The 142,734-nt window shown below is 44.5% G+C and overlaps 2 protein-coding genes, 2 long non-coding RNA genes and 1 pseudogene across 9 annotated transcripts; 3 read left to right on the top strand and 2 right to left on the bottom strand.

Moving 5' to 3' along the window:
• Window positions 1-61,905: 61,905 nt before the first annotated feature.
• On the bottom strand, window positions 61,906-85,822 carry LOC309621338 (myosin-13-like). 4 transcript variants are annotated; one of them, XM_082408874.1, is made up of 6 exons: window positions 85,745-85,822; window positions 76,248-76,325; window positions 64,999-65,142; window positions 64,757-64,913; window positions 62,905-62,932; window positions 61,906-62,099 (listed from the first exon to the last, which is right to left on the bottom strand). In XM_082408874.1, exons 3-6 carry the CDS (start codon window positions 65,107-65,109, stop codon window positions 61,949-61,951), a joined length of 447 nt encoding a protein of 148 aa, XP_082265000.1. In that variant the 5' UTR covers window positions 65,110-65,142; window positions 76,248-76,325; window positions 85,745-85,822; the 3' UTR covers window positions 61,906-61,948. The 4 variants fall into 4 exon arrangements, with proteins under 4 accessions (XP_082265000.1, XP_082264999.1, XP_082264997.1 ...); XM_082408873.1 differs by lacking the exon at window positions 85,745-85,822 and having other exon boundaries at window positions 76,248-76,363; XM_082408871.1 differs by lacking the exons at window positions 76,248-76,325; window positions 85,745-85,822 and having other exon boundaries at window positions 64,999-65,605.
• On the top strand, window positions 66,317-68,409 carry LOC309621336 (UBX domain-containing protein 4 pseudogene; annotated as a pseudogene). The gene has a single exon. The product of its transcript is annotated as a UBX domain-containing protein 4 pseudogene (transcript).
• Window positions 85,823-94,837: 9,015 nt separating the features above from the next.
• LOC309621337 (myosin-8-like) lies at window positions 94,838-119,002 on the bottom strand (the record flags this gene model as incomplete). Its single annotated transcript, XM_082408870.1, is given in 40 exon segments — window positions 94,838-95,159; window positions 95,344-95,514; window positions 95,598-95,723; window positions 96,704-96,907; window positions 97,870-98,178; window positions 99,112-99,236; window positions 99,332-99,410; window positions 99,414-99,437; window positions 99,439-99,501; window positions 99,586-99,769; window positions 100,906-101,102; window positions 101,230-101,348; window positions 101,683-101,809; window positions 102,243-102,632; window positions 102,718-102,808; window positions 102,894-103,039; window positions 103,115-103,291; window positions 103,384-103,512; window positions 103,517-103,630; window positions 105,646-105,901; window positions 107,380-107,516; window positions 107,608-107,731; window positions 108,092-108,209; window positions 108,295-108,382; window positions 110,024-110,091; window positions 110,200-110,509; window positions 111,412-111,582; window positions 112,705-112,888; window positions 112,890-112,915; window positions 112,917-113,024; window positions 113,028-113,050; window positions 114,145-114,283; window positions 114,434-114,537; window positions 114,629-114,727; window positions 115,708-115,771; window positions 115,906-115,998; window positions 116,082-116,190; window positions 116,291-116,318; window positions 118,682-118,838; window positions 118,970-119,002. Coding segments are annotated over 40 exon segments (5,340 nt in total). The 3' UTR covers window positions 94,838-95,033.
• A 7,284-nt stretch (window positions 119,003-126,286) lies between these two features.
• On the top strand, window positions 126,287-129,062 carry LOC309621334. Its single transcript, XR_014239942.1, has 2 exons — window positions 126,287-127,618; window positions 128,506-129,062. It is a non-coding gene; the product is annotated as an uncharacterized lncRNA (long non-coding RNA).
• A 2,775-nt stretch (window positions 129,063-131,837) lies between these two features.
• Window positions 131,838-138,973, top strand: LOC309621335. 2 transcript variants are annotated; one of them, XR_014239943.1, is made up of 3 exons: window positions 131,838-132,264; window positions 138,034-138,120; window positions 138,730-138,973. It is a non-coding gene; the product is annotated as an uncharacterized lncRNA (long non-coding RNA). The 2 variants fall into 2 exon arrangements; XR_014239944.1 differs by lacking the exon at window positions 138,730-138,973 and adding an exon at window positions 138,384-138,435.
• The last annotated feature ends 3,761 nt before the right edge of the window (window positions 138,974-142,734 follow it).

Below are 142,734 nucleotides of genomic sequence, written 5' to 3'. Positions count from 1 at the left end.
GTGTCCCCTGCATTAGCAGGCAGATTCTCAACCACTGCGCCACCAGGGAAGCCCCTTGAATAGTTTTGTATTTAAAGTTTGTCTGTGGGGACTTCCCTGGTGACGCAGTGGTTAAGAGTCCGCCTGCCAATGCAGGGGACACGGGCTCGAGCCCTGGTCCGGGAAGCTCCCACATGCCGCAGAGCAACCAAGCCTGCGCGGCACAACTACTGAAGCCTGTGCGCCTAGAGCCCGTGCTCGCCCACAAGAGAAGCCACCGCAATGAGAAGCCCGTGCACCACAAGGAAGAGTAGCCCCGCTCGACGCAACCAGAGCAAGCCCACATGCAGCAACGAAGACCCAATGCAGCCAAACATAAATTATAAACTAAAATAAAATTTGCCTCTGAATAACTTTGAGTGAATTTGGTATAAGTTGTAAAGTTTGCATCTACATTCACTTCATTCCAAATGGTTTCCAATGAATTGTTCCTTAACTACTTTTAGAAAACTTTTGGGATAGAGACTCCGTTTTCGTTTGAATTTCCAGTTTAATGGATTCAGCAGTCCTGTCAGTAGGGCACGCTGCCTCCAGTGACCTGTGAGGGAGGCACGGCCTGCACTTCCTGCACTGACCACAGGGTGGCGCCGAGTTCGCCTCTCTGACCCACAGCGCATGCTCATTCCATGGAACTCCATTGTGAGGGCAGCTGAGAGGAGTTGAGCCGCCTCAGGCGCGGGGGCGGGGGCGGGGGCCTTCGGGTAGGACGCCCGGCTCAGCTTCTCTGCTGAGAGGAGCTCGGTCTCCATCTCCTCAGGACTCGCTGGGGTTTCGGCTTCAGGACAAAGTGGGGCTGCCTCCACGCTGACTAGGGAACTAGGGTTCCTGAGGACCCAGGTGATGCCTGAGGAAAAGGTGAAGAGACGGTGAGGAAAAGTGGGGAGAAGCTTCCTGTGGGCGACTGACCGTTGAGGGGGTCCGTCTTCGTGTGAGCGAGGGAGGGCTTGGCGTGGAAAGCTGGGTTTTTGGTCAGGTTTGTGTGCAGGGTAGCCAGCGTGAGTTATGGGGCGTCCAGTTTTCCCAGCACCATTTATCGTGGGGCGTGTCGTGCTCCTTGGTGTGTCCTTGGTCCCTGTGTCATAAATTCACCGACCCCGTCCGTGTGGGTTGAATTCTGGTCTCTCTGTCCTGTTCCTCTGGTCCCTGTGCCCGTTTAGAGCCAGTTCCACACTGTTTTGGTGACTGTAGCTTCTCAGCAGAGTGTGACGTCAGGGAGGGAGATGCCTCCAGCCCGTTCTCTTTTTTCAGGGTTTCTTTGGCTATTTGGGGTCCTTTGTGGTTCCCCACAGATATTAGGAGGATTTGCTCTATTTTGGGGGAAAATACCATGGAATTTTGGCAGGGATTGCATTCACTGTGTCCACTGCTTTGGGTAGCATGGATATTTTAACAATATTAATTGTTCCATTCCATGAGAACAGGATATCTTTCCATTTCTTGGTGTGTTTTGCAATGTCTTCATCAATGTCTTCAAGTTTTCAGTGTGCAGGTCTTTCACCTCCTTGGTTGACTTTATTCCCAGGTATTTTGTTCTTTTTGAATGCAGTTGTAATTAGGGTTGCTTTCTTTCTCTTTCTGATGGTTCATTATTAGTGTTTAGAAAGGCAACTGATCTCTGTGTATTGATTTTGCAACTTTACTGAATTGATTTATTAGTTCTAATAGTTTTTTTGTGGAATGAAGTGGAAAATTGGAATTCAAAAATCCCACTGTTTCTACCATATCCAGGTCGTCCACAACACGGAGGACAGCGGCTCCTAATATAACCTTCCCACAGTGCCTCTAAATGACATGTGGACTTTGGGTGAACTGGATCTGGGTAAGGCTTGGCTTCTATATGGAAGTTTGATGTTTTCTCTGCTTTTCTGGCATGCTGTTGACATACATGATGTTTTGAAAAGTAATTGACTTTCCAGTAATTTCAAACATACAACTTTACATACATAAAAACAAGTCTCGTCCCTTGATTAAATATACTCCTAAATATTGATGTTGACATTCTTAAAAATGGAATTGTTCTCATAAATTCTTTTTCAGATTATTTTTTGCCAGCGTATGCATATAAGATAGATTTTCATGAATTGATGTTTTGTTCTGTAACTTTGCTTATTAATGAGTTGATTAGCTCAAATAATTTCTTTGCTGATTATAGGTAGTCTTATATATAAGATGATGTGACCTATGTTCTGTGAAGAGACACGGTTTTAATTTTTCCATTCACCCATGGATGCCTTTTCTTTCTTTCCTCAAGATTCTGGGTAGAACTTCCAGTACACTATTGAGTAACGGTGATGAAGGCCAGCTTCCTGGCCCTGTTCCTGATTTCAGGAGTAAATCTTTCAGTCTTTAACGTTGAGCATGATGTTTGCTGTGGCTTTTTGTACTACTCTTTTCCATATTGAGCAAATTTCCTTTTATTCCTGCTTTCTTGAGTGTTTTTCATGAAATAACCCTGGATTTTCATTGTAGATGTTTTGCATTAATTGATATGATTATGTGTTTTTACTTCACACCATTATTGTGGTTGAATACATTGCTTACTTTTCATATGTTGAGCAACCTGAAATTTCTGATGTAGAGATACTTGCTTATGGCATTATCCATTTAAAGTTCTGTTGGTTTCATGTTGCTATTATTGTGTGATAGATTTTTACGTTCCTATTTGTAAGTTGTACTGGGGTAGTTTTCTTGTTTTTTTCCTTTATTTTTAAAATCTTTTTTAAAATAGTGGTTTTATTTCATTTTACTTATTTATTTCTTTTGGCCACGTCCCATGGCTTGTGGGATCTTAGTTCCCCAGTCAGGGATCGAACCCGAGCCCTTGGCAGTGAAAGCACAGAGTCCTAACCACTGGGCCACCAGAGTATTCCCCAGTTTTCTTTTTCGAGATGTAGTTGTATAATCTGATTAGACTTGGCTTGGTGTAAGTGGTTTGGAGGGTTAGCATTAGGGCTGGGGCTGGTGTGAGGGTTGGGGCTGTGTATGGTTCATGGTTGCTGTTATGGTTTAAGTTTTATGGTTAATGAGTTATTTATGGGTATGGTTAATGAATATATTTTATGGTTTGGTTATGGTTATGGTTTTGCTTATTGGTTAAGGTTTATGGTTTTGGTCTCAGGGTGTTAGGGTTCTGTGTTAGAGTGGGTGTTAGGGTATGGGTGAGAATTGGGGTACAGGTAGGATGCGGGTAGAGCATGGGTTAGGGTAAGGTACAGGTTTAGGGTACGGGTTAGGCTAAGGTTAGGTCAGGGCTTAGGGTCAGGATCAGAGTTTAGGGTTAGGGTCCATGTCAGGATTAGCGTCAAGGTTGAGCGAGGCCATTGTTTGCTGCTCCTCCAGTGCTGGATTCTCATTGATAGACGAATGAAATGTCTGCTCTGGTCACCCACTGTTTCAAATTGAGCTCAGCCTTAGTCAAGGGTTCTTAGGGCCTCAGAGGTCATGCAGGGTTTCCCTCCACCCTCCCTCCTGGGAAGGGTGATGCAGGCCCCACTCTGTCTGGGCAGCCCCAGGTCCAGCATGGCCCTGACATGCAGGATACTAAGTAGACGTGATGGAAGACTTGGTGCCTCAGTCTGCCAGCCCCCAGGTGCTGCCTTTTTTTTTTCCCTTAATTAATTAATTAATTAATTTTGGGCTGTGTTGGGTCTGCATTGCTGCCCGGAGGCTTTCTCTAGTTGCGGCGAGTGGGGGCTTCTCATTGCGGTGGCTTCTCTTGTTGCAGAGCCCAGGCTCTAAGCGCGTGGGCTTCAGCAGTTGGGGCTCGCGGGTTCTAGAGCGCAGGCTCAGTAGTTGTGGTGCACGGGCTTAGTTGCTCCACAGCATGTGGGATCTTCCCGGACCAGGGCTCAAACCCGTGTCCCCTGCATGGGCAGGTGGATTCTTAACCACTGCGCCACCAGGGAAGTCTGGTGTTGCGTTCGTGAGGGCCGGTGGGGCCCTCGTGGGACTGGGCGGATCCTTTGTTCCATCTGCACGGGTGTCCAAGCAGGTCTCAGAACAGCCCTTGGCCTCTGAGCGTCCAGGCAGGCACCCACGTTCCTCCAGCTCAGGTTAGCCTTGGCCCCTCCAGCCCCCGTGGCCAATTACTGAGCTGATTGTGTCTTTACTCTTTCAAATGAAATCACTCTCTCCAGGTTGGCGAGAAGTTTACTTGTGAACTTGGTTAGGGTTAGGGGTTAGGGGTTAAGGGTTAGGGGTTAGGGTCAGGGTTAGGGTTAGGGCTAGGGCTAGGGGTTAGGGTTAGGCTTAGGGTTGGGTTAGGGTTAGGGGTTAGGGTTAGGGTTTAGGTTTAGGGTTAGGGTTAGTGTTGGGTTAGGGTTAGGGTTAAGGTAGGGTTAGGGTTGGGTTAGGGTTAGGGTTTAGGGTTAGGGTGTCCAGCCTTACGTCCCATTCAGCTGTGAGTGTAGATGTGGTCAGTCCAGTTGCCTCACAGCCCGTGATTGAATTTTGTAAGAATTCCTCTCTCTCTCACTGTCTTTCTCTTTTTATAATTAATTTTTATAATGGGCTGGAGCTGATTTGCAATGTTGTGTTTCTTGGTGCTGTACATCCACTTGAGTCACTTACAGAGAGACATCAATAAATTCTTTTCTAGTTTCTAGTAGTCAGATATATGTTTTTTCTGTGAATAGAGTGTGCTGAGTCCAGTTCCTTGAACAATGAGTATGTCTTGGCGATTACATTATTGGCGTATGGAACGGTATCTGTGCCAATTTCAACCTCCTGGTTTATGCATCACCGCACCACACTTTTCCCCTTAAGCAGCCATAAGTGTGTTTTGTAAACGTGTGATGGTGTTCTGTTTGTAATTCAGTTCACGGTTGGCGATTTTTAGATTCCCTTTATAAGTGATATCTTATGATAAGTTTCTCTTGCTGTCTAACTTATTTCACTCTCAATGACCATACATAAGTCCCCCTGAGTTGCTGCAACTGGCCTCATTTCATTGATTTCAGGGCTGAGTAATATTCCGTTGTGCTTAAGTACCAAATTTTCTTTCACCGTTTTTTCCTTCCAAGGACTATGAAGTTGTACCCAAGTCGAGGCTGTTGTAAACATAGCAGCAGTAAACGGGGTGCCTGCATCCTGTGGATTTTTGGTTTTGCCAACATATAGGCCCATGAGTGGAAGCGCCCTATGCTTTGTAGCTCTGTTTTTTAGATGCTTCAGGAAACACAGCACACTTCTCCAGAGTGGCCGTTGGCAATTTACATTCCCCCCTTCAGCGTAACAAGGCTCCCTTTTCTCCTCTCCTTGTCCTGCATATCTGGTTTTTACCCTTTGTGAGGATGGTCCTTTTTTCTGATTCACAGTGATACCTCTCTGTAGTGTTGATTTGCATTGCCCGCTTCTTTGGTTGGGCAAAAAGGGCGTATGCGTTTTTCCTGAATATATTCTGGAAGTTAAATTTGAGAGACAGCTTTCTTTTTTAATTGATGAATTAATTAATTTATTTTTGGCTGTGTTGGGTCTTCGTTTCTGTGCGAAGGCTTTCTCTAGTTGTGGCAAGCGGGGGCCACTCTTCATCGCGGTGCGCGGGCCTCTCACTATCGCGGCCTCTCTTGTTGCGGAGCCCAGGCTCCAGACGCGCAGGCTCAGGAGTTGTGGCTCACGGGGCTAGTTGCTCCGCGGCATGTGGGAGCTTCCCGGACCAGGGCTCGAACCCGTGTCCCCTGCATTAGCAGGCAGATTCTCAACCACTGCGCCACCAGGGAAGCCCCTTGAATAGTTTTGTATTTAAAGTTTGTCTGTGGGGACTTCCCTGGTGACGCAGTGGTTAAGAGTCCGCCTGCCAATGCAGGGGACACGGGCTCGAGCCCTGGTCCGGGAAGCTCCCACATGCCGCAGAGCAACCAAGCCTGCGCGGCACAACTACTGAAGCCTGTGCGCCTAGAGCCCGTGCTCGCCCACAAGAGAAGCCACCGCAATGAGAAGCCCGTGCACCACAAGGAAGAGTAGCCCCGCTCGACGCAACCAGAGCAAGCCCACATGCAGCAACGAAGACCCAATGCAGCCAAACATAAATTATAAACTAAAATAAAATTTGCCTCTGAATAACTTTGAGTGAATTTGGTATAAGTTGTAAAGTTTGCATCTACATTCACTTCATTCCAAATGGTTTCCAATGAATTGTTCCTTAACTACTTTTAGAAAACTTTTGGGATAGAGACTCCGTTTTCATTTGAATTTCCAGTTTAATGGATTCAGCAGTCCTGTCAGTAGGGCACGCTGCCTCCAGTGACCTGTGAGGGAGGCACGGCCTGCACTTCCTGCACTGACCACAGGGTGGCGCCGAGTTCGCCTCTCTGACCCACAGCGCATGCTCATTCCATGGAACTCCATTGTGAGGGCAGCTGAGAGGAGTTGAGCCGCCTCAGGCGCGGGGGCGGGGGCGGGGGCCTTCGGGTAGGACGCCCGGCTCAGCTTCTCTGCTGAGAGGAGCTCGGTCTCCATCTCCTCAGGACTCGCTGGGGTTTCGGCTTCAGGACAAAGTGGGGCTGCCTCCACGCTGACTAGGGAACTAGGGTTCCTGAGGACCCAGGTGATGCCTGAGGAAAAGGTGAAGAGACGGTGAGGAAAAGTGGGGAGAAGCTTCCTGTGGGCGACTGACCGTTGAGGGGGTCCGTCTTCGTGTGAGCGAGGGAGGGCTTGGCGTGGAAAGCTGGGTTTTTGGTCAGGTTTGTGTGCAGGGTAGCCAGCGTGAGTTATGGGGCGTCCAGTTTTCCCAGCACCATTTATCGTGGGGCGTGTCGTGCTCCTTGGTGTGTCCTTGGTCCCTGTGTCATAAATTCACCGACCCCGTCCGTGTGGGTTGAATTCTGGTCTCTCTGGCCTGTTCCTCTGGTCCCTGTGCCCGTTTAGAGCCAGTTCCACACTGTTTTGGTGACTGTAGCTTCTCAGCAGAGTGTGACGTCAGGGAGGGAGATGCCTCCAGCCCGTTCTCTTTTTTCAGGGTTTCTTTGGCTATTTGGGGTCCTTTGTGGTTCCCCACAGATATTAGGAGGATTTGCTCTATTTTGGGGGAAAATACCATGGAATTTTGGCAGGGATTGCATTCACTGTGTCCACTGCTTTGGGTAGCATGGATATTTTAACAATATTAATTGTTCCATTCCATGAGAACAGGATATCTTTCCATTTCTTGGTGTGTTTTGCAATGTCTTCATCAATGTCTTCAAGTTTTCAGTGTGCAGGTCTTTCACCTCCTTGGTTGACTTTATTCCCAGGTATTTTGTTCTTTTTGAATGCAGTTGTAAATAGGGTTGCTTTCTTTCTCTTTCTGATGGTTCATTATTAGTGTTTAGAAAGGCAACTGATCTCTGTGTATTGATTTTGCAACTTTACTGAATTGATTTATTAGTTCTAATAGTTTTTTTGTGGAATGAAGTGGAAAATTGGAATTCAAAAATCCCACTGTTTCTACCATATCCAGGTCGTCCACAACACGGAGGACAGCGGCTCCTAATATAACCTTCCCACAGTGCCTCTAAATGACATGTGGACTTTGGGTGAACTGGATCTGGGTAAGGCTTGGCTTCTATATGGAAGTTTGATGTTTTCTCTGCTTTTCTGGCATGCTGTTGACATACATGATGTTTTGAAAAGTAATTGACTTTCCAGTAATTTCAAACATACAACTTTACATACATAAAAACAAGTCTCGTCCCTTGATTAAATATACTCCTAAATATTGATGTTGACATTCTTAAAAATGGAATTGTTCTCATAAATTCTTTTTCAGATTATTTTTTGCCAGCGTATGCATATAAGATAGATTTTCATGAATTGATGTTTTGTTCTGTAACTTTGCTTATTAATGAGTTGATTAGCTCAAATAATTTCTTTGCTGATTATAGGTAGTCTTATATATAAGATGATGTGACCTATGTTCTGTGAAGAGACACGGTTTTAATTTTTCCATTCACCCATGGATGCCTTTTCTTTCTTTCCTCAAGATTCTGGGTAGAACTTCCAGTACACTATTGAGTAACGGTGATGAAGGCCAGCTTCCTGGCCCTGTTCCTGATTTCAGGAGTAAATCTTTCAGTCTTTAACGTTGAGCATGATGTTTGCTGTGGCTTTTTGTACTACTCTTTTCCATATTGAGCAAATTTCCTTTTATTCCTGCTTTCTTGAGTGTTTTTCATGAAATAACCCTGGATTTTCATTGTAGATGTTTTGCATTAATTGATATGATTATGTGTTTTTACTTCACACCATTATTGTGGTTGAATACATTGCTTACTTTTCATATGTTGAGCAACCTGAAATTTCTGATGTAGAGATACTTGCTTATGGCATTATCCATTTAAAGTTCTGTTGGTTTCATGTTGCTATTATTGTGTGATAGATTTTTACGTTCCTATTTGTAAGTTGTACTGGGGTAGTTTTCTTGTTTTTTTCCTTTATTTTTAAAATCTTTTTTAAAATAGTGGTTTTATTTCATTTTACTTATTTATTTCTTTTGGCCACGTCCCATGGCTTGTGGGATCTTAGTTCCCCAGTCAGGGATCGAACCCGAGCCCTTGGCAGTGAAAGCACAGAGTCCTAACCACTGGGCCACCAGAGTATTCCCCAGTTTTCTTTTTCGAGATGTAGTTGTATAATCTGATTAGACTTGGCTTGGTGTAAGTGGTTTGGAGGGTTAGCATTAGGGCTGGGGCTGGTGTGAGGGTTGGGGCTGTGTATGGTTCATGGTTGCTGTTATGGTTTAAGTTTTATGGTTAATGAGTTATTTATGGGTATGGTTAATGAATATATTTTATGGTTTGGTTATGGTTATGGTTTTGCTTATTGGTTAAGGTTTATGGTTTTGGTCTCAGGGTGTTAGGGTTCTGTGTTAGAGTGGGTGTTAGGGTATGGGTGAGAATTGGGGTACAGGTAGGATGCGGGTAGAGCATGGGTTAGGGTAAGGTACAGGTTTAGGGTACGGGTTAGGCTAAGGTTAGGTCAGGGCTTAGGGTCAGGATCAGAGTTTAGGGTTAGGGTCCATGTCAGGATTAGCGTCAAGGTTGAGCGAGGCCATTGTTTGCTGCTCCTCCAGTGCTGGATTCTCATTGATAGACGAATGAAATGTCTGCTCTGGTCACCCACTGTTTCAAATTGAGCTCAGCCTTAGTCAAGGGTTCTTAGGGCCTCAGAGGTCATGCAGGGTTTCCCTCCACCCTCCCTCCTGGGAAGGGTGATGCAGGCCCCACTCTGTCTGGGCAGCCCCAGGTCCAGCATGGCCCTGACATGCAGGATACTAAGTAGACGTGATGGAAGACTTGGTGCCTCAGTCTGCCAGCCCCCAGGTGCTGCCTTTTTTTTTTCCCTTAATTAATTAATTAATTAATTTTGGGCTGTGTTGGGTCTGCATTGCTGCCCGGAGGCTTTCTCTAGTTGCGGCGAGTGGGGGCTTCTCATTGCGGTGGCTTCTCTTGTTGCAGAGCCCAGGCTCTAAGCGCGTGGGCTTCAGCAGTTGGGGCTCGCGGGTTCTAGAGCGCAGGCTCAGTAGTTGTGGTGCACGGGCTTAGTTGCTCCACAGCATGTGGGATCTTCCCGGACCAGGGCTCAAACCCGTGTCCCCTGCATGGGCAGGTGGATTCTTAACCACTGCGCCACCAGGGAAGTCTGGTGTTGCGTTCGTGAGGGCCGGTGGGGCCCTCGTGGGACTGGGTGGATCCTTTGTTCCATCTGCACGGGTGTCCAAGCAGGTCTCAGAACAGCCCTTGGCCTCTGAGCGTCCAGGCAGGCACCCACGTTCCTCCAGCTCAGGTTAGCCTTGGCCCCTCCAGCCCCCGTGGCCAATTACTGAGCTGATTGTGTCTTTACTCTTTCAAATGAAATCACTCTCTCCAGGTTGGCGAGAAGTTTACTTGTGAACTTGGTTAGGGTTAGGGGTTAGGGGTTAAGGGTTAGGGGTTAGGGTCAGGGTTAGGGTTAGGGCTAGGGCTAGGGGTTAGGGTTAGGCTTAGGGTTGGGTTAGGGTTAGGGGTTAGGGTTAGGGTTTAGGTTTAGGGTTAGGGTTAGTGTTGGGTTAGGGTTAGGGTTAAGGTAGGGTTAGGGTTGGGTTAGGGTTAGGGTTTAGGGTTAGGGTGTCCAGCCTTACGTCCCATTCAGCTGTGAGTGTAGATGTGGTCAGTCCAGTTGCCTCACAGCCCGTGATTGAATTTTGTAAGAATTCCTCTCTCTCTCACTGTCTTTCTCTTTTTATAATTAATTTTTATAATGGGCTGGAGCTGATTTGCAATGTTGTGTTTCTTGGTGCTGTACATCCACTTGAGTCACTTACAGAGAGACATCAATAAATTCTTTTCTAGTTTCTAGTAGTCAGATATATGTTTTTTCTGTGAATAGAGTGTGCTGAGTCCAGTTCCTTGAACAATGAGTATGTCTTGGCGATTACATTATTGGCGTATGGAACGGTATCTGTGCCAATTTCAACCTCCTGGTTTATGCATCACCGCACCACACTTTTCCCCTTAAGCAGCCATAAGTGTGTTTTGTAAACGTGTGATGGTGTTCTGTTTGTAATTCAGTTCACGGTTGGCGATTTTTAGATTCCCTTTATAAGTGATATCTTATGATAAGTTTCTCTTGCTGTCTAACTTATTTCACTCTCAATGACCATACATAAGTCCCCCTGAGTTGCTGCAACTGGCCTCATTTCATTGATTTCAGGGCTGAGTAATATTCCGTTGTGCTTAAGTACCAAATTTTCTTTCACCGTTTTTTCCTTCCAAGGACTATGAAGTTGTACCCAAGTCGAGGCTGTTGTAAACATAGCAGCAGTAAACGGGGTGCCTGCATCCTGTGGATTTTTGGTTTTGCCAACATATAGGCCCATGAGTGGAAGCGCCCTATGCTTTGTAGCTCTGTTTTTTAGATGCTTCAGGAAACACAGCACACTTCTCCAGAGTGGCCGTTGGCAATTTACATTCCCCCCTTCAGCGTAACAAGGCTCCCTTTTCTCCTCTCCTTGTCCTGCATATCTGGTTTTTACCCTTTGTGAGGATGGTCCTTTTTTCTGATTCACAGTGATACCTCTCTGTAGTGTTGATTTGCATTGCCCGCTTCTTTGGTTGGGCAAAAAGGGCGTATGCGTTTTTCCTGAATATATTCTGGAAGTTAAATTTGAGAGACAGCTTTCTTTTTTAATTGATGAATTAATTAATTTATTTTTGGCTGTGTTGGGTCTTCGTTTCTGTGCGAAGGCTTTCTCTAGTTGTGGCAAGCGGGGGCCACTCTTCATCGCGGTGCGCGGGCCTCTCACTATCGCGGCCTCTCTTGTTGCGGAGCCCAGGCTCCAGACGCGCAGGCTCAGGAGTTGTGGCTCACGGGGCTAGTTGCTCCGCGGCATGTGGGAGCTTCCCGGACCAGGGCTCGAACCCGTGTCCCCTGCATTAGCAGGCAGATTCTCAACCACAGCGCCACCAGGGAAGCCCCTTGAATAGTTTTGTATTTAAAGTTTGTCTGTGGGGACTTCCCTGGTGACGCAGTGGTTAAGAGTCCGCCTGCCAATGCAGGGGACACGGGCTCGAGCCCTGGTCCGGGAAGCTCCCACATGCCGCAGAGCAACCAAGCCTGCGCGGCACAACTACTGAAGCCTGTGCGCCTAGAGCCCGTGCTCGCCCACAAGAGAAGCCACCGCAATGAGAAGCCCGTGCACCACAACGAAGAGTAGCCCCGCTCGACGCAACCAGAGCAAGCCCACATGCAGCAACGAAGACCCAATGCAGCCAAACATAAATTATAAACTAAAATAAAATTTGCCTCTGAATAACTTTGAGTGAATTTGGTATAAGTTGTAAAGTTTGCATCTACATTCACTTCATTCCAAATGGTTTCCAATGAATTGTTCCTTAACTACTTTTAGAAAACTTTTGGGATAGAGACTCCGTTTTCGTTTGAATTTCCAGTTTAATGGATTCAGCAGTCCTGTCAGTAGGGCACGCTGCCTCCAGTGACCTGTGAGGGAGGCACGGCCTGCACTTCCTGCACTGACCACAGGGTGGCGCCGAGTTCGCCTCTCTGACCCACAGCGCATGCTCATTCCATGGAACTCCATTGTGAGGGCAGCTGAGAGGAGTTGAGCCGCCTCAGGCGCGGGGGCGGGGGCGGGGGCCTTCGGGTAGGACGCCCGGCTCAGCTTCTCTGCTGAGAGGAGCTCGGTCTCCATCTCCTCAGGACTCGCTGGGGTTTCGGCTTCAGGACAAAGTGGGGCTGCCTCCACGCTGACTAGGGAACTAGGGTTCCTGAGGACCCAGGTGATGCCTGAGGAAAAGGTGAAGAGACGGTGAGGAAAAGTGGGGAGAAGCTTCCTGTGGGCGACTGACCGTTGAGGGGGTCCGTCTTCGTGTGAGCGAGGGAGGGCTTGGCGTGGAAAGCTGGGTTTTTGGTCAGGTTTGTGTGCAGGGTAGCCAGCGTGAGTTATGGGGCGTCCAGTTTTCCCAGCACCATTTATCGTGGGGCGTGTCGTGCTCCTTGGTGTGTCCTTGGTCCCTGTGTCATAAATTCACCGACCCCATCCGTGTGGGTTGAATTCTGGTCTCTCTGTCCTGTTCCTCTGGTCCCTGTGCCCGTTTAGAGCCAGTTCCACACTGTTTTGGTGACTGTAGCTTCTCAGCAGAGTGTGACGTCAGGGAGGGAGATGCCTCCAGCCCGTTCTCTTTTTTCAGGGTTTCTTTGGCTATTTGGGGTCCTTTGTGGTTCCCCACAGATATTAGGAGGATTTGCTCTATTTTGGGGGAAAATACCATGGAATTTTGGCAGGGATTGCATTCACTGTGTCCACTGCTTTGGGTAGCATGGATATTTTAACAATATTAATTGTTCCATTCCATGAGAACAGGATATCTTTCCATTTCTTGGTGTGTTTTGCAATGTCTTCATCAATGCCTTCAAGTTTTCAGTGTGCAGGTCTTTCACCTCCTTGGTTGACTTTATTCCCAGGTATTTTGTTCTTTTTGAATGCAGTTGTAAATAGGGTTGCTTTCTTTCTCTTTCTGATGGTTCATTATTAGTGTTTAGAAAGGCAACTGATCTCTGTGTATTGATTTTGCAACTTTACTGAATTGATTTATTAGTTCTAATAGTTTTTTTGTGGAATGAAGTGGAAAATTGGAATTCAAAAATCCCACTGTTTCTACCATATCCAGGTCGTCCACAACACGGAGGACAGCGGCTCCTAATATAACCTTCCCACAGTGCCTCTAAATGACATGTGGACTTTGGGTGAACTGGATCTGGGTAAGGCTTGGCTTCTATATGGAAGTTTGATGTTTTCTCTGCTTTTCTGGCATGCTGTTGACATACATGATGTTTTGAAAAGTAATTGACTTTCCAGTAATTTCAAACATACAACTTTACATACATAAAAACAAGTCTCGTCCCTTGATTAAATATACTCCTAAATATTGATGTTGACATTCTTAAAAATGGAATTGTTCTCATAAATTCTTTTTCAGATTATTTTTTGCCAGCGTATGCATATAAGATAGATTTTCATGAATTGATGTTTTGTTCTGTAACTTTGCTTATTAATGAGTTGATTAGCTCAAATAATTTCTTTGCTGATTATAGGTAGTCTTATATATAAGATGATGTGACCTATGTTCTGTGAAGAGACACGGTTTTAATTTTTCCATTCACCCATGGATGCCTTTTCTTTCTTTCCTCAAGATTCTGGGTAGAACTTCCAGTACACTATTGAGTAACGGTGATGAAGGCCAGCTTCCTGGCCCTGTTCCTGATTTCAGGAGTAAATCTTTCAGTCTTTAACGTTGAGCATGATGTTTGCTGTGGCTTTTTGTACTACTCTTTTCCATATTGAGCAAATTTCCTTTTATTCCTGCTTTCTTGAGTGTTTTTCATGAAATAACCCTGGATTTTCATTGTAGATGTTTTGCATTAATTGATATGATTATGTGTTTTTACTTCACACCATTATTGTGGTTGAATACATTGCTTACTTTTCATATGTTGAGCAACCTGAAATTTCTGATGTAGAGATACTTGCTTATGGCATTATCCATTTAAAGTTCTGTTGGTTTCATGTTGCTATTATTGTGTGATAGATTTTTACGTTCCTATTTGTAAGTTGTACTGGGGTAGTTTTCTTGTTTTTTTCCTTTATTTTTAAAATCTTTTTTAAAATAGTGGTTTTATTTCATTTTACTTATTTATTTCTTTTGGCCACGTCCCATGGCTTGTGGGATCTTAGTTCCCCAGTCAGGGATCGAACCCGAGCCCTTGGCAGTGAAAGCACAGAGTCCTAACCACTGGGCCACCAGAGTATTCCCCAGTTTTCTTTTTCGAGATGTAGTTGTATAATCTGATTAGACTTGGCTTGGTGTAAGTGGTTTGGAGGGTTAGCATTAGGGCTGGGGCTGGTGTGAGGGTTGGGGCTGTGTATGGTTCATGGTTGCTGTTATGGTTTAAGTTTTATGGTTAATGAGTTATTTATGGGTATGGTTAATGAATATATTTTATGGTTTGGTTATGGTTATGGTTTTGCTTATTGGTTAAGGTTTATGGTTTTGGTCTCAGGGTGTTAGGGTTCTGTGTTAGAGTGGGTGTTAGGGTATGGGTGAGAATTGGGGTACAGGTAGGATGCGGGTAGAGCATGGGTTAGGGTAAGGTACAGGTTTAGGGTACGGGTTAGGCTAAGGTTAGGTCAGGGCTTAGGGTCAGGATCAGAGTTTAGGGTTAGGGTCCATGTCAGGATTAGCGTCAAGGTTGAGCGAGGCCATTGTTTGCTGCTCCTCCAGTGCTGGATTCTCATTGATAGACGAATGAAATGTCTGCTCTGGTCACCCACTGTTTCAAATTGAGCTCAGCCTTAGTCAAGGGTTCTTAGGGCCTCAGAGGTCATGCAGGGTTTCCCTCCACCCTCCCTCCTGGGAAGGGTGATGCAGGCCCCACTCTGTCTGGGCAGCCCCAGGTCCAGCATGGCCCTGACATGCAGGATACTAAGTAGACGTGATGGAAGACTTGGTGCCTCAGTCTGCCAGCCCCCAGGTGCTGCCTTTTTTTTTTCCCTTAATTAATTAATTAATTAATTTTGGGCTGTGTTGGGTCTGCATTGCTGCCCGGAGGCTTTCTCTAGTTGCGGCGAGTGGGGGCTTCTCATTGCGGTGGCTTCTCTTGTTGCAGAGCCCAGGCTCTAAGCGCGTGGGCTTCAGCAGTTGGGGCTCGCGGGTTCTAGAGCGCAGGCTCAGTAGTTGTGGTGCACGGGCTTAGTTGCTCCACAGCATGTGGGATCTTCCCGGACCAGGGCTCAAACCCGTGTCCCCTGCATGGGCAGGTGGATTCTTAACCACTGCGCCACCAGGGAAGTCTGGTGTTGCGTTCGTGAGGGCCGGTGGGGCCCTCGTGGGACTGGGCGGATCCTTTGTTCCATCTGCACGGGTGTCCAAGCAGGTCTCAGAACAGCCCTTGGCCTCTGAGCGTCCAGGCAGGCACCCACGTTCCTCCAGCTCAGGTTAGCCTTGGCCCCTCCAGCCCCCGTGGCCAATTACTGAGCTGATTGTGTCTTTACTCTTTCAAATGAAATCACTCTCTCCAGGTTGGCGAGAAGTTTACTTGTGAACTTGGTTAGGGTTAGGGGTTAGGGGTTAAGGGTTAGGGGTTAGGGTCAGGGTTAGGGTTAGGGCTAGGGCTAGGGGTTAGGGTTAGGCTTAGGGTTGGGTTAGGGTTAGGGGTTAGGGTTAGGGTTTAGGTTTAGGGTTAGGGTTAGTGTTGGGTTAGGGTTAGGGTTAAGGTAGGGTTAGGGTTGGGTTAGGGTTAGGGTTTAGGGTTAGGGTGTCCAGCCTTACGTCCCATTCAGCTGTGAGTGTAGATGTGGTCAGTCCAGTTGCCTCACAGCCCGTGATTGAATTTTGTAAGAATTCCTCTCTCTCTCACTGTCTTTCTCTTTTTATAATTAATTTTTATAATGGGCTGGAGCTGATTTGCAATGTTGTGTTTCTTGGTGCTGTACATCCACTTGAGTCACTTACAGAGAGACATCAATAAATTCTTTTCTAGTTTCTAGTAGTCAGATATATGTTTTTTCTGTGAATAGAGTGTGCTGAGTCCAGTTCCTTGAACAATGAGTATGTCTTGGCGATTACATTATTGGCGTATGGAACGGTATCTGTGCCAATTTCAACCTCCTGGTTTATGCATCACCGCACCACACTTTTCCCCTTAAGCAGCCATAAGTGTGTTTTGTAAACGTGTGATGGTGTTCTGTTTGTAATTCAGTTCACGGTTGGCGATTTTTAGATTCCCTTTATAAGTGATATCTTATGATAAGTTTCTCTTGCTGTCTAACTTATTTCACTCTCAATGACCATACATAAGTCCCCCTGAGTTGCTGCAACTGGCCTCATTTCATTGATTTCAGGGCTGAGTAATATTCCGTTGTGCTTAAGTACCAAATTTTCTTTCACCGTTTTTTCCTTCCAAGGACTATGAAGTTGTACCCAAGTCGAGGCTGTTGTAAACATAGCAGCAGTAAACGGGGTGCCTGCATCCTGTGGATTTTTGGTTTTGCCAACATATAGGCCCATGAGTGGAAGCGCCCTATGCTTTGTAGCTCTGTTTTTTAGATGCTTCAGGAAACACAGCACACTTCTCCAGAGTGGCCGTTGGCAATTTACATTCCCCCCTTCAGCGTAACAAGGCTCCCTTTTCTCCTCTCCTTGTCCTGCATATCTGGTTTTTACCCTTTGTGAGGATGGTCCTTTTTTCTGATTCACAGTGATACCTCTCTGTAGTGTTGATTTGCATTGCCCGCTTCTTTGGTTGGGCAAAAAGGGCGTATGCGTTTTTCCTGAATATATTCTGGAAGTTAAATTTGAGAGACAGCTTTCTTTTTTAATTGATGAATTAATTAATTTATTTTTGGCTGTGTTGGGTCTTCGTTTCTGTGCGAAGGCTTTCTCTAGTTGTGGCAAGCGGGGGCCACTCTTCATCGCGGTGCGCGGGCCTCTCACTATCGCGGCCTCTCTTGTTGCGGAGCCCAGGCTCCAGACGCGCAGGCTCAGGAGTTGTGGCTCACGGGGCTAGTTGCTCCGCGGCATGTGGGAGCTTCCCGGACCAGGGCTCGAACCCGTGTCCCCTGCATTAGCAGGCAGATTCTCAACCACTGCGCCACCAGGGAAGCCCCTTGAATAGTTTTGTATTTAAAGTTTGTCTGTGGGGACTTCCCTGGTGACGCAGTGGTTAAGAGTCCGCCTGCCAATGCAGGGGACACGGGCTCGAGCCCTGGTCCGGGAAGCTCCCACATGCCGCAGAGCAACCAAGCCTGCGCGGCACAACTACTGAAGCCTGTGCGCCTAGAGCCCGTGCTCGCCCACAAGAGAAGCCACCGCAATGAGAAGCCCGTGCACCACAACGAAGAGTAGCCCCGCTCGACGCAACCAGAGCAAGCCCACATGCAGCAACGAAGACCCAATGCAGCCAAACATAAATTATAAACTAAAATAAAATTTGCCTCTGAATAACTTTGAGTGAATTTGGTATAAGTTGTAAAGTTTGCATCTACATTCACTTCATTCCAAATGGTTTCCAATGAATTGTTCCTTAACTACTTTTAGAAAACTTTTGGGATAGAGACTCCGTTTTCGTTTGAATTTCCAGTTTAATGGATTCAGCAGTCCTGTCAGTAGGGCACGCTGCCTCCAGTGACCTGTGAGGGAGGCACGGCCTGCACTTCCTGCACTGACCACAGGGTGGCGCCGAGTTCGCCTCTCTGACCCACAGCGCATGCTCATTCCATGGAACTCCATTGTGAGGGCAGCTGAGAGGAGTTGAGCCGCCTCAGGCGCGGGGGCGGGGGCGGGGGCCTTCGGGTAGGACGCCCGGCTCAGCTTCTCTGCTGAGAGGAGCTCGGTCTCCATCTCCTCAGGACTCGCTGGGGTTTCGGCTTCAGGACAAAGTGGGGCTGCCTCCACGCTGACTAGGGAACTAGGGTTCCTGAGGACCCAGGTGATGCCTGAGGAAAAGGTGAAGAGACGGTGAGGAAAAGTGGGGAGAAGCTTCCTGTGGGCGACTGACCGTTGAGGGGGTCCGTCTTCGTGTGAGCGAGGGAGGGCTTGGCGTGGAAAGCTGGGTTTTTGGTCAGGTTTGTGTGCAGGGTAGCCAGCGTGAGTTATGGGGCGTCCAGTTTTCCCAGCACCATTTATCGTGGGGCGTGTCGTGCTCCTTGGTGTGTCCTTGGTCCCTGTGTCATAAATTCACCGACCCCGTCCGTGTGGGTTGAATTCTGGTCTCTCTGTCCTGTTCCTCTGGTCCCTGTGCCCGTTTAGAGCCAGTTCCACACTGTTTTGGTGACTGTAGCTTCTCAGCAGAGTGTGACGTCAGGGAGGGAGATGCCTCCAGCCCGTTCTCTTTTTTCAGGGTTTCTTTGGCTATTTGGGGTCCTTTGTGGTTCCCCACAGATATTAGGAGGATTTGCTCTATTTTGGGGGAAAATACCATGGAATTTTGGCAGGGATTGCATTCACTGTGTCCACTGCTTTGGGTAGCATGGATATTTTAACAATATTAATTGTTCCATTCCATGAGAACAGGATATCTTTCCATTTCTTGGTGTGTTTTGCAATGTCTTCATCAATGTCTTCAAGTTTTCAGTGTGCAGGTCTTTCACCTCCTTGGTTGACTTTATTCCCAGGTATTTTGTTCTTTTTGAATGCAGTTGTAATTAGGGTTGCTTTCTTTCTCTTTCTGATGGTTCATTATTAGTGTTTAGAAAGGCAACTGATCTCTGTGTATTGATTTTGCAACTTTACTGAATTGATTTATTAGTTCTAATAGTTTTTTTGTGGAATGAAGTGGAAAATTGGAATTCAAAAATCCCACTGTTTCTACCATATCCAGGTCGTCCACAACACGGAGGACAGCGGCTCCTAATATAACCTTCCCACAGTGCCTCTAAATGACATGTGGACTTTGGGTGAACTGGATCTGGGTAAGGCTTGGCTTCTATATGGAAGTTTGATGTTTTCTCTGCTTTTCTGGCATGCTGTTGACATACATGATGTTTTGAAAAGTAATTGACTTTCCAGTAATTTCAAACATACAACTTTACATACATAAAAACAAGTCTCGTCCCTTGATTAAATATACTCCTAAATATTGATGTTGACATTCTTAAAAATGGAATTGTTCTCATAAATTCTTTTTCAGATTATTTTTTGCCAGCGTATGCATATAAGATAGATTTTCATGAATTGATGTTTTGTTCTGTAACTTTGCTTATTAATGAGTTGATTAGCTCAAATAATTTCTTTGCTGATTATAGGTAGTCTTATATATAAGATGATGTGACCTATGTTCTGTGAAGAGACACGGTTTTAATTTTTCCATTCACCCATGGATGCCTTTTCTTTCTTTCCTCAAGATTCTGGGTAGAACTTCCAGTACACTATTGAGTAACGGTGATGAAGGCCAGCTTCCTGGCCCTGTTCCTGATTTCAGGAGTAAATCTTTCAGTCTTTAACGTTGAGCATGATGTTTGCTGTGGCTTTTTGTACTACTCTTTTCCATATTGAGCAAATTTCCTTTTATTCCTGCTTTCTTGAGTGTTTTTCATGAAATAACCCTGGATTTTCATTGTAGATGTTTTGCATTAATTGATATGATTATGTGTTTTTACTTCACACCATTATTGTGGTTGAATACATTGCTTACTTTTCATATGTTGAGCAACCTGAAATTTCTGATGTAGAGATACTTGCTTATGGCATTATCCATTTAAAGTTCTGTTGGTTTCATGTTGCTATTATTGTGTGATAGATTTTTACGTTCCTATTTGTAAGTTGTACTGGGGTAGTTTTCTTGTTTTTTTCCTTTATTTTTAAAATCTTTTTTAAAATAGTGGTTTTATTTCATTTTACTTATTTATTTCTTTTGGCCACGTCCCATGGCTTGTGGGATCTTAGTTCCCCAGTCAGGGATCGAACCCGAGCCCTTGGCAGTGAAAGCACAGAGTCCTAACCACTGGGCCACCAGAGTATTCCCCAGTTTTCTTTTTCGAGATGTAGTTGTATAATCTGATTAGACTTGGCTTGGTGTAAGTGGTTTGGAGGGTTAGCATTAGGGCTGGGGCTGGTGTGAGGGTTGGGGCTGTGTATGGTTCATGGTTGCTGTTATGGTTTAAGTTTTATGGTTAATGAGTTATTTATGGGTATGGTTAATGAATATATTTTATGGTTTGGTTATGGTTATGGTTTTGCTTATTGGTTAAGGTTTATGGTTTTGGTCTCAGGGTGTTAGGGTTCTGTGTTAGAGTGGGTGTTAGGGTATGGGTGAGAATTGGGGTACAGGTAGGATGCGGGTAGAGCATGGGTTAGGGTAAGGTACAGGTTTAGGGTACGGGTTAGGCTAAGGTTAGGTCAGGGCTTAGGGTCAGGATCAGAGTTTAGGGTTAGGGTCCATGTCAGGATTAGCGTCAAGGTTGAGCGAGGCCATTGTTTGCTGCTCCTCCAGTGCTGGATTCTCATTGATAGACGAATGAAATGTCTGCTCTGGTCACCCACTGTTTCAAATTGAGCTCAGCCTTAGTCAAGGGTTCTTAGGGCCTCAGAGGTCATGCAGGGTTTCCCTCCACCCTCCCTCCTGGGAAGGGTGATGCAGGCCCCACTCTGTCTGGGCAGCCCCAGGTCCAGCATGGCCCTGACATGCAGGATACTAAGTAGACGTGATGGAAGACTTGGTGCCTCAGTCTGCCAGCCCCCAGGTGCTGCCTTTTTTTTTTCCCTTAATTAATTAATTAATTAATTTTGGGCTGTGTTGGGTCTGCATTGCTGCCCGGAGGCTTTCTCTAGTTGCGGCGAGTGGGGGCTTCTCATTGCGGTGGCTTCTCTTGTTGCAGAGCCCAGGCTCTAAGCGCGTGGGCTTCAGCAGTCGGGGCTCGCGGGTTCTAGAGCGCAGGCTCAGTAGTTGTGGTGCACGGGCTTAGTTGCTCCACAGCATGTGGGATCTTCCCGGACCAGGGCTCAAACCCGTGTCCCCTGCATTGGCAGGTGGATTCTTAACCACTGCGCCACCAGGGAAGTCTGGTGTTGCGTTCGTGAGGGCCGGTGGGGCCCTCGTGGGACTGGGCGGATCCTTTGTTCCATCTGCACGGGTGTCCAAGCAGGTCTCAGAACAGCCCTTGGCCTCTGAGCGTCCAGGCAGGCACCCACGTTCCTCCAGCTCAGGTTAGCCTTGGCCCCTCCAGCCCCCGTGGCCAATTACTGAGCTGATTGTGTCTTTACTCTTTCAAATGAAATCACTCTCTCCAGGTTGGCGAGAAGTTTACTTGTGAACTTGGTTAGGGTTAGGGGTTAGGGGTTAAGGGTTAGGGGTTAGGGTCAGGGTTAGGGTTAGGGCTAGGGCTAGGGGTTAGGGTTAGGCTTAGGGTTGGGTTAGGGTTAGGGGTTAGGGTTAGGGTTTAGGTTTAGGGTTAGGGTTAGTGTTGGGTTAGGGTTAGGGTTAAGGTAGGGTTAGGGTTGGGTTAGGGTTAGGGTTTAGGGTTAGGGTGTCCAGCCTTACGTCCCATTCAGCTGTGAGTGTAGATGTGGTCAGTCCAGTTGCCTCACAGCCCGTGATTGAATTTTGTAAGAATTCCTCTCTCTCTCACTGTCTTTCTCTTTTTATAATTAATTTTTATAATGGGCTGGAGCTGATTTGCAATGTTGTGTTTCTTGGTGCTGTACATCCACTTGAGTCACTTACAGAGAGACATCAATAAATTCTTTTCTAGTTTCTAGTAGTCAGATATATGTTTTTTCTGTGAATAGAGTGTGCTGAGTCCAGTTCCTTGAACAATGAGTATGTCTTGGCGATTACATTATTGGCGTATGGAACGGTATCTGTGCCAATTTCAACCTCCTGGTTTATGCATCACCGCACCACACTTTTCCCCTTAAGCAGCCATAAGTGTGTTTTGTAAACGTGTGATGGTGTTCTGTTTGTAATTCAGTTCACGGTTGGCGATTTTTAGATTCCCTTTATAAGTGATATCTTATGATAAGTTTCTCTTGCTGTCTAACTTATTTCACTCTCAATGACCATACATAAGTCCCCCTGAGTTGCTGCAACTGGCCTCATTTCATTGATTTCAGGGCTGAGTAATATTCCGTTGTGCTTAAGTACCAAATTTTCTTTCACCGTTTTTTCCTTCCAAGGACTATGAAGTTGTACCCAAGTCGAGGCTGTTGTAAACATAGCAGCAGTAAACGGGGTGCCTGCATCCTGTGGATTTTTGGTTTTGCCAACATATAGGCCCATGAGTGGAAGCGCCCTATGCTTTGTAGCTCTGTTTTTTAGATGCTTCAGGAAACACAGCACACTTCTCCAGAGTGGCCGTTGGCAATTTACATTCCCCCCTTCAGCGTAACAAGGCTCCCTTTTCTCCTCTCCTTGTCCTGCATATCTGGTTTTTACCCTTTGTGAGGATGGTCCTTTTTTCTGATTCACAGTGATACCTCTCTGTAGTGTTGATTTGCATTGCCCGCTTCTTTGGTTGGGCAAAAAGGGCGTATGCGTTTTTCCTGAATATATTCTGGAAGTTAAATTTGAGAGACAGCTTTCTTTTTTAATTGATGAATTAATTAATTTATTTTTGGCTGTGTTGGGTCTTCGTTTCTGTGCGAAGGCTTTCTCTAGTTGTGGCAAGCGGGGGCCACTCTTCATCGCGGTGCGCGGGCCTCTCACTATCGCGGCCTCTCTTGTTGCGGAGCCCAGGCTCCAGACGCGCAGGCTCAGGAGTTGTGGCTCACGGGGCTAGTTGCTCCGCGGCATGTGGGAGCTTCCCGGACCAGGGCTCGAACCCGTGTCCCCTGCATTAGCAGGCAGATTCTCAACCACTGCGCCACCAGGGAAGCCCCTTGAATAGTTTTGTATTTAAAGTTTGTCTGTGGGGACTTCCCTGGTGACGCAGTGGTTAAGAGTCCGCCTGCCAATGCAGGGGACACGGGCTCGAGCCCTGGTCCGGGAAGCTCCCACATGCCGCAGAGCAACCAAGCCTGCGCGGCACAACTACTGAAGCCTGTGCGCCTAGAGCCCGTGCTCGCCCACAAGAGAAGCCACCGCAATGAGAAGCCCGTGCACCACAACGAAGAGTAGCCCCGCTCGACGCAACCAGAGCAAGCCCACATGCAGCAACGAAGACCCAATGCAGCCAAACATAACTTATAAACTAAAATAAAATTTGCCTCTGAATAACTTTGAGTGAATTTGGTATAAGTTGTAAAGTTTGCATCTACATTCACTTCATTCCAAATGGTTTCCAATTAATTGTTCCTTAACTACTTTTAGAAAACTTTTGGGATAGAGACTCCATTTTCTTTTGAATTTCCAGTTTAATGGATTCAGCAGTCCTGTCAGTAGGGCACGCTGCCTCCAGTGACCTGTGAGGGAGGCGCGGCCTGCACTTCCTGCACTGACCACAGGGTGGCGCCGAGTTCACCTCTCTGACCCACAGCGCATGTTCGTTCCCTGGGAACTCGATTGTGAGGGCAGCTGAGAGGAGTTGAGCCTCCTCAGGCGCGGGGGCGGGGGCGGGGGCCTTCGGGTAGGACACCCGGCTCAGCGTCTCTGCGAGAGGAGCTTGGTCTCCGTCTCCTTAGTACTCGCTGGGGTTTTGGCTTCAGGACAAAATGGGGCTGCGTCCACGCTGACTAGGGAACTAGGTTTCCTGCGGACCCAGGTGATGCCTGAGGAAAAGGTGAAGAGACGGTGAGGAAAAGTGGGGAGAAGCTTCCTGTGGGCGACTGACCGTTGAGGGGGTCCGTCTTCGTGTGAGCGAGGGAGGGCTTGGCGTGGAAAGCTGGTTGTTTGGTCAGGTTTGTGTGCAGGGTAGCCAGCGTGAGTTATGGGGCGTCCAGTTTTCCCAGCACCATTTATCGTGGGGAGTGTCGTGCTCCTTGGTGTGTCCTTGGTCCCTGTGTCATAAATTCACCGACCCCGTCCGTGTGGGTTGAATTCTGGTCTCTCTGTCCTGTTCCTCTGGTCCCTGTGCCCGTTTTGAGCCAGTTGCACACTGCTTTGGTGACTGTAGCTTCTCAGCAGAGTGTGACGTCAGGGAGGGAGATGCCTCCAGCCCGTTCTCTTTTTTCAGGGTTTCTTTGGCTATTTGGGGTCCTTTGTGGTTCCCCACAGATATTAGGAGGATTTACTCTATTTTGGGGGAAAATACCATGGAATTTTGGGAGGGATTGCATTCACTGTGTCCACTGCTTTGGGTAGCATGGATATTTTAACAATATTAATTGTTCCATTCCATGAGAACAGGATATCTTTCCATTTATTGGTGTGTCTTTCAATGTCTTCATCAATGTCTTCAAGTTTTCAGTGTGCAGGTCTTTCACCTCCTTGGTTGACTTTATTCCCAGGTATTTTGTTCTTTTTGATGCAGTTGTAAATAGGGTTGCTTTCTTTCTCTTTCTGATGGTTCATTATTAGTGTTTAGAAAGGCAACTGATTTCTGTGTATTGATTTTGCAACTTTACTGAATTGATTTATTAGTTCTAATAGTGTTTTTGTGGAATGAAGTGGAAAATTGGAATTCAAAAATCCCACTGTTTCTACCATATCCAGGTCGTCCACAACACGGAGGACAGCGGCTCCTAATATAACCTTCCCACAGTGCCTCTAAATGACATGTGGACTTTGGGTGAACTGGATCTGGGTAAGGCTTGGCTTCTATATGGAAGTTTGATGTTTTCTCTGCTTTTCTGGCATGCTGTTGACATACATGATGTTTTGAAAAGTAATTGACTTTCCAGTAATTTCAAACATACAACTTTACATACATAAAAACAGGTCTTGTACCTTGATTAAATATACTCCTAAATATTGATGTTGACATTATTAAAAATGGAATTGTTCTCATAAATTCTTTTTCAGATTATTTTTTGCCAGCGGATGCATATAAGATAGATTTTCATGAATTGATGTTTTGTTCTGTAACTTTGCTTATTAATGAGTTGATTAGCTCAAATAATTTCTTTGCTGATTATAGGTAGTTTTATATATAAGGTGATGTGACCTATGTTCTTTGAAGAGACCCGGTTTTAATTTTTCCATTCACCCATGGATGCCTTTTCTTTCTTTCCTCAAGATTCTGGGTAGAACTTCCAGTACACTATTGAGTAACGGTGATGAAGGCCAGCTTCCTGGCCCTGTTCCTGATTTCAGGAGTAAATCTTTCAGTCTTTAACGTTGAGCATGATGTTTGCTGTGGCTTTTTGTACTACTCTTTTCCATATTGAACAACTTTCCTTTTACTCCTGCTTTCTTGAGTGTTTTTCATGAAATAACACTGGATTTTCATTGTAGATTTTTTGCATTAATTGATATGATTATGTGTTTTTACTTCACACCATTATTGTGGTTGAATACATTGCTTACTTTTCATATGTTGAGCAACCTGAAATTCCTGGTGTAGAGATACTTGCTTATGGCATTATCCATTTAAAGTTCTGTTGGTTTCATGTTGCTATTATTGTGTGATAGATTTTTACATTCCTATTTATAAGTTGTACTGGGGTAGTTTTCTTGTTTTTTTCCTTTATTTTTAAAATCTTTTTTAGGGATAGCATCAGGGTGTTAGTTAGGGAAAGAGTCAGGCCATTATTATAGTGTCAGTGCCTTAGGTAGAGAGAGCATCAGGGCCTTATTTAAGGACAGCGTCAGAGACATACTTACGGACATATTCAGGGCCTTAGTTATGAACAGGATCAGGGCATTATTGAGAGATACATGAGGCTATTAGGGGCAGCATCAGGGTGTTAGGGAAAGAGTCGGCCGTTATTATAGACAGTGTCAGTGCCTCAGGTAGAGACGTCATCACAGCCTTAGTTAGGAAGAGGGTCAGGGCCTTGGTTAGGGACAGGGTCAGGCCAACAGTGAGGGACATGTAAGGCCGTTAGGGACATTGTCAAGGCCTTAGATTGGGTCAGCATCAGGGCTGTAGTGTCGACCAGTGTCAGGGCATTAATGAGGGTCAAAATTAGGTTGTTAGTTAGGGAAAGAGTCAGGTCATTAGTTACAGACAGTTTTAGGGCCTCAGGTAGAATCGGCATCAAGGCCTTAGTTAGGAAGAGCATCAGGGCCTCAGGTTCAGCGTCAGGACATTAGTTAGGGCCAGCAACAGGGCCTTAGGGACAGTGTTGTTAGGCCCTCAGAGATAACGTGAGGGCCTTAGTAAGAGACAGTTTAGGCCGTTAGTTAGGGACACTTCAGAGACTTTCTTAGGGATATATTCAGGGCCTTAGTAATAGAATCAGGGTGTTATTTTGTCACCGCTTAGGCACTAAGGGGCAGCATCAAAGCCTAAGTTAGGAAGGGTGTCAGCATCTTGGGGATAGTGTTAGGGACTTTGTAAGTTATAGCTTAGGCCATTAGCTAGGGACAGTGTCGGGCTTATTAAGGGCAGTGTCAGAGACTTAATGAGGGACATCTTCAGGGGCTTAGTTATGGACAGGATCAGGTCCATACTTGGGACCAGTGTCAGGCCGTTATTTAGGGGCAGTGTCAGGGCCTTCTGTAGAGACAGCGTCAAGGCCCTTAGTTAGGAAGAGGGTCAGGGCCTTAGGACAGGGTCAGAGACGTACTTAGGCACATCTTCAGGGCCTTAGTAATGGACAGGATCAGGACCACAGTGAGGGACATCTAAGTCTATTAGGGACATCGTCAGGGCCTTAGATAGGTTCAGCATCAGGGCCGTAGTTAGGACCAGTGTCAGGGTGTTATTTAGGGGCAAAATTAGGATGTTAGTTAAGGAAAAAGTCAGGAAATCAGTTACAGACAGTGTCAGCTTCTCAGGTAGAGACTTCAGGGTCTTAGTGAGAGCATCAACATCTCAGGTAGGAACTGCATCAGGCCATTACTTAAAGACAGTGTCAAGGCCTTAATTAGGGAGAGTGTCAGGGCCTCAGAGAAAACTTGAGGACCTTAGTAAGAGACACTTCAGGCTGTTCATTAGGGACATCATCAGGGCGTTAGTTATGGACAGGGTCAGGGTATTAGTGAAAGACAGCTCAGGCAATTAGGCACACCGTCAGGGCCTTGGTTAGGGGCAGCGTCAGGGAGTAGTTGGGGAAAGAGTGAGGCCGTTAGGTAAAGACAGACTCAGGGCCTTAATTAGAGACAGTGTCAAGTTCTTTGTTAGGGACACTGTCATGGCCTCAGTTAAAGATAACTTGAGGGTCTTAGTTAGAGATAGTGTCAGGGACTTAGTTATGGACATCTTTAGGGCCTCAGAGGTAATTTGAGGGCCTTAGTAAGAGACATTTTGGGTCATTAGTGACATTGTCTGGACCTTAGTGCCGTCTTCAGTACATCATTTATGGGCCGCATCAGGGCATTAATGAGGGACAGCTCATGTTATTAGGGACCGTGTCAGGGCCTTAGTTAGGGACTGTGTCAGGGCCTTTGTTAGGGAAAGAATGAGGCCATTAGTTAAAGACAGACTCAGAGCCTTAGATAGAGACAGCCTCAATCCATAGTGAGGGAGAGTGTCAGGGCCTCAGTTAAAGATAAGTTGAGGGCCTTTGTTAAGGACAGCCTCCAGGCCTCAGTTAGGGACAGGGTCATGGCCTCGGGACTAATTTCAGGGCCTTAGTTAGGGACAGCATCAGGGATTTAGTTAGCATAAGAGGCAAGACATTAGCTAGGGACAAGGTGAAGTTAAGGTCTAGGGATAGTGTCAGGAAATGAGCTAGGGATAGTGTCAAGACCTTAGTTACTGAGAGTATCAGGGCCTTATTTAGAACCAGTGTCAGGGCTTCAGGTAGGGCCAGCATCAGAGGCTGACTTAGGGAGAGTGACAAGTACTGAGTGAGGCCTAGCATCAGGGCCTTAGCTGGGGACCCTGTCAGGTCATGACTAAGTAGCAGCATCAGGGCCTTGGCTGAATAAGCATTAGGGTATCTTTAGACATGATCAGGGCCTGAGTTAGTCACAGTGTCAAGGCCTCAGTTAGGGATAGTTTGAGGGCCTGAGTTAGGGACAGCGACAGGGCTTTCTTAGGGACGGTGTCAGGACCTTGGTTAGAGATGGGTCAGGATATTAGCTCAGGATAGTGTCAGGGTTTTAGTTATTGCCGGCAGCAGGGCCTATATTAGAGATAGATTCCGGGCCTTAGTTAGGGACAGTGTCAGGGCCTTAGTTAGGACTAGTCAGGGCCTTAGTTATCGAGAGCATTAGGGTTTCAGTTAGGATAAGAAGCAGGACATTAGCTCCAGACACAGTCAGGTTCAAGGCCAGGGAAAGTGTCAGGAAATGAGCTAGGGATAGCGTGAAGGCCTTAGTTATTGAGAACATCAGGACCTTAGTTAGGACCAGCGTCAGGGCCTTAATCAGGACCAGTGTCGGGGCTTCACGAACGGACAGCGTCAGAGCCTAACTAAGGTACAGCAACAGGGCTTAAGTGAGGCCTATCTTTAGGGCCTGAGTTAGGGACAGTGTCAGGGCATGACTTAGGAGCAGTATAAGGGCCTCTGTAGGATCAGCATTAGGGTATTCGTTAAAGACATCAGGGCCTCTGTTAGGGACAGCCTCAGGGCCTCACTTAGGGACAGCCTCAGGGCTTACTTTGGGACAGTTTCAGGACCTTAGTAAGACATGGGTGAGGATATTAGCTCAGGATAATGTCAGGACTTTAGATATTGATGGCAGCAGGGCCTTAGTTAGAGACAGTGTCAGGGCCTGCGTTAGGACTAGCATCAGAGCCTCTGTTAGGTACCGTGTCAGGGCCTGAGTTAGGAATAGTGTTAAGGCATTAGTTAGGGACAGTTCTGGGCCAGATTTAGGACGAGCATCTAGGCCTTAGTTAGGGACAGTGTCACGGCCTTGGGACTAAATTCAGGGCCTGAGTTAGGCACAGCATAAGGGCTTCAGTTAGCATAAGAGACAGGACATTTGCTAGGGACAGGGTTAGGGTAAAGTCCAGGGATCGTGTTAGGAAATGACCTAGGGATAGTGTCAAGACCTTAGTCACTGAGAGTATCAGGGCCTTATTTAGAACCAGTATCATGGCTTCAGGTAGGGACAGCGTCAGTGCCTGACTCTGGGAGAGCGACAGGGCCTGAGTGAGGTCTAGCGTCAGGCCCTTAGCTGGGGACACTCTCAGGGCATGACTGAGGAGCAGCATCACGGCCTTTGTTGCATCAGCATTAGTGTCTTCGTTAGAGACATGATCAGGGCCTGAGTTAGTCACAGTGTCAAGGCCTCAGTTAGGCATAGCTTCAGGGACTGAGTTACGGACAGCCTCAGGTCTTCACTTAGAGACAGCAACAGGGCTTTCTTAGGGACGGTGTCAGGACCTACTCCAAGGGGTTATTTGGGGGAACCAGAAAAATAGCATTTGGGATGTTGCAGCACCTCAGCCAGCATGTGGTAACTCCCCTGGCAGGCACTCTGAGGTCCTTTTAGCCCTGTACATTTGGGGGAACCTTGGTTCCCATTTGGGTGACTTTTCATTCCAGGAAATCTCATTTGGAAGGTGCACCACTTGGACAGAGGTCACAGGCTAAGTTGAGACTTGGAAGCTGATTTGAGTCTTGTGCTGTTTGGTTTTTGGTTTCTGTTTGGTTTCTGGTTCCTTTGGTTTGAGGCTTCCATTGGTGGTTAGGATTTTGTTTTGTTCTTAGCCCACATTTGAGTGTTCTATGGTTCAGACATAAGAAGTGCTTCTTCTTCAGTTCCAGATGATAGCCAGTGGGCAAAATCCTGGCAGACTGGTCAACCTATAGTTGTAAACCTAAGACTAAGAAAAGAATGAAATTCTATTGTAATTGTGTCTGGCCAGTGTATGGATACATTCTTGAAAAATGCGGAAAGGTGGTCTTTGAATGGTAGCCTAAATGACTATACTATCCTTCAGCTAGTTATTTTGTCACAGGAAGAGAAAGACAGAAGTTCTGTATGTTCAAGCATTTATGAAGCTACGTAATAAAGAAAGTGAGCAGCTAGGTAACAGGCTGATGGTACAAAGAGAAAGGAAAGTCACTTTGCACTAGAGCTGGTTGTGTCTGAATGTGGAAAAAAATAAGGGGCAACATAAGATGGATACAGAAGTGATGAACATTTGTGAAAAGGGAACACTGAGGAAAGAGTTGTGCATGACCGGGATTTTCTAAGATGGATTTTGTTGGAAGTGGGTTAGGGCAAGCCTGGATTTGGTTTCTCCCTCCAAAGTTTTCTTGGAATGCTGCTTTTGATTGTGGACAGCTTGTGAGTTTCTTTGCCTGTGTCTGTGATCTGTATTTTTGTTTGAAATCTCTTTACTTTGGTTCAGTGAATGAGTGTTGTTTGGCCAATTCTAACAGTTCTTCTGATCTCCAGCTAACTTGGAGATGCTTTAGAAGGCCCTTGAGCCATCTCAGAGAGAAATGTTTGATTAGTATGTTAAATTACATGGAATTCCTAAAAATCTAGTATGTCCTGGTAAAATTTGATCAGTCATAATTCTAGTTATTTTTAAATGTTGTATGTCACAGCAATAATGGTTTCTTTTGTCATTTACATTGTGATCAAATGTTTAACCATGACGTTTTAAGTCTTTATGTGATTTATAGATAGTTACTGTTGTGCTCTAACACTTTGCAAAACTGCTCCATCTTCAAGAAGATCTATGTGAAGGACCTTCTGGCAAGCACAGGTCTCTGATAAATTTCATATCATAATGCCAAACTGGGTAAGAAATGAAAAATCTTAATGGAGAATCGGATGGCTTCATAAAAAGTTAACAAAAGGATTGGTTACTGAGTGAACTGGTGAATATGGTTATAATGTTTTTGTTTTTTTGTTACTGGCTTTGATCTGTGTTTCCCAGACACAGGGAAGTCCTTCACCTGAAGCTACTTAGGACTTGGAGCAATTGGGTAAATGACAACTCTGTACTGAAGTGTGTATTTGTGGAAGTTACTGTGTTGGCTTCATTTTGCCCTGATGTTTAAGAGGAAAGGAAAATTACCTAGTGAAGTTATCAGAATGTAATTACTCATGATGTATCACTGTTTGCTTTACGTCTACTGCTAAAAGCACATGTACAATGCTTGTGTGACAATTGGGTATGAATAATAAAATGTATGGCCTATATAAAGCGTTTTCTCATTAACATACCTCTGAGCATGTTCATGATACCTGATCAGTATTCCCCCAATGTGGATTAACTAGGCAAATATAAAGGTGGCCTAGCGCTGAGGGCCATGATCTACACCTGGGCCAAACAGCTGAATCATTCTGGCACTGACGGATTGACATTTTGATCATCAGTGCTTTCTATTGAAAGACTTGTAATCAAAAGGGAAAAAAACTCTTCACGTATTGAGGTGTGAGGAAGTCACTCTGGCTTCTACATGGTTTAACTTAAATTTTACTGACCAAAGTGGCCTGTCTTTTGGCCTTTTGGATATGAATTGTACATCTGCTTTGGCATTGAGGAGGGGAAGGCATTTGACAGTCAAAAAGTAACTATGGTTCAGACATCCAAGATAAAACTAAATGACCATTGTAGATGTGATTTAGATGCATTCCTGTGGGGGTTTTTTTATGTTTTTTTTTTGGATGTGGACCATTTTTTAAGTCTATTGAATTTGTTACAATATTGTTTATGTTTCATGTCTTGGTTTTTAGGCCACGAGGCATGTGGGATCTTAGCTTCCTGCCCAGGGATCAAACCGGCACCCCCTGCGTTGGAAGGCGAAGTCTTAACCACTGAACCACCAGGTAAGTCCCCGCGTTCCTGTATTGTTGAAATTGAATTTCTGAGCTATATCCGACTCAGGATGCCACTAGCCATTCTCAAAACAATGTCTGCTGGTAGCTGCAACCGTACGTTTTCAAGGAGTCCTGTCTTAATGATTAAATTTCAAACAATGACGTTAGATCAGATACTAATAGAAAGATGAGACATATGTGTAGTGGTCAATAACTCCTGTTATGGATACATGAATACTACATCAGAAGTTAAAACCTACTTAGGTAGAATTAGACAACTGGCTGCGAAGCCTCTGTGAAGTGCCAGTTCCAGACCAGGTTTCAGACTTATTCTCCTGAATTCCTAAGGGAATGAGATCTATTTTTACTATTAAAATTTCAGTTGTTACCCCTCCTATTTTAACTGGATTGGTTGCACCAAAATGGGGGACCAAGGGACTGAGATCTTAATCATACGAGTCTCAGGTACAGGACTTGGAACTCAAATATTTCTAACTTGGTATCCATTCCCCTAGATTTAGGCAGAACTGTGCCCCATTTCAGCGAGAAGTAGCCAGAGCGGTCATCACCCTGTTCCTTGAAGGATGTGGGGAAAGATAAAAGTGAAGTGGGGATTAAAACCGAGTCCCCTGAAAACCGAGTTCCTGTGCCAAGTTTATGATTAATGTCTCAATCTGAAATGATTATTCCTTTTCTTGTCAAAAATCTGTTCTCCTCAAGATTGAGGAGTATCCAGAAGAGGAGGAGTGAAACTGAGAGGGACTCTGTGGTCTCCTGAGCACAGAAGCCTTTCTGTGTGCCTCCTAACTTGTTTGTAGGGAATAGACTAGAGACTCCAGGACCTTCCCTGAGTTCCAAAGGGCAAATTCGAACAGTTGCTAATCAGGGAAGTGAGGGGATGCAGAGACAGGGAGGAAGAGTCAAGAAACAGTAGTGCAGCCTTGTGGCAGGGTCCTGCTTCTGCCTCAAGGGATACACATAACAATATCTTTGAGCTCCTTAAAGAACTAAAACCCCCAACAAGTGGAAGATGTTAGCATTCTTCATTCCAGAGGAGCTCATCAAGAAACTATCTGAGACCAGATTAAAGGAGTGCAGGCCCTGCATACACACTGATCCTTATGAGCAACCACACCCTTGAACCATGGCTCTAAAACACCAAATCCTCCCGCATTGGGACACACAGCTGTTGAGGGCACGAGCCTGCTGTGTCCTCCATTGGCTGGCAGAGTGATAAAACTAATCTTTTCTATTTTTCCAAAACACTGTTCTCAAGATTTGATTCAGAACCGGTGCAGAGAGGCTGATTATTCAGTATCAGTTAGGTCCAGAGTCAGGCAGTTAGTTAGAAACAGTGTCAGGTCTATAGTTATGGAAAGCCTCGGGGAATTAGGGAGGGAGAGACCAAGATATAACAGACAGCATCAGATCCTGAGCTGGGGAGAGTGTCAGGGCATGACGTAGGACCAGCATCAGGACTGTAGTTAGGATCAGCATCACGGTCTTAGTTAAAGTTATTGCCAGGACCTGAGTTAGGCAAAGTGTCAGGACCTGAGTTAAGCAAAGTGTCAGGGCCTGAGTTAGGCAAAGTGTCAGGGCCTGAGTTAGGGACAGAGTCAGGGACTGAGTGAGGCCTAGCATCAGGATCTTAGCTAGGATCAGCATCAGGGCCTTAGTTAAAGACATTATCAGGGCCTGAGTTAGGTACAGCAACAGGGCTTCAAAGGGACAGCCTCAGGGCCACACTTTGGGACGGCATCAGGACTTTAGTCAGGACACTGTCAGGACCATGGTAAGAGATGGATCAAGATACTAGCTTAGGATAGTGTCAGCACATTGGTTATTGACGGCAGCAAGGCTGACTTTAGGGACAGCTTCAGGGCCTTAGGTAGGGACAGCGTCAGAACCTGAGTTAGACCAAACATCAGGGCCTAAGGTAAGAATAGGGTCAGGGCCTTTGTTAGGGACAATGTCAGGGCCAGGGTTAGGACTAGCATGAGGGCCTGAGTTAGGCTGGGCGTCAGGGCCTTAGTTAGGGACAGCCTCAGGGCCTCATTTAGGGACAGTGTCAGGGCTTACTTAGGGACAGTGTCAGTACATTGGTAAAAGATAGGTCAGGATATTAGCTCAGGATAGAGTCAGGACTTTAGTTATCGGCAGCAGCAGGGCCTTAGTTAGGGACGGTGTCAGGAGCTTAGTTAGGACTAGCATCAGAGCCTTTGCTAGGTACAGTGTGAGGGACTGAGTAAGGAGTAGTGTCAGGGCCTTAGTTAGGGACAGTGTGAGGGCCTGAGTTAGGACAAGCATCCAGGCCGTAGTTAGGGACAGTGTCAGGGCCTTGGGACTAATTTCAGAGCCTTAGTTAGGGAGAGCATCAGGACTTTAGTTAGCATAAGAGGCAAGACATTAGCTAGGGACAGGGTTAGGTTAAGGTCTAGGAATAGTGTCAGGAAATGAGCTAGGGATAGTGTCAAGACCTTACTTACAGAGAGTATCAGGGCCTTACTTAGGGCTAGTGTCAGGGCTTCAGGTAGGGACAACATCAGAGCCTGACTTAGGGAGAGCGACGGAGCCTGAGTAAGACCTAGCGTCAGGGCCTTAGCTAGGGACAGTGTCAGGGCATGACTTAGGAAGAGCATTAGGGTCTCAAAGACATTTTGAGGGTCTGAGTTAGGTACTGTGTCTGGGCCTGAGTTAGGGCCAGACTCAGGGCTTCACTTAGGGACAGTATCAGGGCTTACATAGGGACAGTGTCAGGACCTTGGTAAGAGATGGGTCAGGATATTAGCTCAGGATACTGTCAGGCCTTTAGTTATTGCCGGCCGCAGGGTCTGTATTAGGGACAGCTTCCGGGCCTTAGTTAGAGACAGTGTCACGGCCTTAGTGAGGACTAGTCAGGGCCTTAGTTAGGCAGAGCAATAGGGCTTCAGTTAGGCTGGGAGGCAGGACATTAGCTAGGGACAGGATGAGGTTAAGGTCTAGGGATAGTGTCAGGAAATGACCTAGGGATAGTGTCAAGACCTTACTGACAGTATCAGGGCCTTATTTAGGACCAACGTCAGGGCTTCGGGTAGGGACAATGTCAGAGCCTGACATTGAGAGTGGCAGGGTCTGAGTGAGGCCGAGCGTCAGAGACTTAGCTAGGGACAGTATCGGCATGACTTACGAGTAGCATCAGGGCCTTCGTAGGATTTGCATTAGGTTCTTAGTTAGGATAAGAGGCAGGACACTAGATAGGGACAGAGCCAAGTTACGGGCTAGGGATAGTGTGAAGACCTTAGTTATTGAGAGCATCAGGGCCTTATATAGGAACAGCGTCATGGCCTTATTCAGGACCAGTGTCAGGGCTTGATGTAGGGACAGCTTCAGAGACTGACTAAGGTACAGCGACAGGGAATACCTGAGGACTCTCTCAGTTAGCACCTGAGTTAGGGACTGTGTCAGGGCAGGACTTAGGAGGAGCATAACGGCCTCATTAGGATCAGCATCAGGGTCTTTGTTAAAGACATTATTAGGGCTTCTGTTAGAGACAACCTCAGGGCTTCACTTAGGGAGAGTGTCAGGGCTTATTTAGGGACAATTTCAGGAACTTGGTAAGAGATGGGTGCAGAAATTAGCTCAGGATAGTGTCAGGACTTTAGATATTGACAGCAGCAGGGCCTTAGTTAGGGACAGTGTCAGGAGCTTAGTTAGGACTAGCATCAGAGCCTTTGCTAGGTACAGTGTGAGGGACTGAGTTAGGAGTAGTGTCAGGGCCTTAGTTAGGGACAGTGTCAGGGTCTGAGTTAGGAGTAGTGTCAGGGCGTTAGTTAGGGACAGTGTCAGGGCCTTAGTTAGGACTAGTCAGGGCCTTAGTTAGGGAGAGCATTAGGGATTCAGGGAGGATAAGGGGCAGGACATTCGCTCGGGACAGAGTTAGGTTCCAGGCCAGGGATAGTGTCAGGAAATGAGCTGGGGATTGCGTGAAGACCTTAGTTACTGAGAGCATCAGGGACATAGTTAGAACCAGCGTCAGGGGCTTTATCAGGACCAGTGTCAAGGCTAGATGTAGGGATAGCATCAGAGCCTAACTAAGGTACAGCAACAGGCCTAAGTGAGGCCTATCTTTAGGGCCTGAGTTAGGGACAGTGTCAGGGCATGACTTAGGAGCAGCATAAAGGCCTCTGTAGGATCAGCATTTGGGTCTTCGGTAAAGACATTATCAGGGTCTCTGTTACGGACAGCCTCAGGGCCTCACTTAGGGACAGCGTCAAGGCTCACTTAGGGACAGTTTCAGGACCTTAGTACGAGATGGGTCAGGATATAAGCTCAGGATAGTGTCAGGACTTTAGATATTTACGGCAGCAGGGCCTTTGTTAGGGACAGTGTCAGGACCTGAGCTAGGTGGAGTGTCAGGGCCTTAGTTAGGGACAGTGTCACGGCCTTAGTTAGCGCTAGCATCAGAGCCTTTGTTAGGTATCATGTCAGGGCCTGAGTTAGGAGTAATGTCAAGAACTTCGTTCGGGACAGTGTCAGGGCCTTAGTTACGCCTAGCATCAGAGCCTTTGTTAGGTATCCTGTCAGTGCGTGGGATAGGAGTAGTGTCAGGGCCTTAGTTAGGGCCACTGTCAGGTCCTGAGTTAGGAGTAATGTCAGGGCCTTAGTTAGGGCCAGTGTCAGGGCCTGAGTTAGTTGTAGTGTCAAGGCCTTAGTTATGACAGTGTCAGGGCCATAGTTAGAACTAGCATCATAGCCTTTGTTATATATTGTATCACGGCCTGTGTTAGGAGTAGTGTCAGAGCCTTAGTAAGGAACAGTGTCAGGGCCTTAGTTAGGACCAGCATCAGAGTCTATGTCAGGAATCGTGTCAGAGCCTCAGTTAGGAGTAGTGTCAGGGCCTTAGGGACAGTGTCGGGGCCTCAGTTAGGTGTAGTGTCAGGGCCTTTGTTAGGGACAGTGTCAGTGCCTGAGCTAGGTGGAGTGTCAGGGCCTTAGTTAGGGACAGTGTCAGGGCCTTGGGTAGGACTAGCATCAGAGCCTTTGTTAGGGACAGTGTTAGGGTCTTAGGATTAGTGTCAGGTCCTTCTGTTAGGTACAGTGTCAGGTCCTGAGTTAGGAATAGGGGTAGGGCCATAGTTAGGGACAGTATCAGGCACTGACTTAGGTATCAGTATCACGTCCTTGGGACTAAATTCAGGGCCTGAGTTAGGCACAGCGTAAAGGCTTTAGTTAGCATAAGAGGCAGGAGGTTAGCTAGGGACAGGGTCAGGTTAACATGTAGGGATAGTGTCAGGAAATAAACTAGGGATAGCGTCAAGACTTCATTTACTGAGAGGATCAGGGCCTTCTTTAGGACCAGTGTCAGGGCTTCAGGTAGGGACAGTGTCAGAGGCTGACTTAGGGAGAGCGACAGGGCCTGAGTGAAGCCTAACGTCAGGGCATTAGCTAGCGACATTTTCAGGGCATGACTTAGGAGCAGCATCAGGGCCTTTGTAGGATCAGCATTAGGGTCTTAGTTAAAGACATGACCAGGACCTGAGTTAGGAGTAGTTTCAGGGCCTTAGTTAAGGACAGTGTCAGGGCCTTAGTTAGGACTAGCATCAGAACCCTTGTTAGCTATTGTGTCAGGGACTGAGTTAGAGACAGGTTCGTGGCCTTTGTTAGGACTACGTGTAGGGTTAGGGTTAGAGTTAGGGTTTAGGGTTGGGGCTAGGGTTAGGGTTAAGGGTTAGGGGTTAGGGTTTAGGGTTTAGGGTTTAAGGTTAAGGGGAGGGTGAGGGTTAGTGTTAGAGGGTTAGGGTTACATTTCCAGAGCACTCGAACAGAATCAAGACCACATTTCTAGACAGTCCAACGTGCCAGAGAAGTCTCCATCATGGCCCTTGTCTGAGGTGACATGAGAAAACACTCTGCTTAGAATTCTTCAGTGACCGCATACCTGAAGTCACCTTACTCAAGGAGAAAGTCAGCATCCTACCATGTTCTGTCGCTCACGGGAAACCCAACGTGAGCACTTGCCTCAAGGTAAGGCCCTGAATTGCCGTGCAGAAGTGGAGGCGTGCTGCAGTTGTAAGGAGGCTGTAGCCGCTGCTCAGCGTTAGTTTATTTATTTATTCATTTGTTTATCTATCTGTCTATCTATTTATTTATTTATTTAATTTATCTTTTTTTTTTTTTTTTTTTTTTTTACTGTGTTGGGTCTTCGTTGCTGCATGTGAGCTTTCTCTAGTTGCAGCGAGCGGAGGCTACTCTTCGTTGCGGTGCACGGGCTTCTCATTGGCGGTGGCTCCTCTTGTTGTGGAGCAGAGGCTCTAGTCACGCGGAATTCAGTAGTTGTGGCATGCGGGCTCAGTAGTTGTAGCTCCCGGACTTTAGAGTGCAGGCTCAGTCATTGTGGAGCACGGGCTTAGTTGCTCCGCAGCATGTGAGATCTTGGTGGACCAGGGCTCGAACCCATGTCCCCTGCATCGGCAGGTGTATTCCCAACCACTGCACCACAAGCGAAGCCCCTGCTCTGCATTATTTTAACGTCAGTACGCTTTGCAGGACATCTAGGAACCCCGCGTGGGCACCCTATTCCCTGCAAGAACACTGAGTCCCCCCAGGCCCCCATGGGCCCACTAAGCCACATCCAGACGCGTAGCCCTTCAGAGCCACTCTGTGTATACCGGGTGTAGGGCAACACACTACACTCTTTCTTGGGACAGTTTGATTTCCTCAACACTCCCACAGGTCGACGAACACCTTTCTAGCAGGTCCAACATGCCGTGCAAGTGTGACTCATTGCCCTAGTCTGAGGTGCGCTGAGAATAACCCTCGGCTTCGCATTCGATCTGGGACCCCCTGCCTGAAGTCACCCTGCCTCCAGGAGAATGTCGGCTTTCGTTCTGACTGCAACTAAAGCCCAGTTCCTCGTGTTACACTGCAGGCTTTTGAAGAGCCACGGGCCCGTAGGCTTAGCTGGGGCGTTCCTTGGTTGAGGCAATTTGCTGTTTGCAGAACACCCTGCTTCGAGGAGTTGATTCAGGGAAGGAACCACTGGGTAACCTGTGTCTCTTTGGACTTGTTAGAAAGCACAGGGACGTATGCTGCGTGTGCCCGTGGAAAAGGGGGCTTGATGGAAGTAGACTTGCTTTCCCATTTGGAAAGCTCCATTCATGCTGCCTTGAAGCTACTTGAAATTGAGTGCTGTTGACAGGCCACTAGCCAATGTAGGCATGGCTCTGGGAAGAAAATGAGTTTTCTCTAGGTAAGCCAGGTGCTTCGATGGGCAAGGTGGAGCTCATCCTGCCATGCTCTAGAGCTAAAGGGAAACTCAACGTGAGTACTGACCTTGAGGTAAGTCCCTGAGTAGCCACGCAGAAAGTTAGGCATGCAGCTCTTTCCATGAGGTCTTAGTCGCTGTTCTACTTTATTTTATTTTATTTTTTTCATTTTTTATTGTTTTTTTAAGATTTGATTGATTGATTGTTATGTTGGGTCTTCGTTTCTGTGCTAGGGCCCTCTACAGTTGCGGTACGTGAGGGCAACTCTTCATCGCGGTTCGTAGGCCTCTGACTATCGCGGCCTCTCTTGTTGCGGAGCAGAGGCTCCAGCGGCGCAGGCTCAGTAGTTGTGGCTCACGGGCCCAGTTGCTCCACGGCCTGTGGGATCCTCCCAGACCAGGGCTCGAACCCGTGTACCCTGCGTTGGCACAGATTCTCAACCACTGCGCCACCAGGGAAGCCCCTGTTCTGCTTTATTTTAAAGGAAGTACCCTTTTCAGGATTCCTAGGCCCCTTGGGTGTGCATCATTTTCCCTCCAAGATCAGTGAGTACCTCCAGACCCCTGTGGGCCTGCTGAGCAACATCGAGGCCCAAAGGTCGGGCCTTCGGAGGCCCTCTGTGTATGCCGAGTGATGGGCAACACACTGCTCGTTCCTTAAGGAGAGCTACATTTCCAGAGCACTGGAACAGCCTCAGGACCACATTTCTAACCAGTGCGACGTGCCATGGAACTGTTCGTCATGGCCCCCGTCTGAGCTGCCATGAGAAAACACTCTGCTTAGGATTCTTCGAGAACCTCGTACCTGAAGTCTCTCTGCTCGAGGAGAAAGTCAGCATCCTACCATGCTGTGTCGCTAACGGGACACTCAGCGTGAGCAGTTGTCTCGAGGTAAGGCCCTGAATTGCCATGCAGAAGCGGAGGCGTGCAGCATTTTCCATGAGGCCGTAGCCGCTGCTCTGCATTGTTTTAACCTCAGTACGCTCTGCAGGACATCTACGAACCCCGCGTGGGCACCCTATTCCCTGCAAGAACACTGAGTACCCTCAGGCCCCCATGGGCCTGCTAAGCCACATCCAGGCCCGTAGCCCTTTGGACCCACTCTGTGTATGCCGAGTGTAGGGCAACAGTCTGCATTCTTTCTTGGGACAGCTTGAATACCTCAACACTCCCACAGGTCGTCAAACACCTTTCTAGCAGGTCCAACATACCGTGCAAGTGTGACTCATGGCCCTAGTCTGAGCTGCACTGAGAATAACCCTCGGCTTCGCATTCGATCTGGGACCCCCTGCCTGAAGTCACCCTGCCTCCAGGAGAATGTCAGCTTGCGTTCCGACTGCAAGTAAAGCCCAGTTCCTCGTGTAACACTGCAGGCTTTTGAAGAGCCACGGGCCCGGAGGCTTAGCGGGGGCGTTCCTTGGTTGAGGCAGTTTGCTGTTTGCAGAACACCCTGCTTCGACGAGTTGATTCAAGGAAGGAACCACTGGGTAACCTGTGTCTCTTTGGACTTGTTAGAAAGCACAGGGATGCATGCTGCGTGTGCCCGTGGAAATGGGGGCCTGATGGAACTAGCCTTGCTTTCCCATTTGGAAAGCTCCATTCATGCTGCCTTGAAGCTACTTGAAATTGACTGCTGTTGACAGGCCACTAGCCACTGTAGGCATGGCTCTGGGAAGAAAATGAGTTTTCTCCAGGTTAGCCGGGGGTTCGATGGCCGGGGTGCAGCTCATCCTGCCACACTCTAGAGCTAAAGGGAAAGTCAACGTGAGTACTGGCCTCGAGGTAAGTCCCTGAGTAGCCGCGCAGAAAGGGAGGCATGCAGCTCTTTCCATGAGGTCTTAGTCGCTGTTCTGCTTTATTATTATTATTTTTTTATTTTTTATTGTTTTTTTAAGACTTATTGATTGATTGATTGCTATGTTGGGTCTTCGTTTCTGTGTAGGGCTCTCTCCAATTGCGGTAAGTAGGGGCCACTCTTCATCGCGCTGCATAGGCCTCTCATTATCGCGGCCTCTCTTGTTGCGGAGCACAGGCTCCAGCGGCGCAGGCTCAGTAGTTGTGGCTCACGGGCCCAGTTGCTCCACGGCCTGTGGGATCCTCCCAGACCAGGGCTCGAACCCGTGTACCCTGCGTTGGCAGACAGATTCTCAACCACTGCGCCACCAGGGAAGCCCCTGTTCTGCTTTATTTTAAAGGAAGTACCCTTTTCAGGACTCCTAGGCCCCTTGGGTGTGCATCATTTTCCCTCCAAGATCAGTGAGTACCTCCAGACCCCTGTGGGCCTGCTGAGCAACATCGAGGCCCAAAGGTCGGGCCTTCGGAGGCCCTCTGTGTATGCCGAGTGATGGGCAACACACTGCTCGTTCCTTAAGGAGAGCTACATTTCCAGAGCACTGGAACAGCCTCAGGACCACATTTCTAACCAGTGCGACGTGCCATGGAACTGTTCGTCATGGCCCCCGTCTGAGCTGCCATGAGAAAACACTCTGCTTAGGATTCTTCGAGAACCTCGTACCTGAAGTCTCTCTGCTCGAGGAGAAAGTCAGCATCCTACCATGCTGTGTCGCTAACGGGACACTCAGCGTGAGCAGTTGTCTCGAGGTAAGGCCCTGAATTGCCATGCAGAAGCGGAGGCGTGCAGCATTTTCCATGAGGCCGTAGCCGCTGCTCTGCATTGTTTTAACCTCAGTACGCTCTGCAGGACATCTACGAACCCCGCGTGGGCACCCTATTCCCTGCAAGAACACTGAGTACCCTCAGGCCCCCATGGGCCTGCTAAGCCACATCCAGGCCCGTAGCCCTTTGGAACCACTCTGTGTATGCCGAGTGTAGGGCAACAGTCTGCATTCTTTCTTGGGACAGCTTGAATACCTCAACACTCCCACAGGTCGTCAAACACCTTTCTAGCAGGTCCAACATACCGTGCAAGTGTGACTCATTGCCCTAGTCTGAGCTGCACTGAGAATAACCCTCGGCTTCGCATTCGATCTGGGACCCCCTGCCTGAAGTCACCCTGCCTCCAGGAGAATGTCAGCTAGCGTTCCGACTGCAACTAAAGCCCAGTTCCTCGTGTAACACTGCAGGCTTTTGAAGAGCCACGGGCCCGGAGGCTTAGCTGGGGCGTTCCTTGGTTGAGGCAGTTTGCTGTTTGCAGAACACCCTGCTTCGACGAGTTGATTCAAGGAAGGAACCACTGGGTAACCTGTGTCTCTTTGGACTTGTTAGAAAGCACAGGGATGCATGCTGCGTGTGCCCGTGGAAATGGGGGCCTGATGGAACTAGCCTTGCTTTCCCATTTGGAAAGCTCCATTCATGCTGCCTTGAAGCTACTTGAAATTGACTGCTGTTGACAGGCCACTAGCCACTGTAGGCATGGCTCTGGGAAGAAAATGAGTTTTCTCCAGGTTAGCCGGGTGCTTCGATGGCCGGGGTGGAGCTCATCCTGCCACGCTCTAGAGCTAAAGGGAAAGTCAACGTGAGTACTGGCCTCGAGGTAAGTCCCTGAGTAGCCGCGCAGAAAGGGAGGCATGCAGCTCTTTCCATGAGGTCTTAGTCGCTGTTCTGCTTTATTATTATTATTTTTTTTATTTTTTATTGTTTTTTTTAAGACTTATTGATTGATTGATTGATTGCTCTGTTGGGTCTTCGTTTCTGTGCTAGGGCTCTCTCCAATTGCGGTAAGTAGGGGCCACTCTTCATCGCGCTGCATAGGCCTCTCATTATCGCGGCCTCTCTTGTTGCGGAGCACAGGCTCCAGCGGCGCAGGCTCAGTAGTTGTGGCTCACGGGCCCAGTTGCTCCACGGCCTGTGGGATCCTCCCAGACCAGGGCTCGAACCCGTGTACCCTGCGTTGGCAGACAGATTCTCAACCACTGCGCCACCAGGGAAGCCCCTGTTCTGCTTTATTTTAAAGGAAGTACCCTTTTCAGGACTCCTAGGCCCCTTGGGTGTGCATCATTTTCCCTCCAAGATCAGTGAGTACCTCCAGACCCCTGTGGGCCTGCTGAGCAACATCGAGGCCCAAAGGTCGGGCCTTCGGAGGCCCTCTGTGTATGCCGAGTGATGGGCAACACACTGCTCGTTCCTTAAGGAGAGCTACATTTCCAGAGCACTGGAACAGCCTCAGGACCACATTTCTAACCAGTGCGACGTGCCATGGAACTGTTCGTCATGGCCCCCGTCTGAGCTGCCATGAGAAAACACTCTGCTTAGGATTCTTCGAGAACCTCGTACCTGAAGTCTGTCTGCTCGAGGAGAAAGTCAGCATCCTACCATGCTGTGTCGCTAACGGGACACTCAGCGTGAGCAGTTGTCTCGAGGTAAGGCCCTGAATTGCCATGCAGAAGCGGAGGCGTGCAGCATTTTCCATGAGGCCGTAGCCGCTGCTCTGCATTGTTTTAACCTCAGTACGCTCTGCAGGACATCTACGAACCCCGCGTGGGCACCCTATTCCCTGCAAGAACACTGAGTAACCTCAGGCCCCCATGGGCCTGCTAAGCCACATCCAGGCCCGTAGCCCTTTGGACCCACTCTGTGTATGCCGAGTGTACGGCAACAGTCTGCATTCTTTCTTGGGACAGCTTGAATACCTCAACACTCCCACAGGTCGTCAAACACCTTTCTAGCAGGTCCAACATACCGTGCAAGTGTGACTCATGGCCCTAGTCTGAGCTGCACTGAGAATAACCCTCGGCTTCGCATTCGATCTGGGACCCCCTGCCTGAAGTCACCCTGCCTCCAGGAGAATGTCAGCTTGCGTTCCGACTGCAAGTAAAGCCCAGTTCCTCGTGTAACACTGCAGGCTTTTGAAGAGCCACGGGCCCGGAGGCTTAGCTGGGGCGTTCCTTGGTTGAGGCAGTTTGCTGTTTGCAGAACACCCTGCTTCGACGAGTTGATTCAAGGAAGGAACCACTGGGTAACCTGTGTCTCTTTGGACTTGTTAGAAAGCACAGGGATGCATGCTGCGTGTGCCCTTGGAAATGGGGGTCTGATGGAACTAGCCTTGCTTTCCCATCTGGAAAGCTCCATTCATGCTGCCTTGAAGCTACTTGAAATTGACTGCTGTTGACAGGCCACTAGCCACTGTAGGCATGGCTCTGGGAAGAAAATGAGTTTTCTCCAGGTTAGCCGGGTGCTTCGATGGCCGGGGTGGAGCTCATCCTGCCACGCTCTAGAGCTAAAGGGAAAGTCAACGTGAGTACTGGCCTCGAGGTAAGTCCCTGAGTAGCCGCGCAGAAAGGGAGGCATGCAGCTCTTTCCATGAGGTCTTAGTCGCTGTTCTGCTTTATTATTATTATTTTTTTTATTTTTTATTGTTTTTTTAAGACTTATTGATTGATTGATTGATTGCTCTGTTGGGTCTTCGTTTCTGTGCTAGGGCTCTCTCCAATTGCGGTAAGTAGGGGCCACTCTTCATCGCGCTGCATAGGCCTCTCATTATCGCGGCCTCTCTTGTTGCGGAGCACAGGCTCCAGCGGCGCAGGCTCAGTAGTTGTGGCTCACGGGCCCAGTTGCTCCACGGCCTGTGGGATCCTCCCAGACCAGGGCTCGAACCCGTGTACCCTGCGTTGGCAGACAGATTCTCAACCACTGCGCCACCAGGGAAGCCCCTGTTCTGCTTTATTTTAAAGGAAGTACCCTTTTCAGGACTCCTAGGCCCCTTGGGTGTGCCTCATTTTCCCTCCAAGATCAGTGAGTACCTCCAGACCCCTGTGGGCCTGCTGAGCAACATCGAGGCCCAAAGGTCGGGCCTTCAGAGGCCCTCTGTGTATGCCGAGTGATGGGCAACACACTGCTCGTTCCTTAAGGAGAGCTACATTTCCAGAGCACTGGAACAGCCTCAGGACCACATTTCTAACCAGTGCGACGTGCCATGGAACTGTTCGTCATGGCCCCCGTCTGAGCTGCCATGAGAAAACACTCTGCTTAGGATTCTTCGAGAACCTCGTACCTGAAGTCTCTCTGCTCGAGGAGAAAGTCAGCATCCTACCATGCTGTGTCGCTAACGGGACACTCAGCGTGAGCAGTTGTCTCGAGGTAAGGCCCTGAATTGCCATGCAGAAGCGGAGGCGTGCAGCATTTTCCATGAGGCCGTAGCCGCTGCTCTGCATTGTTTTAACCTCAGTACGCTCTGCAGGACATCTACGAACCCCGCGTGGGCACCCTATTCCCTGCAAGAACACTGAGTACCCTCAGGCCCCCATGGGCCTGCTAAGCCACATCCAGGCCCGTAGCCCTTTGGACCCACTCTGTGTATGCCGAGTGTAGGGCAACAGTCTGCATTCTTTCTTGGGACAGCTTGAATACCTCAACACTCCCACAGGTCGTCAAACACCTTTCTAGCAGGTCCAACATACCGTGCAAGTGTGACTCATGGCCCTAGTCTGAGCTGCACTGAGAATAACCCTCGGCTTCGCATTCGATCTGGGACCCCCTGCCTGAAGTCACCCTGCCTCCAGGAGAATGTCAGCTTGCGTTCCGACTGCAAGTAAAGCCCAGTTCCTCGTGTAACACTGCAGGCTTTTGAAGAGCCACGGGCCCGGAGGCTTAGCTGGGGCGTTCCTTGGTTGAGGCAGTTTGCTGTTTGCAGAACACCCTGCTTCGACGAGTTGATTCAAGGAAGGAACCACTGGGTAACCTGTGTCTCTTTGGACTTGTTAGAAAGCACAGGGATGCATGCTGCGTGTGCCCTTGGCAATGGGGGCCTGATGGAACTAGCCTTGCTTTCCCATTTGGAAAGCTCCATTCATGCTGCCTTGAAGCTACTTGAAATTGACTGCTGTTGACAGGCCACTAGCCACTGTAGGCATGGCTCTGGGAAGAAAATGAGTTTTCTCCAGGTTAGCCGGGTGCTTCGATGGCCGGGGTGGAGCTCATCCTGCCACGCTCTAGAGCTAAAGGGAAAGTCAACGTGAGTACTGGCCTCGAGGTAAGTCCCTGAGTAGCCGCGCAGAAAGGGAGGCATGCAGCTCTTTCCATGAGGTCTTAGTCGCTGTTCTGCTTTATTATTATTATTTTTTTTATTTTTTATTGTTTTTTTAAGACTTATTGATTGATTGATTGATTGCTCTGTTGGGTCTTCGTTTCTGTGCTAGGGCTCTCTCCAATTGCGGTAAGTAGGGGCCACTCTTCATCGCGCTGCATAGGCCTCTCATTATCGCGGCCTCTCTTGTTGCGGAGCACAGGCTCCAGCGGCGCAGGCTCAGTAGTTGTGGCTCACGGGCCCAGTTGCTCCACGGCCTGTGGGATCCTCCCAGACCAGGGCTCGAACCCGTGTACCCTGCGTTGGCAGACAGATTCTCAACCACTGCGCCACCAGGGAAGCCCCTGTTCTGCTTTATTTTAAAGGAAGTACCCTTTTCAGGACTCCTAGGCCCCTTGGGTGTGCCTCATTTTCCCTCCAAGATCAGTGAGTACCTCCAGACCCCTGTGGGCCTGCTGAGCAACATCGAGGCCCAAAGGTCGGGCCTTCGGAGGCCCTCTGTGTATGCCGAGTGATGGGCAACACACTGCTCGTTCCTTAAGGAGAGCTACATTTCCAGAGCACTGGAACAGCCTCAGGACCACATTTCTAACCAGTGCGACGTGCCATGGAACTGTTCGTCATGGCCCCCGTCTGAGCTGCCATGAGAAAACACTCTGCTTAGGATTCTTCGAGAACCTCGTACCTGAAGTCTCTCTGCTCGAGGAGAAAGTCAGCATCCTACCATGCTGTGTCGCTAACGGGACACTCAGCGTGAGCAGTTGTCTCGAGGTAAGGCCCTGAATTGCCATGCAGAAGCGGAGGCGTGCAGCATTTTCCATGAGGCCGTAGCCGCTGCTCTGCATTGTTTTAACCTCAGTACGCTCTGCAGGACATCTACGAACCCCGCGTGGGCACCCTATTCCCTGCAAGAACACTGAGTACCCTCAGGCCCCCATGGGCCTGCTAAGCCACATCCAGGCCCGTAGCCCTTTGGACCCACTCTGTGTATGCCGAGTGTAGGGCAACAGTCTGCATTCTTTCTTGGGACAGCTTGAATACCTCAACACTCCCACAGGTCGTCAAACACCTTTCTAGCAGGTCCAACATACCGTGCAAGTGTGACTCATGGCCCTAGTCTGAGCTGCACTGAGAATAACCCTCGGCTTCGCATTCGATCTGGGACCCCCTGCCTGAAGTCACCCTGCCTCCAGGAGAATGTCAGCTTGCGTTCCGACTGCAAGTAAAGCCCAGTTCCTCGTGTAACACTGCAGGCTTTTGAAGAGCCACGGGCCCGGAGGCTTAGCTGGGGCGTTCCTTGGTTGAGGCAGTTTGCTGTTTGCAGAACACCCTGCTTCGACGAGTTGATTCAAGGAAGGAACCACTGGGTAACCTGTGTCTCTTTGGACTTGTTAGAAAGCACAGGGATGCATGCTGCGTGTGCCCTTGGAAATGGGGGTCTGATGGAACTAGCCTTGCTTTCCCATCTGGAAAGCTCCATTCATGCTGCCTTGAAGCTACTTGAAATTGACTGCTGTTGACAGGCCACTAGCCACTGTAGGCATGGCTCTGGGAAGAAAATGAGTTTTCTCCAGGTTAGCCGGGTGCTTCGATGGCCGGGGTGGAGCTCATCCTGCCACGCTCTAGAGCTAAAGGGAAAGTCAACGTGAGTACTGGCCTCGAGGTAAGTCCCTGAGTAGCCGCGCAGAAAGGGAGGCATGCAGCTCTTTCCATGAGGTCTTAGTCGCTGTTCTGCTTTATTATTATTATTTTTTTTATTTTTTATTGTTTTTTTAAGACTTATTGATTGATTGATTGATTGCTCTGTTGGGTCTTCGTTTCTGTGCTAGGGCTCTCTCCAATTGCGGTAAGTAGGGGCCACTCTTCATCGCGCTGCATAGGCCTCTCATTATCGCGGCCTCTCTTGTTGCGGAGCACAGGCTCCAGCGGCGCAGGCTCAGTAGTTGTGGCTCACGGGCCCAGTTGCTCCACGGCCTGTGGGATCCTCCCAGACCAGGGCTCGAACCCGTGTACCCTGCGTTGGCAGACAGATTCTCAACCACTGCGCCACCAGGGAAGCCCCTGTTCTGCTTTATTTTAAAGGAAGTACCCTTTTCAGGACTCCTAGGCCCCTTGGGTGTGCCTCATTTTCCCTCCAAGATCAGTGAGTACCTCCAGACCCCTGTGGGCCTGCTGAGCAACATCGAGGCCCAAAGGTCGGGCCTTCGGAGGCCCTCTGTGTATGCCGAGTGATGGGCAACACACTGCTCGTTCCTTAAGGAGAGCTACATTTCCAGAGCACTGGAACAGCCTCAGGACCACATTTCTAACCAGTGCGACGTGCCATGGAACTGTTCGTCATGGCCCCCGTCTGAGCTGCCATGAGAAAACACTCTGCTTAGGATTCTTCGAGAACCTCGTACCTGAAGTCTCTCTGCTCGAGGAGAAAGTCAGCATCCTACCATGCTGTGTCGCTAACGGGACACTCAGCGTGAGCAGTTGTCTCGAGGTAAGGCCCTGAATTGCCATGCAGAAGCGGAGGCGTGCAGCATTTTCCATGAGGCCGTAGCCGCTGCTCTGCATTGTTTTAACCTCAGTACGCTCTGCAGGACATCTACGAACCCCGCGTGGGCACCCTATTCCCTGCAAGAACACTGAGTACCCTCAGGCCCCCATGGGCCTGCTAAGCCACATCCAGGCCCGTAGCCCTTTGGACCCACTCTGTGTATGCCGAGTGTAGGGCAACAGTCTGCATTCTTTCTTGGGACAGCTTGAATACCTCAACACTCCCACAGGTCGTCAAACACCTTTCTAGCAGGTCCAACATACCGTGCAAGTGTGACTCATGGCCCTAGTCTGAGCTGCACTGAGAATAACCCTCGGCTTCGCATTCGATCTGGGACCCCCTGCCTGAAGTCACCCTGCCTCCAGGAGAATGTCAGCTTGCGTTCCGACTGCAAGTAAAGCCCAGTTCCTCGTGTAACACTGCAGGCTTTTGAAGAGCCACGGGCCCGGAGGCTTAGCTGGGGCGTTCCTTGGTTGAGGCAGTTTGCTGTTTGCAGAACACCCTGCTTCGACGAGTTGATTTAAGGAAGGAACCGCTGGGTAACCTGTGTCTCTTTGGACTTGTTAGAAAGCACAGGGATGCATGCTGCGTGTGCCCTTGGAAATGGGGGCCTGATGGAACTAGCCTTGCTTTCCCATTTGGAAAGCTCCATTCATGCTGCCTTGAAGCTACTTGAAATTGACTGCTGTTGACAGGCCACTAGCCACTGTAGGCATGGCTCTGGGAAGTAAATGAGTTTTCTCCAGGTTAGCCGGGTGCTTCGATGGCCGGGGTGGAGCTCATCCTGCCACGCTCTAGAGCTAAAGGGAAAGTCAACGTGAGTACTGGCCTCGAGGTAAGTCCCTGAGTAGCCGCGCAGAAAGGGAGGCATGCAGCTCTTTCCATGAGGTCTTAGTCGCTGTTCTGCTTTATTATTATTATTTTTTTTATTTTTTATTGTTTTTTTAAGACTTATTGATTGATTGATTGATTGCTCTGTTGGGTCTTCGTTTCTGTGCTAGGGCTCTCTCCAATTGCGGTAAGTAGGGGCCACTCTTCATCGCGCTGCATAGGCCTCTCATTATCGCGGCCTCTCTTGTTGCGGAGCACAGGCTCCAGCGGCGCAGGCTCAGTAGTTGTGGCTCACGGGCCCAGTTGCTCCACGGCCTGTGGGATCCTCCCAGACCAGGGCTCGAACCCGTGTACCCTGCGTTGGCAGACAGATTCTCAACCACTGCGCCACCAGGGAAGCCCCTGTTCTGCTTTATTTTAAAGGAAGTACCCTTTTCAGGACTCCTAGGCCCCTTGGGTGTGCCTCATTTTCCCTCCAAGATCAGTGAGTACCTCCAGACCCCTGTGGGCCTGCTGAGCAACATCGAGGCCCAAAGGTCGGGCCTTCAGAGGCCCTCTGTGTATGCCGAGTGATGGGCAACACACTGCTCGTTCCTTAAGGAGAGCTACATTTCCAGAGCACTGGAACAGCCTCAGGACCACATTTCTAACCAGTGCGACGTGCCATGGAACTGTTCGTCATGGCCCCCGTCTGAGCTGCCATGAGAAAACACTCTGCTTAGGATTCTTCGAGAACCTCGTACCTGAAGTCTGTCTGCTCGAGGAGAAAGTCAGCATCCTACCATGCTGTGTCGCTAACGGGACACTCAGCGTGAGCAGTTGTCTCGAGGTAAGGCCCTGAATTGCCATGCAGAAGCGGAGGCGTGCAGCATTTTCCATGAGGCCGTAGCCGCTGCTCTGCATTGTTTTAACCTCAGTACGCTCTGCAGGACATCTACGAACCCCGCGTGGGCACCCTATTCCCTGCAAGAACACTGAGTACCCTCAGGCCCCCATGGGCCTGCTAAGCCACATCCAGGCCCGTAGCCCTTTGGACCCACTCTGTGTATGCCGAGTGTAGGGCAACAGTCTGCATTCTTTCTTGGGACAGCTTGAATACCTCAACACTCCCACAGGTCGTCAAACACCTTTCTAGCAGGTCCAACATACCGTGCAAGTGTGACTCATGGCCCTAGTCTGAGCTGCACTGAGAATAACCCTCGGCTTCGCATTCGATCTGGGACCCCCTGCCTGAAGTCACCCTGCCTCCAGGAGAATGTCGGCTTGCGTTCCGACTGCAAGTAAAGCCCAGTTCCTCGTGTAACACTGCAGGCTTTTGAAGAGCCACGGGCCCGGAGGCTTAGCTGGGGCGTTCCTTGGTTGAGGCAGTTTGCTGTTTGCAGAACACCCTGCTTCGACGAGTTGATTCAAGGAAGGAACCACTGGGTAACCTGTGTCTCTTTGGACTTGTTAGAAAGCACAGGGATGTATGCTGCGTGTGCCCGTGGAAATGGGGGCCTGATGGAACTAGCCTTGCTTTCCCATTTGGAAAGCTCCATTCATGCTGCCTTGAAGCTACTTGAAATTGACTGCTGTTGACAGGCCACTAGCCACTGTAGGCATGGCTCTGGGAAGAAAATGAGTTTTCTCCAGGTTAGCCGGGTGCTTCGATGGCCGGGGTGGAGCTCATCCTGCCACGCTCTAGAGCTAAAGGGAAAGTCAACGTGAGTACTGGCCTCGAGGTAAGTCCCTGAGTAGCCGCGCAGAAAGGGAGGCATGCAGCTCTTTCCATGAGGTCTTAGTCGCTGTTCTGCTTTATTATTATTATTTTTTTTATTTTTTATTGTTTTTTTTAAGACTTATTGATTGATTGATTGATTGCTATGTTGGGTCTTCGTTTCTGTGCTAGGGCTCTCTCCAATTGCGGTAAGTAGGGGCCACTCTTCATCGCGCTGCATAGGCCTCTCATTATCGCGGCCTCTCTTGTTGCGGAGCACAGGCTCCAGCGGCGCAGGCTCAGTAGTTGTGGCTCACGGGCCCAGTTGCTCCACGGCCTGTGGGATCCTCCCAGACCAGGGCTCGAACCCGTGTACCCTGCGTTGGCAGACAGATTCTCAACCACTGCGCCACCAGGGAAGCCCCTGTTCTGCTTTATTTTAAAGGAAGTACCCTTTTCAGGACTCCTAGGCCCCTTGGGTGTGCATCATTTTCCCTCCAAGATCAGTGAGTACCTCCAGACCCCTGTGGGCCTGCTGAGCAACATCGAGGCCCAAAGGTCGGGCCTTCGGAGGCCCTCTGTGTATGCCGAGTGATGGGCAACACACTGCTCGTTCCTTAAGGAGAGCTACATTTCCAGAGCACCGGAACAGCCTCAGGACCACATTTCTAACCAGTGCGACGTGCCATGGAACTGTTCGTCATGGCCCCCGTCTGAGCTGCCATGAGAAAACACTCTGCTTAGGATTCTTCGAGAACCTCGTACCTGAAGTCTCTCTGCTCGAGGAGAAAGTCAGCATCCTACCATGCTGTGTCGCTAACGGGACACTCAGCGTGAGCAGTTGTCTCGAGGTAAGGCCCTGAATTGCCATGCAGAAGCGGAGGCGTGCAGCATTTTCCATGAGGCCGTAGCCACTGCTCTGCATTGTTTTAACCTCAGTACGCTCTGCAGGACATCTACGAACCCCGCGTGGGCACCCTATTCCCTTCAAGAACACTGAGTACCCTCAGGCCCCCATGGGCCTGCTAAGCCACATCCAGGCCCGTAGCCCTTTGGACCCACTCTCTGTATGCCGAGTGTAGGGCAACAGTCTCCATTCTTTCTTGGGACAGCTTGAATATCTCAACACTCCCACAGGTCGTCAAACACCTTTCTAGCAGGTCCAACATACCGTGCAAGTGTGACTCATGGCCCTAGTCTGAGCTGCACTGAGAATAACCCTCGGCTTCGCATTCGATCTGGGACCCCCTGCCTCAAGTCATGAAGCGAGATCTTCATTCCCTGCCCAGGAATTGAACCTGGGGAGCCTGGATGAAAACCAGGAATCCTAGCCACCACCCCCACTAGCTCTTGCCCCCAGTGAAAAATGCATTTCTCATAGAGGTAAAAACTGTAAAAACAGGTACAAAGTTTATTATTAGAGACATAGCACAGCAACAAGTGGGAGAGCGCACAGAGAAACAGTTTGTTTAGTTAAGACAGAAGCAAGGCAGAGATGCACACCCGGAGAGGAAGGGTGTGGACACTCCCTAATGAGGAAGAGTGCAGTAGAGAGGCGGTTAAGTCACTTATATAGGGCAGTTCTTCCGGGTCTCTGTTCACCTCTGGCCAATTATCTGGTTTCTTTTTCCACACCTGCCCTGCCCTAGGACCCTCCCCAACATGCGTGTGCAACTTTTTTCCAAGATGGATTACCACCCAGAGGCCTGTGGGACGACCTTAGCATCACCTATTTTGGGGTGGTGCCCCTTCCTTTTTGACCCCCAAGGAACCTTTCTGCACATGTGCAATGTTTCCCTTGCCCCAAGGATGAGAAATGTATGACCTCTTGATCTTTTAACAGGGTTTAGTCCCACTCTGTCCCTCCCATAAAAATGTCCAATGTCTAGTTATTTACCCTATTTCTGTTGCTGGTTTTCATATCGAGGTGCAGACCTCGAAATATAGACAGGAGTCCGGTCATAAATATGTAGTCCTAGAGCCCGTTTGTCTCTTGTTTCAGGAAAAGTAAACAGGGGGTTGGTAATGAATGTCCAGCCAGGAGCCCATTTTTTTCTCACCCCAGGAAGTGTGAACCGGAGGCCAGTTGTAAATGCGTAGGCTGGAGACCATTTATCTCCTGCCTCATTTTGACTTTGTGAATAAGGTCTTTGAGAGTAGAAATCTTTAATTTTATAAAGTCCACCATATTTTTTTCTTTTGTGATTGGCCTTGTATGTTAAAACTCAAAGCTCGTGATCTATAGACGAAATCCAAGGTCATGTAGATTTTCTTCTATGTTTCTCTGTAATTTTCATAGCCTTGCATTTGAAATGTCTGTGAATAAATTTGTGTGAATTTGGCATAAGTTTTAATGTTTGTGTCTAGGGACTTCCCTGGTGGTCCTGTGGCTAAGGCTCCGTGCTCCCAGTGCAGGGGGCCTGGGTTCCATCCCTGGTCAGGGAACTAGATCCCACGTGCCTCAACTAAGAGTTCACATGCTGCAACTTAAAAAAGAAAAAGGTCCCGTGTGACACAGCTAATACCCAGCGAAGCTAAATAAATAAATATTAAAAAAAAATAAGTCTGTGTCTATAATCATTTCATTTCTTACGGTTTCTAGTTAATTGCTCCTTAACTATTTTGGAGAATTCATGGGTCATTTGGCTCTATTTCAATTTGAATTTCCACAGCAGAATGGATGTAGCAGAAGCCGGGTCTCTTCAGGACCCACTGGGGCTTTGGGACACTGTGGGGTCCAGTTCACGCTGACAGGAGGCAAGTCTCCTCTGGACCTGCTGGGAGGTGACGCTGCTAAAAGAAAAGGTGAGGAAAAGTGGGGGAGAAGGTTCTTGTGTCTAGTTGAGTGCTGAGGGTGTCTGTCCTCAGAGGACCCAGGAGAGGAAGGGCTTCATGTGGAACACTGGGTTTTTAGCCAGTTTTTGTGTGGTGTAGACAGAGTGCAGTGTTCTTTGGTGTGTGGTGTCCAGTTTTGCCAGCACCATTTATTGAGGGGACTGTTGTTTCCCCAGTGTATGTTCTTGGCTCTTTTCTTGTGAATTAACTTACCACATAACCGTAGGTTTATTTCTTGGGTCTCTGTCCTGTTCCTCTGGTCTGTGTGCCTGTTTTTGTGCCAATTGCACACTTTTTGGTGACTGTAGCTTCGTAATGTAGTGTGAAGTCAGGGAGCGAGATGCCTCCAACCTGTTCTCCTTTCTCAAACTCCCTTTGGCTATTCAGGGGCCTTTGTGTTTCCACACAAATGTTAGGAACGTTTGCTGTATTTCTGTGAAGAATGCCATTGGAGTTCTGACCAGGCTTGCTTTGCATTTGAACATTGTTTTGGTAGAATGGACATTTTAACAGTGTTCTTTGCATCCATGAGCACGGGATAGCTTTCCATTCATTTGTGTCTGTTCAGTTTGTTTTGTCAGTGTTTTACAGTTTTCAGTGTGCTTTCACATCCTTGGTTCAATTTATTCCCAGGTATTTTTTAGATGCAATTGTAAATGGGATTGTTTTCTTCATTTCTCTTTCTGATGGCACATTATTAGTGTATAGAAAGACAAGTGATTTTTAGGGCTTCCTTTGTGGCTCAGTGGTTAAGAATCTGCCTGCCAATACAGGGAACACGGGTTCGAGCCCTGGTCTGGGAAGATCCCACATGCTTCGGAACAACTAAGCCCGTGCGCCACAACTACTGAGACTGTGCTCTGGAGCCCGCGAGCGACAACTGCTGAGGTCGTGTGCCACAACTACTGAAGCCTGCTGTCTTACAGCCCGTGCTCCACAACAAGAGAAGCCACCGCAATGAGAAGCCCGTGCACCGCAATGAAGAGTAGCCCCTGCTTGCTGCAGCTAGAGAAAGTCCGTGCACAGCAACGAAGACCCAATGCAGCCAAAGGTAAATAAAGAAATAAATATTTTTTAAAAAATTTATAAAAAAAAAAAGAAAGAGAAGTGATTTTTGTGTACTGATTTTTTACCCTGCAGCTTTACTAAATTCGTTTATTAGTTCTAACAGGTTTTTGGTGGTTTGATGTGGGAGACTAGAATTCAGAAATCCCACTGTTTCTACTACAGCCAGGTCATCCACAGCACCCAAGACACAGTGGCTCCTAATATAACCTTCCCATGGTGCCTGTTAATAACGCGTGGACCCTACAAGAATGATGAGCGTCACCACTTTAGGTGAACCGCATCTGGTTAAGGCTTGGCCTCTATTATGAAGTTGGACGTGTTCTCTGCTTTTTTGGGGCATGGTTTTGACCTGGTTCTTTTGAAAAGTAATGTACTCCCCAGTAATTTCAAGTGTATAAAAAAACTATAAGTAGCAGTACAAAATACACCACCTCACATAAACTACTCCAGTGTGTTTTATGCAATACTGGGGTCCTCTCCCAGGGAACCAGAACATAAAGACCCAAAGACGAAATTTTATGGTTCTACCTTATAATCCTATCCACGGGCCCACTTCAACATTCACCATCTCCGCAACTCTATGGAAATGTCTTTTCCCATTCTGATCCAGTTTTCTTTTTCTGAAACCATTATTGAGACTTTCCCTCATTTTCAAAACCTTTATGGATTTAAAACACACGAGCTAAGTATGACCTGGGTGACCTTTTCTGCATGAGCTCTTTGACTTAGAATGTTTTCAGTGTTCATCCATGTTCTAACATGTATCATCAGTGCTTCATTCATTCTTTTTATTGTGATTAAAAGTAACATTTACCATTTAAACCATTTTGAGTATACAGTTCTGTGGCATTAACTACATTCACATTGTTGTACAAATATTCTCACCATCCATCTCCTGGACCGATTCATTTTCCCCATGGGAAACTCTGTATCAATGTCTCTACATTTTTGCCAAAATTTGTTATTTTTAATTCTCTTGATTATAGGCCTTCTAGTGTTTGTGTAGGGGTATGGCGTTGTGGTATTAATGTGCATTTCCATCGTGACTAACGATGTTTAACATCTCTTCAGGTGTTTGTTGACCATTTGTATGTCTTATCTGGAGAAGGGTCTTTTCAAGTCCTTTTTCCATTTAAAAAACTGGGTTGTTTGTGGGGGCCTGCAGCTCCACCGCCCGAGCCGGGTCCCGGCAAGCGCTCGTCCTGGCGGCCTTGGCCTCGCTGAGTCCAGCCTGGAGCGGTCTCCGCGCCGCAGGGGCCCGCGCGCCGGGGCATCGCTAGCGGCCTCGCAGGGGCGCCGCTTCCTGCCTCGCGCTCACAGGAGAGGGGACGCCCGGCCCCAGGCGCCCGTGCCCGGAGTGCCGAGACCATGCTGTGCCGCGCGGACGCGGCGCCGGCCGGGAACGACCCCTCCCGTGGGTCTTTGGCACCCCAGCGGCATCCAAGCGCGGAGCGGAGGGCCGCGGGCCTCAGGTAAGGGGACGGGGGCTTGTGGGGGTGGGGGGAGGAGGGAACCACGACTCACACCAGAGCTGTTCGGCACAGTCGCGGAGCCCCCTAACCTGGCGGCCGCAGGAAGGGCTCGCCTTTGAGTAGAGGCTTTGAGGACAGGCCCGAGCCTACCCCGTTCAATTTTACAAAACATCTGCTGGTGTAAAGCTCACTCCCGCGCTGTTTTCCCAAGTAGCCAAGTGCCCCATGCGAGGTATCTGCAAGGAGAACCTGAGAGGGCCCGTAGCCCTGAGAGACTTGCCCTTGGCTTATGGCAAGGCCAAGGGATTTATCCTGCATGGTGATTTCTCCTGCTGAGAACCCCCAAACCCCACTCTGGCCAGCTGGCCCAGCTCTGCTTCCTGCACGTCTCCAGCCCGGGCCGGCCCTTGGACACCTGCTGGGATGGGAAAGGGAAGGGTCTCAGAATTGCATCTTAGAAACTTGCCAGGGGGCATGGATTGAAAAACATGGGGGCCATCCAGGCAGCAGAGAAGGGAGAAGGGCACCTTGCTGCCCTTTCATTGTGGAATCGGTGGCGCTTCTACTGAGAGGGGCCTTTCCATGGGGACCGCATGCAGTGTGTTTGGTGTCTTGGAACTGAAGAATTAGAACCTGTACAATTTTCAAATTATGTGGTCCTTTAATTTAAAAACAAAACCCCTAGAACCTTTGCTTTATAAATTGAGGTCTGAAAATTGAAGGTCTGTTTTGCTTCCACTGTGACACTATATTAAGAAATGTGGATTTATTGAGAAAAGAGAATAGAGAAGGAAACAGAGAACTCAGAGGTACCACTGTAGTTTGGCAAAGGCTGGGGGGAGTTAATTTGTCAATGCTGCTGGCTTTCAGTAGCCTGCAGCCATTCTCCTCCTGCGGCTGAGGGGGTATAAAGCTGTACTGGGTTGCTCTACTCTTTTGTAGAATTCCAGCTCAGAGCCATCTCTTGATGTATAAGTATTTCGCAGACTAGGTTCCCAGGCAACTCCTGGAGGGTCAGAGGGGTTCCTTCCTTCATTATACCTGTCTGTTTGAATGAAAACCAGCAATGACATATTTTTCTTTAAATCTGGTTTATGGTCTATCATCCAAAAACCAGATTAGCTATTTCCGCACTCTCTCAATAGGCTCGAGTTCCTGGAAACTGAAACCTAGAGAGGGTGGAAGAGTGCCCGAGGGAGAACGGGAGAGCCTGCAGGGAACCGTGACTCCTGGGTGTTTAATGAGCTTCCTAAACAGCATGGTCATTAATTGGCAAGTGATGACCTTAAGGAGAAACTACTGGTGAAAATGTAAAAGCCTTTTGTTAACAATGTGCCCACCAGGTGCGCACCTTATGGAGTATTTTCATTGCATTTCCAACACCTGGGAGGGTGTTGGGCAGAGGGCAGATGTTTAATAGATATATTGAATAAGTTCAATTACATACAATTATATCAATGGAAGGGTCAGCAACACTATGAGGTTAGGGTTAGGGTTAGGGCCAGGGCCAGGGTCAGGTTCAGGGTCAGGGTCGTTAGGGTTAGGGTTAGGGTTTAGGGTTTAGGGTTAGGGTTTAGGGTTTAGGGTTAGGGTTAGGGTTTAGGGTTTAGGGTTTAGGGTTAGGGTTAGGGTTTAGGGTTTAGGGTTTAGGGTTAGGGTTAGGGTTAGAGGGTTAGGGTTAGGGTTCGGGTTAGGGTTAAGGTTAGGGTTGTTAGGGTTAGGGTTTAGGGTTAGGGTTAGGGTTAGAGGGTTAGGGTTAGGGTTCGGGTTAGGGTTAAGGTTAGGGTTGTTAGGGTTAGGGTTTAGGGTTAGGTTTAGGGTTAGGGTTTAGGGTTAGGGTTTAGGGTTTAGGGTTTAGGGTTAGGGTTAGGGTTAAAAATGCAAGTTCTGGGGTTGGGCAAATCTGGGTTCAGACCGTCGTTTACAAACTGTCTTCGTGCAAATCGTGTGTTATTTTTCTAAGACTCAGCTTCTACCTTTATGAAACGGGGGTAGCAGTGGTGCTGATCCCAGAGGTTTTGTTGAGGCAAAGCTCTTTTCTCAGTTCCTAGCATGCGTGAGTGCTCAATGCACTTAGTTAATATTATGGTTATTGACCCTGGAGATACTCCCCAAAGCTAAAGGCCAGAGGCCTGACAGGTGTATTGAGGAGGTGGGTGCCTACTGTGAGCCCGAGGTGGCAGGTAACCGGAGGAATGGAACGGCTGCTGCAGAGCGGGACTGTTTTTCTCCTGCTTTAGACTTTTCTGTATTTTCTAGATTTTCTTAAAAGAACCATGTAGATGGTTTTGTACCCTGAAAACTTCCAACAAAAACTTTAAAGACCTTATCCATGCAAACATTTACTCTAAAAAGCTGGAGAATGGAACTGAAGGCCTATTTTGGAGAACTTTCTGTATTCCCATTTCCTGGAATCTTCTGAAATGGAACCAAGTGGGGGAGGGGTGTGATCTGTACTAATTCTCTGAGCTCTTGGGTCTAATCACTGAGCATCCCTGCATCCCAGCTTCCTCCTGAGATCATGGGTACCTCTCAGTTCATAAATTCAACAATTCCTTACGTAAGTAAATAAACACACAAAATACTTACATCAGTGGCCAACAGTTCCTCACTGTCATCAATACTGGCCACGGTGACCTCTCCTTGGCTCACAAAGGGGAAGTCAAAGGGGTTGGTTGAAATGAGAAGCAGGTCTGTGAAGCAGAAGGATCCCTTTAGCATCTTATGCACAACTGACTCTGAGTTTTTTTCCAATGTGATCGATTTGGAAGATGAGAACGATAACCAAGGAACTTACCCATAAGTTCCGGCTTCTTGTTTGACATGATTTGGTAAAAAATATGATAGCCTCTCTCACGGGATAACTGAAATGCCACCCTGGATTTTTCTAAGAGATCTAAGATAACAAAAAACGATGTGATTTTAGGGTCCCCAGGAGATGCCTCTGTGGCCAAAGCCAAGGTGCCAGATAGAGTGTTTGGACTCACAGGTTTCAATGTCCGCTGACACCAGCTTTCCTGTGGCTCCAAAGTGAATGCGAGTGAACGTCCCCTGTCCAAAGACAGATTGAAAAACACAGTTATTTTCTTTCTATGGTACTGTAGCCAGCTTCTGTTAGGTACTACTGAGGATGGGTGGGCTGTGTAGGCTCACGGAGGAGGTGATGCCAGAAGCATGAGGACCTTCCTCCTCTCTGTTTGCTTGGCATCTGGTCCCCACGCCGGCTCAGCCAAGACTCAGGTAGCTCTGCCCAAAGCACCTGGCCCTGTTCCCACAGCTCTGGGGATGCCTGCAGGCTCCCTCTCAAGTCTCTGTTTGGGACCACCTCACACCTGACTGTCTCCTTGGTCTTTATCCTGCTCAAACTCTTTGTAACACCTTTGAACTGATAACCTGGTTGGACTATCTGACTTCTTTTTTGCCTCTGGATGTTACTTCTGAGATTTCTTGCCTCAGTTTTCCTTACTACTTACTACATGCAAACTTAGCCCCCAGGCCAGGCCTCCTGGCTCCCCAAAGACCCACTCAGCACTTGGGTTCCCCCAATCTTGGGGAGTGAGGGGTGAAATTATATATAGTATATATGTGTGTGTGTGTATACTCCCTTCTTACATCATCTGCTTAATTGGTCGCTACCACTCTGTGAGCCAATTGGAGGGCAAAAATATTGCCTTGCTTGTTCACCCACAGACCCTGGAATGTAGTACATCCTCAGTAGTATTCTCAGTATTCTCTGAATGAAGCCTAAGAAGAGTTAATGAAGGACCAGTATAGGTTTATGTGAATTATGTGTTCGCTCTTCAGGAGTTCTAGCTGCTGAATGCAAGTGCCTCTGGGTACTTGCTCTACTGGCCAGTGAAATTAGATAGGAGACTGGATACTTGTTTATTTGCCAGTGTCGGAAGTAAATGCCTCTTTGGTTGAGCTAATCCTAAGTGAAACATTGAAGGATGGGACATATCCTTCAGTATCTTCAGTATCAACTTCTTCCCAATTTTTGAGCTCTGCTGCCTCCACCAGGTTTTCCCTCCTCCCAGCACCTCCTGACTTGGAGAAGGTCAGATCTGCTAACTAACTTCACACTAAGGTTTTCATGGCTAATAAGTCAGTGGATACTGTTCAATGGACTTATGTATTTTAAAATGCTTCCACCTGAAGAGACCAATTTTAGCATAGAGAAGTCATTTTGTACTTGTGGAATTTGAATCTTGAATCATTGTGACTTCAGGAGGCTCTGAGGTGATGCTGATTAGTTAGGGAAGGACAGCTAAATCTTCCTTCGGCTGGGAATAAGACAAAATGTTCTTTGAAGGGTTATCAGAATATCCCGGTTGGGCAGCTTGATCTGAAGCGCTTGGGGGTAGACTAAGGCCAGGTATATCCTAGTTTATGTGGCCATTTTTCATATTCAGCATTGGAGGAGAGGGTTTTCTTTCTGGGGGTCATTGACAATTGGACTGAGTCTTAACGAATCTCAAGGAGTTGTCATTCCTCACGGTCCTGACATTTCCAAAGGCCTCCAGGAGGGGGTTGGCCTGGATGATCTGGTCTTCCAGGGTTCCCTGATAATAAGTGAGAAGAGGAAAAGAAAGGACTTTGGACGTCTTCCGAAGTAACTTCCCAGTGACTCAAAAGTGTGGATGCTCTGGGAAGGTCCCAGGGAGAGATGTCGCCCAGCTCAGGCTGGTGGCAGGTACAGTTGTGCTGAGTACCCACAGGCCCATCCCCACCCCACCCAAGGAGGCTTCAAGGTCCCATCATAGAAGGAGTCTTAGCACAGCATCAAAGTGGCTTCTGGCCACACCAGATTCCAGGTTGGAGCCCTACCCGCTACCTCTCAATCTCCCAGATGGCCTTTCTTCTCTGATAACATTTTATCATAAATTATGGATTTGTAAAATATAGACCTCTGTTCCTGCATGCACCAGGACCCATTTATACAGATATTCGGGTTCAGAAGTAGAAACAGACTGTGAGCAATGAAAGTGACCCATATGATAGAAACAGTGGTTCTCAAAAAAAATGTTTAAGTTGCATAAAATATTTTGTGAGAATTATTACGTAGAAATCCACTTATAGAAAGCAGAGTTTTCACCTTTCCCCCTTCCCCACATGATTGCTTGCCTTTCTGACTTCAGAGCTGTTTGGAAACTACTGTCCAGCCCAGTGGTTCTCAAAGTGTGATCCCTGGACAGGGCATGAACAATGGGAACATGACAGAAATGCAACATGCCAGGATTTTGAATGTGAGACAGGAATTTCAGTCAGAAATTCTGGGCCTGGGGACCAGCAATCCGTTGTTAACGAACCCTCCTGGTGATTCTGATGTGCACTCCAGTTTGAGAACCACTGGCCTAAACCATTCCTTCTCCAAAGGAGGATGTGGAGTTGTTCAAGGTCACTCGGCTGTTGCTGATGGAGCTGGTGCTAGAGCCCGAGTCCACAAGGTGGAGCCATTTCCTGCCTTGCCCCGTAAACACCCCCTGGGGCAGGACCTCGTGCTGTGCACAAAGCCCTGCAGACACTTGGGGCTCACCTGGGGTTTCAGTTATACTCATTCCAGCAAGCCTTCCAGGTGCAGGAAGCTGCTCACCTGCATCTTGCCCGGCCGCTGCTCCTTCCTCTTCTCCCCAGTGACCGCAATTGCTGCAAAGTGCTGGATCACACTCTTGGTGTTCACTGTCTTCCCAGCCCCGGATTCTCCGCTGTTGATTTAAAAGTAAGTGAGAGGGACTTCCCTGGTGGTCCAGTGGTAAAGAACCCGCCTTGCAATGCAAGGGACGCGGGTTCAATCCCTGGTCAGGGAAATAAGATCCCACATGCCGCGGGGCAACCGAGCCCGCACGCCATAACTACTGAGCTTGCACGCCTCAATTAGAGCCCACGTGCCACAAACTACAGAGCCCACGTGCTCTGGTGCCCGCGTGCCACAGCTACAGAGCCCACGCACTCTGGAGCCTGCGTGCCACAACTAGAGAAGAGAAAACCCGCCCGCCACAACTAGAGAGAAGCCTGTACACCACAGCGAAGAGCCCACGCGCCCCAACAAAAGATCCCGAGCGCTGCAACTAAGACCCGACGCACCCAAAAATAAATAAAATATAATAAAGTAAAATAAAATAAAATAAAGTGAGATACACAGACATAGAGAACAGACTTGTAATTGCCAATGGGACCAAGGAAAGGGGGAATGGAGGACAAATGGATTGAGAGTTTGGGATGAGTAGATGCAAACTATTAGATATAGAATGCATAACCAACAAGGTCCTACTGCATTGCACAGGGAACTATATTCAATACCTTGTGATAAAACAAAATGGAAAAGAATATGAAAAGGAATATATATGTATAACTGAATCACTTTGCTGTACAGCAGACATTAATACAACATTGTAAATCAAGTATACTTCAATAAAATAAATTTTTTTAAAAAAGTAAGTGAGCTAAAGGAGAGCAGAAGGAATGGACAGCCCCTTCCAAGTCATCATGGTAACAACACAGGTTACTGACGCGATGAGGACGGACTGGTTGTCTCGATCTAGAAATGCAGAAGGAAGCAGGACAGAATAAATAAACAACATACAGGCAGGATATACAAATCAGGCAACATTGGGGGTAGACAGAGCCCATGAGTTCTAGTTCTGGCTTTGCCATTAACTAGTGGTGTGATGATTTGGGCATGTCGAATCTTCTTGGAGACAATTTGTGCAGATTTCCCAAATGCTGGATGTGTAACTTGGGCAGCATGGGAAGTGAACGGTGAGTCCCACAGTGTGGAAGTTATTCGTGTTCACAGATCTTTACTTCCTCAATAGCGCTTTCTTTTCTCCCTTTTCAAAAAAGAGAGCAAGTCTCAGACTTAGAACTTGAAAGAAGCCACAGCTTCTAATTAGAATTTATGGACACTGATTTGTTGTCATTGCCTTTTTCTTTCACCTTTACTTTCTACTTGTGGACAGTGACCGTGATTTTCCATTTACAAGAGTGTTATAGGTTGACTTGTGTTCCCCCCAACAAACTAATATGTTGAGGCCCTAACTAACCCCCAGTACCTCAAAATGTGACCTTATTTGGAAATAGGGTCATTGCAGATGTAATTAGTGAAGATGAGGTCATACTGGAGTAGGTGGGCCCCTAATCCAATATGACTGGTGTCCTTATAAAAAGAGAAATTTGGAGACAGATGAGAACACAATGTGAAGATGAAAGTGCAGATCAAGGTGATGATTCTATAAGCCAAGGGATGGCAAGGATGGCCAGCAAACCACCGGAAGCTGGGAGAGTGGCCTGGACCACATTCTCCCTCTCGGCCCTCAGAGGGAACCAACCCTGCTGACACCTTGATCTCAGACTTCCAGGCTCCAGAGCTGTGACACAATGCATTTCTGTTGCTTAGGCCACCCAGTGTGTAGTACTTGGTTACGGCAGTCCTAAGAAACTAATACTAATAGTGATATTATTCTTCCTTTTTTTAAAAAATAGTTTTCCTCCAGATCAAAGGGCAGATTTGTTCGGTTCCTATTTTGTTTTTATTTTTGGCCACGCCACGTGGCATGTGGGATCTTAGTTCCCTGACCAGGTATCGAATCCGTGTCCCCTGCAGTGGAAGCACAGAGTCTTAACCATTGGACCGCCAGGGAATTCCCTATTCTTCCTTTTTGAAATGGACGGAACTTCAGTCACTATAAGGAAAGATTTTAAATATGCAGAAATGGCCAGGATTGCGAATGTGACATTGGAATGGCTGAAGTTTGGGCAACATTGTCCTGGATGATTTTAAGCATCTTCAGATCTCAGATGCTTGCTTCTACTTCTTCTCTCTGCACCAAGTCAAATCAGGTGAAAGTTGAACAGACCGAAGTGATGTTAGGCATGACAAGGGTGACAGTATTACCACATCTCTGCTATTTCATCTGCTATTCTGGAAATTTAAGGAGGAGAAAGAGGGAGCCTGAGAAAACAGGTGAAGGGAAGTTGCTGTGCCCATTTCTCCAACTTTGCATTCCTAAGTGGCTACTAATATAGTCTCTCTTCCAAGTGTGTTCCTGTTGGGGGTTTCTTTGGAGGTGGGGGCAGCGCATCTCCTTGTGCTTCACATCCACCCCCAGAGAAGCATGTACTTAGTGTGGCTTCAGTCCCAAGCTCTGGCTTAAGAACCGTGACTGGTAATGGAAGATACTGCGCCCCTGGCTTTCCATCCTGACATCCTCTGAATGTACTGAGGTCACTTTGGTCATTGCACCGTTTGGATGACCAAAGCCTGTGAAGGGCTCGAGTAATTAACTAAGAACCAGTGCAGTTAAAGGACTTGAATACTTCACTAAAACTATTTTTTAAAATATGGATTAAAGAAATTACTCACCAGTCAACATGAACTGATAGGCGTTGTCAGAGATGGAGAAGATGTGGGGCGGGGCCTCCTGGTGCTTTTTGCCTCTGTAGGCCATCACCACCTCAGGGTTGTACACCTTCAGCCACTTGTAGGGGTTGACGGTGACACAGAAGAGGCCTGAGTAGGTCTGAGAAAATCAGAAAATTCAACCTATGGCTCTTGACTTTACTAAGAGAAGGAAATGGAATAAAGAGAGGTTGAAGGGTACTCACGTAGATCATCCAGGCTGCGTAACGCTCTTTGAGGTTGTACAGCACTCCTGGCTCGTGTAGGTGGGTCATCATGGCCATGTCCTCAATCTTGTCAAATTTGGGAGGGTTCATGGGGAAGACTTGGTCACTGTTCGGAGTGAGTGTCTGGATATTGAGAGGAAAAATCACATGATGAGTGGGAGAGCCGATGTGGTGACCTACCAGTGGGGTGAAAATGGTGAGATATTGTGGTGAGATTACCCCATTACCGTGGTTAACTTTATGGATCATTTCTGTGCCCAGAGATGATCCGTAAATAAGTGTTCTTGATAAATCTAAGACTGGTCAAACTGTATAACCAATTCTGGTCTGATGCCCCCAAGTCAGCATGCCATTCTGTGTGCCAGAAGAGGGTTACAGGTGTGCAAAGTTATAGAGCCCTTCAGCCTCAGGGTGGCCAGGTGGAACTCAGGATGGCCAAGGCCACAGCAGCTTGCCTCTGTTTACCCCATTTGCTATGAGTGCTACAATGAGATCAAGCTTGGAAGATTGGAAAAAACTCTTCCAGTGTGTTCTGTAAATCTCCACCTCAATACCTCTGCTCATGTGGGTCCCTTTGTCTGGAATATATCTACAATGAAATTACATCTAGCAACCTTCAAAGCTCTTCTGAAGTGCCACCTCTTCCATGACCTGTTTCTGCTCTCGCCTGTCTTTTCAAGGCTTCCAGAATTCCTTGCACCGCTGCCCTAATAGTTAAAACATTTGGACTTGAAGCATGGTCCATGCCTGAACAGTATTTTGAGACTATTACCTAATTTTCCCCTCTCTGTTTTCCCTCCCCTTTAAGCATACAACTGGCACTCCATTACTCAGGAAAGGTAGAAAATAGGGCATAAAAGCGAGAGAGCCTGTAAGCCTTTCTAGCGTTTGTTTTCCAAAAGCCCGAATCCTCAGAAGAGCTTTGAGGGTTTTACCGAAAAGATAAAAGGGAGGAGATTTGTTGATATAGACCAAATCTCTTGAGGAAAGGAAGCCCTTCTGCCCCACCGCCCTAAACTAGAGAGAGAGGGACATCCAAAATAGCATAAGGAAGATGGAAAAATCTGTGTGTCCTGAAGGTTCAGAAACTGGGGCGCTCCTTCCACTTCCGGAACTGCAGGGCCTGCGGTCTCCCGGGCTCCCGCACGCACCGACTTGCCAACGAGACAAAGGACGGGGGCGCGCTGCCAACGGCGACGCGTGGCGTCATGCGTCGCGGGGCACGCCTCGGCCTGCGCGCTTGCACGCGTCCTGGGAGCCGCTGATGGGCCCGCGCGCCGGTGCGGAGCCGGAGGCGGGCCGCGGAGGCCCAAAGACGGAGAGGGCGGGGCCGGCTCCAGGACCGAGGCGGCAACACGCCGAGCGAGCGCCTGTGCCCGAGGGCAGCGATGCTGTGGTTCCAGGGCGCCATTCCGGCCGCCATCGCGTCGGCCAAGAGGAGCAGCGCGGTCTTCGTGGTGTTCGTGGCAGGTGATGATGAACAGGCTACACAGATGGCTGCAAGTTGGGAAGATGAGAAAGTGACAGAAGCATCTTCCAACAGTTTTGTTGCTGTGAAAATCGATACCAAAAGTGAAGCCTGCCTACAGTTTTCACAGATCTATCCTGTAGTGTGTGTTCCATCCAGTTTCTTTATTGGAGACAGTGGAATTCCCTTGGAAGTAATAGCAGGAAGTGTTCCTGCAGATGAACTTGTTACCAGAATCCCCAAAGTCCGGCAGATGCACTCGTTAAAAGGTGAAATATCAGTGGCAAATAGTGGCCAGTGAGAAAGTTCAGTCTCTACTCCATCCACCTCATTTGATCAGAACAACACTTCTGAAAACTGTCAGTCCAGAAATGTAGAGCTCTGTGAGACACCACCCACTTCTGATACAAAGTCAGATTCTGCAACAGGAGGAGAAATTTCAGGCCAGGCCACTGTGTCTCCAGAGCCTGGTGGATGTTCAAATCAGAGACCTACAGAGGAGCTCACTGTCAGAGTGGAAAGACTAACCAAAAAACTTGAAGAAAAGAGAGAAGAGAAAAGGAAAGAGGAAGAACAGAGAGAGATTAAGGAGGAAATTGAGAGGAGGAAAACTGGAAAAGAAATGTTGGATTATAAAAGAAAGCAAGAAGAAGAATTAACAAAAAGAGTGTTAGAGGAAAGGAACAGAGAAAAGGCAGAAGATAGGGCAGCTCGAGAGCGTATAAAACAGATGATTGCACTGGACCGTGCAGAGAGAGCTGCTCGTTTTGCAAAGACAAAGGAAGAAGTAGAAGCTGCTAAAGCTGCTGCCCTGCTGGCCAAACAGGCAGAAATGGAAGTCAAGAGAGACTCTTCCACAACAGAAAGAAGCAGTGTTGCGAGAATTCAATTCCGTCTTCCTGATGGTTCTTCCTTCACAAATCAGTTCCCTTCTGATGCTCCTCTAGAAGCAGCAAGGCAGTTTGCTGCACAGACTGTTGGCAACACTTACGGTAATTTTTCATTAGCAACAATGTTTCCCAGGAGGGAATTTACCAAAGAAGATTATAAAAAGAAATTACTGGATTTGGAACTTGCCCCAAGTGCTTCAGTGGTACTGTTGCCAGCAGGAAGACCAACTACATCCATGGTACATTCCTCCAGTGGCGACTTTTGGACATTCTTGGGGACAGTACTTTACCCATTCCTTGCCATCTGGAGATTGTTTAGCAACTTCTTATTTAGTAATCCTCCTCCTGCACAGACCTCGGTGAGAGCAGCATCATTGGAATCCTCAAACCTTGCATCCTCTAGCAACTCAGAAAAAAGGGAACCAGTCAGAAAAAGAGTGCTGGAGAAACGGGGGGAAGACTTTAAAAAGGAGGGCAAGATATACAGATTGAGGACTCAAGACGATGGTGAAGATGAAAACAACACTTGGAATGGAAATTCTACTCAACAGATGCAGTGTGACAAGGACAATATGTGCAGTAATCATTGTTTCTCTTATGATTTAATTCAACTAAAATTCTACTGGAGAAGTGGGACTGCTTTATGTTTTCCAACTCATCTACAAAGTGTCTCTTTATTCCTGCTTAGTGGGTTAAAGTTGTTTAACCTCAGATAAGTCAAGAGATAAAATAACTGGCTGCTAGGTCCTTGTATATGGTAACCAACTGCTAGAAGCCTAAAATAGCAAAAGGTCTGCGACAGCCTCCCTTTATCAGCTTTCTTGTTTAGTATTTCATATGCCCATTAGCCCTGTGCTCTCAGATGATATGTTTTGTTTAGGGCTGTTTTGCTCCAGAACTCCTCAGCCCACACAAAGTAACTGGTGTGTCACTGAATAATTTGATCTTGAGTCAGAGCGTTTTAACTAGCCAATCAGATGATAATTTGGGTTTAACTTTTCTCTTCTTGCTCATCAACTGCAAGCAAAATCTTGTAGTTTTTAATCTTACTTAAACACTGGATAAAAAAAATCTTTTCCAAAAAAAAAAAAAAAAAGAAACTGGGGCTTGTTTCTTAGCAATCCTTCAGGGGGACAGTGACATCCCATGCGGTATTACTGAAAATGTGGCATGGCTCTGGGGAGGGGACCCCAATAGTAACTCCAGAAAATTTATTTCCGGCCCTGTGAAAAGAGGCTGACACCAGAGGTTAAGTTTAATAATAACAATCATCATCATCATCATCGTCATCATCATCTGTCTTGTATGCTTGAATTTGTGAACTGCGATTCATACCTACCATGTACTCTTTTTTTAAAAAATTATTTTATTTATTTATTTTTGGCTGCGTTGGGTCTTCCTTACTGCACACGGGCTTTTCTCTAGTTGTGGCGAGTGGGGGCTACTCTTCGTTGCGGTGCACGGTCTTCTCATTGTCATGGCTTCTCTTGTTGCAGAGCACAGGCTCTAGGCACACGGGCTTCAGTAGTTGTGGCACACGGGCTGAGTAGTTGTGGCTCGCGGGCTCTAGAGTGCAGGCTCAGTAGTTGTGGCACACGGGCTTATTTGCTCCGCGGCATGTGGGATCTTCTGGGACCGGGGATTGACCCCGTGTCCCCTGCATCGGCAGGCGGATTCTTAACCTCTGTGCCACCAGGGAAGTCCCCATACCCACCATGTACTCTTGATTCCTACACTAGATGATAAACTTTGGGGAAGCGGGACTGAGATTTGCTCATATTTGCAGAGTGATAGACACTGTGACCTAGACATGGTGCGTGTCCAGTAAGGATTGAATTGAATGGTGCTCTGTAATTCTCTGCATTATATTAGGCATTGCCTCTGGAGCTCCCTCTGTAAGTCACTCTGCAGCCTAGAGAGTTCTATTTGGTATATTCGCGCATCCAGCAGCAATCTGTATCAATCTCTCCCTTAAACAGTCCAAACTCTTCCACCACCACCTTCCCCTTTCTCCAAAGCAAACATCACAAAAACTCTCAAAGCCCAAGTCCTCGAAGGAAAGAGCCAGAGGAAAGGTATGTGCCATGGCAGTTTTTACCTGCGACTTCACTCAGAGTAGATCAATGTGAGTCTTGTTCTATCTTCAGATTCCTATGGGCCAGCATGCAATTTCTACTATTCTACTCCAAAGGCAAAGGGGGATGCCCATGTTAGCAAGGACATCTGAGATCAACACTTACCCGGTTGTCGAGGGTCTTGACTGTGACTTTGTCATTTTCCTTGCTCTGGATCATACCTTTCACGTAAAATTCCTTATCATCCACTGCAAAGCAAGCTTTCTTAGAATCAAATGGGCGATTTTGAGCCTCGATTCTCTCCTTCTCTGATTTCCACAGGTAGGGAGCTGCTTCTCCAAAAATGGCCATCTCTGCATCAGAGCTCATGACTGCAGGGGCTGGGAAGACCAGGGCTGCTGAATCTGGAGCTTTGGGGAGCTCCATCCTGTTATTTCCATTCAGACAGGGGGCCAGATTCAAAAGTTCCTGGGATTAACCTACGTTCTGAGGAATCCAGGACCTGGTATAGGGGCCTAGAGTGGGCAAGTGGGGGTGAGCTAAAGGAGATATTTTACTCCAAGAAAAAAGTTTGAGGGGACATCTCTTAGTCCAGCTCCAGGTGTGGAAGTCTAAACCAATTAGAGGAAGCCAAGCTGAGCCTAATAAAGGAGGCCTCAGAAAATACTTCCTTAATTACACATCACATTTGAGCCTCATGATCTCGGTGTCATTCCCAAATCTTAAGGGTGTCTGAAAAGAATTACTGGAATGTTGATAATTCCTAGTAGAAAGTTCAGATAGCCCAGTGAAAAGTAATGACTTGAACATAAAGTACTGCCACACTTGTTTAGCCAATTACAGGCAACAAGGTGATAGGAGACATTATGGCCTAGTGCAATGGTTCCAAACTTTAATATGCACCAGAATTACCTGGAGAGCTTGTTAAAACACAGATTTCTGGGCCTCACCCCCAGAGCTTCTGATTCAGTAGGTATGGGATGGGGCCTGAGAATATGCATTTCTAGCAAGTTCTTAGGCAATGCTGGTGGTGCATTCATCAGCTGATGGTGAATTCATCATTGTGGTCCAGGGACCACACTCTGAGAACTGCTGGTGTAGGGCCTTCTGACTCCAAGAGTGGTCCTTGAACATGTTGCATCAGCATCACCGAGGAGTTGTTAGACATTCAGAATCTCAGAACCACCCCGCATTACAAAACCAGAATCTGCACTTTAACAAGATCTCCAGGTGATTTCTAGGCATAGTAGCGTTGAGAAGTACTGGGCTTAAGGCAGGGGTCTCCAAACTTTAGTTATGTGTAGCAGTGTCGGGGTGTGACAAACAGTGTTTAATTAAATACCTGCTTTAGAACTCACTGCTTAGCGTGTGTGTGTGTGAGCATGTACGTATGGTGTGTTTATGTATCTTTCTGCCTCTCTCTCTCTGTCCACCCTCCCGCTCATCCCCCCCTGTCACTTCTTTCCAAACCATCCCCTTTCACAGACCTTCTCTTTATGTGTTTTCCTTGCTTAGAAGCTAGAAAATTTGGCTTAAAGTCCCGGCACTGAACTTGGTCAAACCACTTAACTTCTTTGGGCCACTAATTTCACTTAAAATGAAGAAGCAAGCCTAGCTCATTTCTAAGGCCCCTGCAGGTTGTGTGACTTTTCTGGTTCCTTTTCCTCATCTGCATTTGCTTTTCCTGTTCCCTCTGGACCTCTTCCCGTATCCTTCCTGACCCTCTACTTCTTTTCCCCACAACTCTTCCCCTTCTCCCTTTCTTTCTCTGCTTTTTCCTTTCCATACATTCTTCTGTAAGTGACCATAAAATGGAGTTCAATTACACACATGTATCCCCATATCTCTCTTAAGAAATAGGTCATATGTTTTGAATAAAGCCTTTTATGTTTCCTATTAAAAGTGGGAAAATTGAACATTTTATGGTTGTCTCTTGGAACTTCCCCGGCCCTCAATCTTACACTTTATGAAATTACTCTTCATTGGTAACTGACTGTTGTTTCAATATCCCTCCTTGAGACTCTGGGGGGATCTAGTCCTACAGAAAGAGGAGCAACTGCTTCCCTCTGGATCTTATTCAGGATAAGTTGCATTTCGATTTTACTTTGGCCAGCGGCTCTGCTGAACCATCTGTGTGCTCGTGGTTAAGTTTTCATAGTTAAGAGATTGGAACTCAATATAGCACCGCAAAGAGGACCTCTGGCTTGCAGGCTTCATGCGGTTTAAATTTTCTCAGTTACTGCTTGGTGGAGAGGAAGAATTCATCCATATTGTTTCCTCATCTGTGAAGATAGTCCCTACTTTTGTGGCTTAAGTGAGTTTTACGACAGCAGCAGTTCTCAAGCTTTGTTTTCTCAGAACCCCTTCACACTCTTAAAAACCATTGAGAACCCAGTGAGTTTGGTTTATGCAGGTCATATCTGCCAATATTTATGGTATTAGAAGTCAAAATTGAGAAAATCTAATTCATTTAAAGTTCCTATCAAATTCATTGCATGTTAACATTAATGACATATTTTTATGAAAATGACTATATTTTCCAAAACAAAAAAATTAGTGGCAAGAGTACCATTGTTTTTCATTTTTGCAACTCACTTTAATGTCTGCTGAGTAGAAGATGGATGGGTTTTCATGCTTGCTTCTGTATTCTGTCTGTTGCTGTATGGTTTTTTGTTTTTTGGTTAAAGTAGATATAGAAAATCTTTCACAGATATATAATTTGGAAAAGGAAAGAGTATTTTAATTGCCCTTTCACATAATTGTGGAAATTCTTTTTAGATACTATACCAAAACTTGACACGTGGTAGTTTCTGTGGTAGTTCCTTAAAGGCTAGTTGCAATGTGGAATCTGAAACCATATCAACAAACATTATGATCTGTTGGTCTGTGTTGAACTTTGAATGAAACTTTTACCCATGTGTAAACATCATACGTTGATCATTTGGAAAATATTGTTCACTGAATTATACAGAACTTCCAAATATTGGCACGTTTCATTATACAGTATAAAAAATCACAATCATTAATATCAGTACTGATCTCATTAGAAAATTCAAATATTAGGACGTTGTCAAGCTAATGATAGTAGACACAAGTCTTACAAAATTTTAAGTTTTGCTTGAAAACTCAACTATATCATTAGTAAAAAATACTGTCAGTAGTTTTCCTTGAAAGGATAAACACACTTCACTGCTTTTTGAGAAACTGTGTGCCAGATATACAAGTCTGAGAAACAATAGTTTGTCCGCTAGTCATTCTTTCAAGTAAAAATGGTGCTTCATGAATCAAGTGGCCGGTTCATCTTGCAACTCAGACAACTGCACATGTGTTTTTCCTTGAGACAAATGTCAAAGTCCAGTGTGCAAAAGGAGTGCTTTTCATGAACTTCCTGATTGATCATGTAGAATATTATAAAGATGTGGATACATTTGAGATGTAGTCAAATTAATACTTTCCATTGCTGCAAATTTTAGGTCATTTTTCAATGAAGCTGGCTTTTTAAAAAAATTATTTATTTATTTATATTTATTTTTGGCTGCGTTGGGTCTTTGTTGCTGCGTGCAGGCTTTCTCTAGTTGCGGCGAGTGCTACTCTTCGTTGCGGAGCGCGGGCTTCTAATTGCGGTGGCTTCTCTTGTTGCGGAGCATGGCCTCTAGGCATGCGGGCTTTGGTAGTTGTGGCACACGGGCTCAGTGGTTGTGGCTCACGGGCTTAGTTGCTCCGCAGCATGTGGGATCTTCCCAGACCAGGGCTCGAACCCGTCTCCCCTGCATTGGCAGGCGGATTCTTAGCCACTGTGCCACCAGGGAAGTCCTGAAGCTGGCTTTTTAAATTTAAAAAAATTCTTTTTCACTGTCAGTGTATGGCTGTGAAGAATACTATGACTATTAGTACAGCTTGGTGCCAAGTCTTGATTTGTAATAAAGTGTCAGATCGTCTATCCATCCTTGCTTTTGCATCATTAAGTCAACACAGTGAAGAAAGCACATGGCATCTGGGTATTATGAAAATTGTTTTGACCTCATGTACCTCTTGAAAAGTTCTTAGGAATCTCCAAGGATCCATGGGCCACAGTTTGAGAATGGTTGCACTATAGTGTGAGGGAATCTCATCAGGCTGCAAGTGTATGATCTGATGTCATTTAGCTTGACTTAGTATTCAGCCTGCTACCCGAAGTGTCGAAAGTTGATCCACATCAAAATCATCTGCAACAGAATCTCTGTGGTTGGGACTGAGGAAACTGAATTGTTCTCAAGGGCCTCAAACACAGTGATGTTTGGGAGCATTATTTTGCTTTTATAAAGCCACTCTTTCCAAAACCATGGCATAGTCCCAATGGTCCAATACAAAATGATTTTAGGCAACTATTTCTTAATTTTAATAGTTATATTAAAGTCTATTACCTTATTTTAGCAAAATGTAAGATGCCATCGATTGTAAGATAACCTATTTTGTGTCCCACTAATAAAGGAAAACACCCTGCTAATTACAGTACTCCTTTCATTGATTATAAGATGCATCCCAAGTTTAGAGATAATATTTTGTGAAAATGTGAAGAAAGTTAGAATAAAATAGAATAATATGTGCTAACGACTTAGAGACAGTGAAATATCTGTTTATAGTAGTGATATAAAGCAGTGTTTCTCAAACTTTGGTGGGCATAGGAATCCAACTGGGAATCTTGTTGAAATAGATATTCTGATTCAGCAGATCTGGAGTAGAGTTTGAGATTCTGAATATCTAAATGTCTCAGCTGATGCTGAGATAGACGGTCCAGACTTTCATAGCAAGCATATAGGCTAACTTTGAAAAACACATCTAAGAAGAAAAAGGAATCAAGGTAAATCAAAATATTAAGTGAATTAGCAGTACTGGTCTTAAATGGGTATTGCAAAATTTGTGATAGTAGTATAAGATTGAAGTCTGAAGTTGGGGAAAGACTACAATGACTCATGGCCAAACTATACCTTTAGGTCTCTTAGAAAAACAAGACTTTCCGTCTGGGATTCAAGTCACTGCGTGTGTTGAGGGGAAGATTTTTCTTCTTCCACCCACAGCTCTAACCATGACTCAGAATCCAGTATCTCCTACTTTTACTGCCTAGATGATGCATGAGTTGTCTCAGCGATATTCTTGCAAATGTGTTGTCCAGCCTACTCAAATGCCTTCAAGATGACTTTTTTCCCTTTTGAAAATTTTGGAAAATCATTTGGGGTAGTTTCTGCAGGCCAAAGATACTTCTTGCTTTAAACTGAAATCTGGCTCTCTGTGACTTCAGGATGTTTGATCCTCCTTTCGGCTCTTGGTAACAACAGAAAGAGTTCAAACCTTCTCCCCACAAGACAACTCTTCACCCATTTGATGGCTGCTCTGGGTTCTCCTTAGCTTTTTTTTTTTTTTTTAATGTGGACCATTTTTCAAGTCTTTATTGAATTTGTTACAGTATTGCTTCTGTTTTATGTTTTGGTTTTTTGGCTGCAAGGCATGTAGGATCTTAGCTCCCTGACCAGGGATTGAGCCTGGAAGGCGAAGTCTTAACCACTGGACCTCCAGGGAAGTCCCTCCTTAGCTTTTTCTTTTCCAGGCTAAGTAGCCCCAGTGCTGTCTTCATCTGTTTCTTCCGTGATGTGCTTCTGCATCTCCTTTACCATCACAGTGAGCTCACTCCTGTTAATCTCTTAAGTGTGACATCCAGACCACATGTTGTCCTCCATCAGCATGTGCCCTCACCTCTCCTGACCTAGGTGTCATGCCCGAGGTGGTGACTGCCCTCTGGCAGCCTCCTCACACCGATGGCTCACCACTCACTGTCAAGCAAAGCCCCTCAATGCACGCTGTGTGCGTCCGGTTGCTAAGTCAGATCTTGTCCCCATATTTATACAACTGTACTCTGGGACCCAGGGCTAAAACCATGTATTCTTGGCTGATAAAACTTTCCCTTGTTAGGTCTCATCCAACTCTCTTGGCATGACTCATGGTGTCCCTGGAAACTCTACCCCCAGAAAGTCCCCTAATTATCTGCTTCTTGGTTTTGAGAGCTTGACCTGCTTCCAGCCCTACACAGCTGTGTCCCTCCAACCATCCCCTCTGTTCCTGTCTTTAGGGGTCTTCCAATGGGGATGGCCATCCCAGTCTCCCTGACCTCCAGCACCACCTTCTGAGTGTTCCCCAACCCCTCTTACTGCTGTCAGTGCGCTATGACATTGCTCTCAACTTTCAGCCCTCTCCTGGGAATTTCTCAGCTACTGCATCTTGTCAGCAATGGTGTGGTCATGACCTAATTATACTTTGGTTTCCTTGGTCCTAATTCATCTAGAATTACTTCCAATAAACACAAATTTTGAGGTGGGGGAGTAATTTTTTTTTATTACTACAGTGGACATAGGTTTGAATCCATTTCTCCTTATTCTCTCAGTATCATTTGTGAGTAAAGACACAGCTGAGGGGATTCATGGGTGCGGCCTCTGCTCAAAAAACAGCAAAGTTAGACTTGTGTGAAGACTGAATCTTAAGCCTACGAACATCATGTTTGGGGCCAACCTAAGTATATTGACCTGGAGCTTGTGTGTAAAAGTTCTGCAGTGTGTTTTATTCCTGTTAGTGTGATGAGCAAATTTGGGCAGACCTGCTTCCTTAGCTGCATATTTTGTAATCTGCCTTTAGAAATACTTAAGTAATGGATTTTAATTTCATCAGTTTCAGATTCCTATGAGTGTGGCAAGAATGAGAATGTGTAAAACACTGTTTGCGAATTTCAATTATTGTATTCCCAATCAAGATGAAAGTGACTCTTACCTTCTTGGTTTCCAAAGCAATGGTTAGTGTCCTTCAGGAATGAAGTGGCTTCTGAGAGAGTGATTCCGGAAATCAAAACTAAACAAAACAAAGAACAAATGAACTATGAAGAGTTTAAATAAATCTAGAAATTGAACTTTTCTAAGTTTAGCTACATTTAAATAGTACACAGTGGATGGTGTGGGATGGAAATACATTTTCCATTTTTCCCTTCGGTTAAGTCATCATTCTTTAAATAATTGGGTAATTACAGCACTGATTAACATTTTTTTTGAGTATCTTCTGTGTGTGCAAAGTACCATGTCAGCTCCTTAAGGGGGTATAAAAAAGGATAAAGACAGTCTCTACCCTAAAGGAATGCAAAATTTAGGAACAGTTAAGAGAAATGCTCAAATAAATCTTTGAACAAGGAAGAATAATACAAATTCTGTAAGCGGCTAAATGAAGTGTTATGGGGACTTAGAGAGATGATGCTTCCGGCTGAGGGTAGGGGGCCGTGAAAGGTCAAAAAAGAAAGGAAGGAGGGAGGGGAATGATCCGGATTGTAACTTGGATGCTTTTAGACCAGAAGTTGAATTCTTTGGCAATGAGAGAAAAGTTGTGAATTATGGGCAAGACTTCTTTAAGAGGTCTAGGAAGGGCACTCTCTTAAATATCCTATATTCTCTTGGAGAAGATGAAGGTAGGGTAGCTGATAACTTATTTGGGACTAAGGAATCTCAGTCCAGAAGTTGATAACCTACATGAAGATCTCAGGATACCGTAAGAGTCTGAATAATTTTCAATATCAAATTTAACTTAAACTTCCCATTTACCACACAGTACTTTTATGGAACCTGGGGAACATGTCGTGAAATACCATTTAGGCAGGAAGAGACATTTCAACACTTGCTTTCCTACTTTGGTCGTGTACTCTTGGTCTCTTCCTTTTATGAGTCTCTAATAATCTCCAGCTATATCCTAAATTTCTCACAACTTTCTCAGGAAAAGATTAAATGATTAAGTGTCATATTCTGAATCCTTGGTTCAAACGAAATCACACTTGGAGGCAGAACCTCGGTTTTCTAATGCCAGCTCTGTAAAGTAGCTGTTGTAATTTCCTTGAGCTTTGGTTTCCTTCTGTAAATGAGACAGATGGACCAGAAAATCCCCAAGGTTTCTCTTAACCCTGTGAATGTCTGACAGAAGGTATTCTGGTGAAGATGGTGGCCAGAAATCGAAGCATCGCAAGCTCCTAGAGCTACAGAATCCCTCTGAGGGATGCTCCTGCAGTGTCAGACATGACCCAGCCCAAAGTCCACAAGGCATGCCATGAATGAGCAGTCTGGAAACTGGTCATTAATAAGCAAACTAGGATGCATTCTGAGATGGATCAAATGCATGGGAGAATTTCTTCCCGCAATCATCTCCCAGAAATCCTGACATAAGAAAAAAATTTACATAACCAACCACAAAAATTTCAAATAATACTTCAAGGCAATCACAGAAGAGATATCACAAATTAGCACGTTTATTTGCTAACTGCAATTATAATACTGACCTAAACAATTAGAGGGGTAAGCACATATTATATTCAGCTTTATATCCTGCAGGTTAGTTTTTTTTTTTTTTTTTGGTGTCATAATTGCTTATATTCTTGTCTTTTTACTCTTTGTAGAAGCTTCTTGAAAGGCCTCGCCATCTTGTCTCCCATATTGCCCTTAACACAGTTCCTTACGCTTAGTAGGCCCTCAGCAAAGGCTGCTGTGTTGCCTTCTCTCCTCTCCAGGTAACCTGATCAGGTATAATCACAGCTACATGGAGCAAAAAAGCGGGCACTTGTGAGCAGTTACCTTGCGATGCTGTGGTCGAAGCAGTTTCGAAAGTGTGGCCCCCCAGCTCCCTTTATACTCCCAAATGCACAAGCCCAGCACTCTAACGTGGCTGTATTGGGGGATCACCATTTACTCCTTAGATGTAAATGCATCGTAGCCCTGATCTTTCACTCTTGTTAAGTTACTTGGATAAATGACCAGCGGAGGCTGTATAATGCCAAGTCAGCTGCGTAGGGATTTTGACGTTGGACACAGACCTTTGAGACTTAGAGAGTCCTAGAGGCCGAGCAGAACTGGGGCAGAGTGTGCTAAGAAGGTCAGTGAAGGGCAGAGCCACAGGGTGAATTGTCAAGCGATGGATGATCAATAGCATGGATACTAAGTACGTCTCCTTTACCCAGCATCGTAAACATGAGGTGGTGTGGGCCTCTTCTCAGAAATCTCCGGAAAACATAAGATTGGCCATTTAACACATCCATTCTTTTTTTTTGGGAAACAGACGAGCAAGCTAAAGGAAAAAACAAACAAAAAAAAGGAGTCATAAGTTCCATGGGAAGTTCTAGAAGTTCTAATGGAAATACATGGTCTTTGTGACAACTCTTATGGTTGCTTGGGGTTGTTTTTTGGCTGAAACATAAGTAATGTTTGACTATGTAGGAATTACCATACATTTTAGAAGTTAGAGCCATTTACAGCAATACAGCCTGACTTGTTTATGTTGTATATGATCAATGTGTACTGAATTATACTCAATATTTTGTAATAACCTATAATGGAATATAATCTGAAAACAATAAAACTGAGTCACTTTTCCGTACACCTGAAACTAACACAATATTGTAAATCAACTATATTTCAATTAAAAAGAAAAAAAGATTCTCTAGTCTTCCAGTGGGTAGTCTCATATAGGTGAGGCATTTCCAAGGACAGTTTGCATTAGTCAAAATGAAATTGTGGACAAAGGAGAAACAGATAGGAATAGGACTTCCACGTAGCATTTTCCAAAGTAGATTTGACAGAATGCTGATTCTGAGAGAAACTGTGAAATAAAAGGTCCCGTGGCTAAATGAGTTCAGGAAATGTGGCCAACTCTATTCCCTGTTGTTGGAGATTCACCATAAATAATAGCATGTTAAGGGGCCTGAGAAGCCTTTCAGTAAAAAAATATGAAGAACTTTTTTGTACCTGGTGATCTGATGTTGGAACACCATCTTACTCCCTGCTTGAGAAAACAAGAGGAGAAGGCTGAAGGCTGCAATCCACAGAGAACTCGTCTCATTCTTAGTACCATTTGGCCCAGGAGAAAGCAACAGAGAGTGATCAGGCATAAACACAGCTGCTTTTATCCAAGGGACAGTCTTTTGTATGTAACAGATGCTCAGTAGATTTTGTTCCTGTGTATAAATGAATAAGGACGATTCATGGGGAATCTGTGTTGAAAGAGGGCTGAAGTGATAAGGCAGAAAAGAATGGAATCAGACTCAGTCTCACTTAATAGTAATAGTTTATATTTATTAAGAACTCACTACGTGCCAGGCTTTATCCATATTGGCTCACTTAAGCATCATAATAGTTTTGTGGGGTAGATGCTAACATCATTCCCATTTTATGGCTGAAGAAATTTGGGCCACTGAGAGTTTAAATAAACTGCCTAAGGCCACACAACTAGTAAGTGGCAGAAATGGGATTCAAATCCTCTCTGGCTCTAGAGCCAATGCCTATAAACTTTCACTTTTGCAAGCCCATCACTTTTGAGTGCTGGCAATGAGGAAAGGAGATATGAAATAGGGACATTGCTCCAAAGGAGGTGATAATGGACATGGGAAGAGAGTACATAGACACGAAAAGAGAAATTACTTTTCCAAGGTTAAGTGCCAAGATGAGTGAGAGGCACAGTGGACTAGATGTATGGACAAGGTATTTATAACCCGTAAGGTATGTTGTGTATGTAAAATATTCTCGAATTGTTATTAATGATAATGATACTGCTTTGGAGGAGATATCTGAAGGGGATGGTGACTGTGGAGATAATAATAATAATAAAAAAAAATAATAATGCTTTTTGTAGTTCTTTCCAGTTTACATAGCACTTTTGTATATTTTATTATGTTTATTTTTCTCTGCTAGCCTTAGGGGGTTATACTGTTTATATTCTTATTATTCCCATTGTCCATATGGGGAACTGAGGCCTAAGGGAGTTAAGTGATTGACCAAAAGGCCCCACAGCTAGTAGGCAAAGGAGCCAGAATTGGAATCCCAGGTTGCTGATTCCAAAGCCTCGCCTTTTCCTCTATCCTCTACTCTCTCTTAAAGGAGGCAGATTTTAAGAGTACAGGGAGGAGGTTCCAGGCTTAGGGAACGTAGGGATTGTGGTTAGAAACAAGACTTCCCAGGGTGTGTTTCAGGAAGGTGGAATGGGCAAGCCTGGATGGAAGGGTTGGGGATAACACGGAGGTGAGGCTGGAGAAGTAGGCTGGGCTTGTCCGTGATGGGCTCCCAATGCCCATGGAAGGAGTCAGGACATTATTCTGAGATCATTGGGGAACCTTTCAAGGTTTTAAGCAGAAAAATGAACGTGTGTGTGTGTGTGTGTGTGTGTGTGTAGACACACACATATATCTGAAGATTAGTATAGAACTGATGGTAGGATATAATGGAGAGGGAGAACCTGAGGTCCTAGAACCACTTAGCAACTATTTAGAAAATCTTGGTGTACAACTTGCCAAGATGATTATACAGGCTCTGATATGATTTATGGGAGTAGGTGGGCAGTTAGAATTAACCCCTGGATGGCCCTATAAATTCAGATGTGTGTTAAAATTCTCCATAGCACCAGAGGGCTGGCTTTCCCAGTGATTGTCCCCTGGTATCTCCGGGTCCATCCCGTAGGTTCAAGAAGAGTATTGTGTGGGCTTGAAGTTGTCTGCCTCACTGTCCCGTTTAGGCCTGGCAAAAAGAGAACCCCAGGAGGTGAAAGGAATATGTTTCTCTCATTTAAGACCTCTCTGAGCTCTAGACTTATTATTATTATTTTTAACATTTATTTATTTATTTAGGCTGCTCCAGGTCTTAGTTGCGGCATGTGAGATCCTCTTTGTGGCATGCGGGATCTTTAGTTGTGGCATGCACGTGGGATCTAGCTCCCCGACCAGGGATCGAACCCGGGCCCCCTGCATTGGGAGCGCGGAGTCTTACCCACTGGACCACTGGGAAGTCCTCTAGACTTATTTTTCGAGGCCCTATCCCACATTAATATATTACAAGCCTCTCAACATAATATTAAACATGCAAGTAATATCTATTTGCATTGAACATAAAAATAATCATGGTGTAAAATGAAGAGGGCCTTGATTAAGCAGTACAGAAATGAGATGTAAAAGGAAAGAGAAAACCCAAGGGATACCCTGAAGGCAGGATCCACAAGACTTTGATGATGCCGAGTTTGAGGAGGAAAAAGGAATCAGAGGATCCTACCTTTCATCCAGCCCTCATTGCAGCCTAGAAATCTAGGAGCATGATACCTGCCCAGGAGAAATAGTGAAGGGGGGGAAATAGGAATTTCGATTTTGGACAGATTGAGATTGAGATGATGGTGATATCCAGCTAAGTAGGTAGAGATAAGGATTCAAAGTTTACATACAGGAGACATTAAGACTGAAGATGTAGGTCTGTGAGTATGAGGGTGTCACCTGTATGCAGTTGATAGTTGAACTTATTAAGGAAGCTGTGTTCTCAGAGAAAGGCTGCATGTTGAGGAGGTGAGAGGCGGAAATGAAGACAAAAAGAGTGGAAAAAAAAAAGGTTATTCTTCAGGTAAACAAATACCTGAGTGAGATCTTGCTGGAGTTAAAAGAGCCACGTGGATCCATATTTTACGTCTGTCATTTACTGCCATAAATGGCAAGTCCCATCACCTGTCTTCGCAGCTGTGATGTTTTCTCCTTCCGCTGCAAAATCAGAAACATAATTCTGTTTCTGCCCAAGTCATGAGGATAGTGTGGGGATCAAATGAGATACTGTCAAGACGTGGCTGTCTCCGCAGGCAGTCTCTTTCCAGCCAGTGGCAAACAGTATGCTTCAATCTGTATCAACCTTGACACAGACCTTGGCAAATAATCCACTAGCACAAAAAACATAAGTGAGCAATGCAGGCTTTACTGAAGATTTTGTAGAGCAGACTAGAAGAGGATTATATTACATCCCCTAAAGTATTCAGTTTCCATCAGCAATGACTTCCACGAAGTCCATTTTCCGTCACACTGATGCAGGTGGTTGATTTCCTTTCTTCCCCTGAGGTGTCTGCCCGACCCCTGCGGGTACTCAGTTGTTCCTCTGTTACATGGGGCCCTTTAGCTCTGCCATTGACCTGCATGCCTACTCATCTGGTTACTCAACAAAATAAAAGTCCTCAAGTAAAGAACACCACTTTTATCCTTAGCAAGTTTGGTGATCACCTATTTTTACTCACATATTCCCCTTGGGAGCTTCATCTTTATCCCACCACTATGCCCTGTAGTCCCCAGCTCACACCCCACACCATCATTCCATCTCTCCCAACCCTGAGAGGAGTTCTGTCAATGAGGGTTTTCTCCAGTCTTGTTACAAAATCATTTTGTCAACTCTAAAGTGATGGGAACTTCATTATTAGTGTCAGAAGAAGTCAAGGGAGGTGGTATTTTCGAGAGGGTGGTATTTTCAAGAGAGAGGATATAGTAAAAAGCTCTACAGGGAAGATGGAGAAAAGGAGAACCATGAAAAGGGCATTGGGTCAGTCAGAGAGGTGATCCTGACATTAATGTCAGCAGGATGGTGGGGGTGGAAGCTTTGAAGCCAAGGATTAAGGAGTGAGCAGGTGTTAAGGAGGAGGAAAACGTTTTCCTGATTTCCCCGGGAGCAAATCTCTCCACCAATCACTATATAAGGCGCATTCAGAGGAAATGCAGATTTGGATGGAGAAAGCAGCAGCAGGGCCAAATAGAGAGGCCCAGGAAACAAGTGTAATCAAGTTCATTCCGCAGAGGGCTACTTGAGAAGAAAGGGCAGTTAATTGTGCTGATAGGAGGATCATCCCTTACCCGTTACAACTATCTAAGAGCTATGTAACAGATGAAATTTCCAAAAGCAGCAAGAAGTTCCCCAGCCAGAAACAGAAATTTCTGGGCAAAAGTCACAGGACAGGTATATTAGTGAATGATACAAATTTATATTGAATCGCCTAATTAAAAATATTGAGTGAGAATATTAGATCCAGAACTAGAGGGGAACCTTGAATATTACCTAATCTAACCCTGATGTTACAGAATCAGAAACTGAGGTTCTGGACAGGTTACCTAATTAATGCTAATTAATTAGACAGACCCCCTTCCCATTCTACTCTCAGATCCAAGAGCGCTAGTTCAGAACTCTTTCAAGTGCAATACATAAACTTCCATACTGCTGGCATTTCTACACTACAATTTTGCAAAGCAAAAAGTTAATGGAGGATTATCCAGAGAAATATTTAAACTGATTTTCCTTCAATCAGTGAGGACATAGATTTATCAGTTTTACAGGTTGGAAAACTGAGGCTTGGCAAGATTAAGTGACTAGTCATACAGCTAGTAAGTGGCAGAATGGGAGCTAGAACAAGTCTGGTTTGAATCCAAGTCCAGTTTGTGTTTTCACTACAAGACAGCTGTTTCTGGCTTTGCAAGATCCTGTTAAGACACTAACGCTCTCAGAATTATACATGCTTCTCAGAATTACACGCAAACGAGGCATCCTTCTCTGAAAATATCATGGAGAGAGTGTGTGCATGGCCTGGGAACATTGTGTTCAGAGAAGAAATTCTACCAGTTAGGTCTGTCCAGTAAACTGGAGACTTTCTTCTCTGGCCTCATAATCTTGACTGATGCCTGTGAGACTTAGGGTCCATGTCATTTGCCCTTTTTTGTCTAGTAGTTGTATTTTTTTTGTTGGTTTCTTCAGTGCTTAAAGCCTCATTAGAACTAAGAAACGCGTGATCAATTACTTTTAATTTCAACTGTTGGGGTATGAAACAACATAGCCTTAAAAAAAGAAGAAAGATTTTATGCCCTTGGCTAGGCATAGCCCAAATGCATATTTACATTGGTAAGAGCTGCATGATAATGTAGTGACTAAGAGTGGACTTTGAGAGTCAGAATACTGAGGTTCAAATCCTGACTTCACTATTTAAACTATTTGAATTTGTGCAACTTATTCTACTTTTCTGAGCCTCAGTTTCTTCATCTGTAAAATGGGGATAATAACAATACCTAACTCATGGGGTTCTTGTGACAACTGAGTTAATAAATGCATGATAGGCTACTTTTTGAAAGTGACATGGAGTGGGTGAGGCCATGTCAACAGCAGAGCCTGAGACTTAGAAGCCAGGAACTTTCTCTAGAGAATGTACCAACCATTGCCTGTGCCAGAGGGCTCTGGAAGCCAGGACAGCATCTTCTATGTTGTTCTTTCATCTCTTTTTTGTTGCTGTTTGGTAAGGCCCATCAGCTGACCACAGCCTCACTACTGGCCATCCAGCCCTCCCATTCTACCCACTACATATAGCCAATTTCCTCTCCAGATGGCCCAGAACACTCTTAAGTCACTGCCACCCCCCACCCCCCACCCCCTCATTCCACACACTCACAACAATAAAACAAGACGAGGAAGATGGAGCCTAGATACCTCAAAGCAGGGTGACCAACCTTCCTAATTTGCTTGGAATTGAAGAGATTCCTGAGACTTCAGTTTTAAAATCAGGACAATCCTGGGCAAACCCAGATAAATTTATCACCCTACCCAAAAGGTGGTTGGGGGTACGATGGCAAAATCCTCAAACTTGACCAAGATGGGGCTAGATGGAACCAGCTTGAGATCTCTCACAAAACCAGGATGGTGATGAAATTCACATGTGGAATTGCTAATTTTGAAGCTGTAATGCACAGAGCCGGTAACAGGGAGCATGCACGTATTCAATTGTTTATTCATCAAACATTCATTGAGGGCTTACTACATGCTGGGAAGATTTTAAGCACTAGGGAACAGAACAGGCAAAGTCTCTCCCCTCATGGAAACTCTATTCTAGTGTGTGTGTATGTGGGGACAGACAACAAACAAACAGATATCAAATGTCAATTAGTGATAAATTCTCTGAAGGAAAGGAAAATTAGGATAAGGAAACAGTGGCTGTGTGGGTTTGAAATGGATCAATCAGGATAAGTTTCTCTAAAGAGATGATATTTGAGCACTTAGAGGAAGAGCAAGCCAGGAGAATATCAACGGGGCACAGTATTCCAGGCAGAGGAAACAAATGCAAAGGCTCTGGGAGGGGAACTTGCCTGCACAGGAACAGAATAAAGGCCAGTAGGGCAGGGATGAAAGGAGCCAGGGATACAGTAGCAAGGAATGAAGTGGCAGAAGCGGCTAGGGGCCAGAGGCTTAGAGCCTTGCAAACTAAGGTAAGGATTTAGGGTTTTAAATGCCAGCTGTTATTATAAAGGTAACGCTATTCTTCCATATTCTCTGCTGAGCGTTGGCTCTGTTATCTGCTGTTTTTCTACTCAGCTTTGCTTCACTCTGTCAAACAAAACGTTTAGCTGCTCTTCATTTAGCAAATGGCTTATAAAGACACCGTTCCAGGCATTGGGGATTAGAAGTTGGTTCTCTCCAACAGCTTACCATCTAGTTCGGGGAGGGTGGGTGGATCACAGTATTGAAAACACGTGAAAAAATCAGCAGCCGTGGACTTCCAAGGAAACAGCCGGTAACTACCAAGAAGAAAGGCGGTTTCAATTTCCCAGAGAGGTGAGGAGTTGCTTCCGGTGGGCCCCGGGGCATCATGGGAGGGGTGCGCCCCGGGGCATCATGGGAGGGGTGTGCCCCGGGGCATCATGGGAGGGGTGCGCCCCAGGGCATCATGGGAGGAGTGCGCCACCGGGGAAAGAAAGGCTGGAAGTGATTCCACCAGGGTTGGGACGAGCCTGGAGACGGTGAGGAGCCCTGGCCGGTGAGTGTACGTTTGGAGTTTGTGAGAGAGGCAGGCGTTTCTCGTCAGCTCCGCGATTCCAGAGCTTAACTGTGCGTGTGGTGGGAGGGTGTGAAGCCGGAAGTGGCGAGGGAATTCGAACCCCCGGCTCTTGACGTGACTGGGCCGCAAGGAAATTTCTGAAAAGTCTCAAGTCGCCAAATTCCATTTGAAGTTTTTCAGTACGTTTGTAGGCGTTTTATTACATTGCATATACATGTACTTATGTAATATATAGGGCCAAATCCATTTTTGGGTACTAAAAACTGTGGGTATCAATAGAATTATTTTTCAGAATATACCGGAAAAAAATATGATTCTGTTGCTCCAAAGATACCACCTTTCCCATCCATCCTCTTAACAACATTTTTCATAATTTGAGGGCTCCCCCTGTGTTGTACCTCAGTTTCCCCGAGAGAGAGCCATAAGCCGTTGTTTCTGTGAGGAGCTGAGAAAATAGCCCGCCCTCTTGGGAAGGTCAGGCTACTATAATATAAGAAAAGCCCTGTTTTGGGTGTGTTCCCCAAGGGGAATGTTTTTCTCCTTCATCAGCGAAGAGGCTTTCTTTTTCTCTCGTGGGCTCCGGAAGCAGCATCTTGGTGGTGCTTGGAGCCAGGATGGAGGAATCAGGCTGGTAAATTCCATCCTTAAGGAAGTAAGGTTCTTTGCATCTGCCCACAGCTGATTCTTCAGCTTCCCACTTAGGAAAATGGGACCGACTAAGTCCGCAGTGAAGGTGCCTGGGGACACTGGTGTCAATGTAACATGTGCCCAAACCTCTGTCACAGCCAGGAGGCAGAATTTAAGTTTGCTCACCGACAGCTGCTGTGTTAGCCCTGGAATGGTAATGCTTATGGAAAACTTGGCTGAAAGGCAACAGCTTTTAGTAGTTGTGCTAATGGTCTCGTCCATCAAATGACCCTCTCCTCTTCACCTTTCTCTTGTCAGTTATACCCATGTCTTTGATGAGAATTGGGTATGAAGTCCTCTTAAGAAGCACGTTCCTTTTATTTATTGTATTTAAAAAATACGAGCCTTTGAAAAAATTCCCAAAGTGAGGTACACATTGTAGAAAGATTGAAAAACATAATCAAACATACTGAAGGGAAAATTTAAATCACTCCTAAGATTTTAGCATAGAAGTAATCTCTACCGGAATTTGGGTTAAGTCCTTTTACACTTTTTTTTATGTTTGTAAATACACACACAGGTTTGTTTTTTTTTTTTTAAACACGTGCTTTAAACAAATACACAATTAGGGTATCAGCCTGTAAGCATGGTTTTGTATTCTGCCTTTGCAACTTAACAGATTATGGGAAATTTTACCATGATATTAACTCTTCTTCTACATCATGATTTTTAATAGTTACATATCGTTCCATCATATGACTGTACTCAGTTTTCTATTTTGGGGCGCTTAGGGTGCGCTAATTTTTGTTTTTTTCTTTTAAATATTCCTGTAAACATATGTGTGCATATGTTTATGCATATCTTGACGATATTTATAGAATAGACTTTCTGGGCAAAGGGTATGACTGTTTTAAGGTTTGCAGTAGTACAATGCCTGTTATTAGAGTCTCCACAGTAGTGATGTGGCGTAAGAAAACAATAAGTATTCTCTAATGATCGTTACAGAGCCCAAGCTCATATTGCTTGCCGCACAACAGGTCAACAAATCGAGAGACGAGTGGTTGGGGCAAGGAATAGTGACTTTATTCGGAAAGCCAGCAGACCGAGAAGATGGTGGGCTAGGGTCCTCAGGTAAGATGGGCTAGAACCATCTTCCCTGAGGTAGAATTCAGGCTTTTTTTATACTAAAAGGGGAGGGTGTGTTGTTAGCTGTTGCAAACTTGGTGTCGGAATCCTTTGTTCTTGTAGCTGTCCACTTAGGTCAGGTCATGGTGTTCCTGTAAACCTCCAACAAGACAAACGTTATTCTCTGTTTTGCAACTTTTTATCTCTCTATGAATGGAAAAGTGTTACACCTGTAAAGGCCAGAGCCTTGAGAATTGGCTATCCTGTATATTTCAGGCTATAGGCAACATTAAGTTGTAGCAAAAACAAAGTACAAAGGTTAAAGTAAAAGAAACAGATCTGATATGGAGTCAGTTTTGTTATTCCCTAGTACATGAGCATACTGATTATCAGGTGTTGTAAATATGCAATAGTCAGTGCAACATGACTGCAAAATAAAATGGCAAATACTGCAAAATTTTCAGAATTTAATGAAGTTGATGAAAGTGGTATTAGAAACCTGCTTGAATTTTGCAAAGCCACTGGCCAGGGTGATGCAGCAACACTGAACTAGTTAATAATTATAAAACTCTGAACATGGACAATGATGATCCAATAAGTGCTTCAAGGGAGTGAGTTTAGGATCAAAGGATTAGGAAGACCCTTAAAATATCAATGAAGACATCATACAGTTTTTGCAAAAAAGGACATTCTTTATGATTGCATTGCAAAAGTTAAACATAAAGGGTGCCACATCATACAAGATTGTGAGAAGGATGTTCCTTTCCTCCCAACTCCAACATTGATTCATTCTTTGTTCTAAGAATTAACAGAGATGCAGTTGTAACGTAAATCTTGTGAAGTATAAGAGAAAATAAATTTATTTCAGTAGTTCTGGCTTGATTTTTATGATAAAATCCCAATCAGACTTTTTCCCCACAATTTACTGTGTAATTTTGGACTTCATTTTAATTAATTTCGATTCACCTTAAGTGGTTGTTTTCTGAGGTACATGATTGTTGATGTAGAAAATCCCAAAGAATTTCCCCCCAAACTCAGAACTATGAAGTGAGTTCAGTAGGGTTTCAGGGTATAACATAAACATACAAAAATCAGTTGTATTTCTTTAGGCTGTATGCTAGCAGTGAACATGTGGACACCAAAATTAGAAATACAGGGACTTCCCTGGTGGCGCAGTGGTTAAAAATCTGTCTGCCAATGCAGGGGACACAGGTTTGATCCCTGGTCTGGGAAGATCCCACATGCTGTGGAGCAACTAAGCCCGTGTACCACAACAACTGAGCCTATGCTCTAGAGCCCGAGAGCCACAACTACTGAAGCCCGTGTGCCTAGAGCCCGTGCTCCACAACAAGAGAAGCCACCGCAGTGAGAAGCCTGCGCATCGCAATGAAGAGCAGCCCACGCTCGCTGCAACTAGAGAAAGCCTGCGTGCAGCAACAAAGGCCCAATGCAGCCAAAAAAAAAAAACAAAAACAAAAACAAGAAGTACAATACAATTTACAATTACTTAAAAACAAAAAGAAAGAAAAAGAATTTAGGTGTAAATCTAACAAAACATGTACAGGACTTGTATGCTGGAAACTGTAAAACAAGGAAAACAGAAATTGAAGAGGATCTGAATAAATGGAAAAACATACTTTATTCACGAATTGGAAGAATCAACATAGTAAGTAAGCTAATTTTCCCCAAACTGGTAAATAGATTTAATGTAATTCCTATCAAAAATTATAACTCTGGCTTTAAAGTTGGACATACAGTATCCTAATTATTATTTTCCCAAAGCACTATAATTGTAGTATTTCCCCCAATGAAAAATTTTAACAGCTTTATGGGGATATAATTGATGTATAACGAACTGTACATATTTAAAGAGTCTCGACATATGTATACACTGTGACACCATCATCTGAATCAAGATAATGAACATGTCCATCACCCGCAAAGTTTCCTCCTGGTCCTTTGTAATACATCCTACTGTCCTTCTGTGCCTCCCATAAATCCTGCCTCTCTATCCCTAGGCAACCACTAGTCAGCTTTCAGTCACTATAGATTCATTTTTTTCCCCTAGAATTTTATATAAATGGAATAATAGAGTCTACACTTTTTTGGTCTGGCTACTTTCCATCAGCATTATTATTTTGAGATCCATCCATGTTTTTGTGTGTGTTAATAGTTTATTTTTATCATTTTTTAAAAAAAAATTATTTATTTTATTATTTTATTTATTTATTGTTTCTGGCTGCGTTTGGTCTTCGTTGCCGTGGGTGGGCTTTTCTCTGGTTGCGGCGAGCTGAGGCTACTCTTCGTTGCGGTGTGCGGGCTTCTCATTGCGGTGGCTTCTCTTGTTGTGGAGCACGGGCTCTAGGTGCGTGGGCTTCAGTAGTTGTGGCTCTCGGGCTCTAGAGCGCAGGCTCAGTAGTTGTGGTGCATGGACTTAGTTGCTCCACGGCATGTGGGATCTTCCTGGACCAGGGCTCGAACCCGTGTCCCCTACATTGGCAGGCGGATTCTTAACCACTGCGCCACCAGGGAAGCCCAATAGTTTATTTTTATCACTTTGTAGTATTACATTATATGGATTTACCACAATGTGTTTATCCATTCACCTGTTAATGGCCATTTGGGTGGTTTTCAGTTTGGGGCTATTACAGATACATATGCTGTGAATATTTGTGTGGACATACGTTTTCATTTCTCTTGAGTAAATACCTAGAAGTGGAACGACTGGAACAAATGGGTAATTTCTTAACTTTTTAAGAGGCTGCCAAACTATTTTCCAAAATGGTTATGCTGTTTTACATGACCACTAGCTGGTGTGAGAGGTCCAGTACCTCCACCTCTTGGCCAACACTTGGACTTTTAGTCATTGTAATAGGTGTGTTGTGATATCTCATTATGTTTTAATTATTAGTCCCCTAATGATTCATGATGAGCATTTTTCATGTGCTCTGTGTATATCTTCTTTGGTGAAATGTTTGTTTAAATCTTTTGGCTCTTTAAAAATTGGGTGATTTGTTTTCTTTTTAGTGAAGATATAGATTTCTGTATGTATTCTAGACACAAGTCCTTTATCAGGGGTATAATTTGCAAATACTTTTTCTCAGTCGGTGGCTTGTCCTTTCATTCTGTTTAACAGTGTTTTTCAAAGTGCAGAAACTGAATTTTGATGAAATGCAGTTTATCAATTTTTTCTCTCATGGCTTGTGCTTTTGGTGTTGGCATCTAAGAAATCTTTGTGTAAACCAAGGTCACAAAGATTTACTCTTACGTTTACTTCTAGAAGTTTTTGTGATTCTACTTGTGGTTTCCTCTTTGATCCAAAATTTAATTTAGGAGAGTATTTTGAATTTTTTTGTTTTAAACTGTTATTAATTTTAGACATTTTTGCGATTGAGGCCTGTGCAGTTTATACTGTAAAGGAGTGAGGCTGATAGGGGTTGAGAGGCAAGGGAGTGTGGATGGTAGAAGGTGGAAGAGGGACAGGAGTGCATAAAGTACAATTTTTGTCTAGATTGCATTTTTGTTCTACTGCTTCCTCTCTTTCTAGATACCAAACTCCTCATGTTTATACTGCACTAAATCTATCTTGTTTTATCCTTCCTCTTTTCATAAGTCCTTTCTCTCTCTCTCTCTCTCTCTCTCTCACCCACTCATCCATCCAATCTGTCAGAAAACCCTATGTGCGCTACCTTCACAGTACATCTAGAATCCATCTGCTTCTCGTCATCTCCCAGTGCCTATCTCTCTGGTCTAAGCCACTGTCATTTTTTATCTTTTATTTTGCAGTAGGCTCCTAACTGGTCTCACAGTTTCGACCTCTGCCCCCTTCAGTGTATTCTCAATGCAGCAGAGTGATTCTTTTTTTTTTTTTAAGACTTATTTATTTATTCATTTTGGCTGTGTTGGGTCTTCTTTGCTGCGCACGGGCTTTCTGTAGTTGAGGCGAGAGGGGGCTACTCTCCCTTGCGGTGCAGAGGCTTCTCATTGCGGTGGCTTCTCTTGTTGTGGAGCACGGGCCCTAGGTGTGAGGGCTTCAGTAGTTGCAGCATGCGGGCTCAGTAGTTGTGGCTTGCAGGCTCTAGTGCACAGGCTTAGTAATTGTGGTGCATGGGCTTAGTTGCTCCGCGGCATGTGGGATCTTCCAGGACCAGGGCTCGAACCCGTGTCCCCTGCATTGGCAGGCAGATTCTCAACCACTGCGCCACCAGGGAAGTCCCCAGAGTGATTCTTTTAAAATGTGTGTTAATATCACTCCTCTGCTCAAAACACTCCAAAGATTTCCCATCTCACTCTGAGTGAAGAAAAAAGTCCTCAGGTGGCCCTGAAGCCCTACATGATCCCTGGGGTCCCAGGTTCCTCTCTTATGCCGTAACTATCTTGCTCATTCTCCTCTAACCCTGCTGGCCTCCTTCCTGTCCCTGGGACATGCCAAACTGCCCCTGCCTCAGGGCCTTTGCATTTTCTTTTGTTCCCTCTGCCTGGAATACTCTTGCTTCCTTCAGGTCTCAGCTCAAATGTGTTTTTCTTAGAGAGGCCTTGCTTGACTCCTCTCTACATAGTACTAACTGCCTCCCTCTTACTTTTTTTATTTCTCATGAGCACTTACCTGACACATTACGCAGCTTCTTATTTTTTTTGTAGATCTTTTTACAAAAATTTTATGTTGGAGTGTAGTTGATTAACAATGATGTGTTAGTTACAGGTGTACAGCAGAGTGATTCATTTATACCCATACAAGTATCCATTCTTTTTCAAATTCTTTTCCCGTTTAGGTTATTACAGAATACTGAGCCGAGTTCCCTGTGCTATACACTAGGTTCTTGTTGATTATCTATTTTAAATATAGTAGACACAGCTTCTTATTTGTTGACTGCCTTTCTTTCCTTGCAGAATATAAGTTCCCAGAGGGAGGGAACTATGCTTTGTTCACTGCTATTCCCATAGTACTGAGAGCAGGGCCCGGCGCATAGTAGATGCTCAGTAACCACCTGTGGAGTGGGTGCATGAGTGTGTCCTGTCTGAAGGCGTAACCTCAGTGAGTGGTTTCCTTAGTCATTTGTAACAGTCTAGAGAGACTTAATAAAATTAAGTCCAGTAAAAGATAATTGTGTGTGTGTGTGTGGTGGAGCTGGAGATGGGAAAGGGGATGCGGGGTGGTGAGGGAGGTACAGATATTGAATGTTCCACAAAGCCATATATAATGTTAGAATAATAATAGCTAGGTGAGAACTGTGTTTGAGAATAAGTAATTTTGGAAGTAAATGAGTCTGGTTCAGTTTATCAGTTCACTGTAGTTTTTATTTATTCAACATGAGGAGAAAAACATCACAAAGCAAGTGACCCAAAATAGCACATGTTGTGCATTTCTTCAGCCCCTTGGCAGCATCAGGCAGATGTGTTCACTCTGCACTGACTTGCGTGTGAATCTCCCGGCTCTTCACCCGCAGCTTGTTGACCTGGGACTCGGCAATGTCAGCCCGTTCCTTGGCCTCCTCCAGCTCGTGCTGGAGCTTGCGGAATTTGGCAAGATTAGCATTGGATTGTTCCTCCTAAGAATAAAGTTGTGAGAGTTAGACTTTGTGGTTCTCATTGCACTTGTCACAAAGAGGATTATTTCCTCAACTCAGATATTTCCTTCTTACGGTTTGTTTGTCATATCTGATTTCAAATCCAGACAGAACTTGTAACTTCAATTATATTTTTTACTCTAAAGAATGAAAGAAGAAATAGTTTTGAAATGGAAGAGACGAGCTCATTATGTCAAACCCATGTATACGTGAAGTCTAATTACGATGTATGGACTGAGTGGAAAGGAGGAAGAGACCCACGTGCGCTCGCTCACAGAGGTTAGACAGTAAATGTAAGGTCAAATTCTAACTTCGGGAAAATCCCAGTTGAAATGTTTTTGCCATATATTTTGACTCTGGTATACAGAGACGCTGCGGGTGGGGGGATGGGGATAGGAAGAAAGTATGCCCTTTGTTGGTTGCACTTACTACCATTCGTGCCTCTCCCTTTCGTGTTCCCTTTTCTTACCTCTTACCCACTACATTGTGTCTGGAAGAGTGGGGAACAACCAGGAAAAGTGAAGCTGGAGAATCTTCCAACACATCCTAATTTGCTACAGCGAATGTGCAGGGATAAGTCCCTGCTGATGACAGTGGTAGTGAGGGAAGGAGTCAGCTGGGGTAAAAGATTTCTGTTTGGCTTTTGGGAACAATTGATTTTGTGCATTTCTAGAGGGAGAGGAATATTTATCATGGTGTTAGATTTTCTGCTGGATATTCTTTGCAGCTATCAAGTAAGGTGGGTTATTTGGAATTTTCTTTTTTCCCCCAACCCCTACAAATTGCTTAATAATAAAAATATCTCGTCTTGAGGTCTTATTCTATAATTAGGATTTGGGGGTAAATTCATATTTATATCCTCTCTCTTAAAAGAAGAATGACATATTCTTACTTGGTCTCTTTCTTTCTCATTAACACATTCTCTTAATATACTTTCTACCCCCAACGAAGTTTCCTTCTTCCCTCAAGGGCTTAAAGATACTTACAGCCTCCTCAGCTTGTCTCTTGTATGATTTCACCTTTGCCTGTAATTTATCTACCAGGTCTTGCAGCCTGAGAACATTCTTGCGGTCTTCCTCAGTCTGGAAGTTTGAAAAAAATGGTCTGCATTGAATCCAACAAAATAAACCCACTGCAGGTGGTGTAGTGAATTACTTTGATATGATGGCAGGTGGGCCTGGGGTAAATGTGGTCAACTCTGAGGCTTCCTTCATAGTATTAACAGTAGCCACTCTTGTTAAATGTCCACTGTGCGCAGGCACTATATTGGAGAGTTATACACGTCTCTAATCCTTACCTCCCTACTCTGGTGAGTAGATGTTTTTATTCTATCTTACAGGTGATGAATTAAGGTTGAGAGTGTTAGGTAACGTATCCGAGTTTAAAAAGTAAGAGGCCAAACTAGGACTAACACCAGTTTATCTGTCTTTGAAACCTGTATTCTTTCCTCACTTACACAATTTTCTAAAGGCCTTCCTGATTTTCCTAGCTTAGGAAAGGGTCTGTGATAGGTGATTGTGTCATTTGCCCCTTATGTATATCGAGTTAACATGTAGCTATTTGTGAGTACCACATAGTCACCAGGTTTTCAATTTCCCTTTGTGCAGGAAGTCTGGATATTCTAGAAAGCTCTTCCCCTTACCTGGGAGGTGAGTTCCTTTACTCTTCTCTCGTGTTTCCGCAAACCTTTAACAGCCTCAGCATTATGTTTCTGCTCACTTTCAACCTCTCCTTCAAGCTCACGTACCTACAATCAAGAAAGATACTTATATAGTCAGTCTTGGGGGATGTTAATTACCTCAGGACCTACTGACGATATTGGGTGGCTGTCCCCAGCCACAGGATAAGGATGGGAGTCAATATACAAGAAGAGAGAAGGATCGGGGAGTGCCGTTTTCACTTCCCGGATTCAGAGAGATTGAGAGACCCACCCTGGCCTCCAGCTTCTGGATGTGCTTCTTGCTGCCTTTCAGGGCCAGCTGCTCAGCCTCGTCCAGGCGGTGCTGCAGGTCCTTCACCGTCTGCTCCAGGTTCTTCTTCATCCACTCCAGGTGGGCGCTGGTGTCCTGCTCCTTCTTCAGCTCCTCGGCCATCATGGCCGCCTAATTAGTAAATAAACCAGTATAATAAACCTGGTAATGGCAGGTAACACACAGTGTCGTTAAACAAATGCTCATTTGCTCACGTTAGTGATGGCCTTCTTGGCCTTCTCTTCTGCATTGTGTGATTCTTGAATTACTTCTTCCACTTCACTCTGGAGTTGTGAAACATCATTTTCCAATTTTTTCTTGGTGTTGATCAGGCTGGTGTTCTGTTAAAAGTAGTGGAAATTTACAAGACCTGCAGTTTGCACACTTGGGATTTTACAAGTGTCTTACTGGTTGGCTTATGCAGGGGACTAATGGCAACATTTCACTGAACTTTAAATATTTGTTCAGTGCATAATGTTAATCATTTGCAAGGTTGGTTACCCCGCCCCGCCACTGCCCCAATGTCCATCTGATTTTTGCATACGGACATGGAGGTTCAAGAATGTCTATATTAGTTAATTGCTCTTTCAATTATATGTCAACCAGACATCGCTAGTGTTCTGTCCTTAAAAGGTTGGAAATATTAGAAAAGAGTCGATTCTTTTTGTGAGAGCCTGGCACTGAGAGTTTCTCAGTTAGAAGGAATCTATTCTCTGTTAGCTTGAATGGTTTGCTCCCTTGGGGAATACTGAATTACTCTTACGAAACATTTTCTTAAAATTTCAACCCAGTGGTTCTCTAAGGGAAGCAATATCACCTCAGTGGGTATTTGGAAATGTATGGGGGTGGATATTTGTGGTTGTCAGAATAACTAAGGCGTGCTACTGCATTTAACACCCAGGCTGGTCAGCGATGCTGAGTGTCCTGCAAGGCACAGGGACTGTGAACATAGCAGTGCTGAACGCTAAAGCGCTCCTGGTGGGAAACGCTACGTGGAACATTTTCAGAGTTTGGAGTCAACAGATATCTTTATTCAAGTTTATTCCACACCATGGTTTTCAAAATAATCTAGAGTTAAATCTTCTTTTTAAATAAAAAAAGTAATAACCCTGCCCCGTTTTCGTAGAAAATCTTAAAAAGAACACACAGCAAAAAATCATCTATAATCGCATCACTTCAAGGTAATTGCAATTAATATTTTAAAGCATCTCCCCCATCCTTTTAAATATACACATATTTATAAAAATAGAGTACTTCCATATTATAATTCTGATTTGTCACTTTACAGTACACCAGCATTTTTCTGATGTGAGGGTCCCACCTGGGTGTGCAGGAGCTGGACGCGCTCGCTGGCGTCCAGGAGCTCCTGCTCTGCCATCTTCCTGCTCCACTCCGTCTGCTCCAGGGTGGCCCGCAGCTCCTCGATCTCGGCCTGCAGCAGGTTGGCTCTGCGCTCCACGATCGCCAGCTGCTCCTTCAGGTCCTCTTGGCCCCGGAGAGCATCATCCACGTGGAGCTGGGTATCCTGTTAAGTTAATAAAAAGGCTTAGACACTCTGAAGAGGATGTGAACATCCCAGGAGATGAACTGTAAGAATGGGTTGGTGCCAGGAACGGGAAATGACAGGCCTGTCATTTGAAGGAGCATGAAAATGGGGATGTCACCTGCTTAGATGAGAGAGGATTATCAGGAGACTGATTCTTGTTGTGTTTTATGCCATCAACTTTTTATTTTTCATGTGCGAGTCACCAGTATCTATAATTTATGGAGCATTTTCCATATGCTGTACCCAGCACTTGACATCTGTCTTCTCACTTCATCCTCACAAGTAACCCTATGAGGTGGGTAGTTTCATTCTTAATTAGTAGAAGAAACAGAGGTTCTGAGAGGTTATAATAACTTGCCTAAAATCAGGCAGCTAGTAAGTGACAAAACTAAGACTTGACCTCAGGCCTATTGGTGCCAAAGTCTTTTAATTTCTCTCATATCATAGCTTATCTCTGGGCTTCTGTTTGTTCTTTTATATAACATTTCTTTAAAAATAATATATTCAGACTTCCCTGGTGGCGCGGTGGTTAAGAATCTGCCTACCAATGCAGGTCACATGGGTTCGAGCCCTGGTCCGGGAAGATCCCACATGCCACGGAGCAACTAAGCCCGTGTGCCACAACTACTGAGCCTGCGCTCTAGAGCCCGTGCTCCGCGACAAGAGAAGCCACCGCAATGAGAAGCCCACGCACCGCAACGAAGAGTAGACCCTGCTCGATGCAACTAGAGAAAGCCTGCGTGCAGCAACAAAGACCCAATGCAGACAAAAATAAATAAATATATATTCTATGTGTATTTATTTTTAGCTACCTCCATACTATGAACTGTATAATTTGTTAAAAGAAAAAAAAATGGATGGTGTAACAAGAAGGTGTTGTGATGAATGGGAGGCGGGTCACTTCCCTGACTGGTCTGGGCTGTTAATGTGGACCCATCTACCTTCAGGATCCCTTGGGTGTTCCTGTAGTTCCTCAAGCTCTCTGCTGCCAAGCAGTTGGCGTGGTTCAGCTGGATTTCCATTTCATTCAGGTCTCCTTCCATCTTCTTCTTGACTCTCAGGGCATCATTCCTGCTCCTCATCTCAGCACCCAGTGTGCTCTGCATGGTCTCCACGACTCTAATGTGGTTCCTCTTCAGCTGGTCAATTTCCTCATCCTTTTCAGCGATTTTCTTATCAACTTCAGACTTGACTTGGTTCAACTCCAGCTGGATACGCAGGATCGTTCCCTCTTCATGTTCAAGAGATGCCTTAACAAAACAGTGATCAATTAGTTAATAATTAATAATGGAAAATGAATATTTGGAGGGTATTCCCTTGTGAGCCAAGCTCTTACTAATATCAGTTTGTCTAATATTACAAAGTATAATAAAACAGCTCTAGGACCCTACTAGGTAAATCATCCTTTAATTTATTCAGTCATAGACTTTATTGGGCAACTCTGTAATAAGGGTGCTTTGTAAAGTATAAAGTGCTATACAAATATTATTCATATGAGTAGTAACAAAAATTATATGATTAAACTTATGTGTAGTAAACAGGAATTCTCTCCCATTCTATAAATTAAAATGTTCATGTGATTCCTGTTGTAGAAATTCTCAGTTTTAAAACATATATATATTTTTGATTACAAAATATGTGTCCATTGTGGAATGTGGGGTAATTTATAAAAACAAAACCTTCCTATTTTGCCTCCACTTAGAGGCACAATTTTAATGTGGTACATTTTTTTTCTAGTTTTTTTCCTATTTATATATATTTATACATGATAAAGTTCTATTGTATATGCAAATGTGTGTCTTGCTTTAAAAATTATCCTCTACCATAAATATTTCCCCATATTAACTACATTTAATGGCTGTAGAAAATTGCATCATATGGATGTTCTATAGTTTGCTTTGCCTTGTTTTTGGATTGGACATCTTGTGTGTAAGCTTTGCCTACATTTAGGATAATTTTCTTGGGATAGATTCTTAGAAATAGAACTGATAGGTCATATTATTACATTTTTAAGACTTTTGATAACTATTGCCAAATTGCCCTTCATAAAGGTTATATGAGTTCAGATTCTCACCTGCTCTGTAATAATGGATCCATCTCATAGTACCATTGCCCAATGAAAACAGTGGTGTTTCCACCAATGTTTATCGTTGATTTTCCCCCCACAACATCAATATACATACCTCTGCTTCCTCTAAGGCAGCCTGAATTTCACATTTCTCTTGTTCCACTTGCTTCTTTATTTTCTCCAGTTCATGGATTTGCTTCCCTCCCTCAGCAATCTGCCCAGTGAGGTCCGAAATCTCCTCTGTGGGTGAACAGAAGGGAGAAGTGGTCAGACTGATATAACATGGAAAGGTCTTTCCAGGGCCATATAGGGTAGGGAAGTTCAAGAGCACTCATGCTGCAAGTTCTTATTTTCTCTCTTTAGCATTTCAAGTTGTTCCAGGGATTCCTCGTAGGCATTCTTGACCTTGAACAGCTAAGTACTGAGAGAACGGGACTCCCTCCTTCTGGGAGGCCTCAAGTTCAGCCTGGGTTTCCTCATACTTCTGTTTCCATTCTGATAGGACGTGAAAAGCGGTATACTGTCAGCTAATGGAAGGAGAAAGGGAGACTAAGTAAAACATCGGTGGAGTTTGAGCAGGCTGGGCCACCTTGTCAAAGTTCCTTTGCTTCTTACCGAGAGCCGCGCAGGCAGCATTAGACCGCTCCACATTAAGCATGAAGTCCTCCACTTCATTCTGGAGCCGCTGCTTGGTCTTCTCAAGGGAAGCGCATTTGGCGTTCACGGCTTCTACGTGTTCCTCGGCTTCCTGCAGACACTGGGCCAGCTTCTTCCTGAAAAGTTAGCCAGGCAGTTAAGGAGAGAGGTCAGGAACAGGGGCAAGTGCTAAACTCCTCAGCCCCCTTTCATAGTCCTTTTTCTACAATGTCAAGTAGCGTGGTTTTCAAAACTGTGGTAGCCAGAACTGCTTTCCAGATGGATTAAACTGTGAAAAGGTCCAAAGTGGTGAACAACTGGACTCAAGTCCTTTTTGTTTTTGAATTGTTAGAGGCCATTGTTGAAGCTGACATTGTATGTATCTTACAGCATATGATTTCAGGATTTTCAGGGCTTCTGATTGAGTATGGTATGGAGAATGATCAGCCAGGGCAGTTCTATTGATTGATTTATATCTCATCTCATTTCAAAAAGGATTTGAGACTAACTAGGTATTTTATTGGTCACAGATATACTGGACATATTCTTTTGCTTTCTCAGACTTTACATTTTATTTTATATACTTTTCTTCCTAGAGAAAAATAGCCAGTTTCTTCTAATAATATATATTTGGTCAGTCTCACCTGAGAGAGGAATGAATAAATAAATCAGGATAATTCATGTAGTCTAAGCAAAGGCAGGGTTTTTCTTTTTATTCCTTCTGAATTGTCTACATTCTTGCTTTACTCCCAATTGTGTGCCAACTATACATGCCTAAGGTACACAAAAACCTTTAGCCGTAATGCTCTAGAAGATCTACCTGAAGGTCTCCTTTGGTCTGTACCCAGACTAAGGCTTTACTTTATTCAGACTAACCCTGAACATTATGCACAGTTCAGATGGCCTCCAACATGAGTTTTAAGAGATCTGTCTTTGTACTACAATACTTAAGAAGGTGGTCTCTGGAATCAGAATGTCTGGTTCTAATCCCAGCTGTACTATTTATTAATCATATGCTCTTGTGTTAGTTGGTTAACCTCTCACAGTCTCAATTTCCTCATCTGTAAAACAGGGATATGAATAATAATGCAATGTAATGTTGCTACGAAAACTAAATGAGTTAATAATAGGATAGTATTTGACACAGTATGCACTTAGGGTAGCTTCTGCTTTTGTTATGTTATCATCATCATCACAGCTGTTTCTGGGAGTTGCTGAGTTGGGCAGCTGGGAAACCATGTCATGTCCCTCCTCTAGAGTTCACAGTACAAACTTGGCCTCCTCCAGCTCCTCTGTGCGCTGGATGGCGTCCGTCTCGTATTTGGTTCTCCACTGGGCCACCTCGCTGTTGGCCTTGGACAGCACCCTCTGCAGCTCGGCCTTGGCTTCCTGCTCATCCTCATACTGTCCCCGCAGCAGGTCACAGTCGTGGCGGGAGGACTGCAGGGCGTGGGCCAGGGCGTTCTTGGCCTGTGGAAGTATGAGTTCAGTGACTTAAATTCATTTCTTCAGTGATATTTAATTTATACACTTAAAGGAGAACCTAACTGAATATGTTTAGATTTGATCAGTCGAGAATACTTTTGGTAAAACTTACTTTAGTTTCTTCCTCTAGCTGACATTTCAGCTCCTCAATCTGCTGCGTAGATGCTTGTTTGGTCCTTGAAAGCTGAGAGACCAAAGCATCTTTCTCATCCAATTGTCGGGAATATTCACCTAAGAATTACCGAAGTAAAGGAATTTGTTCACGGCATAAACAAACAAGCCTAAAGTTTGTATATATAATTATATGTATATGACAAATATATACTTTATCTAATTATAAATATTGTTACAGAATTGGCTAGATTAAAAAGCAGCATTGCTATTGTAGTGTAACAAATAAACTAGTCTGCTGATTCTTTCTTGCTTTTTTTTATTTCTTCTAACCTACTCAGCAAATTCCTATAGTTGATTACTCCCCTCTAATATGGGAGTATTGCTGTTAATTCAGAACCCCCGGGATTGCTTTTGTCTAGTACATAATTGCGGGACTGAGGGAAATCTCTACCCGCTTCCGTCTGCAGGCGTGCTCTCTGAGCCGTCAGGTCATTGATCAGCCGCTGCTGATCTTCCTCCTTTGTCTTAAGTTCACTCACTTGATCTTCTAGAGCGTGGCACATCTTTTCAAGGTTTCCCTACAGCACATGTACCCGTGAAAGATGAGACATTGAATACAGTGGAAAAAAAAAAAAAAGTTACCACTGGATTCTTAAAATATTTTTAGAGTGAATAAATTTATGTCAAGTGTGAGTAGAAACTTATGGCACCAACTCTATGGAACATGCTAGGATTCAAGTATGACGGGTGCATAATCTCCCTAAAGTGCTCATTGTTGGAACTCATTCATTTATCCCAGTGATACTTGACACTGATACTTAAAGTAGATTTGGAAATAATCTTAACAAATTATATCCAGTATTTTAAAAAAATGAAATAAAATGGAATAGATTAGAATACAAAATTTTAGATCAGTGCTATAAACTGCCTACAAACAGTGTTTAATGCCAGAGAACAATGAGGGTTCTTACAGGTTATTAACTATGCTCATTTAAAGACAGTATTGGGTACCTTGGCTTTGGAAATGGTCTCTGAATTACTGCTAAGGTCGTCAATCTCCATCTTCAGCTCACTCTTCTCCTTCTCCAGCTTCTGCTTGACCCTCTGCAGGTTGTCAATCTGCTCCCCCAGCTCGGCCACACTGTCCGCATGCTTCTTCCTCAGCGTGGCCGCCGTGGCCTCATGCTGCAGGGTGGCCTCCTCCAGGTCCCTGAGCATTTTCTGGAGCTCGGCCTCCCGCTTCTTGTTCATCTCAGTCTGGGCCGAAGTGGCCCCGCCGGCCTCTTCCAGCTGCTCGCTGATCTCCTCCAGCTCCCGGGAGAGGTCCGAGCGCTGATTCTCTGCTTTGGCGCGGGAGGCCCGCTCCGCCTCGATCTCCTCCTCCAGCTCCTCGATGCGGGCCTGGCAGTGACACAGCACATTAACATGAACTCATCTCAATTTCAGTTTTTTGGGTGCAGAAACAAATGGAGGTGAGATGACTCACCTGCAACTCTTTGATTTTCTTCTGTAGTTGAATTTCTACTGCCTGCTCATCTTCAATTTTGCTTAGCAGATTGCTGATTTCAAATTCTTTCCTTTAGACAGAAGAACAAGGCGTATTAGTACCCATACAAATTGAAAGATGATGTTGCATAGAATCTTTTTTTCTGGAGTTCCTACTTTTTAAGTTTCTCATCAAGTTGCTGTTCGTCATTTTCTATATCTACTATGGATTCTTGGGCCAATTTTAGGTCACCCTCCACTTTCCTCTTGGCTCTTTCTAGATCCGTTCGAAGTTTCTTTTCTTGTTCTAGAGACCCTTCAAGCTAATGAGAAAATAAACTTTGTTAAAAATTGAAAGTATATTAAAAAAAACTTTCAAATGGGTATTAAAAACACACATCATCCACTTGCTGCTCTAGCTTGGCTTTAGCTTTGTTCAGGGTGTTCACTTTGTCCTCTTCTGCCTGCAGGTCATCCAGGGTCCGCTGATGGGCCTCCTGGAGGGCCTTCTTCTCCTTGGTCAGCTTAGCTATGACCTCGTCCAGGCCTGCCATCTCTTCTGTGAGGTTTTTCACCTAGAAAGGTTAAGGAAGAGATTATCTCTGCTCTAAAGCAGCTTAGTTAGATGGCAGGGTCTCTATATGCTGTATACAAATATATTTCATACCTTGTTCTCTGTGGCATGTTTCTCCTTCTCAACCTTGGCCAGTGTCAGCTCAAGGTCATCTATGTCTTTCTTCAGTTCTGAACATTCGTCCTCCAATTTCCTCTTCTTGGCCGTCAGCTCAGCATTGATCTATCTCTTCCTCATCCTCAGCTCTCTCAGTCACTTCCTTGATCTTTGCCACCAGCTGGATTTTGTTTTTAATCAGTTGCTCACACCTCTCCTCAGCATCAACCAAGGCATCAGCTTCCTGTGGAGAGATTTGCTGAGCTGTTTAGAGAATTGTTACTTATTTTGAACTTGTTCTTTGCACAAAGTAGTAGTGTTTACTGAATGCTAATGAATTTTTCAGTATGAATATAAATTAATTGAACATCATTCCATTGTCTGGAGAAATGTAGCTAATTAGATATGGCACTATAGATTTAGAAGCAAATTAGCCTGAAAAATGACTGGACTGAAGCAATTGACTATTTTTAAAAGTATTGTGTAGAAGAGTGGAAGGACCAAAGGAAGCCTGGGTTCTTGTCCCAAATTTGCCTCCATATGTATGACCTTGTGCAAATTGATTTACTCCTCTTACCCTCAATTATCTCATGTAATTAAGAGGATTGGAATAAATGATTGCTAAGAGCATTTCAACTATAATATTCAAAGATTTTTGACTTAGTCAAATTGGTTAGTTTTGGTTTTGATCATTCCCTACTTGCCTCAAAGAACTAGTTGCTACATTGAATTTTAAAAAGGAAAACTACGTAAGATTATGCCTATAAATACATTTCCATGAAGCATTTTTCATGTACTCAAAACCTCCCTGATAGACCATAACAGTGCTGTATAATTGTCCAAGGTTTCCATTTCCATTTTAAGAATTACCTATTAGTCTCAAAATGAATATTAGACTATATAAGAACTTGTAATTTTGAGAAACTACATAACTCAATGAGGTTTTTATAAATGATTAAAGGACTCATAAAAATCAGTTCAGCCACGACCTTATTACTCTGGGCTGGGGAATTTCTTTAACTTCTCAGTGTTTGTTTATATCTTAAGTTTTTAAAATGCTTAAACTTTTGATAATGAGGCCTTCCAGGGTTCCTTTGCTTTTATTTTTTTATTTTATTTTATTTTTATTTTTTTAATTTTTATTTATTTTTATGGCTGTGTTGGGTCTTCGTTTCTGTGCGAGGGCTTTCTCTAGTTGCGGCAAGCGGGGGCCACTCTTCATCGCGGTGCGTGGGCCTCTCACTATCGTGGCCTCTCTTGTTGCAGAGCACAGGCTCCAGACGCGCAGGCTCAGTAATTGTGGCTCACGGGCCCAGTTGCTCCGCGGCATGTGGGATCTTCCCAGACCCCGGGCTCGAACCCGTGTCCCCTGCATTGGCAGGCAGATTCTCAACCACTGCGCCACCAGGGAAGCCCCGCTTTTATTTTTAATAGTCATACACTCAGTATATATTTACTCACTGACTAATGATAATACCTATGAAAAGAGGTTAAGATGAAAGGCTGTGATTGGGAAAATGTAACCTTCATATAAGTGAACTTGTCAGAAGGAAAAGTTGAAAATAGCTTAAACATTTTAAGAAAACTATCCTTTTTTTTTTTTTACAGATTTCTTCATGACATTGTTGGGCTTGTTGGACCAAGAAAATGGGAGGTTGTATTTGGCCAGAGTGCTGATGCCAAGCCTACCCCCACTCTGATTACAACTTCTTCTTTAACCAATAAACAGAGGCCTTGAGAACTCAGGATCAGTATCAAAGGAAGAATCACAGCGGTCACTAGCTCTGTCTTCCACCGTGGTAGTTCAGTTTAAGTAACTGCAGATGAATTTATTGAGCTAAATCCTGGGGGTTGAGGAAAAGAGATACAGAGAGAAATAAGAATAACTGTCTTTTATGAGTTTAAATACAATCTCATACACTTGTATTCAGGAAATAGGGCTCTTAAGACTGGGATGAAGCAGGCAAGGCAGATGAGTAAAATGACTGAGATTTGGGGGCTTGCCTTTAAACTGCTTCCTTCATGCCTGTTAAATTTGTGATATTGTTAAATAAATTCTTCAATCTCCCATTTTCCATTTGCAATTTGGAAGTAGTTGGTACCTTACTTCTTCACAGGAATATTGAAAGTTAAGTGAAATACTGAAAAAAGCAACTAGAAATTTTCTTTTTCAAGAAAAGGCCATTTGTAAATCCAGAGTGTATGTGAATTCCAGAAAAGCTTCCATGACATGGTGCATTCAGCACACAGAGTACTCACAGATTGAACCTGGAGCTGCAGCTCATTTTTCTCTTTCAAGAGAGTCACCATTTTTTCCTCCAGTTCCTTTCTTTTTGCCTCTGACTTGGCAAGTTCATCTTTGGTTTTCTGGAACTCTTCCTTCATGGTGGCCATCTCCTTCTCTGTCTTCGCACTCTTCAGCAGGGGCTTGATCTTGAAGAAGAGTTTCATCCAGGGCCAGTGCTTGACGTTCATGAAGGCACGTACATTATACTGGATGCAGAAAAGGACTTCTCTGAAATGACCGAAAAGTATCAGTGTAGATTGATCCATTAGAGACAATGTTATCGTTAGTATTATTTTTTTTACATACAAACTCCCCTTTTAATGACCCCCCCCTACATGTAAATGATGTGTCAAATTCTGTATATTTTATATGCAGGACACACACACACACACACACGCCCTCACACTCAGAGCGGTCCTCAGTATGACCACTTTGCTAATGTGCACTGCTCATACTGAACGATTGTGTGTTCTCAAGTCCCTGTCACATTAGCAAAGAAGCTGACTTTAGAGGAAGAATACTTTGTATATATGAGCAACACGTACCATTTTAAGAACATTTGAGAAATCACAATATTAGTGACTTGGGAGTGGGTGTGGCAGGTGTAAGTTAATTGTGCTGCTTGGCCTTCGGCACACTGACGTGACCTGTGAAAGGGCGTGGCTTGCTTTCCTAATTGCCCACCTAAATTGAGCTTATGGTTTATCCTGTTTTCCTTGAAACCTCTCCTCTTATTTTAATCGCTGCCGAATTATCTACTCCATAAACAACTTTTGTTAGTTTCTTCACATAATAGACTGGCTTTTCTCAAGTCCTTTCAAATGCCTACTTCTTACCTGCTCAGTTAGATTGTTAATGTCTGAAGAGCATTTAGCTACAAAATTTGTTTTATTTAAATAACATTTTAAAATAGTAATAAAAGATATTCCTGCACACTGTAGCAATAGACTGGCAAGGTTTACCTGCCTTATAACAATGTGTGTGCCTCTTCAAGCTTGTTAAAATGGAGATTCTATTTCTGTAGGTCCAATTTATAAGAACCATATCTCTGAGAAGGCAGATATCATGACATAAACCATAATGTTGACACATGGAAAAGACTTGGGAACACTTATACCACAGAAGTAAATAAGTACAGATGAGCAAAATGAATGCAAAACATGTGTGTAAGGACAGGGAATGCAGTAGTGCTGGGTGGATGGGTTGGATGAGGTTAATTAGAGGAAGCGGAAATGGAAGTCTTGAATTGGTAAAGAGATAAATTAGGCTGAGAGGGGAGGGCTTGTGCAAACAGGAGAGAAGGAGATAAGCAAATTGTTTAGCCTGGCTGGAAAAGGCTGTGCGGTGGGAGATGATAGATGAGGTAGGGAATAGAGAGTGGCCTTGACAGACTCACAGGCAACTTGGATTTGATGTGGGAGACCGTGGGGAACCGCAAACAGATACGGCATGATGAAAATAGTGCTTACTGCAAATGATTCCTGCTGCTGTATGTGAGATGAATGAAAGGGAGAAACTGAGGGAGGAGAGAAGTTTTGAAGGGAATCCCAGTATGAGGGGTTAAGCAGAGGCTGATGTGTTGTAAGAGTGAGTTCCGAACTGGGTGAGAAGTGCATGTTAACCACAAAATGAAAGAGTTACTGAGTAAGGAAGACCGATGTAAAGTCTCTAAGAGACCTTACAGTCCTTATCCTCTGCATGGTTACCTCCTTTGCAACATCTTCTGATATTCTACCCTCATTAGGAATCCCCTACAGATGGCTTGAGTTCTTGTTATAATCTGGACCAACTTTTCATCTCTCATTTCTTCCAGAAGACCCAGCAGGCCAGCTTTGAAGAAAACCTGGAGAGAGGGAAAGTTCCAAATCATCCCCAGACTACAGGAGATACAGCCATGGCAGAGGACTTGGATCAGGTGTAAGTAATAGCCATACCTTTGTATGTCCAAATTTGTCCTGGGTGTGATCAATATCAATAGAGGCAAGAAGTTTCTCAGAAGCCTTCTTGCTGTCAATGAACTGTCCATCTGGAATAGCACTTGCATTTAAAGCTCTGTATCTGTTCAGTCGAAGAAAAAAAGAATGATTAGGAAGGTGTGATCATATATGAAAACCAAACGACACCAAAAAAAAGTCAGTAAAAAGAGAAAAAGCAAAAGTAGAAAATCCAGCTGTCCTTTTAGGTTCAGGTAGTGAAACAATATGATTTTTCCACAAGCTAATGCATGCTTCCATCCTATTTTTAAGAAATGCCACCTTCTCTAGCCTGTATTCTGTTCTTGCACCACAAGGCTATATTATTTGACTTAATTTCGTAGTATTGATGAAGCAGGATACATAAAAACAATGAACAGAGGACAACAGTGAAAATGATTAATTAGTCACAGCATTCAGTGAAATATGACAGAGGGAGACTGGCCTTTGTTTAAAATCCCCATATAAGATTCGGCTTGGGAACCCCTTCCTGCAGATGCGGATGGCCTCCAGCATACCGTTGCACCTCAGCTGGTGCAGGACAAGATCATGCTCCATGGCGCCTAAAAATAAATCAGAGTACTTACTACTGGGCACTGAATTTTCAAACTTGTGCCTGTTTGATTATTTCATGCTCTTAGATCTTACCAGGAGTTTTGGTTTCGTTGGGAATGATACACCGTACGAAGTGAGGGTGTGTGCTCCTCAGATTGGTCATCAGTTTATTTAAATTTTCCTAGAAGACCAGGTAGAAGGGACTTGATGAGAAAGTTCTATTTCAGATTGCTTTTTTTGGTAATTATATGGAACGAACCTAGGCACTTTCTTAACTATATTAGGTAAAAGTCTATGAGGCTTCAGTTGCTCTGTGTTTTAAAGGTCTCAAGAGTTCTAGCCTGCCAAATAACTGAAAGGCTAAAGTGCTGGGAAGAAATGCAGCTCTCCCTGGTATTCATTTATGACACCTAAGATCTATCCTGTAAACAAACTGCAAATTCAGTAGCCTTGACACACAGCAAGTATTCTTGACCGGGAATCAGAAGACAAAAGACTACAGTCTCGCTTTGCCACTAATGAGCTCCTTGACTCTATAAAATCCCTTTTCTCTTTCTGGGCCTCATCTGAAAATAGTTGAGATTACCTCTAAGGCCTCTTTCATCTCTCTCAGTGCTAATATTTTTCACAGTAGTAGTTTACAGTGGTAACCTAGGTTAGCCACTGTCCAATGTTTGCCATTCCTTCCTTGAGTGTATTATTCCCTGGGACCTGTAACCTCTTGTTTTTTGGTTTTTGTTTTTGGAAGAGTCTAAAATCATAAGACTACATGACCTTGTGTGAGTGGATCTTGGGTACCTGAGAATGATCACAGTCTGAAGCATATGGGGGGGGGGGGGGTTATTCCAGAAATAGAGTAACTGATTATGACAGACAGTGGTGTTTTACTCCACCAGAGAAAACTAGCAAGTAGCTATTTCTCAGTATTTCTTAGGTATATTCGTTGAGAAGGCAGAGTTGCTTTATTTTTCATATCTCAGTTAACTATTAGGAAATAAAGTGAGTAATGTGAGTTTCTAATCTTGCAATTATGTACAAGGATAAGTTGATGAAACAAGGGCATATTTGGTGAAATAATGCAAATTGGTAGTGAGAAAAAAAGAACAGGGCTGTTTTCTTGTTTAGGTCATACATAGTATCTGCATTTTAGTTTTAAAAAGAACGAGACTTAGCCATAGAAATCCTGACAAAGCAACCATTAGACCAGATGCTCCATATGTTCCCCTTTAGAAGAGCCAGTTTTTAAGCCATCTAAGAGAATCACATTATTTGTAGTAATGTTATTATTACTGTTATTCTTAAGAGAGATTTTTCTATCTTAATCATCAATCTAAATCACTAGGTTTGGCTTTAGATAATTTTCAGCTATTACAAAAAATTAAATCCACCTCAGAGGACAAAGATGTGATTTGGTGGAAGGATGTCCTAAAGGGTGTGTCTCAGGCTCAATTCTCAAAGGGGAACTCAGGAACATTCTCAAAGGGCAACATTAGTGGAATAAAGATACGGCTTTCCACAGGGAGACCTTTGAAGTTCAGCTGTGCTTCCTTAAAAATCGGCCTTATTATATAGCGAGAAAGCTTCGAAGGGCATTTTGGAATTCCTGAATACATTAGATGAGCATAATAAGGAATAAGAGGTAAAACATTCAGCCCTACAGGAGGAGTATTGCTTTGGCTGTACCCTGACAAGAAGGAATATTTGAAGTAATTCCTGTTAACATTCCATTCCCTCCTAATTTATTCTAAATCCTTTATTCTTATCCTAATTATGATAAGTCATAGAAACTGAACAGATTTTTCGAATTAAATTTGTACTTCACCCTGAAAAGGGCTAACACAGTCTGGAAAGAAGAGCCCTTCTTCTTAGCACCTTTCTTTGCGCTGCTGTCTAAGATAAAAAGAAAACCCATCAACGAAAGTAGAGTCCCAGAGGCTGGAATGGTATGTGAACGTTCTGTGGGGAGAGGTTAATTTAGATCAGGGGCACAGAAAGTACCAGCTTCAGCACTAGCATATGTGGAAAAGAGACTGGCCAGAGTCTTCACTGCAGACGTCTGGTACAGCCCAACCACACTGCCGTTCAGGGGGTCCTTGTTCTTGTCCAGCCAGCCGGCGATGTTGTAATCCACGGTGCCCGCGTAGTGAACCAGCGAGAAGTGGGCCTCGGCCCTGCCCTTGACCACTTTGGGCTTCTGGAAGTTGGCACACTTGCCCAGGTGCTGGTCATACAGCTTGTTCTTGAAGGAGGTGTCTGTGGCCTTGGGGAACATGCACTCCTCTTCCAGGATGGAAAAGATACCCAGTGGCTGAATTCAGAAAAGTAGACATTGGTGTCAACCTATCTGGTCTCAAAAGATATAGACATAGTGGCTGTCGTTTGATTGAATTATGAGCACTCCTAATTAAATATATTTATAAAGTAAACCAGGGTCATAGCTCAAAGAGGTCCTTTTGTTATCACTAGAATGACTTTTCCACCATTCTTTCTCACATTCAATCCATAGCATTATTTTCAATTAAAAGAATAGCTGGATATAAACTCCAAATGTCAGCACTGCATAAGTGGGGGCGACTTATTAAAATGTTCTGTGATTATGTGATTACCACATTTTCCCCTGTTTGGTGAATTAATCTATTGTCAGAGTTTTATTTTTCTATGAAAAGGACTTACTGACTTAGAATGATGTTTACTTTATATGCAATAACTTAACGGTATAAATAATGCAAACCTTATTTAAGACATTTTGTGCATTTAATCCCATAAAGATAGATTATGAAGAAGCATAGCAATTTGACTCTTGACTTCCAAACAGGTTACCTTTGATATAAGCCCTAGCTCTGTGACCTGTGCATTAATTTTGATTTAGAAAATAGTTATTTCTATTGTTGACATCTTGGATCATAGTGGAGATAGATTTAGAACAAATGAGGTAGTTCTTCTAGTGAAGCAGACCATCTCAATAGAGATGCTGCTTTAAACTTGGATCTGAGTCAGTGTTAGAACAGAACTTGTTACGACAAAATGAAGCTAAACACTCTCTGATTCTTCTTACGTAAAAGTTGAAAAGAGAAAGTCATTTCTAAAGTAATTTTCTAACTTGTTCTGATATCAGTCTATTTAAGATTACAGTAATACATTCTGGAGTTGCTTAAGGCACTTGGGAAAGTTATCCTTTCAGTTCGGGTTTCCTTTAGAAGTCAAACAGACCTTCTCGATGAGCTCAATGCAGGCGGCCAGGTCCATCCCGAAGTCGATGAACTCCCACTCGATGCCCTCCTTCTTGTACTCCTCCTGCTCCAGCACGAACATGTGATGGTTGAAAAACTGTTGCAGTTTCTCGTTGGTGAAGTTGATGCACAGCTGCTCCAGGGTGTTGAACTGCACAAAACCAAATTTCCAACATTAAGTGGATTTTTATAGCAGTAGAATTCATTACTGAAAAATCTTTTATTGAAAATATGTGGAATACAATAACGAAATAAAGTTTAAACTGATTGTTGTCTCTTCAGAAATCCCAGGGAAAAAATAATCATTTTTGACATGAACCCTTTTCATGATTTCTGAGCATTATTTAAAGGCACAGCTGTCAATCACACAGCAAGAGTTCTGGTAGAATCTACCTCTTTCCACCTCTGAAGATTGCATGGGCAAAAATGTGCCTTAAAAGTATAACCATGATCCTATGAGTTATGGTTCAGATTTAAGGGTGAAAGTAATTCATTACAAAGCCTCACTTCTTTTACCCCCCCCCCAATTCAAGATAAAGGTCACATTTTCACTTTTGGCGTCACCTTATTAAGGAAAGCTTTTCTTAAGACCTTTAGTTGATGTGCAGAGTGAAATTAATAGGCTAATTGCTCTTCTATTCATATCAAACATTTGGTAAATCCTCATTGTCAGGTCTGTGAAAGTGGGGACTGATGTGGTATAGAAATTGAAGATCTGATGGAGTCTTTATAATAATTGACACCCTCATTTTATAGATGATAAAGCTGATGCCCCAGAGGGGAAATGGTGTGTGTCATATGAATCTGGAAGAGGGAAGACTATGAACTGTCACTACGCTTCTACCTCTAGGCCGTTTCTCCTCCATGGGAGGTACCTTGTGTATGGACCAAACGTTACATAGCCAGGTTCCTGTCGTGGCTTTGCCTTATATGGCTGGAGGATCTTTAGCAAGTGTTTTGATTTTCTTGCATCTGTTTCTCCACATGTAATTAGAAGTAATATTAGTTACTCCTTCATGGGTTGTTGTGAAGATTAAATGAGGTAACATTTTGAAGTGCTTAGTAGAGAAGCCAGAAATACAGGCTTCGTGATAAATGTTAGCTATTATTATTACTTCTGTTATTATCCAGTTACCTCCTAGCTATTTCGTTCTAGGTGCCATGCTGGAGAGAGCAATGTAGACACTACAAGTGTAAATGAATAATAATACTCAGTATATCAAAACCCAAATTGCCTTTCTCCCACTTTTTATTAATATGAAGATAAACTCACATCAAAGATCTCAAAGCCAGCGATGTCCAAGACCCCGATGAAGAACTGCCTGGGCTGCTTGGTGTCCAGCTGCTGGTTGATGCGGGCGACCATCCACAGGAACATCTTCTCGTAGATGGCTTTGGCCAGAGCGCCCACTGCATTGTACACCTTCATGGACAGAGTAATGTTTGTTGGCACTATGAAAGGCCTGGGATGTGTGTGATTCATTGAGGTTGTGCACTTACCTGCTGCACAGTCTGGCCTTTGGTGACGTATTCATTGTCGACCTTGACCCTGGGATAGCAAAGGGCTTTGAGTAGATCAGCAGAGTTCAGACCCTAGAGATAGGCAGCTTTGTCAGCAACCGCAGAGACACAATTCAAGGAATGTTGTTTAACAGCAGATACCTCTTCAAGGTAGTCTTTCCATTTTCCTCCATCCATTTTCCTTATTTTTTAAATAAAAAGCTTTAAATAATTCTATAGAAGATCAGGTGAGGCTCTCTGTATATTAGAGCATGTACTTGCTAATAAATGGTCAGTCAGTTACACTGGCCTTTGGTGATTTGTTGCAAGCAACTCCTGAGAAATTTAACAACAATAAAAATATGTCCAGTGTTTATGGAAATAATTTATGTAACACAAAAGCCAGAGTCTCTGCTCTTAAGACACAGTAGGTGGGGGTGGAAGGTAAGATAAATACACCTTATCTCAATTTAGCTCCTCCCAATTTAACCTCAATGAATTAGTTTCTTTATCTGAAAATGTGAGGATTAAATTTTAGTGCATGATTCCTACAGAGTCCCCTTCAAAAATTTTGTCAGCGACTATGATGTAAATGAGGGAGAGAGAATGTCGAGCCAGGGTGGTCAGGAAAGGCTTAAAGGAGCAGATAACTTTAGCTTCCGTGGTAGATCCTGTAAGTTCCATGTTCTTTCCATACATAGAGTATATGATTTTTCTTTCTCAGTTTCTTTTTTATCTTACTTGTTACCTAGATTCTCTGAGGGTTAAATGTAGACAACACACACACACATGTGCACAGATGTCCTCCAACCCCAGCTCTGTGTTTGGGCAAGACCCTGTATCCCTCCACTAGGTTTACCCAGCTGGTGCTGAAATAGACCAATATTCCAAGTTATCCTATATACCTTCTCGCCATTGCTAAGGCAAAGCAAGCGCACGGTTCTGTCTCATTCCCTCTCTAATGATCTGGCCCCAGGTTGTGCTTTTTAGATGTATCCTTGCAAGTGGCTATTAGGGTTCATGTGGGCTGCATAGAAAGATGGAGATATGGAGATGTGAGGAGGGAAAGGGGGTGAGGAAAGCATGCAGTGTGTGTAAATGTGTACCTGCCCCTCAGAAGTCCAGCTACAAAGGAAATGTGAGTTTAGAATAACCTTTTTTATTTTCTTGCTGTATTCTCTAATTTAAACCCAGATGGAGGTTCATTTGGTACCTTCGGTGCCATCTGGCTCCGCTTGCTCCTCACGCTGCTTTTGCTTGAATTTCATGTTTCCATAATGCATCACAGCCCCTGTGAGCTTGTAGATGGACACTTTCTCCTCAGGAGTAAAGCCCAGGATGTCAATGGCACTCTGCCAGGAGAAATGACAGGACAAAGTTAGGGCAGAAGAGACTTAACATATTTTGGAGAATTTACTCTATAAGGTAACCACACTTATAGTGTGGTTGCTATTGTCATTTCCATACATAATAGATTTTTAAAAAGTGAGTGTGTGTCTTACATCAGTGGCCATTAGCTCTTCTTGGTCATCAATGCTAGTGACTGTGATCTCCCCTTGACTGACGAAGGCATAGTCATATGGGTTGGTGGTGATCAGGAGCATTTCTGGATACATAGAATTCAGGGTGTATGTTTTACATTAGAAGTTGTTAACAAAAATATTAACTTTTGTCTGTGAACTTAAGTTCATCCTTACCAATCAGATCTGCCTTCTTATTGGAAGTGATCTGATAAAAAATATGGTAGCTTCTTTCTGCCTTTAACTGGAAAGTAACTCTAGACTTTTCTAGAAGATCTGGAAAGAGAGGGAAATAGACATTGAATTAGAAAAAAATATCAATGCTGCTGAGATATTAAATGAACTGCAGTGTCTTTGGCTAAAATTGGGGACATGACGTTCGGCTCCATTGAGATTTCAACGTGATGATGGATCCTGTTGGTACTACATGTAAGAATTCCAAATACGTATGGCAATTACCCAAGGTTCTCACCATCTAAGAGCAGAGAGTGAAGTATGCATGCTCTAGTAAAAATCAACTTTGCATATGGATGGCCTGCGACCTCTGTATTATAGTTGATCCTTAATATCCCCTCCTTTCTCAGATCACCTTAGATTCTTTGGTGAGGGACTTACCTTGGAAACACCTACCAAAGCTCAGATTGGGCTTCCCTCGTGGTGCAGTGGTTGAGAATCCGCCTGCCAATGCAGGGGACACGGGTTCGAGCCCTGGTCTGGGAAGATCCCACATGCCGCGGAGCAACTGGGCCCGTGAGCCACAACTACTGAGCCTGCGTGTCTGGAGCCTGTGCTCCGCAACAAGAGAGGCCGCGATAGTGAGAGGCCTGTGCACCACGATGAAGAGTGGCCCCCGCTCGCCGCAACTAGAGAAAGCCCTTGCACAGAAACGAAGGCCCAACACAGCCATAAATAAATAAATAAATAAATAAATTTATTTAAAAAAAAGTTCAGATCAAGAGCAAATCACAGAAATGTATTGTAAGCCTATAGATAACTCATAGGAGTCCATAGATAGTCCTACTGTTTTTCCTGGAGAAAATGTCAGAGTTGCTTCTGAGGCAGGAATTGCAGAATGTGTTATAGAGCCATCAGTCTGCGACTGAGGTAAATAGAGCACGCAGCGATTATGGATAAGTTTGGCATTAGCTCACGGGCAACACCGCCAGCAGGCTCAGTGCTCAACAAGTGTTGTGAAATATCCCTGCAAATGACATCACATGTTTCTCTGTTTGATTTTCAATGGTCCTGTTACTCACATGTTTCAATATCAGCAGAAGCCAGTTTCCCTGTGGTACCGAAGTGGATCCTGATGAATTTACCCTTGCAAGTGAAAAAGATGATGTTATATACAAAACTGTTAGCACACGAGTAACAAGAGGTTGAGTTAATAACTCAGACATGCCTTTTTGGGCATCTAAGACCTGAGAACACCCTTCTGTGACCCAGAGACTCACAAAGCGAGAGGAGTTGTCATTCCTCACAGTCTTGGCGTTGCCAAAAGCCTCCAGCAGGGGGTTGGCACTGATGATTTGATCTTCCAGAGTCCCCTGCAAAGGCAAGAACAGTCCTCACATCTGGGGCTTCCTGCATGCCCTGCCAGTCTTGATTCTGACACGCCAGTCAGACCCACCTGCATTTTGCCAGTTTCCTCCTTCTTCTTCTCTCCAGTAACTGCAATTGTTGCAAAGTACTGGATCACACGCTTCGTGTTCACAGTCTTTCCTGCCCCAGATTCTCCACTGTCAAAGAGAAACCAGAGAAGAGATCAGAACTACAGCTCACATTGTCGACATCTAAGACAATCATCACAAACCAGAGAAGAAGAAAAAAATCACATACGTGATCAGGATGGACTGGTTCTCACGTTCTGTAAAAAAGAAATCAAGACCATCAGTTTTTAAAGATAGTACACATTCAGTACAAAGATTATTGACTCTGTAAAGATTCATCAGTTTATCCTTTTTAACATTTTGAAGATGTTGCCTATGATCTTGGTTTTGTGTGTAGCTCCCAGATAGTACTTGCCTCTTGGAGTAAAACTTATGAAAATGAGAGGCAAAGAATCATCTGTTTCTTCTTAAAATATTATTAATTTAAAAACCTATGGGAAGTTTCAAACGTATACAGAGGTAGAGGCAATAATGTATAAAGAGCTCCTATGTACCCATCATACAGTTTCAACAGTTATTATTTGGCCAACTTTGTATAACCTGTACACCCATCCTAAACTCACTTGGTTGTTTTAAAGAAAATTCCAGGCATCATATAATTTCATCTGTAACTACTTCAGTAAGAATCATACAATTCTGAAGTTTCATTTAACAGATGAAGAAACAAACCCAGAGAGAAATAAGTGACTTTTCCAATAGTTACATAGCTTATCAAGATGTTTAGGTCTATTTGACTTCCAGTTTATATATTTTTCTGCTACCGGGCCTCCTCCTGGTTTTTCATATGAATTTGACAGCTGGTAATACTAAAAAAAGAAGGGATCTGGAACTGTAAATGTTGGTGTTCATTTACTTTTATTTTCCTTTTTATTTTATACACGTTTCTAAGTAATAAAAATAAAAATTGTCACTAGTTATATGACTGATATGTTGGATATATACCAATTTTCTGATTTGTTAAATCTTTAATTCTATACTGATAGAGATTTTAGAGCATTCTCAAATCTAAAAAAATCTATTCAGAGAAATAGATGCTAATTTGGGTGCTATTTAGATGTGGATATAGACTTTAGAGAACTTCAAAGCTCTATTCAGGGAAGTAGAGACAGATTTTGGAACATATTCAGATTGATTTCTTTTTCCAATAGAAGAAAATACAAGAAAGATCATATCTCATCTAGTGGGAGCATAGATAAGAAAACAATGTTCTAGTCTCTAACCTCGTCAAATGCCACAGTTTGGGGTGGTTTTTATACAAAAATCATGTTTGGAGATAAGTAATCTTGAATTTGGAGCAGCCCCAAAACTTGGGGGAGTGGGGACCTCTGTAGGGGTGGTGGTGTACAGAGCAGTGTAAATGCAACTGCTAAGTGTTAAAACCTCTGGAATGAGCCCACATTTGGATAATTTCTGGAAGGTAGCTAGCTTCTGCTGACAACTAAACAACGGTTTCCTGGCATGATATCCTTGTAGAACTGCTGGCCAATTTGTAATGGAAGATTCCTATTTTATCCCTTTCTCTTCCCTCTTCTCCTTTAAAAGACAATTTAAAAACAGTGCAAAAAAACAAACAATCAAATAAAAAAAACAAAAAGGAACAAAATCTTCTCCAGTTTCTAATATCTCATGGAAGAACAGGAAACTCAGGAATTTAGAATATTTCCAAAGGCAACACATTTGGTGTGTGCCTATAAAAGGTTTTCATGCTGTATTTAGGCCTACAGTTCGCATCAAAGCTATTTGTTTATGCTTTGATAAGACAGGAATAACAGACTTTGATATAATTTTTAAAAAATATTTTCGGGACTTCCCTGGTGGTCCAGTAGTTAAGACTTTGCCTTCCAACGCAGGGGTTGCAGATTTGATCCCTGGTCAGGGAGCTAAGATCCCATGTGCCTCGCAGCCAAAACACCAAAACATAAAACAGAAGCAATATTGTGACAAATTCAATAAAGACTTAAAAAAAAATGGTCCACGTCAAAAAAAAAAAAAATCTTAAAAAAAAGTATTTTCAAAGAAAGAGGGATTTCTATTTTCTTCTATTCTTGTAGGAAAATGCTTCAAAATCTTTGAGAGGAAAGTCATAGCTCTTTCTTTACTCCTGTTCTACCCCAAAGGCTAGTGATATTAGCTGTGTCTTTTAAAGATAAAGAATTCACAAAGCTTTCCCGCTATGGCTGGTAACTATTTTCCTTGATTGCTGTGGATGTGGATATTTTTTAAAAATCTACTTGAACTTTTTTTCTGTCCAAAGCAGAAAGTAAAAAATGTGAGAAAGCAACAACAAATATGTTTGCAGAGGTCTACTACTTATTTCAACTAGGCTTCTGGCTACCAGCTGGGTTAGCTTGGGTAGGTCGGTGCATTCAGTGAGCTTCACTTTACTCACCTGTAGAATGGCTGCAGGGAAGCATATGTGCTATTACAGCTCTGAGAGCTTCTTGAAAGCAGTGAAGCCCCAGGTGGCCGCAATGTATTATTGTGATCAGAGCCCAAAGTCTGTCTGTGCGTTAAAGATTCTATTTCCACATTTCTGTAAACAGATGCATCACTCACTCACCAGTCATCATGAACTGATAGGCGTTGTCAGAGACGGAGAAGATGCGGGGCGGGGCCTCTTGGCGCTTTTTGCCTCGGTAGGCAGCCCCCACCTCGGGGTCGTACACCGGCAGCCACTTGTAGGGGTTGACGGTGACACAGAAGAGGCCCGAGCAGGTCTGAGAAAATCAGAATATTCAACATGTGGGATTTGTTTTTACTTGGAGAGATAGGTGGAATAAAGAGAGGTTGAAGGGCGCTCACACAGATCATCCAGGCTGCGTTAACGCTCTTTGAGGCTGTACAGCACTGCTGGCTCGTGCAGGTGGGTCATCACGACCATGTCCTCAACCTTGTCATATTTGGGAGGGTTCATGGGGAAGACTTGGTCTTCTCTGACAGTTAGAGTCTGGCAAGTAAAGTAAGAGACAAGTGTGTATTAATGGTTGGAGGTAGGATTTATGTTTATCTGCTTTAATTATAAGACTACAGTTGTGGACACTTTCCATTATATTATTCGGTGTCTTTTAAATAAAGGCATGAAAATACATTCATCTTAGCGTTTGATGGTAAGAAAATCTGTTTCCTCTGATGAGCTATAATACGTACTACTCTTTAAAAAGTACTTTTTTCCTCCCACATTTCCTTGTCCCAGGTTTATTTATCAGTTTATTTCATTTTACTTAAATGGGTTTAATTTTTCATTTTTCCTGGCCTTTTATTACAAGAAACTTCAATTTGGGGGAAAGTAATGGGGATATTAATACACTGTTTATCTAAGTAGATAGTAATTGTTTTGATAGGAGAAGCTCGTTTTTGTTTCTCCCAAGTTTGGGGATTTAGACTGGGAAGTGAGAAATTGAAGGGAAATGCTGGAGGCCAAGCCTAGTGGCTTTAAAGTCCTTTGGGTAGTTGGGAAAGGGAGAAATGAGGTTACTGCTGAGAATTTCTTCTACCTTCCAAATCTGATGTCTGTTAATGGACCAGAAGGGTGTCTGTATTGGCAGTAGGCTTAGAGATTCTGAGCAACGAAGGCTTCAACTTGAAGCGAGGAGGTGGAGGAATAAAGCGGGGAGTTTTTTCTCCTTATGTTTTTACTTACTGCTCCATGTTCTGTCTTTACAGTTACTTTCCCTCCTTCTTTGCTTTGTATGATGCTCTTCACATAGGATTCCTTGGGCTCCGCCACAAAGACTGATGATTTAGCATTGAAGGGCCTGTTTTGGGCTTCAATCCGCTCCTTTTCCGATTTTCGAAGGTAGGGAGCAGCTTCGCCAAAAGCAGCCATCTCACCGTCCAAACTCGCACTCATGGCTGCGATTTATTTAGAGAGAATTTTGCCTTGGGGAAAAAATGAGGGAGAGGAGAAATAGAAACCGGAAGTTATACATGTGAGCTAGGATTTGAAATGAAAGAAATGTTGAGGCTCCATCGCCTGCCTGGGCTGTAACTATTCTCCCAAGCTGTTGCTGACCAGCGTTCTCATACAGTAACCCTAGCACACGGCTGGTTTGGCATGAGACTGCAGTTTGAGGCTTCATTTTTAGGGCTTTGAAAATTTCCTTCCCAGATGGCGTATCTTGATCTCCAGGGCTAGGGCATCTACAACTGAGTGAGAACGGAATCCTTGCATGTTTTATTCTCTAAACTGTAACAATATCTATAGCTAAGACTGTTGTTGATGGATTGTTTTATAGCAACTGTCATTGTTTAATCCCCACTTTTCCTTCTGCATAATGTTTGCATCTGCCATTTGCTAGGACAGTCATAGAGTTAGGAGGGAAGGTTTGTTTTGTGCAAATGGAGATTGATATCTTCCAAGCTATCGAAAACATCTTTGCCTTTTAGATGGCCAATTTTTCTCTCACAAGCCAAATAATTATTTTTAATGTCTACTTAATGTTAATATTTGGTGTTATATCTCTTGGTGGGTCATTAAAAAAACCCATAATAAATTCTTATCATTCTAGATTTTTTGTTTTTTTTGTCATTTGGCTTGTTACCAAGAGACTTAGCATTGCCTTAATTCCAAAGTCTCTTTTAACATTCTCCTTTTGGCATGAGAGATTTCAACTGTCAGTTAACAGATCTAACCACAGAGAAATGAGAGCTTCAGCACGAAGAAGTTTCTTCATCCCACATAAATTCCACAGGCTTCTTTTCTTTCCGTCCAGAAAAAGAAAAGAGACAAAAATTTAAGAGTTCATCGCATGTATGTGAGCCATTGTCCTCCGTCGATAGGTATGTCTCTCAGTGTTGGTGTGTTACTTCGGTTGGATCTTTCCTTTGCTCTCAGGCAGTGAATTACTTGGGGGGAGGGCCAGGATCTCTTCTAAATTAGGTACGATATTTAGCCCTCTGTGGGTGTAATACTTGTGATTTTTTAAACGAACAATAACAAACCTTTCTAAAAACTACAGTGAATCATGAAAAGGTAGCTAAAATACTATGGTTTTAACAAGATGTTTGTTTTTGTTTACATTTTTAGATTAAGAATTTTTCTGGGTATTTAAAAATTATTGGTAAAATGTATAAGTGTTCAATGCTTGTCAGGAGGGGGAGGTTGGCATGGAATAGTCCATTGCCCCTGGACAGTTCTAAGTGCAGCTGAGAACTCACTGTCAAAATTCATTCTTTCCTAAATGGTCCTTTAATCCTGGAATTCAGGTGAGGGTGGTCTCTGAGAATAAGACATTCTGAAAAAATGATTTCCCAGCATTTATAAGCAGACGTTTGGAAGCACAATCTATTTACATAACTGCAAAAATAAGGAAATGGTGTACAGTGAAGAGCTGCCCCCAGCTTCGTTAGCCTAAATGAATCCCCTCTGTCATCAATGAATGAATAAAGCAGAGTCTTACCTCTGGCTTCCAAATGAAGATGCAGGTTCAGAAGCGTCTAACACTGTAAAACAACAAGTTTCTTATTAGTGAAGCTCTGAAATTCCAGTAAGGTAGTTACAGAATTAAAGTATTTCCCTGGTCTGAAACTTGGCTGTATGAAAATAAAAGTCAAAGTTGGGAGGAACAGTCTCATGCTCAGAGATGGGCCATGGGGTAAGCTGTTTCTGCCCCCGGAGTCCTTCAGGTCCCAAGGACCCCATCACTTACCTCTGGGTTCTTGGTGGAGACGAAGCAGGAGGGCTCCTTCGTGCTTATACAGGGGCTGATGTGCTGATGCTGCAGCTACCTCCTCTTTGTTAGAGCAAGACATTCGGCAGCATGAACCCTCAGAATAACTTGTACTGACGTTTGTCATATTTGGATATAATTAGAAGTATTCATATCACTTTGAGTATGTGAACCAATCTCCTATAAATAATTTGACAGCGACCAGTTTGCTGGCAGAGAATGCTTTCTAGTGTGCTGAGAAGGTAATCTTTGACAGTGCCTGGTGGGGCCTCCTAAGAGCTATATTCATTTTGGCAAACTCTCTCGCACATGCCTGTGGTGACCCAGTGATCACATACTCAGCGACACATTGCTTTCAGGGCCCTATAACCACTTTCCCTTCTTTGGTACCACAGCAACCCCCACCTCCTCCACATCCTTGGGCTGCTGCCAAGGCTGCCCCTTGGAGTCTGGGCTCGGGCAGCAGGGCCAAGGTGAGAGGAGGTGCTATCCTGAGTCTCTACCGTCGGGTCAGTGCCCATCCACCCAACGCTGAAAAAAATGATTATTTATTACAAAATTATATGTATTCATTGTAGGAAAAAATACAGATAAGCAAAGAGAAAAAAGGTCTATAATCCCAATATGCAGAGATAAGATATAGACATATAAGTACCTATATGTCTTACAACCTACTTTAAAAATTATATCACAGGTAATTTTCATACCACTAATGAAATTTACACCCTTATTCTTTCTCTTTTAAATTAATTAATTAATTAATTAATTTTGACTGCGTTGGGTCTTCGTTGCTGTGCGCAGGCTTTCTCTAGTTGCGGCGAGTGCGGGCTACTCTTCGTTGCGGAGCACGGGCTCTAGGTGCGCGGGCCTCACTAGCTGTGGCATGTGGGCTCAGTAGCTGTGGCTCGCGGGCTGTAGAGTGCAGGCTCTGTAGCTGTGGTGCACAGGCTTAGCTGCTCCGTGGCTTGTGGGATCTTCCCGGACCAGGGCTCGAACCTGTGTGCCCTGCATTAGCCAGGGAAGCCTGCTAATGCCTGCGCCACCAGGGAAGTCCCTACACCCTTATTCTTTAGACAAATTATATTATGATCATTCTTTTAAAATTAGAATCTTTTCTTTTTTTAATGGCTAGGGATATTGAGGTATAATTTATATACAGCAAAATTGACTCTTTTTAGCTGACGGTTATATGAAAGTTTTTCTGCTGCTATTTAAAAAAATTTTTAATTTACAATAAAATTCACTTCTTTTGTTTTATAGTTCTATGAGTTTTTGCATGTGCACTCTTTCTTGTAACCACTGGCATAGACAGGATGCAGAACTTCATTTCTGTGAGTTTCGATAAACATGTGCTGTTGTGTAACCTCTTACGTTCTATTTCTACGAAAAATTAAAGCCTTGTAGATTAGACTAAAATTAATTGGACTGCATCTAATGTCTCATCAAATATGATATTTGATGTATACTTTATATCTGGTTTTCTAATCATTGTAATCATAAATGTGAATTAAACTGTTCCATTCGTAGATATAAGGCCAAGAGGATTGAAAGCATACGCTTATACAAAGACTTGCACATAAATGTTCATAACAGCATTATCCATAATAGCTAAGTGGAAACAACCCACATGTCCATCAACAGACAAATGGATAAATAAAATGTGGTATATCCATACAGTGGTATATTATTCAGCCATGAAAAGGAATGTAGTACTGATACATGATACAACATGGATGAACCTTGAAAACACTAATGCTAAGTAAACGAAGCTGGATGCAATGTGTTCATATTTGAATAACAAGAACAGGCAAATCCACAGAGACAAAAAGTAGATTAGTGGTTGCCAGACAATGGTCTGCAGAGGAGAGATTGGGGAATGACCGCTAATGGGGTTTCTTTTTGAGGTGATAAAAATGTTCTGGAATTAGATAGTGGTTATGGTTGCATAACTTTGTGAATCTACTAAAACCACTGAATTGTTCATTCAAATGGTGAATTTTATAGTATGTGAATTATATCTAAAAAAATGCATTGGATTTTACCAGTGTTTTTTCTGTATCTATTGAAATTATATTTTTTTCTCCTCTCACTTGTTAATGTAATAAACTGTGTTAGATTTCCTCACTTTTACTGTTCTGCAATTCATGAAATAAAACCTATTGATTTAATGTTTAATTTCCTGCTGCTTTAAGTTTACACATTTTTTTTTAAAATGTGGGATTTCTGCATCTGAGTTCATGTGGGACTAGGCCATAGTTGTCTTTTCTTGTGCTATCCTTTTCTGGTTTTGATATAGGATCGTGCTAGTTTTGTAAAATGAGTGCCTCCCATTTGTTTCTATTTTCTTCAACAGTGTGTTTAGGATGTGAATAATCTGTTCTATGAAGGCTTGGAACAGTTCCTTCAGGAAACTCTTTCTGCCTGTAGCCTCTTTGGAGGAGAAATCTTTCACTCGAATTTAAGGTTTTTCATGACTATTGATTAGTTTGTTCAGAGTTTCTACCTTTTTTTTTTTTTTTTTTTTTTTGCCCATTTGGAGAATTTATATTTTCCTAGAAAATTGCCCATTTCATGTGGGTTTTTAGATTTTTTTGTGCCTATCTTTTTATAGTTAAAAAAACTCCTGTGTAGGCATCTATTCCTTTTAATTTTTTTAACATATTTTAATTTTGTTCTTTTTATTTTAAACCGTATTTGCCAAAGTTTTGTCTTTTGTGTTGGTCTTTTTAATTTAGATTTACCAAATAAGGTTTTTTCTATTTTATTATTTTCTGCTTTTAATCTTATTCATTCCTTTATTTCTTAGGTTTATTATATTGGTCTTTAATCTAGCATCTTGAACTGAAAGCTAACTTCATTTATTTTCATTCTTTCTTATGATCTTGCATGTTTATTTATGGTTATAAATTTTTCTTTGGTTACTACTTTGGCTAAATCCCATGGGTTGATATGTAGTACCCTTGTATGATTGTCCTTCAATTATAATTATTTTAAAGCTTCTATTTCCATTCCAACTCCCAAACTATCTAAAGTTTTTTTTTTTTTTTTTTTTAATTTCCAGATGTATAAATTTGGGCTTTGGGGAGAGGATTCTCTTTTAGCTGGTAGTTCTTTTTATTGTATGTGTGTGTGTGTGTTAGATTCTTCTATTGATATTTGCCTTTTAATATGTCATTATATTGTACATTAGTCATTTCCAATTCTGTTTGCAGTTAATTTTGAAAACATTGATTCAAGTTTATCTATCCACAGAGGATCTGATTGATTGAAGATGATGAAGGACGGTTTGGGGATGCAGAATTTTCTAAATCCTCCTGGAAGTCTGGCAACGTCTCCCTCCAGCCACAAGGCCCTGCCCCACACCCTGCAACAACCAATCTGGAAAACCAGATTCCAACCTCTGCAACAATAGGCCCCAAGGGTCAGGACTTGGCCAGTGACTCACAGCTTCGTCATTTTCAGTCATTTCCGTGTAGAACCAAATGCGGGGAAAGCCAAATATGTTCCCCTAAGTAATCATTTAGGACGCCCCTCTTCCTATCAGCTTGTCTCCAGCCTCCCACATGACAAGCTCTGGGAAGGACATGCCTTCCTTTTTTTGCCACCAGAAAGTGTCCCACTCTTATGTGTGCCTGAGTCTCAGCCTGATGTGAGTGGTGGTGGCTGACTCCCGTGCTCTATAGACAAGTTCTGAGTAAATAGTGTCTGTTCTCATTTGAGGGGGTGTCGTTTTTCATATCTACAGAGCTTAGTATGACAGGAAGCAAATAAAACTCATGATAATGTTTCCCATATTATTTAAAAAACACATTTATTAATCACCATTTTTTAAGTTGAGACATAATTCACATACCATAAAATTCACCCTTTGAAAAGTGTAGAATTTAGTGCTTTATAGTCTATTCACAAAATTGTGCAACCATCGGCACTAATACCAGAACATTTCATCACCTCAAAAAGTCTGAAAACTCTAGGTAGGATTCAAGTGTCATGGTTTTCTTCTCTTTCCTTCGATTTGCCTACTTAGAATAAACAGTGTCTCTGAGAGAGAATACTAGCAGCTGAGTTCTTGGCAATTTGTCCCCAAGTGAGTGGGGACTTGCTTTTTCTCCTGAAACGGTAACTCTGTTTCCACCACTTGAAGTGAGTGCTCTAAGTGTATCCAGGAGGGAGTCAAGGCTCTGAGCACTAGTCCTGTCATCTGGCATCTCTGTGAGGATCGTGGAGTAGGGCAAGCGCTAATACAGCAACCTTCTCCTTTCCAACATTTACACCGACGTGCTCCAGACTCCATGAAGGCAGTGATGATAAAGAGGGCACATGAGAGGTTATATTTCTCTCCCCTCAGCCATGGTCTTGACGAGGCTGTGACTCACTCCATAAGCGAGTCTGTGATGCAGTGAGCTCTGTCATGTGATGGACACAAGTGGAGGGATGAGCAAGAGCAGAAGTTCAAGGCCTGGTAGGGGAGGAGGTGTGTGGACGGGTACGTTCAATACGTCCAGGGTCAGAGGTGCTGGCTAGAGGGCTGTGCAGGGCTGAGGGGGCAGGAGAGAGAGAAGAAACCCTTCAGCAGGACTGGCCCAGAGGGCAGAGTGGAGCCAATTTTGCTTTTTTTTTTTTTATCCAATTTTTAATCTGTTTTCTCAGAATACAATTGACCATTTTGAAAACTCTAAAAAGTCAAAACAAAATACTCCCCTTCATTCTTGTTCCAAACCAGCCATTTTCCCCCTGTATAGGTAACTTTGTTCAGAAACTGGAAGCACTTTACAGAAAGCATTTTTTCCTTAATTGGTGCATTGAGGAGGATATAGTAGGTAGAGGAAAACTTAGAATACTATGGCCATATTTGAAGCTCTGGAGAGGCCTGAACCATCGAGAGTCTCCTGTTAGTCTGTGAGCAGGGAAGACAGGAGGAAGCTACAGGAGACACAATGATAGTCAAAGCGGTGAGGTCCCAGGAAACGAGGAGGGAAAGAGGGACCTCAATCCACAGGAAAGGTCAGTCGGGGATCATCTTACCGTTTGGCAGCCCCAAGACCACTGGCTTGTGAAGTTGAGCCCGTCTGTCCTCATATCTGGTCATGAATGCATGGTATGTGTCGAGGTTAGGGAGGCAGCAACTGCGGACCCCAAGTTGTATATACACTCTGTTCACTCACACAAAATGGTGGGCATTGCATCAAGGCTCTCTGACTTTTTAATGACTAATTCACCTGTAGCTTTTATTTATTGGGTTTTGTTATGTTCAGACATGTCATGTCAACTCATTTAATCACTCAACTCTCTTGAGAGGTTATTAAAGTATTTTCCACATGAGAACAGGGAGTTTTTTATTGGGGAATACTTTGCCTGTAGTCACTGCTGATAAGTGGAGGAACATGTATATTGCCTGCCTTGTGCTAAGTCTGTAGATTTAACTGAAAGCATTGGGGAGAAGGGATACTTATGAATTCCCAAGTACACATTTTTTAATTGCCAGTCAGCTCACAATTAACATTCTGTTGTGGACTGTGCAGGTTATTTCACACCACCCTGCATGTGATGCTCCTTTATCATGAAAGTCACTCTGTATTCAGAGTGTGCCCAGTTCTGTGATGCATCTGAAAAACATACGCCAAGTCAGCCCAGAGGAACATTGGACTTGACATCAAACAGGGTTTGAGCTTTCGATACACACAGCTGCCTTTTCTCAGTACTGTCGCCCTCGACCATCACCTCTGGACATTTGGGGACATGGGGCAGCCTGAACCAGAATGTCCAGCATGTTTTTAGGAATCAGTGACTTTCAAGTCAGGTGACTGTGAACTTCATCCAGAATTGGGGTAATGTCAATTGCAGGTTTCTTTGCGTGAAATGTCTCTGGAATCTTGTTGAAGTCAATGTAGAAAAATCCCTCCAATAGTGCCACAATTCTGTGAACGTATCAATCTTATTAATCTAACCTTCTGCATATTCCTTGGCCTTAGAGGAAACGATGGCTCTGTTGTTACTGGTGCTGAACTTCAACGCAGCACCCACTGTTTCAGTCCCTCCCTTTCGGCGCTTTTCCTCATCTTGATCTCGCCAACATCCCACCCATTTTATTTTTCGTTTGTTTTACCCTTAAAGATATATTCTAATTGTCAATATCCTATAATATGTTTCCAATTACTGGTATATTCCTCCATTTCATACCTTTTCTCTGTGTTAAAGATCAATATTTTAAACATGTTCACAGACGGTAGCTTCAAGAAGAACCCATTTAGCTGAAGGTCCACAGTAAGTTTATGGGGATGAACCCCGCTGTCCACATTAGAGACATGATCTTAGGGTAAGAGGAATTCAGCACAACCACCTGACTGAAAGTGGACTTAAACGCTGGCCCCAGAGAGGTTTTTGAATACTTTGCATTTGGAACCATATTGTCCCAAAGACAAACTGTACCTTGAGTTTCAAAAGGGCAGTTGCTTAAATGTAACTCATGTATATAGTGTTTGAAAAACAAAGAAGACCTAAAACTTAATCAGAAAACAATGGCAGTGAGAGGCTACGAAATAGAAAAATCTATGTGAATTCAGCAAAGTGAGACTCTATGTGAATGTAAGTAACATGGGGGGTAGTTAGTGGAGACCATCACTGAGGGAGCATCCTAGAATTCATGTGTAGAGAACTAAAGAAATGAATTTTATGTGAGCAAACTTTTAACAGTCTTTCCTTTCCTTATCAATAGCAGAGACTTCACACTGGAGAAGAGCCCACTGAATGTAACAAATATGAGGCGATTCACATAGAACTGAACTTTCACGCTACATGAGTGGCCTCTCACAGGACAGAAACCCTATGCTTGCAATCAATTTGGAAGAGCCTTCAGCCTTTATTCATCATTGAATTAACATAAGCTAATTTATACTGGAGTGAAACCATGCAGGTCTCATCAATGTGGGAAGGCATTCAGGCAATGCTGTAACCTTAGATGACATGAGAAAACTCACCCTGAAGTGAACCCCTATATAGGTTATAAATGTGGAAGATAGTTTAGCTGGAGCCTCACATTTAAATACACCAGAAACTCACACTGGAGAGAAACCTTAATGTGATAAATGTGGGACACACTTCAGCAGAGCCTTAACTTTTATTCACACTGATGAACTCACAAGGTGAGAAGCCCTCTCTCTCGAAACACTGTAAAATCTGGTGCTTCAATTATTTTATTCCTTTTATGTTTTCACTTAATGTGCCCCTCATAACTTAAAATTGAATTATAAATAAATTTAATTTTTCACAAGAGTCCTAGTCCTGGAGAATTTGTGGACCCTGCCATGAAAATCCAAAGAACTCAATCAGGCCGGGGTTTATTCCTTCATCAGTATTTTTTAGCCAAAATGTTTTTTTCCCCACCAAGAACAGATATGTCAGGACCGAGAAGTTGGAAGATCATTCCATAAACACAAAAATGTAAAACAACTATACCCCAATAAATAAAATAAGGTAAGATAAAATAAAATAAATCATTGCAGACATGGAGAGTTCCATTTTCAGATTTGGAGAGGGTAGGGGCTGCATGATAAGGTCTGGCTCCTCTTCAGATAAATTGCTTTTACTTTGTTGGCCTAAAAACATTCATTATAACCCTAAAGTCCACTGACGTTTAATGGGTGAAAGAATGTTATTGTAGGGGTCTATAAAGCATGGGATGTTGCCTGCAACCTTTGTGTGTCTGTGTTCCTGTCTGTGTACATGCACACGCACACACACAAACATGCAAGCAAGGGAGAGAGCATATAGCATCCATCTGATCCTAAAGAGAAAATATGAGTCTGGAATCAATGGCATAAATGTGTCATCAGGAGAAAGAGCATCTAAGTTACCTTATTGATTAATGTATCAAATTTTCAATTACTAACAAATATTTACTGAAAGCTTCCAGGATTTCAGAACTTGGCTTGTTATGAGGACTAAGTTGTAAATATTACAATGTTCCTATCTTCATAGAACTCTACATAATAACGCAGTCAATTCAAATATACTGCAAAATAAAATTTCTGATATTAAAAATCAAATATACATAAGGGCTTACAAATCGTGTAAGTACAAAATGTTTGCTACTAATTTACAAAGAAAAGTTGCCACTTTATAAAATAAAATTGAGATTTATAACAGTGTCATTATAGAACTTTGGAAGGCCAAAAATTGTCAAAAAGACTGGGTTATTAAAAAATATTTTACAAAATTCTGAACCTTTGAAAAGCTATTCTGCAAGATTTGGGAAGAATAAAGATCGATTTCCATTTCTAACAGCCAAGATAATTGTTCAAAATATTATGAAATGAGTATTTTTAAATTAATTGTTCAATTACAAAATACACTTTTGAAAATCAATAATGGTTTTTATTAGAATACAAAAACTGCTGCACATGCCTATTAAAATACATTTAGCATCCATTTTATTCGAGATTCAGTGGGGCAACATTTTATTTATTCATTTATCTTCTTCCAGTTTTACTGAGCTATAACTGACATAGAGCACAGTGTAACTTTACAGTGTATAATGATTTGACTTACATATGTTATGAAATGATTATCACACTAAATTTAGCGAACATTCAACATCTCATATAGACACAAAATTAGAGAAATAGAAAAATGTGTTTTTCTTGTGATGGGAACCCTTAGAATTTATTCTCTTAACCACTTTTATGTATAGGAGACAGCAGTGTTAATTATCTTTATCATGTGCTATGTTGCATCCCTAGTACTTCATCTCTCTTATGGCTGGACGCTGGCAGTTTGGGCCACCTTTATCCAGTCCCACCTCTTCCCACGCCCTGCCTCTGGCGACCACAGATCAGACTGTTATTGGATGAGATTGTTTGCTTGTTGGTTGGCTGTTGAAATATAACTGATCTACAACACTATGTTATTTCTTGTTACACAACAGAGTAATTTGGAATTTCTATACATTTCAAAAGGAGCACCGGGTCCTCTGCATGGGGAGGGGCCAGGGCACTGGCGCCTCTGAGGCCCTGGGCCCCGCCGCCAAGCTCAGGGACAGGCCCCTGTCTGCGGCGGAAGAGGTAGCCTCCAGGGGCCAGAGGAGATGCTGGGATCGCGCCCCTTCTCTCCGTCCTCCGACCCCAAGTTCCCGCGGCGGCGGCTGAGACCCCGGGCCGGGGTGTGCGCCGAGGGAGGGAAGCGGGTGCGGTTCCGGCCCCGCTGGGCTGAGCCCGGCCGGCGGGAAGCCCGCTGCCGGGCCGAGGAGCCGCTGTACCGCCCGTGGTGCTCCCATGACTGCCGCTTCCCCTGAGCGCGGAGGAGCGGGACCGTCTCCTGGGCCTGTAGGCCGCCCCGCTCCTCTCCTCGCCGCCTCCAGGGCTCCCGCCACGCACGCAGCACCTGCGACGTCAGCGAGGGGGCCAGGAGCTCGTGCGGGGATGGGCCCAGCCGCGATCGCCGCCCCACCCAGGAGCCCTGCCGTGTGCTCCGCCCACCCCGCGGTCGCTCCTTCCCGGACCTGCCGGCCGAGCTGCAGGCGGAGCCGGGGAGACACGGAAGCCAGAGGCGCCGTCGGGGGTCTCCCGGCCGGTCCGGGGACACCGGGCCGCTTCCATTTCTGGCTCCAGCGGCTTCCCGGTCTGTAGCCTATGAGCCGAAGGACGCAGCGCTGGGCCGCTTCGCTGTCTGCACGCTGCGCGCAGGGCCGGCACTGGAACAACAACGCGGGGGTCAACTACACGCTGCACCCCGCGTGCTACTTCTTTGATCTTTGTCTCTGGTGTGAAAGGGCCCAGATTTCCTATCCTGGGCGAAAGAAATGTTCTTTATAAATATTTTGTAGAAGGTGTTCTGTCCCCTGCCAAAATAAGATGTTAGGTGACTTGAACTGTCAGAGTCATCCGCTGGTGTTGGCCGTGAGGCTGAAGAACAGGTCACGGCCCCAACCCCCTTTGGGTGCACAGAACCCACAACAGCTGCCAGACTCCGCTGGCCATTAGCCCTCAGAGAAGCTGGACCCTTAGCGGCTGGACTCCAAGCCAGGGGTGGGGCTGAAAAGGCGGCTTTCTGTCCTTCTGGGAGCCACAGAAGTTAGTGGTGAATTGATGGATGAGGAACTGTGCCCAGCGAGTAACTATTGCTCAGAACTCTTTGGGCCCCTGCACGCGGCCGGACAGGGAGCACAGGGACAGGACAGTGTCACTCACTGCTGGTGGCTGGGGACGCCAGCACGAGGGGACCATACATGAGCACAGGCGGGCACCCTGGGGGAGGAATTTATCCCCTCACATCTTGGGCAGATTTTGGTAATTTGTTTTTTGTTTTGATTTTAGTTTTCATATTTTCTGGCGCAGGGCTAGTACAATCAATTCGTTTTGGAATGCTGGTCTCTAAGGAGGGATGTTTGCACTGTAACTCGAGAGAACAGGCCATTGCCTCCTACATCCCATCGACCAAATTCCACACCCAGCTTGTGCTGGTAGGAACTGCAAGCTAAGTATGGTTTTTATATTTTTAAATGGTTGAAAATAATTCATAAAAAGACTATTTGCAACACAAGAAAATTATATAGCATTCAAATTTCCTTGTCTATAAATAATGTTTTATTGAATCACAGTTATACTCCTTTATTTACATTTTACTGTAGCTGCTTTTTGGCTACAATGACTGAGCTGAGTAGAAACGACAGACATCATATGGCGAATCTAAAATATTTACTCTCTGGTCCTTTACACAAGTTTGCCAACCCCTGTTCTAGAAAAGTGGGGAAAAAATTTTTTTTGAAACATGTATGCTGGGATTTATACTTTTAAAACAGTTAAACTTTTAGCGAATTTTGTCCCTGGAAACAAACTTAGGTAGAAGTAAATATGTTACATTACTCTCAGTAAGCTCAGTTATAACAAACACTAATTCACAATTATTCCTGCACTGAGGAAGGGAATCCACCTGCAGATTTTTTCTTTTTCATCTAAGAAATAATCACAAATTAGTGTAACTAAAACCTAGCACCCATCTGAATTAGCATCAACTGCAAAAACTGCTAGATATTTCTGAGCCTCAAAATAGGACATTGTAAGCCATAAAAGTATTTACTTTACATTTTGCTTTGGTGACATCTCTTGACTGTGGCAGTGTTGTTTACTAAAGTTAATTGATCATGGAGAATTTCATCAAGAATCATTTTCTAGTAGAAAACTATCAAGAGTTCATGCACTATGATTCACACTAGAGTAAAATAAACTAGAAAACAATCACATTGATGAAGCAATGAATATGTAATTTACATAAGAATATAAAAATATATAACAACAAAAAAATCACTTATTACCTTATTTTCTGTTATTAAATATAAAAACATATTATGCATCTTCCAGGTATTCTTGCATGTGGTAAGCCATTTCTTTCTTAAAAGGGCATTATTGCATAATGAAACACATAGGTAAATGCATTTTTAGATTTTTATTTTGTATTTAGGAAAACACTTAAGTTCAAATTTACCAATAGTGTATATAATCGCATTGACACTATATACACTACAGAACACACTGGGAAATTCTGGATTTTATGATAATAATGTGTTATTCTGGATTGTTTTAGATTATCAAAAAAAAAAAATAGAAAGAAATTAAGAGTCCAATATAAAGAGCAAGATAGCAATCCTCTTGTCTGTTATCCTTTAAAATGGTAACCGGTTGAATTTTGAATAAAATGGATGATGGAAGGAATTTTAAGAGGCACGTGCAGCAGAATTTTTATCATTATAAGAATCGTTACTGATTTTCAAACATATAGTTTTGAATTCTAACAATTTTAAAAGTACTTATTTTGGAATATAGAGAACAGCAAACCTGGATCTTAAGACAGGGAATCTAGCTTTGCTCTCCCCAATTCATGCAGACTAGCTTTTCCAAAATTGAGAATTTTGTAAAATATTTTTACTAACCAGTCTTTCTAAAAATATATAACCTTTCAAAGTTCCGGAATTGAGACTGTTTTAAATGTCAATTTTATTTTATGAAGTGCCAACTTTTTATTGTAGACTGGTAGTGATATTTTGTAACTATACAATGTATGAACATGTCTTTTTTTTAAATGTCAGAAATTTTATTTTGCAATTTATTCTTATTGCCTGCATTAGAATACAGAGTTCTAGGAAGAGAAATGTGTTGTGTTATTTATAGTTTAATCATCATAACAATCCAAGTTCTGAAATGTTGGAAGTTCTCATTAAATATTTAATAACGGAAAAGTTGATAAATGAATGAACAAGGTGATTTAGCTTATTTCTCTCCTGCATGAATCCTTTATGCCAATAATTCCTGAGTTGCATTTTCCCTTTATGATCAGATAGTTGCTACAGTGTCCCTCCCTTGCATGGGTGTGTGTGTGTGCACTCAGATGCACGTACACACAGTAATGTTGCAGCTATCATCTTGGGCTTTAAACAAAATTTTTTTTTAAAGTTTTTTTTGTTTTTGATGTGGACCATTTTTAAAGTATTTTATTGAATTTGTTACAATATTGTTACTGTTTTATATTTTGGTTTTTGAGCTGCGAGCCATGTGAGATCTTAGCTCCCCGACCAGGGATCGAACCCGCACTCCCTGCATTGGAAGGTGAAGTCTTAACCTCTGGAATGCTAGGAAAGTCCCCATGATGGGCTTTATAGGCCCTAGAATACCATTTCTCAACCCATTAGACTTCAATGGACCTCAGGGCTATAACGAATGTTTTGGCCAACAAAGAAAGAGAAATTGAACTGAAAAAGGGCCAGAACTCATCATGCAGCCTGTATGCTCTCCCTAGCTAGCCTTCTTGAAGGTTTAATTGACAAAATAGACATTGTCTCTATGCTGATCTTTCTCCCGGAATTTTTTTTTTTTTTTTTAATCATCACCTTTTGTGACCAGGATTCTTTCTTTATTTATTTATGGCTGTGTTGGGTCTTCGTTTCTGTGCGAGGGCTTTCTCTAGTTGCGGCAAGTGGGGGCCACTCTTCATCGCGGTGCACGGGCCTCTCACTATCGCGGCCTCTCTTGTTGCGGAGCACAGGCTCCAGACGTGCAGGCTCAGTAATTGTGGCTTACGGGCCTAGCTGCTCTGTGGCATGTGGCATCTTCCCAGACCAGGGCTCGAACCCGTGTCCCCTGCATTGGCAGGCAGATTCTCAACCACTGCGCCACCAGGGAAGCCTCGGAACTTTTTTTAGTAACATTTTTCAGTACCATTTTTCTAGATCAAAGAGTAAAGCTTTAAACGTAGACTTACCAATGGCTCTCTGAGGGATCTCCTTTGTGTTTAAATGATTTAGTATACGCACCCCTTATTGTTCGAATACATTCTTAAAGGACAACTCTTTTTATGTCTGCAAAGATCATTCACCTTCTCAGTCCTGAAGATATCTATCTGTTCTTCTTGGACAAAACAAACAAAGAAACCCTTGGCTACAAAATGCTAAGTAGGGATTAAACCACCGTCTGACTCTGAATTCTTGAGTTCTTCCTGTCCGTGTACCCACAATTATTCACCTTTGTTTAAATATAATTAATATATAATTCTTTTTTAAAGTCATGTGGGAAATAGTAAATGAAAGTTAAGTAATAGAATTAATTGAAACAGCAGAGGTTAATCACAAAGTATGTGTGTATTTATCCTTGAAGCCATTCATCCTGAACGTGTATACACATATTTGGACGCTAATGTAAGAGTTAACACACATCATACTATGTTTTACATTTTCAGTTAACATTCAACGTTGTTTCCTGATTGATCCCAGTCTTTGTAATTATGATTATAATTTTATAAAGACAGAGAGTGTCTAACTGATCAACAGTGACAGAGTATTAACAGAAAATGGGCCCATTCTTACTCATCCCAATATTTCATGATTTTGAATGACACATACCCACTCAGTAGTGCTTACATATTTGCAAATACTGATCTACTGAAGCAGGTTTGCTTCGTTTCTTCTTACTTGATACTGAATATTGCTTTCAGCACTTCTCAAAACCCTTCACCATCTACATCTTTATATTGTATATTTAATAAAAAGACAATTGCTGAAGGACTTAATTATTGTCTCAATTGCATGCTAACACATTCTTTATAGACTATTTCCCCAGTATGAGTTTTCTGATGTGAATAGCAAGTGAAAGATTTTCCACATTGTCTTTAGAATTGGCATCTCCTCAGTGTGAGCACTTTCTTGTTCACTCAGGAATAAGGAATCCCTGAAGAATGTCCTTCCTTCATTACACTGAGACTATTTTTTCAGTGTGAACCCTCTCATGTCCAATGACAAATGTGACTTTAGCATTCATTTCATCGGATTTCTTCTACAGCAGTGATTAGATGGTGTACCCCTAGAGGGCTCTCCTCGTAGTAAACCTTGGGCTGTCTTCTCTACTGTGTCAGGGATGAAGCCCACTCTGAGTTCTCTGTGCATTCTGAGGCTGGAGCTCCACCTGAAGGCTCTTCCACCACGACTACAGGGTCAGGGTTTCTCTCCACATGACTTTCCTGGTGGTTTAAAAGGGATCATTTCTGGCTGAAGGCTCCATATCATTGATTACAGACACAGGGTTTCTACACTGTATAAATTCTCTGGTGTTTATAAAAGTGGGAGCTCTGGGTAAAGGCTGCACCACATGGATTCCAGACATAGGGTGTCTCTCCTGTCAGTTTTCTAGTGCGTATAAACGTGAGAGCTGCGTTTAAAGGCTCTTCCACATTCATCACATTTGTAGGGTTTCTCAGCAGTGTGAATTCTCCCCGATGACTAAGGTTACAGCTTTGACTAAATGCTTTCTCACATAAATGATATTCATTGTGGTTTCTCTCCTGTGTGAATGTGCTCATGACATCGAAGTGTTGGATGGTCACTGAAAGCTCTTCCACAGTCATTCCAAACATAGGGCTTCTCTCCCGTGTGAGTTTATTGGTGTGAATAAAAGTCAGCTCTCTGCTGTATTACCTTTATAAGGTTCGTCTTCTCCAGTGTGAGCTGTTGGTGTATAAATACGAGGCTTCAGCTGAATTATTTCCCACGTTCAGGACATTTGCAAGAGTGACTCCAGGGTGCACTCTCTCATGTTGTCTAAGGTTGGAGGGTGACTAAAAACCTTCCACATTCTGAGATCTGTATGGTTTCTCTCTAGTATAATTAGCTTATGCCAATTCAGTGATGAATAACGGCTGAAGTCTCTCCCATTTGGGCTGAAAGTATAACACATGTGGATTTAAGGTTGTTGTATGTGAAATGTCCTCATATTCATTGCATTCAGTGGGCTCTTCTCCAGCATGAAATCCCTGCTATTGACAAGGAAAGGGAGGCTGTTAAAAGTTACTCACATAATATTTATTCAGTCATTTCTCTACATGTGAATTCTAGGTGGCTCCCTCAGTGATGGTCTTCATTGAAAATCTCCCCATGTTACTTACATTCACAGGTAGTGTTACTTTGCTGAGTTCACACAGATTTTCTATCTGGTAAACCCTCACTGGTCATAGCTTTCTGATTAAGTTTTAGGTCTTCTTTATGTTTCAAACACTATATCCATGAGCTATGTTTAATCACTTACCTTTTCATTGAAGCCCAGGTTAGAGTTTGACATGTAATGTCAAATGACATGGGTCCTCAGATTGTTCCATCCTCCTTTTACATTGATAGAAAATCTCCTGGCCACATGTCCAAAGCCACGGAGGGCAGAGCTAGGGTTGAGGCTCTGATGTTGCTGATTCCCACATGGGGAGGAACCAAGGTGACTGAGGGCAAGGGCATCTGGTGGGACAGGGGGTGCAACAGGGAAGGTGGGGTGCTAAAGGCCTGGAATGGGTGTTGGAGAACAAATGTTGGTGCCTTTCACCAAGTATTATTAAATGAGACTTTTGCGAGAGGTGTCCTTGCTGTGGAGACAAGACTCTCCAGGAGACCATGGTAAGGGTTACCTGGGAATTAGTGTTAATCCTAGGAACTGAATATTAATAAAATAATAACTCTGAACAGTAAGTCAAGTCGAAGTATAACTCCCCATGATTTGCATTGTTTTCTGCACAATGGGGAGATTACATCCTCCTTACGTGCCGAGTAGCCAATGCAGGCTTGTTTTTGACCACGGGAGGAAAAAGCGTTCCTACTGTCTGCGCATGCCTGTGGGTTAGGTGGGAGGGGTCACTCCCAGCTGAATGGTTGGGGATTCATGCCTGGTGTATCTAACAATACTTTGAAAGGCTGGGTTCTGAAGGCTGCTTTCTTTTTCCTCAGATTTATCTGCTTGATTTTTGGATTGTCCCTGCATAAGGGTGCAGAGGAGGGCAGGTGGTGGCAGAGTTCCTGATAATGAAACAACAGGTGAGAAAACAAACTTACTTTGATTCCTGAATTGATCCATCTTTTGCCAAATGGTCAGGTTTCTACTTTGGGTCCGGATTTTCTAAGTGCACCCAGGAAATATTAACGCCAGTTATGTTCACCACCCTGTTAGGGATACGGCAGGTCAGGGACCAATGAAGAAATACTCTCTTTCCCAACATTTACTTTCACTTGTTCCAGCCTCCATTAAGCTGTGACCTCACAGAAGACGGGAGAGGTTTCTTCCTTCTCTTTTTTTAAAGGTCATCCCTTGGGCACAGCGACCTCCTTCATCATGTTACTGGCTGCAGTGGAGTTAGGAATGCGGTGAACACAGGGGCTAGAGAATGACTCAGAGCAGAAATCTCTAGGCCAGTGGGGAGCAGGCGTTTCATCAGGTGAGTCCTGTGTCATAGGTGCTGGTGTGAGTGGGGGTTTGGTGAGAGATAGCAATAAAGAATCATTTATTTTTCCTAATTTTAAAAAGATTAACTTTCTACAGAGTACTCATAAACATTTTGATAGCTTCAAAAAGATAAACGTAAGTTCCTTAACAAAGTTGTTCACATAACCCTTTTCCTTTGTGTTCTTAACCTTCATTCAAATTAGAAAGTTGAATGCAATGTCTGCAGATTCTTATTTTCTTAATTTGGACTGTGTATGGAGGAGAAGGGGCACAGTACAGAGAACAAAATGTAGAGCACTGGACAGCAAATGACAGTCTGGGAAGCTCCAAGACCTCACTCCGCCAGAGTGACATGAATAAAACAACCAGGATCTGCCTGAATGAGCTGGGGTTCTAGCCCAGGGAACCCCAGAAGTGGCAATAATGGGCTTTCTGATCCCACCATTGCCAGCCCTGGCACTAATAAGTGTTCTTATTAGACCCGGGGGATGTGTGTGTATGTGCTGTGTGTGTGTCTTTCTTCTCCTGGCACCCCTGGACTTGCCGAGTGTGCATCAGTGTTTCATGAAAGCCATGGCCATGTGGTGCTAAAGTTATAAGACCCTCTCAGTCTTGTATCTTCCTGCGTTGGATACATAAAATTTCTCTAATAGGTCCAGATGCAAATGTTCAGCTGTCTCCTTGGCTCCTACCTGCAATGGCATGGGGATGTCTTTTCCTTGGGAAAGCAGCTCTAGGCTCATGGAGAGAAGAGCGGCACACGTGTAGGGTGGGCAGAGATAATTGGAGCAAGCAAGTGAATTGCTAAGGTCTCCTGATAAGGAGGTAAGAGGCTGGGCACTAAGGGAACCCAGGTCTGCAGAGTCAGGGTTCCGACTGCAGAATTCTCCACATTAGCGTGAGGAGCGCGTCTCCTTCGCGGCAGCCTCCTGCCCAAATCTTCCCAGCCTTGTCGGCTGCTGGGGTCCCGTCGTGCCGTGCCGAGCCGAACCGGCAGGTAGCTACGAGGCGGACGCCCCGAGACGAACTCGAGCGTTTGGGCGGTCGGAGCTGATCCCTCGCCGCCCAGCGATCAGAATGCATCCCGCTGACGTTCGAGCCCGTTGTCGGGAGCCACCTGGCGGCCGCTTTTATATTGTCCCTTCCCTCCTGAGCTTTGGTGACCTTCGCGAGGGATGTGACTCGCCCGCCAGGCGCGGGGCAGAGTTCCGGGAGGCCGCTGACGTTGGCGGCGACCATCCCGGTGATGCGGAGTGGTGAGCGCGTCCTGCTCTCACCGGAGATTGAATGTGGCGAGAAGTGTGCTGTGGGGCCGGCGCTGAGCTCCCTCGGACGGTTGTGGGGAGGTCTGCGCCGGTCGACCAGCACTCCCTGGTGCCCCTTGGCCCGCTGAGACTTCCCGTCCTGCTATGCGTGACCAGGAGAGGATGTCCGTGCACGACGTCGTCCTCCGTGTGTCACGATCCGTCGGTGCGTCCTCGCCGGCTTGGGGACCCGGGCCCATCCCGGTGCAGTCGAGGCGGTGGGGCTGCTCGCCGTGGGCCACTTCAGTTTCTCCGTGTTGCACGCGAGGCGGTCACGGGGGCGAATCTTGCCCCGAGGCAGGGGCACGGGACGCTTGTCAAGAGACGTGATCCACCCGGCAGATTGAACCGGCGTCTACGCGGGGAGCTCCCGTCCCCACTCCTTGGTCACCTCGTCAGCATGGCGCTTGCGTTTGTGCAGGTCTCCTCACCGCGGACTGTCGTGGGCAAGCGGGAAGGGTGCTCGTGGAGGGCCGGCAGTCCCTCCTAGGCTTCGGTGGTCGTAGGTCGTAGTCGTTTCTCTTTGGGAAACAGGGACCGCCCGGGGCATCCGGTGATGGTCGTGAGCAGACACGAGCCTGGCCGCGGTCCTGGGTGGGCGTGGTTGTCGGTAGCTTCTCTGAAGAAGCTCTGCAGACAGGGAAAGGCGTACAGATGCACGGGCGGACGGGAGGATCCCCCAGGGCGAGAAATGGGACCGATGGTGGCATGGGTCGAGGACGGGTGTCAGGGGCGTGGCGGTGCGCCTTCGCCGGTGTGCGATCTGGATCCTTCCTGTTGAGGTTCACACCAGTTACACGTAACTTGGCGTCTGCAGCGCAAGGTCGACCAGATGGCCGGATTTCGGTATCGGGGTAAGAGGAAAATTTAATGAATTAAATTTTTTTTGTTGTGAGATTCACTACAATGTGAACATTAGTGAAATGAGAAATCCTGATGTTTACAGTAAATCGACATTACTGTAATAACTACTATCATTTGCAATTTTTTCACAAAATGTTGATTTATGAAATTTAAAATATATTTAGTACAATTTTTTGTGATACAAGTCTGCTAATGAGAAAACTGGAATTCTTTTGCAAGGGGGATGCCATTTAGCTTATTAGAGATTCCTATCATCAAAATTTAAGTTGTTAATCCTGACTTATAAGGAGATTTTGCATGGTTTACATATTTCATATTTGAAAATTCTTTTCACACATATATATACTACCAAATACTGCAGTTCATGAGCATATGATTTTAATTGAGCATATTCATTGCTTGGAAGGAATTTATAAAATTCCGTTAGATTCTTCTATTGATATTTGCCTTTTAATATGTCATTATATTGTACATTAGTCATTTCTAATTCTGTTTGCAGTTAATTTTAAAAACATTGATTCAAGTTTATCTATCCACAGAGGATCTGATTGATTGAAGATGGTGAAGGAGGGTTTTGGGATGCAGAATTTTCTAAATCCACCTGGAAGTCTGGCAACGTCTCCCTCCAGCCACAAGGCCCTGCCCCACACCCTGCAACAACCAATCTGGAAAACCAGACTTCAACCTCTGCAACAATAGGCCCCAAGGGTTAAGACTTGGTCAGTGACTCACAGCTTCGTCATTTTCAGTCTTTTCCATGTAGAACCAAATGCGGGGAAAGCCAAATATGTTCCCCTAAGTAATCACTTAGGACGCCCCTCTTCCTATCCGCTTGTCTCCAGCCTCCCCCATCACAAGCTCTGGGCAGGACATGCCTTCCTTTTTTTTGCCACCAGAAAGTGTCCCCACTCTTATGTGTGCCTGAGTCTCAGCCTGATGTGAGGGGTGTTGGCTGACTCCCGTGCTCTATAGACAAGTTCTGAGTAAATAGTGATTGTTCTCATTTTGGGGGGGGGGGCGGCGCTGTGTGTTTCTTTTTTCATATCCCAGAGCTTAGTAGGGCAGGAAGCAAATAAAACTCATGATAATGTTCCCCATGTTATTTTAAAAATCACATTTATTAATCACTATTTTTTAAGTTGAGACACAATTCACGTACCATAAAATTCACCCTTTGAAAAGTGTAGCATTTAGTGATTTATAATCTATTCACAAAGTTGTGCAACCATCGGCACTAATACCAGAACATTTCATCACCTCAAAAAGAAACCCCATCCCCATTAGCGCATTCTATTCCACCTATGCTCAGGCCGTGGCTACCACAAATCTGCTTTCTGTCTCTACGGATATGCCTATTCTCAATATTTCATGTGACTCGAATCATAAAATATGTGCCCTTTATGTCTGGCTTCTTATACTGAATATCATGCTTTTGAGGCTCATGTTTTAGAATGTATCAGTAATGTACTCCTTCGTTTGGCCTAAGAATTTTTCTTTTTAAGTGATAAGATTTTACGTACATTCACATGCCACCTGGATTTGTTTTTCTAAAAAATATATTTTCGATTTTAACCATTTAAAGCCTACAGTTGACTAACATTAAGTACCACTTCCCTGCCTGACCCCAACTTACCCCACTCACCTGGAGCTGTCAGTAGGCCCAGAGGACACAATCCCAGCCATGCTGCCCTTCCTTGGAACTCCCAATGTCATCCAAACTGACCATGACCCCACTATTAGTGTCCCTCATTGTAGCAAAGAGAACTCCAGACACGGAGAGACTCTAGTGAAGAGGGCAGCTGCCCCCAGGCAAGTTGTTGTGCTTGGGACAAGGAAGCAGTGCCCTGGGACCTGCAGTCACCCAGGGGCCCAATTAGGTACAGTGCTGGTCTCCTGAGGGCGTATTATGCTGAGGTCCCCGCCAGGCCCCTATGGAGGAGAACCAGTGAACATTTGGGGACATCTCTTGTCATTCTTTTCTCCCTTCCTTCCTTTCTTTCTCTTTTTCTCTTTCCACCCGGAAGAGGTAAGGCTTGACAA

The sequence above is a fragment of the Balaenoptera borealis genome, assembly GCF_965194805.1.
Source record: "Balaenoptera borealis genome assembly, contig: HAP1_SCAFFOLD_296, whole genome shotgun sequence".
NCBI lineage: Eukaryota > Metazoa > Chordata > Mammalia > Artiodactyla > Balaenopteridae > Balaenoptera > Balaenoptera borealis.
This window is presented reverse-complemented; position numbering and strand designations above follow the sequence as displayed.

Bases quoted from the DNA above. Each gene is read 5' to 3' on its own strand.
- LOC309621338 (XM_082408871.1), bottom strand. From the start codon at position 65,268: ATGATCCATAAAGTTAACCACGGTAATGGGGTAATCTCACCACAATAT. The intron at 62,933-64,756 runs GTGAGTAATTTC...CTGCATTTCTAG, and splicing joins CTATCAGTTCATGTTGACTG to ATCGAGACAACCAGTCCGTC. The intron at 62,100-62,904 runs GTCAGTAACCTG...TTAAATCAACAG, and splicing joins AACCAGTCCGTCCTCATCGC to CGGAGAATCCGGGGCTGGGA.